Source organism: Ochotona princeps, chromosome 19 (genome assembly GCF_030435755.1).
Source record: "Ochotona princeps isolate mOchPri1 chromosome 19, mOchPri1.hap1, whole genome shotgun sequence".
Taxonomy (NCBI): Eukaryota; Metazoa; Chordata; class Mammalia; order Lagomorpha; family Ochotonidae; genus Ochotona; species Ochotona princeps.
This window is the reverse complement of record NC_080850.1, coordinates 13,979,916-14,124,094: the sequence shown is the minus strand read 5'-3', so window position 1 is coordinate 14,124,094 and position 144,179 is coordinate 13,979,916. Positions and strand designations below refer to the sequence as shown.

Below are 144,179 nucleotides of genomic sequence, written 5' to 3'. Positions count from 1 at the left end.
AGGTGGCTGCTTAACCCAACTCAACACAATGCCGCCTGCCTCAGACAGAAGTTTAAGATTCTCAAAGCAAAATTGCAAAATTTCTAAAAGGGTGTTTCGGTTCATAGACTATGTTGGCTAGTTTACTTACAGTCTGTTTTTCCCTAACCATGTAAATGCGTCTAAACAAACAAAAACCACACCCTCCCTCCCCCATCAACACAATATAGCCTAAATGCACAAGCTGCTTTTAAGTTGCAAGTAATTCAAAAGGTAAAAGCCAGGGCTTGGTCCACAGGTGCTATATCTTACACTGTGTAGGGTCCCTGCGATGGTGCGGGACAGAAAGAAGCACCCTCTGAAAGAGAAATCCCTGCCTTGGTGAGGAAACAGTAAGGACAGACCCAAGACCGGAAACACAATCCCAGCTACAGAGGAATCAACCCTAAGGCATTAGGCACGCGTCAGAACCACCGGTGGCCATCTTGAGAGAGCTCTGTCTCTGAACAGACGTGTTTTTGAAGCTTGGAGGAAAGGGGAGTGGATCAAACCAGTGGTGAAAATTAATGTTTTCACTAAATTAATGAGACAGTTCTAATATCCTCAACAAAAGAAATATTAAAAATACAGACTTTACTAGAAAGTGACTTAAGACATTTTTACAATAAAAACCCTAATGAATTACCCTAATTTATATTTCCAGTCTGCATATGCTTTTTCCTAATCCAACAAATTATGTCATACTACTATCAATAGAAAATAACAGACATCATATATACGAAATTGTAGTGAGAAGAAAGCTAATCTTAAGACAGGGATTTGTTTCAGTTAATTTATGTGGGATGTGCTCCAACGAAACATGGTTTTAAAAGAAGATGTATTCGGGCCCGGCGGCATGGCCTAGCGGCTAAAGTCCTCGCCTTGAAAGCCCCAGGATCCCATATGGGTGCCGGTTCTAATCCTGGCAGCTCCACTTCCCATCCAGCTCCCTGCTTGTGGCCTGGGAAAGCAGTTGAGGACAGCCCAATGCATTGGGACCCTGCACCCACTTGGGAGACCCGGAAGAGGTTGCTGGTTCCCGGCTTCAGATCGGTGCACACTGGCCCGTTGCAGCTCACTTGGGGAGTGAATCATCGGACGGAAGATCTTCCTCTCTGTCTCTCCTCCTCTGTATATCTGGCTGTAATAAAAATGAATAAAACTTTAAAAAAAAAAAAAAAGAGAAGACGTATTCAACTGGGAGGAGAGAAAATCAATGTAGTGTGTTAGTGAGAGGGCTACCACTGTGGGCCACGGGGGATCCATTCACTGGGGCCCTGTGAAAGATGTGTAGGAGTTGGCTTGCCAAATCTTAGTAGAAGAGCACTTAGTAGAAGGTTTACTTTCCTACCATATTAGTAAAAGGGCACTAGTGAGCTATTTAATTCCCTGAACATCAGGCTTACTCTCTGTATGGACGTCACATTTCTCTACCCAGTGAACACACAAAGGCAGAAAAACTCAGGCTTCCTGACATTTTCAGTTAGGAGACAAGTGTGTTGAGAGAGCAGCGTATGCCAAAATGAAGAAATTTGGTTTTTTTATAGATCTACCAACAATCCTGATCAGTACTTTTTGTATCCAATTATTTGCAATTTGGTTAATAATGAGATTAATCTGTCTCTGTCTATGACCAGGAATGTTCATGGGCATGTCAATTTCTTTTTTTTTTTTTCAATTTCTTGCTTTAATGTTTTCACATTTGATTAATATTACTTCTTTCTCCCAAAAGTATTCTGGTTTGACCACCAAACCAGTGCACATTACAGATGCCATAGTAAAAACAAGGTCACTGGGTCTGGCGCAGTAGCCTTACAGCTGAAGTCCTTGCCTTGCACATGCCAGGATCCCGTATTGGCATTGGTTCATGTCCCGACTACCCATTCCCATCCAGCTCCCTGCTTGAGGGCTGAGAGAGCAGTAGAGGACAGCCCAAAGCCTTGGGACCCTGCACTCTCGGGAGAGACCCAAAAGAGGTTCCTGGCTACTGGCTTCAGATCAGCTCAGCTCTGGCCATCACAGCCACTTGGGGAGTGAACCAGCAGACAGAAGATCTTCCTCTCTGTCTCTCCTTCTCTCTGTATAACTGACTTTCCAATAACAATAAATAAATATTGAAAAAAGAAAACACCATAGGACTCCTTAGTTGTGCAGATAATATCACTCTGTACAAAATTTTCAACCTACATTTAAAATGCTTCATTTACTCATATGTACATTAATTATCTTTACATATTTTTTCTTGAGATAAACAGATTCACCAAAATGCTGAAACACAACACAGCAAAGTTCTATGTACCATTCCCAGTGGATATGTCTTACATAATTATGTACAATGTTAAAACCAAGAATTTGGATTTGATATAATAAACATGCACAGTCCCATATCCTTTTATTTTAATTTTAGAAATATTTATGTACAATCTTTATAATCAGCAGCATATTCAAAATACAAACCTGTTTCATCACAAAAAATAAATTTTTGGAACTATCATTTTATTGTCAAACCTAATATCTCTCTACCATTCCCAAGCTACAGTCATACTCAATGTGTTCCCCTGTATAATTTCATAATTCTAAAAATGTTATATAAATAAAGCATAAGAATATTTGATCTTCTAAGCTGTGTGTTTTCTTCCTTATGCCCTTGAGATTCACATAGATTTTGAAACTTGATTGTAACTGCTGAAAGGTGTTCCAAGTCATTTATGTACCATAGCTTGTTTAATGATTACCTATTGAGGGTGTCTTTTCCACACACATATATCCTTAGGTTTTATAAAAGTTTCCAGAATGGTTGTCCTATTTTGCAATCTAATTAGCAATATATAGAGCATCTACGCTCTTTGCATCCTCTCCAGAGTTTGATATTGTCAATACAATTTATTTTTTGTTTTTGAATTTTCTTAGTAGAATCTCATTGTTCTTTTTTTTAAGATTAATTTATTTATTGATTGCAAAGTCAGATATACAGAGAGGAGGAGAGACAGAGAGGAAGATCTTCCATCCGATGGTTCACTGCCCAAGCAGCCACAACGGCTGGAGCTGAGTCAATCCGAAGCCAGGAACCAGGAGCTCTTCTGGGTCTCCCACGTGGGTGCAGGGTCGCAAGGCTTTGGGCCATCCTCGACTGCTTTCCCAGGCCACAAGCGGGGAACTGGATGGGAAGTAGAGCTGCCAGGTTTAGAATCAGCAGCCATATGGGATCCCGGTGTGCAAGGCAAGATTTTTAACTACTAGGCTATAGTGCCGGGTGCCTCATTGTGTTCTTAAATCACATTATTCTAAAGGCAAACTGACACTGGGTATTTTTATATGTGGTTACTTGATATTAGTGCAAGATTCACTGTGAAATGTCTCTTCATAGATCTTTTTCCATTTCCTATTTTTAACTATTGATTCCAAAGAATTTTTACTCTAGTCTACTAATGGTCTACACAATCGTCCAATACATGGCTTCCAAATACCTTCTGTCAACTGTCTTTTCATCCTCTTATCATGATGTTTGATGGCGAAAATATTTTAATTCCAATTTTCCTGATTTTTTTTTTCCCATCTTAGAAATCAGGTTTCTGGGGCTGGCATTGCGGCACTGCAATGGCGCAGTCTGCGATGTGACATGGAGCATGAGTGCCTGGTTGTATCTTGGCATCAACACTTCCCATCCAGCACCCTGCTAATGGCCTGGGAAAGGTAGCACAAGACGATACCAATGCTTGGGTCCCTGCCACCCACGCGGGAGAACTGCAGGAAGCTTCTCGTTGCTTACTTCGGTCTGTCTCATTGCTAGCCATTGTGATTATCGGAGATACAAAACAGAGAAACAAAGATCTCATTATCTCTGTCTCTTCCTCTCCTCTGACTTTCAAACTGATCAATAAAACTCCAAGTTGTCACCATTAGTCTAAACATCTCCATGTTCTATATTTCAAAGTTTTCATCCCATGTATTATTTTAAAGGGGGAAAACTGAATTGGATCTATGAAATACCTCGAATCTTGTCTCTTTCGGTTAATATCCAAATAACATTAAAAACAAACAAAAATACATTTAGAAAGTTACAGTTTTGATTAGCACTTAAATTTATCATCTATATTTAATTTTTCCCTGTGTGTAGATATGCAATTGACCCAGGTCAATCTTTTTTGAAAATATGTAATTAAAAAGTTTATTATTTGGACCAATATTTTGGCCTAGTTTCCACCTTTGTAAACCACATCCCATAAAGGTGCCAGCTGAAGCTCCCCTTCTGATCCAGCGGCCTTCTGCCAAGTCTGGGAAAGCACAAGAAGATGCACACAGGAGACGCAGATGAAGTCCTGCCTCGGGCCTGCCAAGCCCTGGGGTTGGGGCCATTTGTAGGGTGACCCAGAGGACGGCAGATCTCACACTCTCTGTCTCTCCTCTATCTCCCTGGAACATTTCTTTCAAATAAGTCAATAAACATATATTTAAAGAAAGAAAAGAATTAAATAACTTAAAACCTGCAAGGATTTAAGTTCCACTGGCTGGATTCATCAATTAGTCATGTTTGTTTCTCGACAATTCCTAGGCCTGTTGTCAAGTATCTAATCTCAACTTAGTGAATCCTGTCCCTTCTAAATTACGATTTTCTTATATTCTCAATGGAAATACAGAATCTGCAACCCTATATTCTCATGAGGATATTCACAGGAACTTTTGAAAGAACACTGATCTCTTTATTGCGCATACTCCCTAAAAAGAAATAACGTTGTTCTTTCATATTCATAAACACCTAGTCATAATCCTTTTATCCTTGAACTCATTTTCTTTTGTCACTTGTTCATTCCCTTCAAAGTTTTAATTTGGATGTTTTAAAAGCCTCCTTTAATCAGATTTTCTACATCTTTTATCCTTACCAAATGTTGACCGCCTTACATTATACCAGAGTCCAGCTTTGTCATTTAAACTTTAGAATATGAAACAGGTTTAACTGCAGTTTAAGATAATCTGTTTAGCTTTGTTAAGACATACTTTGCTTTGGTATCACAACAGGGAAATCAATTTATAATAACAAGTTAAACAGATTATAGTAAATTACAATATAAGATTTTGCACTTTGATTATTCTACACTCTAGAAATCTCTTCTTTAATTATGAATACTTATTAGACAAGAAACTTCATGAATACATATTACATAGTAATTAATGATACAAAATTAATGGCAGGTTTTGGCCTTTGTATCATCTAATATAGTTAATACTGCAATGCACAGGGGAAGGTTTAGTTTGACAAGAAGACCATGTTTAGACAGCAGAGCAGGGCTGTCTGCTCTCCTACCTTCCTTAGCCACCTATCCTTCCACTGACTTTGCTTCCCTTGCGTTGTGCTTTACTACAGATTCTACACAGTAGAGGATCCTGGCATTCTAAGGTTCTTAAACGTCCCTGCCACATCAAGGACCAAATGGAATGGAAGAAAAGAGGTTATTTTAACAGTCTCAACAAATATTCGATGGCTGTATAATCTGCTTTGGCTACAAATCCCTCACCCCAGAAAATTACCAAAGGAATGTTAAGGAAGGGATTTAAAATGCCCTGAATTAATCAAGTCTGAATCTCATAATTAATCCTTCAACTGCAAATGACTTCAGCACCATCAAAAGCACACCACTGGCCTGGCATGGCAGCCTAGTGACTGAAGTTCTCACCTTGCATGCACCAGGATCCCATATGGGTGCGATTCTAACCCGGTGGCCCTGCTTCCCATTCAGCTCCCTGCTTGTGCCTGGGAAAACAGTTGAGGACAGCCCAAAGACTTGGGATCCTGCACCCATGTGGGAGACCCGGAAGAGCTCCTGGCTCCTGGCTTCAGATCAGTGCAGCTCTGATTGTTGTGGCTATTGGGGAATAAATCAACAGATAGAAGATCTTCCTCTCTGTCTCTCCTCCTCTCTGCATATATGACTGTCCAATAAAAAAAATCAAATTTTTAAAAAGCATATTGTTATTATGGAAAGCTTTATTCTCCAGTGGAAAATTTTATCAAAATAAGATTGTTAGGCACAAGAAAACATCTTCCAAAGTGTATGTCCATCCTGGGATTATGCATTGTTTGGCATTAGGGTAAAGAACAAGAGCACAGGGCTACATCAAACTACATTCTCTTGGATTAAGTAATAAGATAGAAGTTCTATATCCTGTAAGACTAAGAAGTGTTACACCAATTCATGAAAATGTGGAGATAAAATGAACAAAGTCACATGTACACATGCCTTCTCCAAAGAAAGCAACTTCTGTTTACTGCCAGAAAATTGTTGCCACACAAAAAATGAAAGCTGTATATGCCAGCTCTCTTGACTTTTTAAAGAAGCTGAATTTCTGAATTTTGTGTGAAATGCTTTTCAAGTTTTAACCTTGGCATCCAGTTCTCATGGCACGCACGTGTGGCCTATTTTGAATAGCTGAGTACCCTGGCTCCTACTCAGTGTCAACACTGCAGAATTAAGTATGTTTACCCTACCTTTCCCAACCTACTGTTCCTAGAATAAACCCACAGGCACATTGTGACATTTGTGGGATAAATGAGCTGCATGCTTTAATCTTGTTCTTCATTATTTCTCTTTGCACTCCATTTCTTCGCTGCCTTGTTACAAAATTGTCTCAGTTAAAGAATGTAGGAAAGGCGCATAGAAAAAAATGAAAAATTTTGCCTACTTAATATGGAAATAAAAGGAGTGCAATAATTCGAGAAATCTTTCAAAGACAGAATTAAAAAACCTTTGGGTAGTGAAAAACAGAAGGTGTTGAAATAATACTATCTCATGAAGAAATGTAAGTTCAGTAGATTGTTCAAATCCATAACTGATGACAAAGGTTGACGCAAACAACCCAGGTGTTATTGTCCCGTAGGCTGCTGTTTCAAAGCAACAGTCTCTCCTGCTCAGTCTCTCTCACACACAAACACACATACAATCTATACATGTATATATGTGTTTATCACACAGTGAAAGGACAAAGGGTTAGGTACTGTAGTCATTTTTGTGCATGATTGTCTGGCGATGTTAAATGGGAAAATGGAGAATGGACATGAGCACAAAAATCAGTCCAACAAAAATGAAACTTCCCACTTTTTCTTTCAGTAACCAAACTTTCTGTGTATTTTTAAACTTCTAACATTCATTAAAGAAAGAAGAAACACATGAGCATCTATCTGTCTCCCTATAATAACCTTACAGCATGTTTATGGTATTTTGAACAATTAAAATTTGCCTATGGCTTTGCTCCAATTTTGGAAATTTCAAACAGCCCATATCAGCTATTACTTCTTTCTTTTCCACTTCCTGTTCTCTATTTTTCCTTTTCCTTGTCCTTCTATTCTCCCTCCTTCTCTTTTTTCTACCCTTGAATATATTAAAGCTTTTTTTTTAAGATTTTTTGCCATTTGGTTTTATTCTTTCTTTTATTTTCTATTATTTTATGATTCAGTTCCTTAGGCTCTGGGATTTCCCTTCCTCCCTTCCCAAATCCCTTTCCTTATATAATTATTACAGTAGTATAGTCTTTCAAAAACAGTCTGTCATTCTGCTATTTAAGGGTATTCTGACGTTGTAGGTATAGACAATAGCAGGGAGTCTAGCATCTTATATCAAGATATTTAACAGTTTATTGGTATCCATCTTTGATTTGCAAGTAGAGATGTATACTGCATTTTATCTTTATATCTGAAAACGATCATCTCTGCTACACAGTTACTGCATATCCCTTTAAATGAAAAGCCATAAAATCAATAACCAGAGGAAAAATAGGAAATTTATAACAGCACGAAGTTAAATAACATGCTACTGAATGACTGTGTCACTGAATAAATGAAAAAAACCTTCTTGAAAAAAATGATGCTACAGTGAGTCAGTGAAGAAATTAATAAAAATAGAAATTTTTAAAGAAATGAAAATAAAAACAATATATCAAAACCCATGAGATGCAGCAAAAGCAGAATTGGAAGGGTTATTGATCTCATATTCTGCATGAAGGGTGCTTTATATCAGGGAGAACAGGTGATATTTGTCCTTTTGGGATTGACTTATTTCACTGAGAAAAATGGTCTCTAATCAGGACCATTTGGTTGCGAAGGTAGAATATCTTTCTTTTTAATGGCTCATTATTCCATACAGTAGCTGTACCACGGTTTCTTTATCCACTCCTCTTCGGATGAGCATCTGGGTTGTTTTCATGTCTTTCCATTATAGACTGTTTCGCTGCAAATGTAACAGACCCCTTCCTCATATGCGGACTTAATTTCTTTTGGATATATTCCCAAAAGTGAAGATAGTGGGGTCATATGGCAGATCAATTTTCAGTTCTCTTAGCACTCTCCATTTTGACTTCAGTATGAGTCTGTCCTCCCCTATCTGCTAGAATCTGCCCTCCATGCTCCACCTTGGCTAATGATTCTCTGTCAGTTTAGACCTGTCCTCACCTGACAATGCCATATGCTAGTTCCTCCTGAATATATCTAATCTCCTTTATTTACTCTTTCTACTGTATGAAGTGTTATGATCCCAGCTCAAATATCCATTATCACTCAATCTATAAGACACCTCAGCAGATCACTCTGTTGCATAACACCATCATGATAAATTTCTTTATAGCTCCCTTTTGAGGTTCTTTTCATAAGAAATGTACACCCATTTGAAAATTCCTTATCTTGCAAAGTCCTTTCTGCTGTCTAAGGTCTAGAAGAGTGGCTAGTACATTATGGTGTCCATGCCTTAAAAAGGATGTATCTTTACTTCTTCTTTATACATATTCCATTAAAAAAGAGCAAGAAGCAGGTAGGATGATAGAAGAAATGTAAAACATATCTATATTACTTGTAGGATCGCGAGAGAATCAAAGAGATCTACTAACTCAAGGATTGGCTGGCCTGCCCTGTCTCAGGCAACATCCCCCTGAACAAGGCCTGAATAAAAAAATATACCCATGAAGGATCCAGTGAGAATTCCTAGTTTACACTGACAAAAAGAAGCAGCTATACTGAGACTTGCCTATTTATTCCTGTCATTTATTCTGATCTTTATCATCAGGTCACTCTGCCTTCCCATGAAGATTGGCTTGCAGGATGGCGGAGAGGAATGAAGAGGTGCATTTAGCTGACTCCCATTCACACGGAATGGAACATAGTAGAAGAGAAGATGACTTAAAAACAAGTCAATATTCTTTGAATGAATTAAATTTCTGCATTTGGGCCTTGGTGGTGATACATGAAGGCCTAAGGGATGGATGATGATGGGTGAATGACAGGCCACTGATGGACACAGGCATGTCAACACAGAAAATGAGAGTGGTGTTCACACTGCAAGCACTCAACGCCTCCGCCCTGAAGCTCCTTTTCAGTCAGTCTCCCATTATTAAAAGAAGGCAAACAAACCATCAGCAAAAACTAATCTATCCTCATTCAATTAAACTGTGAAGTGATTTCTTTTTTTTTTTCCCCTAACAGAGTGCAATTAGTCCCCTTTGACAATTTATCACAGCTTCAGGAACAAAGCAGAACCTCTGAAGATGTATATTGAAAGCAAAAATGTTTTGGAAAAAGTCTTTTTTTCCTTTTCTTATCTATCTGAAGTTTTTGTTTCTCTTTGTTGTGTGCAGCTACCTTTTGCCTGGTGTTTGGTGCCTCCCACGGATAATTTTTTGCATGTCATCTTTTCCAGCAGTGACTATTGGTTCATAGCACAAGGAGACATCTAGGTCAAAATCCAATAACATATAGAGGGCAGAATTTTTATTTCTTTTTGCAGTGTGATTCTGAGCAACCTCACTGGGTTTTATATGCCTTCATTTTCCATTTAAGGTATTTGATTCACTTGGGTGTTAGCACTTGAAACACTTTAAAAATTTTTCCATGAAACTCTTAGAAAAAGAGTCACAGAAATTTACAATGTCTCTGATTGAAGTAAAAAAAAAAAAGAGGAGGGGCAATGATAGCAAAGCGCAAAAGGTAATGGTATTATTTCTTAGGACCCTGACACTCCTTGTCAGGCTAGTATGTATATACAGAACAAGTCACTGAATGAAATATTCTTTCCATCTCTAATCATGTTGGTCTCTAGCTGTCAAATAAATTTAAACCTTGAATGCAAGGATCTGTGTTATCCTTGTAAAATAATTTCTCCAGGTATAAAGTTTCTCTCTTTTCAAAATGGGAGTAATAAAGCTAATTTTCTTTGTATTTGTTTTATGCCTTTAAAGGTTCCTATTCCAAATCCACTATTCATTGTAATATAAATTGATCGCAGTCCTTTCAGTTATTTCATTGTTCTGTTAAGGAGCTCTTTAATACATCCTGGAATGATTGTTTTTATTCTCTTCTGTCCCAATGCACAGCATACTAGAGCAGTGATAAGACATCATTTAAGATATCAGATTGTGAAACACCACAATTCCTATCTTGGCTTGTCTCCCTATTTCTTCCTTGATTACTTGGTTTAGTTCTGCTGAGAATGTCAGCTGTTCATTGTGAGATTCACACCACACCGCTAACATCTGCAACCATCAAGGTGAAGCCAGACAATCGTACAGATGAGCTGGGAAATGCACTCTTGAGACTCAGATTTTTGACATGATACAGTTTGAACTGACAGCCCTTAATTCACAAAGAACCAGTGAAACCATTTGCAGATGACGAATCCACAAAAAGGATGAGACACTAAATGGTTGTTATTTTCAGCTAGTAATTTTTTTTTAATAAGGATTTGTTTTTATTGGAAAGCTGGATATACAGAGAGGAGAGACAGAGAGGAAAATCTTCCGTTCCATGGTTCACTCCCCGAGCGGCCGCAATGGTTGGAGCTGAGCCAATCCAAAGCCAGGAGCCAGGAGCTCCTCCGGGTCTACCAGGTGGGTGCAGGGTCCCAAAGCTTTGGACTGTCCTTGACTGCTTTCCCAGGCCACAAGCAGGGAGCTGGATGGGAAGCGGGGCTGCTGGGATTAAAACCGGTGCCCCTATGGGATCCTGGCACGTGCAAGGCGAGGACTTCAACCACTACACTCTCATGCCGGGCCCTTCAGCTAGTAATTGTATGATAATATATAAAAATTAAGAGTTTGTCCTCATTTATTTTGATAAAAACAAAAGGATAATAACCATTTTCATTTCATGAGTGTAAAAAAATACATTTTGGAAATGTTCTATCCCATGTGTGCAATATTTCTAGCGTTCCACTTTCCTTTAATTAATAGAAAAAAAAGATGGGAGAATTTATTATCCTCCCTCCAGCATGAGAGTAAGCTCAAGAAAAGTTGCTTCACTATAGCCCATGCTTCAGGATAAGGTTTCCAATCTCAGAATTAATGAAATTTTTAATCAGATAAGCAGGTGATTCTTAAATGAGCTGGCCTGTATGTTGTAAGATATTAAGCAACAGTATTGGATGTTATGCACTACACATAAATATCATGCCTTCCGGCAAGGTATGACCATCAAAACAGAAATGTCAGCAGATGAGGTCAGATTTTGTCAGGAGGTAAAAATAATTTCTGGAAGGCAGTTATTTCTTGAAAGCAGAGAGATCAAGAAGAGGTGGGAGAACAGAGCAACACACACACAGAGCAAGAGCGGAAGAGAGAGCAGAGACTGAGAGCAAGAGTCAAAGAAAGAGAGAGATCTACTATACACTATTTACTCCCTACATGCCTGGAATAAGTGGGACCAGACCAAGACAAAGTTCTTTTGGGAACTCCAGAGTTATGGCCGGCAGGGACTCAGGTATCTGAGCCATCTCCTGCTGCTTCTCAGAGTGCATATTAGTGGGAAGTTGGAATTGGTAACAGTGCCAATATTCAGGCCTAGACAGTACAATATGGAATGTAGATGCACCAAGCAGTGTCTTAACTGCTACTCTTAAGGTTGCTCCTCCTCGAAGCTTTTTATTTTTTATGATAGAAACTTATCCTTTCAGTTGTTGGCCTTTTGAATTTTTCAGTTGGTAAAAACATATAGACTAAAATACATTGCTTCCAAGGTTGATTCTTTCTAGCAAATTTCAAGAATATTTTTCCTTTTGTTTTCACTTTATCCTACATATGATTCATCACTCTGGTATATTTTAACAAAAATATCTTCAAATAATGTTGGAGTAGTTAATAGGGGAATATCCTGAAACATTATTATATCAAAACACCACCCTTGATAAATTCAAATGTATTATTTAATTGTATTGTGAATCCATGGTCACATTGTTCTGAAGTCACAACCCATAATTCAGTCCTTACACGCTTTTGCTATTTTGCAGCATTTTTTACACCTGAATGTTAATTAAAGGCAGCTCTTCATCTTCCTTTTCGTGTTAGGAAGGGCTTTACAGATGGTGTGATTCATAGTTCCCAAGTAAATTCCTACTGCATCTGCTTAGCTTTCAAGTATTCAGATACATATCTCTCCCTCAATTTGATCCAATAACATTTTGCCTTCCCTTCCTCCATCATTCTGATTTTCTAAGAATAAAGTCAAGCTATTCCCCGCAAAAGCGACATCAATTTTCTTCACGTTGTGAAAAGGATGGAACAGCTTTGAGGAAGCTGCAATCCTCTTTGTGTCAATGCTACAGAGAAAAGCGAAGTTCATGAAAGCAGCGCTCTATGACGCACTGTGAGAACTCTGAAAAAAGATGTCTACACGTCTAAGAGTGGGGCAGGCAAGGGATGGAAGTGGCACTTGGGTTAGTCTTTAAAAAAAGAACCAGTTTTCCAGGGCATCAGAACTGCAAAGCTGTGATCATTTCCTTCTCTTCGATTCCTTGTTTTTGTTCGACACATGCACAGTGTCTCAGTATGCTTCATTTTTAAAATTACACTATACGATTTCTTAGAGGTAAAATTATGCATTACACTTAATTATTATTTCTAAAAGAGCAACTCAGTAAATATCAGATACTTAATGAAGGATAATTTTTGTCTACTGTTGTGATGATAAAAATCCCATCATGTTCCTAGTCTTCCTTTTCCGCCCCCATGTCTCTAATCCACTTACGCAAAATATGAATCACATGCATGGAGGACTTGACTTGAAATCCGCCCCGAGAAGCAAAGTGTGGAAACGATAATTCGTAAGATACCTCTTAACTCATGTGGATCTAGAAATAGAAGACTGGAGGAGGGAAATTCCACAGAAGATCACAGATGTATTATTTGCAGATTAGCCAACATATGGCATATTTAACTGCAGCTCTGCAACAAGAGCAAGCCTAAAACTGACGGTTCACTTTTAAAGTTACAGGCTATAGAGACTTCCAAACATTACTTGAAAATGTCACTGTTTTGGTTGACTCAACCAAAATGATCTAAAGCATTTTTCACAGATCGAACTGACAATTTTAAAAGAGCTTAAACTTTCAGAGGAAAAGAGCTTTTGTCAGACATGATAGATTTTTTTCATTATGGGGTCAAAGCCACAATCACTTTCTTCTCATTCTCCTACTATATTTTGAACAAAACTGCAAGATACAAAAGAAAAGCATGTTGCATAAATATGTTATGTAGAAAGTTCCTTGCCTTAACCTTGAGAAATTAAAAGAAGCACAGAAATTAAAACAAAGAGAAGATCAACATGAAATCCCAGAAACACATCTTTAAGAGGCTAGTTTAGGGACCAGCATGATAATCTGGCAGCTAAAATTCTCGCCTTGAATGCGATTCTAATCCCGGGAGCCCCACTTCCCATCCAACTCCCTGCCTGTGGCCTGGGAAAGCAGTCAAGGACAGCCCAAAGCCTTGGGACCCTGCACCCACGTGGGAGACCTAGAAGTTCCAGGCTCCTGGCTTCAGATCCGTGCAACTTGAGCAGTTGTAGCCACTTGGGGAGTGAATCATCGGACAGAAGATCTTTCTCTGTCTCTCCTCCTTTCTGTATATCTGACTTTGCAATAAACAAACAAATAAATAAATCTTTAAAAAGAGAAGCTATGTTTATTTTGGGATTTTTCAACAATGAAGACACCTGTTATGCACTACTTTTCTTCATTGCGATTACAATGAGAATGAAATTTCAACACTTTATATGAGAGAGAATAAACAGAAGTTTTCAAATAATCCCTATGCCCTATAAAATTGCAATATTCACTTCACTGGGGCCTGTGAGGTGGTATAGCAAACTAATCCACAGACGTCAATGCCAGCATTCCAAATGGGTGCTGGTTTACAACCTGGCTGCTCTACTTCCAATCCAACTCTCTGCTTATGTTCTGGGAAAGCAGTTGAGGATGGTTCAAGTCCTTGGGCTCCCGCACCTATATGGTAGACCAGGAAGAAGTTTCTAGTTCCCAGCTTTGGATCACCTCAGTTTAGCCTCTTGCAGTCATTTGGGGAGTAAACCAGCAGATGGAAGGTCATCTCTTATTATCTCTCCTCTCTCTGTAAAATCTCCTTTTCAAACAACAAAAAAACAAATCTTTTTAAAAAGATCCCAGTACTCAGTTTATTTTTATATTTTTCTGTTTTAGTTTCTAAGTCTCTATTTTAAGGTCGAAACCTTCAATTTCCAGAAGATCAAGAACTTTACAGCTGATACCATACACGCCTGGGGGAAGGGAAGAGCAGATGAGCAAAGCCTCACAGCTATGACTCTGATGCAATAGTACCCTGATTCCAGCATTTGAACTGCAGGTGCAATATAAAATCTAATTATGACTTGCTTTTGTAGTAATGTAAATCACTATGAATTGAGTTTCTCACTAATATATTTATGAAGATAAATTTACCAATGGAGCAAATGCGAGGATTGGCATTGTGGTGCAGCACGTTAAACGCTGACTGCAACACCACAATCCTGTACTGACCTCCACAATGATGAAAAAATAAAATCCTCTTGCCTCAACTGCTCAGATTATTTTCAAAGTCCCAGTCGATAAACACTCTGGCCCAGATGAAGCAATTTTAGGATACACGTAAAAGGCATAGTTACTTTCATGGCAATGAGAGATCAATTAAATGCCTGCTATTTTATATTTGCTGTAGAAATTTACTGTTATGCAGTATTTATAGTATTGTTATTTGTCTTTTTCATTAGAACCCACCGTGGAACACAACTCAAACCTGATCAATGCAGAACAAACAACTAAATACAATTTTTGGATTTTTATTTGTGATGTTCAAATAATTCATATGGATTTCTAACATAATTTTGTTATTTATAAACTGCCTGAAATGCTTTGCAACTGATCTGACATTGACTGTATTTCTGATTTTTATTATTATCTATGTTTTCTGTTTTCTTTTTTATATTTTTATTTATTTGTCATCATTATATACTACTCTTCATTACATTGCACTTGTTCTTGGTACCTTAAAAAAATCAATTTTTAAATGTACTTAGTTTTATCTTCTGTTTAAAAATTTTCAATTGTGATCAATGTTGTAGTACATCAAGTTAAGCTGCCACTTGCCATTCCAGCATTTCATATGGACACTGGTTCAAGCTCTGGCTAATCCACTTTTCATGCAGGTTTCTGCTAGCGTGCCTAGGGATGGATTGGAAGACTGCCCAAGTGCTTGAGTCCACGTACCAATCCGGAATGTCCAGATGAAGCTTCTGGCTTCTGACTGACGCCTGTCACAGGAAATTGCAGCCATTTGTGCAATGAACTAACACATGGAAGATTTTTATTTCTCTCTCTCCCTCTCTCTCTCTCTATGCCTAAATAAACATATTTTTAAAATGCATTCATTTGGGCCCGGCGGCGTGGCCTAGCGGCTAAAGTCCTCGCCTTGAAAGCCCCGGGATCCCATATGGGCGCCGGTTCTAATCCCGGCAGCTCCACTTCCCATCCAGCTCCCTGCTTGTGGCCTGGGAAAGCAGTTGAGGACGGCCCAATGCATTGGGACACTGCACCCGCGTGGGAGACCCGGAAGAGGTTCCAGGTTCCCGGCATCGGATCGGCGCGCATCGGCCCGTTGCGGCTCACTTGGGGAGTAATCATCGGACGGAAGATCTTCCTCTCTGTCTCTCCTCTGTATATATCTGGCTGTAATAAAATGAATAAATCTTTAAAAAAAAAAATGCATTCATTTATTTTATAGGTAGAATAAAACACAGAGACCAGGCATATCTTCCACCTTGCTAGATCACTGCCAAATCCTCAGAATAGAGGGAGATGTATAAGGCTGAAGGCCATGTCCTAAAAGTATTTTCAAGTGTCTCACACAGGTAGCAGGGGTCACACCCTTCTAGTTTTCCAGTTGCATTAGCAAGATAAAAACAAGAGCAGACAGGACACAACCGGCTCTCCTACATACCATGCACATGTTGCAGGGGAGCTGCTATGCCACAATGCCAGCTCTGACTTACAAATCTCAGAGCATTGTCATTGTACTTTCATTGACATTACTACAAAGTTTGTCATGAGTCTTCTCATCACTTTCTTTTATAACATCATGCTCATCTGGCTCCATTTATGATGTCAGTGTTAATTTATCATCATGTGCTTAGGTGGGGTTTCTTTGTATTTATTCTATGTGAGATCTGTTGAATTATTGCAAACTAGAAGCTTACATGTTTTATCATGTCATGAAAAATAATTGGACAATATTTCTTCAGAGACTAATTATTCTCAGTACTTATACTCTCAGCTTTTAGGAGCTCCAAAAATTTTATACCTTTTGATCATATTTCATGTTATATTCCAGTTTGTATCTTTTCTATAGTCTGTGTTTTTAAAAAGTTATTTATTTCTTTCCATTTTGTTTGAATGGCAGAGAGGCAGGGAGAGATATTCTCTGTATACTACCTCATTCCCTAACTCTGCAACAGTTGGAGATGGGCCAGGTGGAAGTCAGGAGCCTGGAACTCGAGTTGGATGCCCTTCAGGGGTGGTAGGGACCAGCAATCTGAGCCATCACCTGTTGCCTCCCATTTAGAAAGTGGGCATTAGCAGGGAGTCAAACTTAGAAGCAGAGGGAGGGGACTAAAATCCAGACACCCTGAGTTAAAATGGGGCCATCCCAATTTAACTCGACTGAGTGCAATTTAACTTCTGCATTCAATATGCACACCTATTCATTTATCTTCTGCCTAATAAATTTTCTTCTATTCTCTCTCAAGAGAGAAAACCTTCCAAGAAGTTCTCACAAAGCATCATCCATAAAAATTTTAGACACTCCTCCTCAAACTATACCAACTTTGAAATATTTGATCAACTTTCCAAATTCATGTGGGTTTTCTTCTGGGCCTCCTCAAAGCACTCTTGTTGATGTCTGACTTAATTTGAAGTGTTATACAGAACATATAAAACAACCAACAAATGACTCCTAGAAAGATACAACCTTAATAGAGTTTCAGAGTTTTTGCTTGTTTGTGTGTGTGTGTGTGTGTGTGTGTGTGTGCGTGCCAGTGTTTCACAGTTAAAAATATCTGGTAAATTCTACTCTTTTTGGGGGTAGCACTAATAGTCTTATTTCCCTATGGAATTTTCTAGTTGAATTATATGAAAGAGTAAACATCAATCATACAATGATGCTAAGTATTTTCTAGTAACTTGAAAAGAAGCTGTGACACATATATTTTCTAGAGTAGAAGGCAAATAACATAAAAGGAGTATACAGATGAAGGGAAGAGGATCAACATATACACATTGCCTTGCCTCAGTCAGAGTAGTTGTATTATCTCTGTTTGAAAGCATGAAACTAAGCAAGTAGACAGTTCTTTCACTTACAGCTTTATTATTTACTTTTTGACTAATTTCTCATTTGATTAACATCAACTTTGGACATGCTATGATCATGGCATTATGTCATCATGCTAGAAGAGTGAATCTTGCTTGCATTTGAGATTCTCTGAACTAGTTCACATGTCCACTAACATTGAAAATTAAGACACCCATTGTTAGAGACTGTTGATAGGCTGTTGATCCTTCAGTAAAGACTGTCGGTTAGAATGGGCTCTTAGTCCAGTTATTAAGATGCCTATGTCCCGGGCCCGGCGGTGTGGCCTAGCAGTTAAAGTCCTTGCCTTGAACGCGCCGGAATCCCATATGGGCGCCGGTTCTAATCCCGGCAGCTCCACTTCCCATCCAGCTCCCTGCTTGTGGCCTGGGAGAGCAGTCAAGGACGGCCCAGAGCTTTGGGACACTGCACCTGTGTGGGAGACCTGGGGAAGGTTCCTGGTTCCCGGCTTCGGATCGGCACAGCACTGGCCGTTGCGGCTCACTTGGGGAGTGAATCATCGGATGGAAGATCTTCCTCTCTGTCTCTCCTCCTCTCTGTATATCTAACTTGGTAATAAAATAAATAAATTTTTTTAAAAAAATATGCCTATGTTCCATATGCATACCACAGTTCCTGGGTTTAATAGCTGGTTCCAGCTGCTCATTTCAGATTGTCACAGATACTGAATGGCAGTGAGGATAACTCAAGTAACTGGGGTCACACCACTTGTATGGGAGACTTGAACTGTGTTCCCGGCCCCTTCCTTTGGCCTCACTTCAGCCCTAGACGCTGTGGGCATTCGGGGAGTGAATCAGTAGAGAAGAGCCACTGGGTCTGTGCGCGTGTGCGCACACACACACACACACACACACACACACACTTACTCATGCTCTCTTTTCTTCTCTTTATCCCTAAGAATGTCTGTCTTTAAGCATACACAACATGGTCACATCTGAGCAAGTTAGTGTTCTATAGTCCAAAACAATAATATTATTTAACTACTTATTAGAAATTTTAAGGTAATGTCAAAATTTCCTAATAGAAATATTCCTTGAGAAAAATGTTTTTTAAACTCAAAAAAAAAAAAGAGAGAGAATAAGTGATGTTCTTACCAAAGTAGCTAGAAAGAACTGAGAAATACATTCCATAAAACTTATTTAGAATGAAGAGTTACGTTTCAAGGTCAAGCAGGCTTTGGAATTGCAAACTTAATTCAGTTCACATCCTTCTCGCCACTTTGAAGTGATATTTGTGGATGTTAAAAATAAAGCTAAGTCATTTGTATTTACCAGCACTGCATTTGTAAAATCACAAACCTATCACAAGAAAATGCCCTTGACTTATCATTTACTTTCAGTGAGCTCTATCCAATATGAGATTTAAAAAAAGGAAATTGACTCAAAGTGACATTTTATGCTCTAACTGCTCAAGGTATGTTCATGTAGAAGAAATATTTGGAATAACTCTGAAATACAATGGTTAAACTTCCTCCAAGAAAAAATATTTTTTTAAAAAAACATAAAAATGATAGGAACACATTTTTTTCCTCAAATGAGTATTGCCCCCGGCCCTACAAAATTTGACACTGGAAATAAAAGACTGAAGAACATTAAGGGAAATTCAGCACTTAAGACAATCACACACTTACCCAGCATGAAAAACAACAGTAAACCTACACAGAAGTTATGTGTTTTAAATGCTCCAGAGGGTTATAATTCATCTCCATCATGTAGCAAATGAGAAGGGAGACCTAGATAGTTCAGTCACTACAAATTTGAGAATGAACCACAGTCAGAGCAATTTTTACCCAGGGTCTTTCTGGATCCCAAACCAGAGATCTCAACGCCTTTGCCATTTACCTTCAATGAGATTTAACATTTTGGTGAACCATTTCAGAAAGTTTTTATTATTTATTTATTTATATTGGAAAGGCAGATATACCAAGAGGAGGAGAGACAGAGAGGAAGAGTTTCCGTTTGCTAATTCACTCCCCACACAGACTCAATGCTGGAGCTGCACCGATCTGAAACCAGGAGCCTGGAGCCTTCTCTGGGTCTCCTATGTTGGTGCAGGGTCCCAAAGCCTTGGGTTATCCTCAACTGCTTTCCCAGGTCCAAACAAGGAGCTGGATGGACCAGGCCTTCAAGACAACTCCATTGAAGAAGAAACTCTGGGGTCTAATGCAGAAGGTAGCTTAGTGGCTAAAGTCCTTGCCTTGACCACCCCAGGATCCCATATGGATGTCATCTCTAATCCTGGCAGCCTCGCTTCCCATCCAGCTCCCTGCCTGTGGCCTGGCAATGCAGTCAAGGATGGCCCAAAGCCATGGGACTCTGCACCAGTGTGGGAGACTCCGAGGAGGCTCCTGGTTCCTGGCTTCAGATGGGCTCAGTTCTGGCCGCTGTGGCTGCTTTGGGAGTGAATCATCGGACAGAAGATCTTCCTCTCTGTCTCTCTTCCTGTCTGTATATCTGATTTTGCAATAAAAATAAATCTTTTAAAAAAATAAAGTATAAGCTCTGAGAGTGAAAACAAAACTATTGATTTTAGTAGTTATGTTACTCATACTCTATTTAACTCACCTAACAAATATTTATTAAATATACACCCAATATGCATTAAAAATTTAAGACAGAAACAACAAAATCCTCATCTCATGGGCATTATAAGCTAGTTTTGAAGACTGGCAAAATAAGAAAAATAAACTAGTAAGATCATTTTATGATTTTATTATGATCCTATAAATTCAATGAAAATTCTATGATAAATGGGATATAATTTAAATAAAGTAGCAGAGATAACTTTTGTTATGTAAATGATATTGACAAAAAGCTCACCATTTGAATTTTTTTAATGATTTATTTGTTTGCTTGAAAATCAAAGATGCAGAGAGAGAGAGAGATTTTCTATCCACTGGTTTACTTCACAGATGGTCATATAAGCTGGGATGGGCCAGGCTGAAGTCAGGAGCCAGGAGTTTCATCCGGGTCTCCCACATGGGTTGCAGGGGCTCAGGCACTTGGGCCATCTTTTACTTCTTTCCCCAGGCCAGGAGCAGGTGTCAGTGGAAGTCTTGCAAAGCTGAGGTTCTGCAGCACACTGGGCTTGTTTTGTTGCACAATGGTCAGTTGTGTTCTGCATCTAACAACTTGACTAGCCTGTTACACCAACATATTCTGATTTGAGTCTGTGTTTCACAAAGGGTAGAAACTTTGCATCCTGGATTCTCAGGATTCATCGAGTAATACGAGATGTCTTACTTGTCAAAACTTATGGCTGGTGAATTCAAATTCCCATTTCCTCTCTACTTCTTTAACATTGCTTCAACAATACAGTCTCTCAGATAATAATATATCCCAATGTTCCTATTCTCAGTTCTTGCTTTAGTGTAAGAATTTAAAAAAAAAATTATTGGCTGGGATTGGTGCAGGAGCCTAGTGGCTGAAGTCCTCACCTTGCATGTGCCGGGATCCCATATCAGCACTGGTTCTATCCCAACTGCTCCGCTTCCCATCCAGCTCTCTGCTTGTGGCCTGGGAAGGCAGTAGATGATGCCCTAAAGCCTTAGGATCCTGCACCCGTGTGGGAGACCTGGAGGAGGCTTCTGGCTCCTGTTTTCAGGTCAGCTCAGTTCCGGCCATTGTGGCCGCTTGGGGAGTGAACCAGCGGACAGAAGATCTTTGTCTCTATGTCTCCTTCTCTCTGTTTATCTGCCTTTCCAGTAAAAATAAGTAAATCTAAAACAAGTAACAAACAAACAAAAAATACAAAAACAACTATTGGCTTCTATAATCATCTAGCTTCACGGAAAAAGTTTTTTTTTTCTTTTGCATGTTTTCCCCCATTTTACAACCTCTTTGGTCACAATTATTCTTTTCAAATATGTTTCCAACAGTAAAAGAATGATTTAGTTCAGTAGAGGACATGTGTCAATTCATGAAGCAGTGGGGAGTGTCCTTCTTTCTTAATATGTAATAAGTTAGTAAAAGTATTAAACAACCAGATAAATTATAAGAATGTTGTTAGGATAATTAAAAGTCATTAAGATGCTATGATTTTATTGATTATTCTGAATAAAACATGACAATTTCTATGAACCAAAATGTCTTTGATATTTACCTTAAAATACAGCCAAAAATATTCAGGGTGGTTTTTTTAAATTGCAAATTTCCTATCTTTTTCAGAATACACTACTAAATTTATTATCTACTTAGCTTATTAAGTTAAACCTGAATTAAATGTTTTTGTAATGTGTCCTGATATGATCAAATAAAACTTCTTATGCACAGTCAGAAATTGATCTTATACTGAGAAAATATATCACCAAAGAGAAAGTCTTTAACAATATTCTTCTTTTAGAAGATAAGATTGCAAAACTCTGAAATAGTATTGTAAATTACAATTACATATTGTTTCATCGTGGACAAACTATGGTTAAAAGGGTATTTATAACTTTATTACCAACAGGTTCAGCGCACTATTTTTGTTTCCTATTAATTAAAGTAATATAGACGCTAAAGGAGAGAGTACAGCCATCTGTTCTCATCTGTTAATCATTTTTTAGTTGCTTTGATGAGGTCTTACTAGAGATCTATTGTAAATACTTTCAGTGTATTGGAACTTAGATGGTATTGTCTAAACAAGACTTAACTGGAGTATTCTTTGGTGTGTAGAGCTTTTTTTAATAAAATTATTTAATAGAAAGAGTTTCTGAAACAAAGCTGAAAATCTGTGAGAAACCCAAAACCTGACAGGTGCCTCAAAGAATGATATATTTATGATGCTGAGATGGTAACAGCTTTTTTTTTCTGTTACATTTTCTTGTTATCTTGTTTGACCAATGCTGTCTCCTGAATGTTATTGCCACTGTTCAATATTCCTCAGGTAGCACATTCTTCTAGGTTCTTTGATGAAGGCTGTCTGTAAAATCATTTTCTGGCTTCCCTATTTTACTGTCTCTAATTTTTACAATGCTTATTTATTCGTTATTAATTAATGATACCATCAATGTGTATCTTAATACATTGGTGGCATGATCCAAGTACCTGGACCAGCTCCCACTGACTTTTCAGGTACATTAGCAAGCAGCTGAATTCGAAGCAGGGTATCAGAGGCTAGAACCATTCCTCTGATATGGGATGAGATGACATCCAGTGGCTGCTTCATTTGCTCTGTGACAATGGCAATTATTATTTATTATAACTTCACTTTTGTAAGACAGAAGGGTTTTTTGTTGTTTTTGAATTAATGAATGTCTTGGTCAGCTTGTACCTCTGTAAAAATAAACAAAATAAAAACCTGAATGGACCATGTAAGAACAATGAAATTTGTTTCTCACACTTTTGGTGACTGAGATATCCAGGATCAAGCTGTCTACATTTTGCTATCCAGTGAGGGCTGCTCTTAGCCTCCATCTGAAGTCCTGTTGCTACACTCTTCATAAGATTGAATGTCATATCCTCACATGATAGAAGGTACAAAAGGGACAAACACATCCTCCGGCCATTGCATGTTGAAAAAAAAATCAATTTAAAATGGTAGTTATTTAGCCTGATCACATCCTAATATCCCTACCACTTAACACTGCTGCATTGGGAATTTCTTTTCAATCTGAATTTTGAATGATATGCAGGCATTCAAACTATCGCAAAGCATCATGATCATGGTTGCTTAACTGCCTACTTGCTCAAATCATAATAGCTGAGGTTTTCAATTGGAGTCAAATTTTATTAGGCTGTATATATTTATTTTGAGTCAATGATAAACATGCTGTGGCTCCTAACTCCAGCTCCCTGCTAATGCAAATCCAGGGAGACTGTGGTGACAGTCACTTGAGTTTTGTCTTCCCATGGGAGATTTGGGTTGTGTTTTTGACTCCCAGTTTCAGCCTGAGCAATGAAACCATTGTGAGCATTTGCGGAGTGAATCAGTGCCTGAAATCACCTTTCTCTCCTTTTTCCCCCTCTTAAAAAAGTAAATTTAAAAATTAATAGGGATTGCTGCTTCATCCATGTTTTCATTCTCTGCAGTCTCAGTTAAAGGTATTATTTATGTTAAATAAACACACATAATGGCTGTTTGTAGCATATCAACCCAATGACAGCTCACAATATTACTAATAAATTTGTGCTTTCTTTAAAAAAAAAAAAAGGAAAAACAGCCTGGTGTGATGGCCTAATGGCTAAATCCTCACCTTACACGCACTGGGATCCCATATGGGCACCAGTTCATGTCCCAGCTGCTCCCCTTCCCATGCAGCTTCCTGTTTGTGGCCTGGGTAAGCAGCAGATGATGATCCAAACCCGAGGGACCCTGCCCCTACATGGAACACCTGAAGGGACTCCTGGCTCTTGGCTTCAGATCAGGTCAGACCAGATCAGCTCTGGCTATTGCAGCTACTTGAGAAATGAACCAGCAGATGGAAGATCTTTCTGTCTGTGTCTCCTTTTCTCTGTAAAATGTGTATTTCCAATAAAAATAAATAAAATCTTTAAAAATGAATAAAAAAGAAAATAGTCTTTTATAGTGCCACAATCCTATGTATGTGTTTATGTGACAGAAATAGAAAGAGTAAATTTTTAAATACATTCATGGTTAGATATGTTTCCCTTTTTTACTATATCTTTCTTTAAATTTTTTTATTAACATAGAGATAATGCAACTTACAAATTTCATAGATAAATTCTTTTTTTTTTTTAAAGATTTTTTATTGTTATTGGAAAGCCGGATATACAGAGAGGAGGAGAGACAGAGAGGAAGATCTTCCATCCGATGATTCACTCCCCAAGTGAGCTGCAACGGGCCGGTACGCGCCGATCCGATGCCGGGAACCAGGAACCTCTTCCAGGTCTCCCAGAAAGGTGCAGTGTCCCAAAGCTTTGGGCCGTCCTTGACTGCTCTCCCAGGCCACAAGCAGGGAGCTGGATGGGAAGTGGAGCTGCCGGGATTAGAACTGGCGCCCATATGGGATCCCGGGGCTTTCAAGACGAGGACTTTAGCAGCTAGGCCACGCCGCCGGGCCCACATAGATAAATTCTAAAAAGATAATTCGCTTCAGCCATCACTTCATCTCCCCTCCTTTCTCCTTTCCTTACTTTTCTTGTTCTTTAATTTTTGCAATGACATGTATTTTATAATCATAGGCTAAATATACACCCAAATATGATACCCAACAAGTAAAATGGAGAAAGACACGGTCCAAACAGTAAAATCTTTCAGGAATAACTCACACTTTTAAATTGCCTGTCATTTTCATAGTGTAATGAAACCCCTTTCCATCTCACTTAGTATCTAATCATCCATTTGTCCAGTTTCTACATGATATATACGCTATCTTCCTGAGAGTCACCAATAACTGTCTCAGTTATCACATTGGCCATCATGGTATCACAGTGTCTACACATTCCTTTATGTTTATACAGAAGAATGACAAGTGTATACAATATACGTATAGATATTTTAAAACACTGTTTAACTAGATATACAAACTAAGTTCAGCTTACGTATTTTAGGATTCAGAATTATGTGCATTGTTTAGTAAGCCACTCATTACAATTAAATCAAGGGAGGAAGGGTGGATTGAAGAAAGAAAATGAGAAAACAGAAACAGAAAGACCTGAACACTGCAGAACCATTGGAAGGACTGAAGAAAACTATACCCTTAACATAACAATCATAAAGCATACTAGCAACAATTTAATAATCAATTCATTTAAAAGCCTATAATGGATACAAGGACATGAGAAAACTTGACAATATATTTTTAAAGCTCATTTTAATACCTTTGGAAAGAAGATGTTCCAAAAGCAAATACAAATACTAATGGACTGTTAATATGGATGGGATCTGTGTTGTGTATATATACTTGCTGGTAAATCTTACATTTTTAGTTCTCATTTTACATTTTTTGATTAGGTATTTATACTGATCCATAACAACACATCTTGATCACTATATAAATTAAATCCACTAAGTTAACAACAAAAGTTACACACATCAAAATTATTAGCCCCCCTTGCATTCACATCTATTTATCTATAAATCGCTTGTGAGGAATTTGGATTGATGTATGGAAATGTTTTTTAAATGAGAGGAGATAAAAGCTGAGTACTTACTCACTAATTAGAAACCATAAAGATTATATACTTAATCACTGATAAGAAACTTTTAAAAGGTAACCAATATGCATTTTTAAAACTCAGAATAGCAAATGTCAATGACAGTGATGAAATATTAGGAATATATGACTAGTGCGAGATTAAAACTTGGCGAAATAGTTGAAAAAAAAAAGTTACTACCTGACAGTGCTAAAAAATACATACAGCTTACAGTCCAGTAATTTCATTCCAGGTGTGTACCTTCAATTTTCAATGATAACTTATGCACTTTAGAAGACTTTAGAATATGTATAAATAAACAGATTACAGTTACAAAAAATAACAACAATCCAATGACCATAAATACTAAAAGAGTTACATGGGCAGGTGTTTGCAATAGCGATTAAGTTTCTGTTTTGGATGCTTGCATCCTAAATATGAATGCAAGAGTTTAGGTCTTCGCTTTGCTAATGATTCCAAGTTTCTACTTATGCACACTCTTGGGAGAATAGGTTATTACTTAAGTACTTGAGACCCTGCTATCCACATGAGAGAACCACACTGAGACCCTGGTTTTGGCATCAGCCTGGCCTTATCCTAGTTTCTGTAAGAGTTTGCGTAAGTCAGAGGATGGGAGATCTTTCATTGTTTCTATTCCTCTGACATTGTTTTGCTTTTAAGACTTATTTATTTATTTACATTTTGGAAAGGCAAATCAGATTTGTGGGGAGAAGAGAGACAGAGAGAAACATCCTTCTGCTGGTTCACTCCCCAAATGGCCACACAGGCCAGAGCTGAGCTGATCCAAAGCCAGGAGCCAGGAGCTTTTCCTGAGTCTTCAAAGTGGACACAACATCCCATGACTTTGGGCCATCCTCTACTGATTTCCTAGGCTACAAGCAGGAAGCCAAATGTGAAGTGGAGCAGCCACAAGACTAAATCAACAACTATATGGGATTGCAACACTTGAATGGTGAGGATTTAGCTATTGAGTCACCATTTCGGATCCCCTCTGACTTTCAAGTAACCAAAATAAATTGATAATTTAAAAGATAAAAAATACAGAAAAATAATGTGAAATAATAAATACTTTAAGAAAGCCAACTATCTTATGACTACCTGCAAGATCACACATAAATTGAGTGAAAAGAAAGGTTGATGAAGACTATCCCTTTGTATTTATTCAGTAATTAAATGTCATTTGCTGGGAATGACAAAATATTCTAAGAAAGCTGTTTTAAATTTTTACATTTTAAAAAAAAAGCACAAAAATAAACAGAAAAAAACACAGCAGAATTACTTGAGATTACTGGTATTATCTACTTGTCATCCATGGTGTGGCTGAGGTAAAGATAAAAACTCTTCATATCTCTGAATCTTATGGCATTTAATGCATTAAAAATTGCTAAAAAGTAGATCTATTACCAATTCTATTTTTATAGAAGAGAGATTCCCAGCCAAGGCAGTTTGCTGTTTGCGGGGACAGATGCCTGCCTGTATGTTATGCGCACCTGCACACTCCTGTGTACTATCACGTAAGGACGCACAAATCAGCTTTACACTTCCATCCATTTGAAAGACTGCATTTGCTCTTATGAGCTATGAAATATATCTGATAAGCCAAACCACTTGATGATAAGTCATTAGAGCAATGTATGATTTACCTTTTGTTATAATTATAATGAGATACCTGGCATAGGCTATTTGATAAAGAAAAGGTTTTGGTAAACTCACACTTGTGGAGGCTATAAGTCCAAAAGCTCTAGTTCAGACTGAACAATGACTTTCTCTTGGTTTTATCACCTCATGGCACAGGCAACAATGGCAGGGACATGCACAGGAATAAACAACAGGTAACAGAGAGCTCAAAACTGGGTGGAGCCAAATTCTCCAGAACACCCAAGGAATCCCAGAAGAACCACCTTTTAGGAGATTCCCTCCAGCTATCCAAGGAAATTCTGTTAGGCTCCATCCCCAAAAGGTCCTATTTCACCTCTAAATATCACCACCCTGAGGTTCAAGCTTCCACACATGAACATTTTAGAAGACATCAGACATATTCAAAACACAGCAGTAGTTATCACGACTTTGCAAACTGGGTATCGCAAGGGAAGTCAAAATCATCAGGCTCCAAAATAGAGGCACGTAAACATAGCATTAACACCCACTCACACAAGTTTCTCCTTCCTATATTGTATTTCAAATGCCCGAGATACACCTCTTATGCAAAGTGATTGCAGATTTAATTAATCTGAGTCAAAAACCACAATTAAGTTTAGTTTCCATTACACAAATTAAAAAAAAAAACTATGCTTTCATGGGCAAATTTTGGAAATAGATTGTCAAACAAAGGCAATAGGTTTCTTTATTGCAGAACATGTTAGAGGAGATAAACCATGAAAGCACGTTTTGATTCTTCACTAAATGGGAGACATCGGAGACACCATGCATATGGTTTTTCCATCTTCCTTGATTATGATGCTTTTCCCCTTACAGAGACTATCTAATTATTTGTAATTTGAACTTTGTGAAATGATGCTAGGAGTTACTCTATTTTATTCTCCATGTTATCCTAAAAAGTTAATTAGAAAAACTAGTTATCTCAACAATACCAGAAAATGCTGTGAGGGAAGAGAATGAGAAGAGGCTTCCAACCGTTTGGATGAGTTGCAGACAAATCCCCAACACAGTGATGGTCAGAGTTGGAGCCTAACTGGAGATGCTGAAGTCACGGGAATTCCGGTTGCCTGAATAAATTAATGCTATTATTAAATGTGCAGCTCAGCCCCTGTGGTGCTCCTGGCCTTCTCTTTGCCGTAAGCTGACAACACAAAAACAAAGTCCTCACCAGATATCAAAGTTGTGACCTTGGTCTTCCCAGCCTCCAGAACTGTGATGTTTTCTCTGTTCACTGTTAGCTGCCCTGTCTAACATATGCTGTGACAGCAGCACAGACATCCAAAAGACAGAAGAATTGCACGTTTGGTCTATAATATTAAAATATTAATATAAAATATTAAGCAAGTCTTCATTTTTTGATCTCTTAATAGCCTAATAAAACTGCAATTTGCATTTAATATTTCTTTGTATAACTTGATTTTTTTTTCCCAGCTGTTTAACTTAGATGATTAAATTGGCATCTGCAGTTTGAAAGGTACTCAACTAGTCTTTGGATAGATGTACTTCCTCTTTAATCAGGCCAAAAGATTCTCACTTTAAATATAGATGTGCGTCTCCCTCAAGTTTCTCCATCATGTGCTTCACATGCCTTTGGTTGTTTTTGGATTCTTGGTCCCCAGAAAAAGGCAAAAATCAAGAAGTGAGGAAAGTCAGGTAAATTTTCTCAATGGAACATAATAAGATTTAAAAAATAACAAGTACTCCCCGTAGAACTGTTTCCTTTTAGGTGTGAAGGGGGGGGGACTGTAGTGCTATTAGAGCAGTATGGGTTATCAGAAATTTCAGAATGAACTCACACATACACACAGCAACAAAAACAACTTCCTTTGGAAACTTAATATGCCTGTGCACATATGGAATTATTTCCACCTAATGATTACAAATATTAATTCTACATAATTATGCACAGAACACTCTGATAACCTGCATAAAATCAAAGGAATATTCTGACACAAAGTGAGAGAATTGGATGGCACTGACATTAAGAGCTGATTCCAGCTCTAACACTATTGGATTCTGTGTTGTAACATCAAGAAAGCATTGCAACAGTAAACACACTAAGTCATATCTCAGGAATAATCTTAATGCTTAATACTAACCATATTAACCATCCTGATTAATTTCCTCTAAGTTAGCAACTCATTTCTGGCTCAAATGCAGTCAAATGCAATCACTTATCTGGAATCCCTTGTTTGTGATTATTGCCTGTGCAGATAGTCTAGTCTCCTTGGTGTACAACTGGGATAAGTATTATACCACTTGTTTCAGTGTATAACCAAAACAAAGTAACATTCAGATTTTAAATAGATCAAATGAATAAAACAAAAAAGTATACTAAACAAAAAACGGAACGGCGCAATTCCTGGTCTATTAACTGAACTGAATTTGCAGTTCGTAAAAATGGAAAACACACATAAAATAACAGACATTCCTCAGTCACTTATATACTATCAATCCAAATTGGTGCTATGAAGCCTGCAATAATTGGTATTTAGTGGAAATCTCTGCTACCTAGTTTCAACTGGCAAGGATATCTGATGCTTCTTATAAATTCCACATGCACAATTCATACACGTGGTCAATATGTGAAAAACATACAGAGAGAATGGTACAACTTCTTTCCTAATCTTGTGCTGAGGCTGTTATGCAAATTAAGAACTGGAAATAATCTTGCTTTTGAAATGTACCTCTTTATAAAATACTAGATGTACTTTGCCAGCATAAAAATGTAAAGTGCTACATTATTTTAACCTTGTTATGTATTTCTTAAGCTTTTGAGACAGTTCTTAGACTTATGTATGAGTCAGAATACAGACCAAGAATTCATACCTCAGAGAGATATTTAAAAATCTAGAAATGGAAATATCAGAACTCTTATTCAACTGTTTCTGACTCTAAAGCTCAACATCTTAAGCAGCAAAGCAGTATGACCCTCAAGAAGTTAGAAGTACTGAGGCCACTGCTGTGGGACCATTGGTTAAACTGTCTTGCACAACACCAGCATCCCGTAAGTGTGCAGACTGGATTCCTGGTTGCTCCACTTCCAGTCCAGCTCCCTAAGAGTGTGTCCGGGAAAACAGCAGAGGATGGCTTGGGTCCTTAAACCCCTGTACCCATGTGAGATACCCAGATGAAGTCTTTGCTTCCTGGCTTGGGATTAGGCTATTTTGGGGGTGAAAAGAGGATTAAAGATATTCTCTGTATAACTCTGCCTCTCAAACAAATGAAATACATCTTTAAAAATAAATAAAAAGAAATTAGAGGCATTACCCAATGTAGAGGAAGTAGAACTTTCTAAAGTCCTGAAAGTATGTTTTTGTGATTCTACCTGGCAGATGACTCACTCTCACTGTCATCCACGGAGACATTCATCCATAAGCAGATGTGAAAATTGAGGAACCTTTTTCACCTGTAAGACCTGTATAAAGTCTCCTATCTCTCTCAGGGTCAGTCACATAAAGGGCTAGTTGAAACTGATGATCTTTGAGATTTGTTGAAGAGGAAACACTTGGAAATTTTTTATCCCTAAGAATATGGTTTAGCATTCTTTCAATACATGGTTCTTTGTAGAACAGCACATTATACATATTTGATATTGCAATATATATGAGATAGATACTGTATTTCTATATACACTCACAATCTCTGTAGTTGATTTAAGTGGAATAGATCCTCATTATTCCTAATGTTGGTAGCTAGATCAAAGCAGCTGATTCTTCTTCTTCAGCTTCTCAGTTATTGATAACCATCTCAAAACGCTGCAATGATGTATATGGTCTCTGGTCATCTTTTTTACATCCTGCAACGCTAAGATGCAATTAACTGAAAAGGAGTCATTATCCTGCCTAACTGGAGGTTCAGGGGATGAAGGAGGTATTTTGGGGTGTCTTGCACGTCCTTTTATCCAATTCTTGGGTGCTTCTTTGCGGTGATCTCAAGAGAATAGCCACAGCTCTTCTAGGTGTGCATTTTAAATCTGTCAATATCCAGAGACAGAAAAGGCCATGTGGCCTCATTTTTTTTAAGAATATATAAATCTTCTTCAGAATTTTAAAAGAAAATTCTCCTTTTTCAGAGCCTGAGTTATGTCAGAAATCTGCGCTTAAGTCAATTACTGCAAACTGGGAGATGGACACAAGGCTAGCACACCCTAGAGTGTATGGTGTGCTAAAAGGTGGGGAATTAAACAGAACCAGGTGCCATTAGAAACATTTGAGCAGTTGATTTCTGTTAGGCGACCTTTTAGTAATGTCTACCATGGTTATTTTTGGTTGTGAAGAAAAGGGTTGTACTAATTTTATTGGCACATGGCTTGTCCTAATTTTTAAAAACACGCATTTCTATGGTTATTAATCTGCTTAAGCTAAGGCTTTTAAAATGTATTTATTGTTCCTTTCCAATTCCTCTTCTATTAAAAGTCTGATTCTATCCTTTTCTTAGTCAGAATGGAATAAAATATTTGAATTTAGTGCCAGCTGTTTGAAGGCAAATAGATTAAAATTTTCTATAATAAATGTTTTATAAAAAATCTGTAATCTGTAGTTAAACTTGATTTCTTTGTTATCACTGATTAATGTATGCACGTTCCAGTTTATTTAGAGGGAAAGAGAAAAAGGAAGAGAGAATTCTCTCATCTGCTGTGGTATTTGAATGTTCTCATCATCTAGGATGAGGCCAAGCTGATGCCTGGTCCTAGGAATTCAAACCTGGGTCTCCTTTGTGGGTGTAAATAACTGTTTGAGTTATCACTTACTACCTCTCAGAGTACTTGACAGCAGAAGATTACAGTAGGCAGCAGAAACAGAACTCCAGCAGAACCCAGCAACTCCACTATGAATTTGGGACTCAGGTGTCTTGAGCTATATCTTAACTGCTAGACCAAATCCCTTTTCCTCATTTGTTTCATATGTTATTTTTTGTTCAGAAAGAAAAAGTCTTTCTTTTCTTAAAGATTTCTTTCTCTCTCTCTCTAAGATTTATTTTTCCTGGAATGGAAGATATAGAGAGAGGTGGAGAGAGAGATAGAGAGAGAGAAAGATCTTTGGTCCATTGATTCACTTCCCAAGTGGCCACAATGGCCATCGCTGAGCTTATCCAAAGCCAGGAGCCAGGAGCTTCTTCCAGGTCTCCCACATGGGTGCAGGGTCCCAAGGCTTTGGGCTGTCCTCCACTGCTTTCCCAGGCCACAAGCAGGGAGCTGGATGGGAAGTGGAGCACCTGGAACACGAATCAGAGCCCATATGGGATCCTGGGTGTGAAAGGCAAGGAGTTTAGCCGCTAGGCTACCACACCACGCCCAAATATTTCTTTCTTTTTATTGGGAAGAGAGATTTATAAGAGAAGAGAAAAAAAGATCTTCAGCCCACTGGTTCACTGCCCAAGTGTCCACAACGGCTGGAGCTGAACCAATCCAAAGCCAGGATCCCAGAGCTTCTTCCAGATCTCCCATGCGGGTGCAGGGTCCTAAGGCTTTGGGCCATACTGCATTGCTTTCCCAGGCCACATGCAGGGAGCTGGATGGAAAGTGCAGCAGCCGGACGGAACACAAAACAGTGCGCGTGTGGGATCCTGGTGCTTTCAAGGTGAGGATTTAGCCACTAGGTTATCACACCAAGCCTATCTGTCCACCCTGCTTGCTCATAGATTTTGGAGGTTTTTTGTCTTGCTCAATAAACCATAGTTGTAAAAGATATTTTCTTGTGACTGGTCAAGTAAAATAAATCAATTTATCTTTCTATAATACTTTCCTTTGATATCAGTGAGAGAAATCATCATTAGACGCTCATTTATCAGAATAATCAGAAGGCAGAATCTGTTACGCATTCAGTGTAGCCTTTGCACAGCCCAGCCACAAGAGGAACACATACTCTACCCTGTTACTACTTCTCCTTGAAACTTCTTAGTTTCTTTGTGGTACTTATCACAATTTGGTGTGTATTTTTCTGTTTAAATTGTCTCTGTATCAGGAGAGTAAGCGCATCAAAAGGAAGGCAATCCTCCAGCTGTCTTCACTGCTGAATCTTCAGCCTGCTTTGATTCCACTGAGCGGCTCATGGAGAATATGTAAAATATTAAGTGAATTCATTCATACATAAAAAACAGGACCTTCCCCAAAGAAGGAAAATACAGTTGAGTTGGGAAGTAGGTGTATGAAAGTGACAACACTGTGAAGAAGCCATTTCTGAGCTATGACTACTAGCAAATTCCAGATACTTGAGCATAAGCTCTAAGACTAAAAAGCATACATATGTCTCGTGTCATTCGACTCAACAATTTAAGGTCTGGAAAACACACCATGGAAATAAATGGAGCAGCAATCAAAGATTTGCATATAATCAGATTTCTGCAATGTTATCGAGTGAAAGATGCCTTTCTATAAGCAGCCATGACAGATAAACGATAATGCAATATTGTTTACACATTACAACTATAATTTAAAAGGATATGTAATTACCCACAAAATTCATTTGACAATCATAAAGGAAAATGACAAGATGTATTACAGTGTCATTAAAAAAAAGATTAAAAGCTCCAAAATTAGAACAGCCATTATTGTTTAATTATTTTCAAAATGGTTTTAAAATATTGCTTATAGAACATGGGTTCCTTTTTTATTCTCAGAAAAAATAAATGTGATAAAAATATGAAGACTTCTTTCAGAAATAACGTAACTGATTTTTCTGAAGCTATGAATTATTCTTAACAACTTTTCAATGCTTGCCCTTCCCACATCCATCTAGAAATTTGGCTCAGGAGAATCTCTAATGTTCTGCCCATGACTGGTCTTTTTTCCCATACTCTGTTTCAGAAAAATACAGGTTTTCTGTATCATTTTCTCCCAAAAGAACATACACTAAGTGCGAGAATGAGCAAAGTAATGATTTTTACCTAAAGGCTGACACACTAAACATAATATTTTATTCATTTGGTTTAATTCCCTACGAAGTATCCAAAATAATTTTAGGATATCAAAATATTTTATTTTCCCTTATACCTTTCTCATCTTGTTTTCATAAAATAAATGAAAAGAAAGGGAAGCAAAGAGAGAGAGAGACACGAAGATAAAGAAAGAGAGATGAAGAAGAAATGGAAAAAAAAACAGCCTAGGCAGGACTTTAAATTATAAATCTCTAAGTGGAACTGTAATCACTTCTCTGTTTATCTGTTGCTGAAATACTATAAAGCAATAGCAATTTCTACTCTTTGTTATTCTCTTAGGTAGAAAACAAGTATCTTATTGCCACATAGATTTAGTTGTACAGAGATCTCAACGTTTTTCAATAACAAAGACAAAAGTGAAATAAAATTCAAAACTTGAAACAATCATAAATGTACTAGAATATATTACCCCATTAAATTGTGTAGTACTCATTAAATACTGTAGCAAAATATTTGAAATTTTTACCAATAGATATGTAAAGTGTTCTTACAGAATTTTTGACAAATTATATATAATAGTAAAGTATACTTATCAAATAAAAATCCACACCTTCATGATTCTATTTAATATTTCAACTTATATACACTTAATGTATGATCATGTGCAAAGAACAAATTATAAGCCCATGCAGGTTTTTTTTTCCCTTGAGTTTTTTTTAAAGATATATTTATTTATTTAAAATGATATTTTAGGACAATTGCTTTTTAAAAATTTTTTTTGTTAAAGTCTTTCTCTAACAACTACTTAAAAGGTATAGCAAAGACAGTGGAGAGCAAATCTGAAAGAAATGATTTAAACAGCACAGAGTAGTTCTTTGGAGAGTAGTCGGTTGAAAAGGAGATAGTTTCCATTCCAATGGTTATTACTTATTAGGTGTGTTATCATAGAAATACAATTTAATCTTTCTAATCGTCATTGTTCTGCTCTCCATGAAATTAGCATAACATTACTCCTTACTCAAGGAATTGTTCAAATTGAGATGATGCATATAATTTAGTGCTTAGAACATAACGCACACTAGTTCCTTTTATGTCGCAAACAATGTCAAGAATCCAGCTTTTTCCATGCGCTATAATCCTGTTCTTGACATTGCTTTCACAATGACATTGGTCCAATTATTCTTCTTCTTTCACAGTGGCGTGTAACTAACATAATTGTTGGTCCAATTCTTCCACTTCTAAGAAATTTGACATTTTAGAATAGAGAGAAACAACCTTGTGAATACATTAACAGTGTCACAATAAGTCACGGCCTAAGAAGAATCATGTGGGGAGGTTTTGTGGTGCAGCAGAATTAGCCAGTGGACCGTGGACCATGTCCCATATGGAAAGCAAATGTGAGTTCTGGCAACTCCACACTTATGATCCAGCTTCCTGCTAATATGCATGTAAGCAGCAGATGATGGATCCTGTTTCGACTCAGAAATAATCATAAACGTTAATAAAAAATATTACCTGAATTTGATTCTTTTACCTTTGAATTACACTCCCTAGTGAGAGCTCTTATTTGAATTTTTACCTTATATGGGAAAGCAGTTGAGGACGGCCCAAAGCTTTGGGACCCTGTACCCGTGTGGGAGACCTGGCAGAGGCTCAAGGCCCCTGACTTACGACTGGCTCAGCTCCAGCCATTGTGGCCTCTTGGGCAGTGAATCAACGGAGAGAAGAACTTTCTCTCTGTCTCTCCTCCTCTCCGTATATCTGACTTTGCAAGAAAAAATTTTAACCTTATGAACCTGATTCTATCAGTCTTTTCTGGTGTTGTTTTATTTCACTAATGATGACCTAAGAATGAGTTGGCAGTATAGCTTACATTTTACATATGGAAAAAGTAGGGATCAGAATGTCTAGGTAATAAGCATAAAATACAATCAATAGAGAACCAGTGAATGTTTAGTCACTTACAAATAGCTAAGACTAATACTGACAGCTAAAATTAATTTCTTGTAAGAACCTATGTACCATCCATCATTCTATCCATTCATATGCCTAATCTATGTAGATCAGTCCACATCTCAGTAACTCACAGTGATTCTAATCTTTGGTACTCATTATTAGCATGCAACATGAATACTTTCCATGTCACTCATAGAAGTAATATCATCTTAATTTTTTTACGTATTTAACATTTTTTAACGTTATTTACCTCTTTCATCAAAAGAAAACATGCATTTTTTCTTTTCATTTAATCTCTGCCATGATACAAACTAAATTCATAACTTTCTAAAAACTTCCAGGAGTCATGCCATTTTACACAGGAATTTCTCATAAAGTAAGTCAAATATAAATCAGCATTCAATTATGTATTCATAAGATAAGCATTTTTTTTTACACAAAACAATATATTGAAAAAGCTATGTGTCATGTTCGAGTTCAAAGTTTCCAATCATTTAAATACTGAAGCCCAATGTCTGAAATGAAATGATAAATGACTAAACATGTTCTCCCCAGGCAGTTGGAGATGACAAGGTTAATGTGGTCTAAAGGAAAATGAAAAATGGTTGAAAGCACAGATTTTTATGTTCAAAGAGAACATTTTGTTTCTCTCTCTCTTTTTTTTTTTTTTTAGCTCATGCTAAACCCATAATGTGAGTCTGGTTGAAAGTAGCTTGTTTTTCTCTTGGTTATTGAATGGTGACTAATTAGGCTAATCCCTTGCCTTGTATAGCCAGCATCCACACAGCTAATGGTTTATGTCCCAGCTGCTACACTTCCCAACCAGCTCTCTGCTTGTGGCCTGGGAAAGCAGTGCAGGATGACACAAGTTCTTGGACCTTTGTAACCATGTGGGAGACCTAGAAGAAGCTCCTGGCTCCTGGCTTCCAATTGGCTCAATCCAAGCCATTGCAGCCATTTGGGGAGTGAATCAGGGGATGGAAGATGTCTTTCTCCATCTCTTCTTTCTTTCTGTACAATCTGCCTTTCAAATAAAATAAATAATTTTTTTTAAAAAGTAGCCACTTTTCTCAAAAAGTCAAACATATAATCACTGCTTTTATTTCTGTACACTTTGGTTATATAAAGTGACTTTAAAATGTAACCAAAACAAAAATGTTGGCTGTTCGTTGAACAATCAACTGGATGTAGCCAAAACTTCAATCAAGAAAACATAGAAGGCTGTCCTTCCGAAGAGGAAGTGGTTGAGAATGAGTTTGGCCCCACGGGTCAAAACAAGTTCTATCATTAAACTAAACCAGCCCAAAAAGATCTCTAACTGAACACCAACCTGTGGCTTACAGTGATAGATATTTTTTTTAACTTCTGTATTGTTCATTAATTCCTGGAGTACAAAATGACTGATGAAGAATTTAATTTCAGGACGAAATTAACAAGCAGAGAGCAATATTACAAAATTCAGAGCATTTAAGAAAAAGAAATCGCATAAAATTTCCTTATACCACTAAGTTCCACTTTATTTTAAATCATGAAGCTGTTTTCCTATGTGGGAGATGTGAAGCTTGGTAGTAAGGGAATCAGCTTTTCCCTATTTTGACCGTGGTTCTTGTTGTTAGTCAGCTGGGTAATTGTCATGTAAATTGTCCACGACCATTTTTATTTCTTTGTACAATGAGAACACTTGGTAAAACATTTTCTAAAAAAATTTCATGTCTAAAATTGTATTCAATAACTTTCTCATTGAGTAATCCATTCAGTATTGATTAACAGGAATGCAGAGAGAGTAAAGCTGTTAGAATTTCCCATACTAAGAGTCACCAATAAACTTTAGTAATTTCAATTGGATTTACTTTCTATTATATTCAATATCAATTCTGTACAACCAGCCAAGAGAAATCTCTGGAAGCATTTTACATCTTAAGCTAGTTTTCTGAAGTGTGCCAATGTGGTGGCACACTAGGTTAAGCTATAATTGGGCAATTCTTACATTTCTACTGGAGTCCCAGTTGGCTAACTATTTAATCTGCTTCAAATCAGCTCCTTGGCTTCTGCAACAGGAAGGCAGAAGTGTCTGAGCCTGTCACCCAGTGGAAGACCAAAGCTGGAGATCCTGGCTCCTGCCTTTGCTTGGCCGGATCATCTGGGGAGTAAACCAGCAGAAAGAAGTGTGCTCTCACACTCTGCTCTTTAAGTCTTGGGAAAAGTAAAATAAAACCTGTCCTTAAAAGTGAACACAGCAGGCCCAGTGCAGTAGCCTAGTGGCTCAAGTCCTCAACTTGCATGCACTGGGATTCCATATGGGCACTGGTTCATATCCTGGCTGCCTTGCTTCCATCCAGCTCCCTTCTTATGGCCTGGGAAAACTGTTGAGAATGGCCCAAAGCCTTGGGACCCTGCACCCGCATAGGAGGCTCAGAAGTTCCTGGCTTCAGATTGGCTGAGCTCTGGCCATTGAGGCTCCTTGGGGATTAAACAGCAGACAGAAGATCTTTCTCTATCCTCCTCTCTGTATATATGCCTTTCCAATAAAAATAAATAAATCTTTTAAAAATGAGAAGTTTTATTATTACCTAATATTATTTACAGACTTTTAAAAAAATATTTACTTTTTAAAGATTTACTTATTTTTTATTAGAAAGGCAGATTTTTTGAGAGAAAGAGAGACAGAGAAAGATCTTCCTTCCACTAGTTCACTCCCCAAGTGGCCAAAATGGCCAGAGCTGAGCCAATCTGTATCCAGGAGCTAGGAGCTTCTTTATATTCTCCCACTTCAGTGCAAAGTCCCAAGGCTTTAGGCCATCCTTGACTGCTTTCCCAGGTCAAAAGAAGGGAGAAGGATGGGATGTGGAGCAGCTAGGACACAAACTGGCATCCATATGGGATCCTGGCACTTGCAAAGTGAGCATTTAGCCAATGAGTCATAATGGGCTCTATTTACTTGAACACTTTTGTTTTAAAATGTGAGAGGGCACACTCCCATCTGTTGGTTCATTTGCTAATGATCATAATGGCCCTAAGCCATGTCAAAATATTAAAGGTAAAGTGTAACTTTAATAGCATCTTTAGAAATCAAAGGGATGGGCCCTGCATGGTAGCCAAGTAGCTAAAGTCCTCACCTTCCCTGTGCCAGGATCCCATATGGGTGCTGATTTGAATCCCACTTTCTATCCAGCTTCCTGATTGTGGCCTGGGAAAACAGCAGAGTACAGTCCAAAGCCTTTGGACTCCGCACCCACTTGGGAGACCCAGAAGATGCTCCTAGGCAACTGGCTTCTGGCTTCAGCTCACCTTGGGCCGTTGCAGCCGCCTGCAGAATTAATCAGTGGACAGAAAATCCTTCTCTATCTCCTTCTCTGTATATCTGCCTCTCCAATAAAAATAAAAATAAATCTTAAAAAGAAAAGAAATCAAGGGGGTGAGAATGTACTTTGATAAAACACTTTTTAAATGCTATCATTTGAACAAAATGAAAATTTAATCTTAATTTTTTTTTGTCAGAGATTAAGGCATATTCAAGCTGAGATCACCATGGTGAATAGCTACTAACTAGGCAAATAAAACAGGAACTCTAGGAAGAGACATCTGTATGAGTGAAGGCCCAGAGGCTGTGAAGGTACACATGTTTTATGTACTGAAAACCGCAAGTGTGCTTACACTACAAGGAAAAGTTACCAATGTGGGCTGACATGGGGCCATACAATGTAGGGTTTGTAAAAGTAGAGAGTTCTTAATTTTTAACTTACTGTGGGAAAGCAGACACGTCAAACTGATTTAACAAATATGTGATGCAGTACAACTTGTTTTACTCTGAAACATAGTGAGTGTTTTAACAGTTGGGATGGATATACTGTCAGAGATGTAAGGATATCAGAAGGGAATTAATGAAAGACAACAGAAGGAACAGGCCTGTGGCCCACCTCCTATGTCAACATCCTATTCAACATCTTCCCCTGCCTCCTGACATAGATTCCTGAAACTGCAGACACTGGGTGCCCATAGTGATGACTAAATTAATTGGGTTTCTGATACCCATATAGCAGAAACTTGTTTTCTAACTTCATCCTGGCCCAGCCTGGGTCATTGCCTGCACCTATGTAGTGAATTAGCATGTGCTAGCTCCATATATCTGTTGGTTTACCTCTGTCATCTATTGTATTTTTCAGCTTCCCAAATAAAAAGGCAACTAATTACATGTCCAAACATAACATATTCTTAATGCTGAATTTCACATTATAATATTTATACTTCTATATATTTGACAACATGATACTGAAAAAATGCAGTAATTGAAAAATGAAGTTCATAGAAGCAGATGATGACCAAGTACTTGGGTTCTTGTGTCCCATGTGGAAAACCAGGATGGAACGTTTGGCTCCCAGCATAGGCTTGGCCTGACCTTGACAATCGTGGGCTTTTGGGGAGTGGACCAGCAGACAGACAGAGGATCTCTGTCTGTCATTCTGGTTTTCAAGCAAATAGTCAGATGTCTTTTAAAGATCACAGTAAAATATACAAATTTTCCTGTTTTCTCACATATTAACCATTTTCTATGTTCTACTCTGCTTCATATAGAGCTGTGTTTCCATCTGGTAGCACTTTGCTTAATGAATTTATTACTTTTGGCCTTGGCACAACGGCTCAATGGCTTAACCCCCCACTTGAAAATGCTAGTATCCCCCTTGGGCACTGATTCATGTCCTGGCTGCTCCACTTCCCATCCTGCTCCCTTACTGATGGCTTGAGAAAGCAGCAAAAGATGGTCCAAAATCTTGGGACCCTCCACCCATGTGACAGAATATTAAGAAGCCCCTGGCCTCTGATCAGCTCAACTTTGGCTCCTGCAGCCATGTGGGGAGTGAAGCAGCAGATGGGAGACTTCTTCATCTCTCCTCTCTGTCTAAAGGCCTTTCAAACAAACACAAAGAAATCTTAAGAACAAAAACAATAAGCAAACAAAAACAAAAACAAAAAACTTAAGCAAATAAGATTACTGCCTTATGCTGATTCTAGGCAACCTGCTTTTTTAGGGTTGAGTGGGGTTTCTTGTCATTTTAAAGGTAGGAAAGGTCCAGAAAAATAGAGAAAAGAGGTAACCCTCTGGAGGGTTCTCAAAGGAAAAGTCACACAATCTGAAATGTCATTCACTTCGGTTTCTTCCTTTAGTGTTCAACTCTTCATAATGTCTGGGTGCTTTTACAGCATGTCACTTTTGTTCTCCCTTTAATCTTTTGTTATCCATTTAATCATTAGTCCAAACGTTACATAATAGTCACAGAGTACTTTGCCACGATCAGAATTACAGCCTACGTAATACAATTTAATTTCACAAATAAAGAGAGACTTTGATTCAAGGCCAAAAGTGATCTGACTTTTACTCTCATAATTCACTTCCAGAAATTTTAATTTTGACAAAATAAAAAAAATTAATGTGATATTAAATTAGAACAAAAAATTTAGTTAAAGAAAATTCTCCAATATATTCACATTGCCTTGTTTAGATAAGATTATTTGAGTGGCAATATCCTTTCTTTTGTTAATATTTTAAAGGATTGTTATAATACGTACATATTAAATAGACTATTATGGAAATATAATCTGTGCTTACCAAATAGTGGCTTATTTTTACATGCATTATGAATATCTTCTTAAAATGAGCAAGAATAGAAATGAAGCATCATTAACTAATGATTGATTACAAAATAAGTTAACAGAAGACATCACTTAAGAATACCAGAATATTACTTCTGTAGTCTGGGAGACTGATTTAAGTATGTTTTTGTAGAGCAGTTATGAGAAACGGAAAGTCTACTCAAGGATATTGAAGTGTACGAATTAAAAATGGCACAGTTAAAATTATACTGGAGGCCTAGAGGTTAAAGTCCTCTCCCTGAACGCTCCGGGATTCCATATGGGGGCCAGTTCTAATCCTGACAGGTCCACTTCCCATCCAGCTCCCTACTTGTGGCCTGGGAAAGCAGTCAAGGACAGCCCAAAGCCTTTGGGACCCTGCACCCGCGTGGGAGACCTGGAGCAGGTTCCTGGTTCCTGGCTTTGGATTGGCGCAGCACCAGCCATTGTGGCCTCTTGGGCAGTGAATCATCGGACGGAAGATCTTCCTCTCTGTCTCTCTTCCTCTATGTATATCTGACTTTCCAATAAAAATAAATAAATGTTTAAAAAAACTATACTGGATACCATACTATATGTAAAAAGGCACTGATAAGCATCTAATCATTGAAACAAATTACAATTTATAGGCTTCATTGTATATTAATGCTATTTTAATGTGATTGCATTTATTCTCATAGTTGCATATGAAAGAAGAAAAAGGAAAGAAATGGAAAGGAAAGGAGAGGAGAGAAGAGGACAAGAGAAAAAAGAAAAGAAAGAAGAAGAAACAAAAAAGAAAGAAAAGGTAGGGAGAGAGCAAAAGAGAGGGAGGTGGGGGAGCACTATCATACCCACTGAGTCGTGTCTAGACTCCACTGAATCTGTTTTCTTTGTACTGATAACTCAAGGTCATGAAACAAGGTGGAAAAAACTCTCATCTGAAAAAACTTGAATTGGAAAACTGGAAATGCCATGCCTAGCAGAGAACAAAACTGTCACTTGGATGTACTTCATACTATTACAAAGCTGACAACTGCAGGCTTGCTCGACTTGTCATGTCTTATGGTTTAAAACGTTTGTACATCTCACAAAGCAATTCTTACTTCTATTTATTCTGGTAACTCTAACAAGAAGTAAGCAGAAGACATTCTAGCTCTATAGGGAGTGTTCATTTCACTGTGTAGGTTTCTATCATTTTATTGTTCCACATTCAGTCCCTATCTTTTCTGAACTCAGAAAAGATACATCTGCTCATCTGCAAAATGGATGCGAGTGTGTGCATGCATATGCATATAAAAGTATATACTGTGTGTCTATACACATATGCTAGTTTAAATTATAATTATCAACATATATATGTATCTGCAACTAGGCTCTCAAAAATTATGACTGAATTAGGCAAATGATAATTATAAAGAAACTGAGTTTACATTTGTTCTGGTTTCCATTTTAGATACAATGAAAAGAATTCCACCAACTGCATGTGAACATTTGTGTCTAGGTGCATTTTGCTTAAACTCCATAAACAGCAACTAAAGACAGAATTGTGAAGTAAGTAAATGTACAGAAATGTCTCTCAGGCCTTTTCACCTCCAAGCCAGAATGCATCTCTTCATTGGCAGCAGCCACCAGTAATTCTGTTTTGCTTGGGTGTACTTTACAGTGAGCAACGCGTTGCAGACCTGTTGATGAGACACCCCTGGACTCATTCGGGACTTTCCATTTTTGAAGACTTTCCTCCAGTAGAAAAGGTTTTGACTATGAGTTGGCTCTATTTCCCTGGGAGTAACAGGATATGTTGTCTACATCTATATCACATCAAGAACATCTTCACAATAGTATCTGGCTTTATAGGACACATGGAACACTCCTCTTTCTTTCCCAGGATGAGAAAAAGGGATTTCGTCTGTGGTAGTGGAACGAGGCTGCCTAGTGGTATGGCTCACATGCAGATACCATTCACTCACCTATGGGATTTTCAGGATTGTTATTTAAAAACACCTCCCCACACCCACAAGAAGTAAATGCCTGTTGCTAAAAGTTCTGTGTGCCTATCCTCCTTCCAAAAGTAGCATCTCTTTTAATAGCTTATGTTCTTCACTCGAGAAAATCTTCCCATGCAGTTTTATATTTTTCAGCCTTCTAGTCCTGTGTGTGTGTTTAAAAAACAGGCATAGGAGGAAAGAATCCTGGGGAGCAGAGCACTTGCCTGTGTGTTTTAATTCCATCATTGTTTTCTCCCATTCAAATTGAATCCACTAAATCCGGCTTCCTACAGAATGGCTTACAATGGAAAGAAGTAGTCCTCCCCCACCTTCCTCTCCTTCCGCAGGGGAGGTAATCATTTTTAAGACCACATGATTTTAAAATGAAGATCCTAGGCTGACTTGAGGAAACAAGCCATCTGTTTTAAGTAGTTTCTGGGTTTACCAAGAACACCAGTCCTCACATGCTTTTGTGTGTGTAGGGAAGGGTTAAAAAGCTCTGGAAAGACACCACGCAAGTGTTAATTCCTGCAGCAGCAGCAGGCATCACTTCCAGTTTGACCTCACAGCTAATCTGCGTGATAGTTAGTCACGCAGAGTTACTAGTGATTTTTCTTTCAAACACACACACACACACACACACACACACACACACACACACACACGTCCTAGTATTTTAAGAGAAAAAAATTCAAACACACAAATAAACAAACCTAAAATGATGGACCTAGGGGAGTACGCCAGAGTGTGAGAGGCATGAATGTGCTTGCGTTTCTCGCTGGGTTATTTGTCTTGGCGTGTTTCCCTTCCTGGGCCCTCCCCCTGCCTCAACTACATTATCCCCCCGACTTGGAAGCTGCTGCCCGAGCTGACGCTTTGATGATATCTGCAAGCGTTTGTGCTGATCTGATTTATGCCCCCTGAATATTAATTCCGAAGCTGGAAGCAACACAGCTCCCCAGTGAGGAGACCTACTAGAGGCAGGTGGGGGGAGGTGAGCCACCATCAGATCATAAGCATAATAATAATACAAAGGGGGAGGGATTCTTCTGCAACCAAGAGGCAAGAGCAAGAGGAGGAAAAAAAAAAAGATGAGTTCGCCAAATATATGGAACACAGGAAGCTCAATCTACTCGACTCCTGTATTTTCACGGAAAATGACGGCGTGGATTCTGCTTCTGCTATCGCTCTACCCGGGGTAAGCTGTGTCGTTTTTGGCGTCGTTTTGCTCCCGAGGGGTGGGGGAAGGGGTGGAGATCTGAAACTAGGGAGACCACCCAGTTTTAAAGCACTCTTCTGGAATTTGGGGCTTTATAATCTAGAGGAGAATGATTATTTGGGGGGGGGGGGGCAGGAAAGGAAGGAAGGAAAGAGGAAGGTCAGTTATTCATTAATTTTTTAGACTTTATTTTTTTGTTTTGTTTTCGAGTGGAAAAAAAAATCTAACCTCACAAAGACTCTGTGGAGTAGCATTTTCAACATTACTGCGTTCTGATGCCGGGCTGTGCTGTGTTGATACCCGCCAGCATCTGAGGCCATGTTGAAGGTGTTTGGAGTGGGGTTCGGGAGGAGAAAATTGCAAATGGGGTCCTGTCGCACTAGAGACAGATACATGTGAGGGAGGAGTTGGAGTGGGGGCGACCCTATCCCTGTGTCCTCTGCCTCTGCAACCTGGGCATTCAGTCAGCCAGGTTTTCTCTGCAGCTCCTTTGACTCAGCTGCTGATTCCTTGATGGTCAAACATGGTTCAGCACCAGGGACAGCAATCCCAGTTTGGTCAAAAGCAAGCAGCTTGTCTACCCTGAGAGGGAGGGCATTGTCTATAGATGGCCTATAGAGCCAACCGACTCTCAAGAAGTCTAAAGTCCCTACTTTGATTATGGCTACCTCCTTGTCTAGATGAGATGGGGTATTGCTGGGTGTCCGGTACAGAATGAAGCTGAATGTGTGTGTGTGTGGGGGGGGGGGGAGGAGGTAAAATTAAGAGTTGGCCTCACAGTAGAGTGTTAGAAAATATGCTGAACCAGGAGAATGAGATGACAGAATTTGCATTAATGCTTTAAGGCCTTATTGCACTGAAGAGAAGAAAATGAGGTGGGGGAATATGGACTTCAGAAATTCCTGAGCATATGTGTGATATGAAATGTTTGCATATACATTTTCCTGAACTTCTTCATGCCAATAGTACAAGGGGAGTATCATTCCACATAGTATAGTTCACCATTATCCCTCGCCCACAACCCCACTGAAAGATCCAGTGAGGACCAAAGGCAAACCACAATTCCACTATTTTCATTATTTGAACTCTGCTATGCTGACATTTGTAAATAAGGCCCTGTAAAGAACTAGTCCGTATTTGGCACTCCCAAAAGAGAAAAAACACCTTTAAAGGAAACCATAACATTTCCCTAAGGTTTTCTTGGAAGCTAACAAACAAAAGGAGCAGGGAAAGATGGGGTTAAACTATATATTTTTTTGTTTGTTTGTTTTGCTATTTTCTTGAAAACATCTTGTCTATTTTCTGATCCTTGCTTTTCTATGGTAGGCTATAAAAAAGACTCAAGAAAAACAAAGAGCTAAAGGCCTCATTTTGAAGTTTCTAAGCAAATATGTGGTCCTCTTATCATGTCTACAACTTTTTATATGTTTCTCTTTTATTACAAAATAGCAAGAGTTTTCATTTAAGGTATAAGATTAGCAAGTTTTCAAAGACAAGGTCTTTTACTACAAATGGTTCTATGTTCAACACATCTTAGTGGAGTGCTGGAAAACCAACTTTTCTGTTGAAAATTTGCACAAATACTTTTCTATTTCATGTATATAGTTCCTAAACTTGCTTCAGAAATCATAATTGATTTTCTGCTTACTGATAGAAACAGTGTCTCCCACATACCTGCCACCTGTGAAACCTGTGGATTAAGATCCAGGCAAGATTTAAGGGCATCTGTTTGTTTTACATTCATATTCGTAAACAATTCTATAATTAAATAGATGAAGATGAGGACATTTTACTTTTTTTTTACATTTACCATATTTTACTTACAATGGTCCTCATTTAAGTGTGAAAGTTTAACTTTTTCACCACTTGAAATAGTAGTCTGCTTCATATGTCTCCTGGTTTCAGTAGTTCTACATTTTCCATTCCAGCACCACATAACAAGCACAACCTTCATTTTTATTGGAGTAGCCTAAATCACCTTTGTAATATGTCTAAATAGTGCGAGTTGTGTGTCATGGAAACTCTCTAATGAGGAAAGTTGTGTGTTTTCTCAGTAATGACCAGACTGGAATCATCACAGTTTGACGCAGAGAATATAACAGATTCATTTTGGTGCAACACCCTTAAAAATATCAATTAAAAGGTCAAATAGGTTTGGGAGGAAAAACAAGCTTAGATTTCTGAAGCTGACCTACCGAAAACGTGATATATTACTGCGGTGGAAAATGAGAACATGAGGAGCATTTTAGAACAATGTTAGTAAAATAACCTAGAAAGTTGAAGAAAAATAGAAGAAAAATTAAATTGATCTTTTTATCTACTTACATCCAAGAGTTTTATTTCTTAGTAAAGGACTTAACGCATGAGGCTATCTACTAACACAAAGGTAAAACAAGGAGGAAATTAAAGCATCAGAAAGAGAACATCCATATTCATAATGAATATTTCTTGCAAAATAGCTGATTTCTGAAGCTCAAAATGTTCTAGACTGTCATGTATCTTGCTTGCAAAAGCCATGAGAGAACCAGCTGGGGAACTTACTAAAACAGAGACTCCGAAGCATACACTGGATGGTTATGAATCATTATTCCTGATATGGAGTCAGAAAGAACAGAAATATTCATTTTCAAGCAGTACCATAGAGCTTTGTATTTAACATTTTATATGTGTAGGGCACAATGAACTGATTTCACAATGAGAATTCTCTTATTTGCATGTAAGTGATTGAGTGTATTCTAAAACATAATAAAGAATAGCACAAAGAATAGTAAAGACATGTAGCATGCAATCAGAAGATAGTTCCTGAAAAACCAAATACAAGTATGTATGAATGTTAATGTAATCATACGTACTCCACGAATTTTTACAAAATTTCATCACCCTTCATTCTGTCTCATAGCAATAGTACACTAACAGAAAAAAGTAGTAAAAATTGATATAAATTTAAGTAGTAATAAATTTCACTAGGAAAGGTGTTTTTTTTATTAATTACATTGCATTATGTGACACAGTTTCATAGGCACTGGGATTCTCCCTGCTCCTCCTCAAACCCTCCCCCATGGTGGATTCCTCCACCTTGCTGCTTTACCACAGTTCAAATTCAGTTGAGATTCTTTCATGGCAAGCATTTACCAAGCATTAAGTCCAGCATCTTATTATCCAGATAAATTCAATGGTTTCTTGGGGAAACCATCTCTGGTCTGAAGGTAGAGCCAGCAGAGTATCATCCTGTTCAATTAAAAGCCCCGACATAACATCAGTAACAATTTATAACGTTATGGAATTAGTTGACATGGTACTGAGTAACCAATATGTTAAAAGAGAAAAAGAAAAACAAAGAATGTAAGTTCTGAATCACATCCTGTGACTTCTACATTGATATTTCAATTATTAGTTTATATACAACTGGGTTCTATACACCTTAAAATGTCTCATGTCTATTTTAATTTTAGTATTTAGCAGTTTATAGTGTTGAAGTATGATTTTGCTGAACCTGGCTGTTTTTCGGGTAGTCTAACTCTATAACTCTAACAATACATATGTCAGCAGTTTAGGTGAACAGTTTTAGGAGGTGTATGCAGAGAAATCTTCCATACCCCAGTGAGGAGTAACTAATCTTTGTGTCCCACCCAGTGAGTTATAAGTGTGTCCCCGCTGACCGTTTCCTGTCTGTTTCTAAGCTTTCCTTGTTGTTCTCTGTCTATCTATTCTAATTTTGTTTGTTTGTTTGTTTTGAGGGATTTCTGGAGTGATCCTGATGGTCATTATGAGAGAGGGTGGGGACCCAAAGTCGGAACCAGGCAAGGACCAGAGAAAGCTCCTCTCCCTAGTCCTGAAGGAAGTTTATTGTTCTTCTGTTTCTGCGGACCGCTTTCTGCTCTTGGTTGTCGTTCCAATGACCTTGGATCTTGCAAGGCAGGATTTGGGCTTCTTCCATCCCATGTGGTGGATCCAAATGGGGGTGGGTGACCTCAGAGTTCTTGGTCTCCGAAGGCACTCCAATTCCCCATGGTCTCCTTGGCAGTTGGGATGTAGTCCTTGGTGCTCGTACTGAGAATCTGGAAGTCTTCAGGGTTGGGATACAGGCCTCCTCCTGTGTGCCTGCTCCCCTCTGGTGTCCCCCCCTGTTCTGTGCATATGACCTCCTGTCAAGAGGTTGTTAGGATTGCTCCTGATTCCCCCCATATGCCTTTGTAATTTTACTATTGTCTAATGCTGATTCGAGTCTGTTGTCTATGAGTTACCAGTTATGACCCTGATAGGTTATACTTCCCGTCTTCCTCACACCGGAAAGGTGTTTATATATATAGATATAGATACAGATATAGATTAGATTAAAACAATATCTTGAAGTGATCAAGACATATTGTTCAAGGATAAATGCAACAGAAATTGTTTAAATTTTGATAATCAATCTAACCTTTAATTTTAAGAGCCAGCACTGAATTCTATAAAAGAAAATTGTATTAAAAATTCATAAATACGTTCTAACTATACCCTCAACTGAAATAATTCAGGTAACTTGTCCAATGAACTGCTGAAGATTTGTTCGTATCTCAAGTAGACGTTACATAGCTTTTATCTTTAATGGGCTATTACCATTCATGTAAAGTAGTTATCTTAATATTCCAATGTTACTCTACCACTTTAGGGAATTTATTTTTACATACTATCTGGCTATTCCTCATCTTCCCAATGCTTCTGCATTTCACATGGTCTACCTAGAGTCAAGCATTTACTTGAAAAAGAAGAAAAATTATGACCAAGTACTTCTCAGAATTCTGTTGCCTACCAGTAACTATACAAAACGTGTGGGCTTTCATTTAATTAATTGAATACACAAATGTCTCCCTGATATCTTGGATTTGTTCTGAATAAACGGTCTCTACAAGATAACAGAATATTTGATTGAATAATGGAGGTCTCTCTTCCTGCACATTTGAAATGTACTGTATGCCAACACTGCCACCTCAATCGGCAATATGTTAAGACTGACTTTAGAGATTTTATCTTTGTTATAAATAGGTACCTGCAATTTCCTACTCATTCCAAGATGGACTTTCTCAGCTGAAACACAATGTAAATATGTCAGTGATAATTTGGTTCAGTAACCATACTCAGTGATCAAAAACACCTGAAAATAATCAGTGACATATCTATAAAATAACTAGTTATAATATATAACATATACATTTATATGCCCATGCTGCATATATATGTATATATGTAAACTATCAACATATAGGTTTCTATACTTACTTCTATCACATACTTATTTCTATACTATAATACTTCTCATTATTTATTGATTGTAGGCAAATCATTTAATTTTTCTATAATCTTTGTTTCCTAGTCATCCTAATGTCATTGACTTCACAATCAATACATCAGTGTCATAATAAACACTTGTATATGCTCGCAATGAAAGAATCTCAACTGATCTTGAACTGTGGTAATGCAACAAAGTGGAGGAATCCACCATGGGGGGGAGGGTTTAGGGAGGGGTGGGGGGAATCCCAGTGCCTATAAACCTGTGTCACATAATGCAATGTAATTAATAAAAAAAAACACTTGTATATACATTCATAAATCTATATATATATGACAAATGAATCTAAAGAATGATTTTTTCATTTCTAATTTTAAAAATATCACATATATCCTTATAACACAGTAATAAAAGGATGTATTCTTCACAAGTACTTGAATAAATTATCTGTGATAAACATTTGAATTAAAATGCTGAATTTTTAAGCACTTATGCAGACACTCATGATAGCCAAACAATTCCCAAGTTACACTAATTATAATTTTAATCCATTTTCTATAATTAACCAACTTAATGGGAATACTTTGAGGAACCATAAGGACACGTCATTCCAATAAAACATACTTAACTTTCCGTTTTATCACTTTTTGATTATATCTTGAGACAATATAATCTAGAACATGGTTTTAGATCTAGTAACCTAATAAAACAGATTAAAATAAATCTATGCAGAGGAATGTTTTGAGATATTCAGTCTTCATAAATCATAACATTATTTACTTGTGAGTTAGATAAAAAAAACAGTATATTCTCCTTCTGACAACTGAAAAATGAGATACATGAGGTTAGGGTATTTTTTTCCAAGAGTCCTTGAATATTTCCTGTATGGATGAGGATTGCCCTTGTGGCATTGTTACAGTTATATACAAAAACAAACAAACTAAAACCCAAACAAGTATATTTGGGTTATTTTGAGAGGCAAAGGATTCTTGCTTTGCCTTACTCATAGTGTTATTTCCTATTCATTTGTTCCATCTGCTGGAGAGTAAACATCTTTTAAAGAGAAATACAAAGCTCCTTTTAAATCACACGTTAGTGGCTTATGTTAAAAATAAAACTTAACTCTAAATCATATTAACTTCCATAGTATTACGGTACAAGAACACAAATACGGTCATAATTCTATATTACTATAAAAAATCATTGTATAACTCTGCATAGATAAAGCACCATGTGAATTCTAAATAAATAACACTGATATTACATTCTCTACCCCTTCATAAAGAAAACCATATGAATGAAAAGTAATATAATGATGAGGAAAACAAAGGATGTTTAAAAGCAAAGATCCTTTGCAATAATTCAAATCTTAGCATGAATACAAGTTTAGTTGTAAAACCAAATTGTATGTAGTGAAGCAAAATGTACAGTGAGTTCCATAATTTAAACATATTTATATAAAATGGTCCAAGTCAATTGAATGCAATAAACCAGTATACTCTGGGTAGTTCAAAATAAAAGTTTTATTTGTGTCCATTGCTGATTATCCATTAGGAATTCTTTCTTGGAAAACACATTTGAAATATGGAAATAACTAGAATAAGTCTAGGTATAATAATTAAGACTAATAAATTAGGGGGTCTGGTATTGTAGCTTAGCTGCTTTAGCTGACAGTGGCAACACTGTATCCCATATTAGTGCTGTTTGAGCCCAGGCTGTTCCACTTCTGGTCTAGCTCCCTGGTAATGCACCTGGGAAAATAGCAGAAGATGGGCCAAGTGTTTGGGACACTGCATTCATTTGGGAGACTGGGAAGAAGCTCCTACTTTCAGGCTTCATCCTGGCCCATTCTTGAATGTTGTAGCTAACTGAGGATCCAACCAGGGGATGGAAGATCAATCTTTCTATCACTGTTTCTGACTCTCTCTTGGTAACTCTGATTTTTTAAAATGAATTAATGTATCATTTATTAAATAATTCATTAAAGGAACAGCATCTGATCTAAATCTGCTCTAGTTGCTATGTGTGCAATTATGAGGGCATCAGAAACCATGTATTCCACTATGGAGTTTACAATGTCATGCAAAGACAAGCAGTATCAAATGTCTATAGATAATTACAAATTACTGATGACAGACAACAAGAGAGACAAAGACAGGCCAAGTGCTCTTATATGCCGGCAAACTCCAGAGACACCCAAGTCAGTACGGAATGGGAAGAAGCTGAAGCTGACCCAAGGAAAGCAAATCCCGGAATCAGTCTGGGTGTGGCAGGAATCCATAACTTAAGACATCACTGAAGCCTGCCAGGAATCATATTAGGAAAAACAAAACAAAAACAAAAACAAAAACTCAAAAACTGGAGTAATGAGCCAAAGTCAAGAGCAGCATTCATATACTTCAATGTCTTAACTGGCATCTTCACCAACAGACCAAATGCCCACCCAAATTATTAAATTTCATTTGTGGTAAATACTTCACAAAAAAGTTATATAGTGCCATGAGAGCTTACAACAGATTTCTAGCATGTGAAATCATAGGGCAGAGGAAACTGAGATCCATAAAGTAGTTGAAACCCATTCATAATCACCTAACTGGTTATTTAAGAATTCCATCATTCTCCAATATTTCCTTCCAAAGGGGAAACAAAACCAATGAATGACATAAATATATAACAAATTTTGAGCTGCAATAAATAAATATTGAGACATGAATTGTTTGATGCAATAGAATCAAGGAGTAAAGCTAATACTAGCATTAACTGCAAAACATACTTAGTGTTGATTATACAATATGTACAAGAGATTTCACTGCCAGAGTGTTTTTTTTAAATATTGGTAGATTACAACACTTAAAGAAGAATTAATAGTAATTATCTATGGTAGTATCAATAGTAGTAGTATAAACTGTATAGTATAAATACTAGCAAACTCAACTGGTTTTTAACCATATTTCTTCTACTACACATATTCAACATGTTTTATTAGAATAGGTAAGTAAGTTCCTTTCAAGTAATAAATATCCTATAGTAATTACAACTAATACTTATCTTGCAGTAAATTACCATAGTTTGTAAAAGTTACATAAACTTGTAACTTATAGATTATGTCTTTTTATTTTGTAAAATGATCTTTCCCTACCATATTAAAAAAGATCAAATGACAGGAATATGTCCTAGTATTTTTAAGATGTGTTTCATATCAAAATACATGCGTTCAATACCCAGCCTCAGCTCATAATTCCGAAATGGGTCAATTGGTTGGGTTTCTTCCACCCACTCAGGAGACCTGAATTGAATTCACAGTATTGGGTTTTTGCCTCCATCCTGCTCTTGCTGTGGCCAGCACTTAGGAAGTGACCCAATCGATGGGGGTCTCTCTCTCTCTCTCTGTGTCTCTCAAATAAACAAAGAAAAAAAATCTAAGGCTAACTGAGTACATCCTCCTCTTAAATTACTCTAACACAACAGAATAAACAGAACTTCACATCGAGCTTTCTCACAGAGTGACAGGGGCTCACGTGCTGGGGTTATCTTCTGCTGCTTTCCCGTGCACAACAGCAGAACGCTGTATAGGATGTGAACCACCTGGGCTCACCAGCAATTCTTAGTGGCAAAACAGCATCGCAGACTGCAACTTAACTTGCTGTGCTGCAACAGAAGCTCCGCTGACATAATCTTTCTACACTTGATCTTAGTCAAAAGTCCAAGAAGTGATTCCTGATCATTTTTTCTGAAAGAAATTATCTTGGGAAAGTTTCTTAATTCTGTAACATTTGTTTTAAATCTATTTGACATTTGGAAAAACACTGTATTTGGTAATATCCTCCTGTAAGAATGTAGATAACAGAATCAGAGTCCTTTCAAGATATTAGTATTAATTCAAAGGTCTTTAACTTTGCGCTTTCTATTTTGAGACGACAGTTCATCTTTCAGTCCTGTAACTGATTTATTGAGCAGGCTGGACTTAAAATAGTAGGGTCTGGAAACTACACTTCTCTTTCAGCCTCATCTGTTCAGTTTCTGTTCAGTGAGATAGGATCTCAGATAAAACCCGTAACTTTTCCATTCGTGCTCAGGATTCATCTAGTTTTCAGCACTTGAATTCTCCAAATTAACCTTTGAATTTTTTACTCAATTTTACATTTTCTTCCTCCCTGCCCGTGATCAGACCTAACCAAGAATTTCTGAGGCCTGATGTTTTTCCTTGCTTCCCATTTACTCACTCTGAAGTTAAGAAAGAGAGAGGAGAGATAAAAAAGCAGGAAAGCCTTTACCCGTTGGGTGACAGATGCCTAAGCGTTGAATCTGTTCTAAGGAACAGAGTTCCTCCTCCTTCCCTCTTTGGGAACATCCAGCCTCACAGTAGCTCCTGAACCAGCCCCAGCATCTGCTATTGTGAGACCTTCCCTCAACAACATATGTAAAGCACTTAGCTTAACAATCTCCAAATTTCAAGGCAATACACAAGGATTTTTTTTTAAAATATTTTGCAATTCTCCACTTCCCTGTCTAAATTTGCATGAAATAAGCAAAATGGAGAGAAATTCCTAAGGTTGAGAAATTTCTATATTCTCATTTGTTTTAAATAGATAATTATGATAAACTTGATAAATAGTTCTAATAAAGTGAATGATTGATTGAAGAAATCTATTCAACTGCATTAGATTTCTCTTGGAAGGCAACTTTTAATTGTATGTTAAAAAAATGCTCCTTTCTCAAAAATTGTATAAAATGAGTATCCCTCAGTTGCCAAGCAAAATTACTCATCTCACTATTTGGAGCAAATTCTAAATAATGCTATGATTTTTATACTCCTGATGACCAGATATAGACAGCATGAAATGGAACCAACGGCTTTTAATTTGGAGAATAATGAGAAAAAAGAAAAATCAGATATTTTGTACTGAAGGTTATGACTAATGTTCTCTTTTCCCTTTGTGCCTCAGATTCGTGATTGCGGAACAAGAGTCAATATGCTCTGTCACCCAGGTTACTGCATCAGTCACCTCAAATATACTGCTGACTTCAGTTTTGCTACATTCTACTCTATTTGCCATAAAATAGAGACCATGCCACTCCGTACATTTTATTTTTTAAACAACAGAATTTTGAATTAGAAAATTGTTCAGCATTCAATGTACATTTTGAGGAGATGTTAATGCATAGTGATATATATTTTAAACTGTATTCACTAAAACTATCACACAAATGCACATCCACCCACACACATACACACATACACAAATATATTTTAAAAAGTTCACGGATATGGAATTAAAGGATATGGTGCGAAAACATTGAGATCTTTGCAAATCTTTTTCATGATATGGATTTTCTGTGATCTTAATGATGCTTCTTTATGCATAGTTTCTATCATACCTCAGATATCGTTGTGTCCATAACAATCATCTCCTTGAATTCCACTTTTTGCATTCCTTTCCTTTCAGATTCTCTATTGATTTCTCATCATAGATTTTTCTCTACTAAACTCCAAACTGATAATATTAAAAATAACAGAGGACATTTTCCTGCCTTGCATCTTTTGATCACCATTATGCTTTTGAGATATAATGTTATAAATAACATGGTCTTTTTTTATTATGAATGTCATGATACAAATGCAAAATATTTATCCATTGCCCTGTTTGTTTCCAGTTTCAAGCTAATGGACAAAGATACCATTAACACTAATGTGAAGTGTTTGTGTGGGCTTATTTTCTTATTTTTGAAGAAACTGATTAGAATGTAGAATAGTTGTATTTTAACATTATAAGAAATTGCCAGCCCAGTTTTCCAGTGCACAACAGCTCAAGTTATTTACATGTCATTGTGTTAGCTATCTCTAGCTATAACACAGTTATTTAAAAGCCATCCATTTAGCATAAGAAACATTTCTTATTTCAAAAAGTTTCTGAGGAAAGAGAATCCACAAGTGGCTTAACGTGATGACTGTCATTCAGAATCTGACATTACGGTCAAATTGTTGAATAGGCTGCTGACATCTGCAAGCACTACAGAAATGTCCTCTCCAAGAGTTAAAGTCAGTGATATAAAACATTAGCACTTGTAAAGAAGGTAAGGAAATGAACCGAGTGTTTAGATGGATCTAAATACTAATAAAAACGTAATTCTAAATACTAATAGGAATGATACGGGGCCAGGCCTTGTGATGACAGCATTTGTTATGAGAATGCCTCTTCCAGTTTCAGCTATGCCGTTTGTAATCGAAAGCCCTGATAATGCATCAGGAAAGGCAGTTCCAAAAACACGGGCCTCTGTCACCCATGTGGGAAACCAAGGTGGACGACTGAGTTCCTCCTGGCTGCAGGCTTCAGCCTGGTCCAGACCTGGCTGCTGCAGCCATGGAGTAGGCAGCAAATGTTAAGATCTTCTGTCTCAGTCTCTTTCTCTATTTCTCCCTCTGTCTCTCTTCTTGTCTGTTTCTCTTTGTCTCTCCCTTTGCAACTCGTCTTTCAAATAAGTAAATATTTTTTAAATTATAATATATTGAAATTTTCTTTTTATAATTTAAAGATAAACATGCACTTATATGTTGACTTACGGCTTCTGATTTAAGAGCATTATATAACAAGACACACATTTTGTATTCAACCATTTTTATAGTCTATAAATCTTCCGAAGTCTGTTCGCTTCTCTCTTAAAATAGACTAACATAGGTTTACATTAGATTCCTATTGAGCTCTGAAGTACTCTGTTAAAAGTGGTAAGAATATAAATAAAAGGTGCAAAAATTGCTCCTTGCCTGTCTTCTACCTTCCTGTTTTCAATAAATGATAACTGAGTTCCAAGTATTTGACTCCGAACTGGGGGATGGTATAACACAATGAGAAAACAGATGCTTTATTTCTTATGAATCAAAGTTTGAGAGGAGCAAAATAGTGAACAAATACACATTTTAAAACTTCATATTGTGCTGCTAAAGAAATCACCTAAGTGTGTGAAATGATTAAAAAAAACAAATTTTTACTTTATTTAGGGCCATCAAGAGTGATTATTAACAATAGTTGGGTAAGATGTTGGAAATAATTTTTAAAACAAACAGAAAATGGCTGCTGTAAGTGATAGAAGCCCTGGAGAAAAGAAGAGCCCATTTTAATTTTGAAATAAAACAAGACCCAGACAACGGGAAGAGAGTGATCAAGAACAAAAGTTTAGCAAGTAGGTTTGAGGAGCAATGAACACTTTTCTAATGTGTGTTCTTACAGCTAAACAGTTTTACTTAAAATCAGGTCAAGGGACTTATAAGCAAAAACTGCTCCCATGTAGAACCATTAATTCCATTCTTACTGAGTAACTATGTGCTTATGGTTGGGAATGATGGGGATGCTGTTCACTTACCAATTTTTTGTTAATTGCTAACAATTAACTCAATCATCGACTCTGAACTTTCTTACCCAAAGAGATTTTCTACTGTCTCCTTCAAAATCTTAGTAAGTTTAAGTACCCGTTATTGGATTCTACTATTTTGCCCATGACTTGAAATGTTAGAAATAGTTTACAGTGTTTAAAAATAATTACACTACATTTAACTAATATGTGTGAATGGATTTATTCATATGAGGATGAATACTTTTCAGTTAATAAAAGTACATTATCCACATGATTGAACACAGTTTGGTTTTAAAATTTGAAAGCGTTCTCACAGAAGAGCTTTTATAAAAGTACACTTATTTCTCAATCAAAATTGATTCCTAAACTTCACTTGTGTGTAGAAGTAGAACACACAAAGAAGATGGCATTTCATCTGAAATCTAAAACTAAATGCATAAATTACGTATCAAGAAACGTCAATAGTACTTCATCCACAATATTTTCTTTATGAAACAGAGATTTCAGAAATTCTAAGCTGAAATACCTCATGGTTCAGTTTTACGAAATTCTACAAGATTCTCACCTCAAAAAATTCAATGATTTTGTCTGCAAGTGAATAGTTTATTGCAAATTAACCATATAGGGGCCTGGCGCGATAGCGTAGTGGTTAAAGTCCTTGCCTTGCACTCCCGGGATCCCATATGGGCACCGGTTCTAATCCCGGGAATCCTGCTTCCCATCCAGCTCCCTACTTGTGGCCTGGGAAAGCAGTTGAGGACAGCCCAAAGATTTGGCACCCTGCATCCACATGGGAGCCCCGGAAGAATCTGGCTCCTGGCTCCTGGCTTCGGATTGGCTTAGCTCCAACTGTTGCAGCCACTTGGGGAGTGAAACATCGGACAGAAGATCTTCCTCTCTGTCTCTCTTCCTCTCTGTATATCTGATTCTCCAATAAAAATAAATAAATCTTAAAAAAATAAATAAGTAAATTAACCATATAGAAATACTGGCCATTTTTAATGTACAGTTGTATGAAACCTCAAAAAAAAAAAAAAAACAAAGAAAAAAAACTTGCAGTCACATCTTCCCATCACAATTAATTATTTGAATTAACTGATCTGCTGGTCATCATTGAAGATTTTTTTTTCAAAAAGATTATGTAAATATAATCATACAATTTACTTTTCATGATGTCTTTCAGGGTCATCTTAGTTACTGAGGTGCCAAGTAAACACATGAAATTAGGTTAACATTGTTTGCCATTAGGAATTAACCATGATTTTAAAAACCACTATGTTTTATTACTACTTATCTATGAAAATAAGCAAAATAAAAACAATACAGGTAACAATAAGGATTAAGGCGAATCTGAGATAACTAGAAGTGTTAGACATTGCTAATAACAATAAAAACAATGTAGTACTCCAGGGAACAGAATGGCAATTTCAAAGCAGGCTAAACATATTATTCACCAATAGCATTCTTAAATTTATGGGATAACTAAAAACTGATATTTCTAAATTATAAAGAGAATTGATCTTTTTTGTATTTAGGAATGCTTGCATTAAACTATCACATACGTCTTCAGAAAAAAGGCTTTTCATTTGATCATTTAGAGTTGAGAGTATACTCCTGATTGAGTCTGTTCTGCTTTGATACGACTGATGATATTGGAAAATTATGAAAGCCATGATAGGAAAGATGAGACGCAAACAGATTCCAGGGCAGTTTAAGTCTACATTTTTGTGGACTACTGTATCAACCTCCTGAAAAAAGAATGGCAAGCTACTCAAACACTAATACATAAAAGTAAACTTCCTGTTATTAGCCTAAGACATCCTCTTAATGACATGAATGAGGTAGAAATTCTAGACATATTTTATGATAAAGGATCTAAGTCTGAAAATTTGCAAAATACAAAGAATTGTTTAAATTGTACAACATTTCTATTTGCCTATGAAACCAGCAAGCTGATTTAAAAAATGCATAACTTTGGAGTTAAATTAGAATGATTTCAAATTCCATTTGGATTATTTTTAACATTGTTTCAGAATTCCAGGAACAACAGTATTCTGGAAATTGCAAATTGCACTTACAGAATACTATTTCGTGTGCAATTTCAGTGTAGAATTTTTAAAATAAATGGTTCCAAGTGATGAAAATAGTACTTAGCTCACAGATGTGTGCAAGTATAAATGGGTGAATAAACACGAAATTTTTCTGAGCGTGTCTGCAATTTCTAATTACGTAAAGTTACACACAGATAAAAATACACTATTCATATAATGGGAGTAGCAGGACTGAGGAAGAATAAAAGCACTAGCGATAAGACTTAAAAATAAGACAAGATGATTGGCTTTTCACAGGGAGGTTAAAATCTTGACCTAAAGAAAATATTTTATCTGGATATGCATATGAAAACCTAATGGTAGTCTTCAAAAATTAGCCTTGATGGAAAGGACATAGTTAGAACTCTATCATCTGAATGTAAAGATAAGCTATCACACAATTTTAGAATAGAAAGGAATAAAGAAAAATAAAAGTAAAAGGAGAAAAATTCCCAGAATTACTATCATATATATGTTTATACACACACACACACGTTGGTAACTCCTGTATGAACATGCAAATTTAATCAGCTATCTCGACAAATTAGCTGCCTGGTTTCAAATATCTGAATATCCAAACAAAAACAGATTATTCCCCTTATCAGAGAACTCTTACAAATTTTCAGTGAGTTTGCAATGGAACTGAATTTTATACATGTGAAAATGCGCTTGAATATATGTACTTGCATTCAACAGAACCTAATTTCATTTCCATACACGTATTTTCATTAACCTTTATATCATTTTAAATATGGGTCATTTACTTTTTCATTTATGTAACATGTGAAAGCAAATGCATAGGTTCTATCCATGTGTGGCAAGTATGTCAAAAATCAAGAAAGTTTGCATACACAAGCAAATGTTTTAATGGTTCCTTAACATATTTTGTGTTTCATGTGAAAATAATCTGTTACCCAGTGGATTTGAGATTTCAGTGTGAAAAGAAAGACACATTGTTGAAAAACCTTAGCAGAAGTTAGAACTGCTGGTAGACACAGACCAGTCTTGTCATAACACGTCTTTGTGTCGTCTCGTCTGGCATTGTTATTTCAGTGGTTTTTTTTTTCCCCTAACTTTTCAGGTTTTTGTTTGTTTGCTCCTCTAATAGAGGCATTTTATATCAGCATTGTCCATCTTTTTATTGATGCCTATATCTTGAATAGAAATGTCTTAACTATAAGCTTATTAATCAAGGATTAAAGAAATAAGAATGTATTAGATACTTTTTCATAAATTAAACAGTGTTTGTATGTTTTTAAAAAAGGATTCATTTATTTGAAAGGTAGTGTTACAGTAGTGGCAGTTCTGGTGTGGGGGAGAGGGGAGGATAAGAGAGAGAGAGAGAGAGAGAGAAAGAGAGAAGCGGGGGAGACAGCGTCTTTCATCAGCTATTTCACTTCCACAGATGCCCACAATAGTCAGGGCTCTGCAGATGTGGCCAGGAACCAGGGACTCTGACTGGTTTTCCATCTGCTGCCTCACAGGTGCATTAGCATAGCTCGGCATGAACCAGCGCTCTGAAACGGGCTGCTTCTTAACCCGCACCAGGGTAGTGCTTTCCTATATGTATTCTCATCGAATGATAGTCATTAAGTGATGGACAAATACTAAACATTTCTTCCTGAGTATGTTTCTCAGTGGTAAATAATTTCTGTAATTACTTTTTGTTTTAATGCTTTCTGTGGCTAAAATCGGCTTGGATTTTCTTAATCAGAACACAGTGGTGAAGGTGGGGTGTTGCAGTGCAGCAACTGAGACGCCGGGTGAGATGCCCAAATTGCACATCAGAGTGCCTGGATCCAAGTCCCTGTTCCCCCCTCCAGTGGTTCACCTTCCTGCAACTCCTCAGCTTGAGCAGCAGCAGGTGACAGCTCAGTGAGTTGGGTCACAGCCAAATGCCTGGGAGAAGCGGATTGAATTGTTCATTCCTGGGCATCTGGAGAGTGAAACACAACTTACGAACCGTCCTATAGTATGTCTGTCTTCTCTGTCTCTGATTCTCAAGTAATAAAGTCGTTTTTACATATTTTAAAATTAACATAAGAGTTATAGCATGCATATGCTTTTCTGAAGTGAGAGAGATGTTCTCTCCAAATTAAATTTGTATATTTCGTTACCAAGTTACCATTGTAGTCTAATGACATATCTGGTATAGATACAGTGTTTAACTTTTGTCACTTCATAAGTTAAAAGTCACTGTCTTGACTAGCACACTATAGACTCTCTGTAGGTTTCTCTGCATAAGATAAGTTAAATCAATTTTCCCAAGGTCTCTCATTACTCTGTGGAAGGAAGTCCACATAGATTTTATTCAGTAACATAAAGTATGCAAATGAGAAATCAAGAATACTATTTTCAGAATTTGATAAATAATCATGTTAATTTTTTGATAAACTAGGCAGTAAATTAGAAATACACCAGTTTAATAATTGGCCATTGACATTTCTTTCTCACACTATTTATCATCCACACATTTATTTCTCTCCTATCCAACAGGCATAGACAGATGAGATGGATTCCAGTTAGTTTCTTGTGTTAATCTTGGTCTTGTTTCATTTTAGTCCAAACAACATTGAAAATGTATGACATCTGAGACTTCATGTACAGGGGATCAATAGCATTTAATGAAGAGAGAAATAGTAACATGCATTCTGATAATTATGATGAGTACAACAGCATGCTAAACAGGCGGCTCCATTTAGTGTTAACTATAATTGCTACATAAATACAAGTATAGAGTGTGTGTTTACCAAGTATCAGGCATTTGTAAGATTTTAGAAACTGATACTAGAAAAGACTTAAATCAGTTCTTGCTCTTTGGGGCCTATCATTTTGCTTCTTAGCCTATACCCAAGATTTAATTATTTTAAGGACTTTTTTGTTATTATTGATAAGTAAAATATTTTAAAGGTACACAGGAAAGTGGAAATGCTGAGGTGCAGCAGCCTGTGACCCTGCCATCTGTATATGGTGCTATTTCAGTGTCTGGTTCCAGTTTCAAATTCTCAATTTCTTGCCCGACGTTGTGCCAATGTGCCTAGTAACACATGCCCAGGTTCTTGTACTGCTGCCACCCTTGTGAAAAATCAGGATGAAGTTTCCGGCTCCTGGCTCTGGCTCGCCCAGAACCAGGTCTTGCTTCCATTCAAAGAGTGAATCAATGGATGATTTTCTTTCTCTCTCTCTCTCTCTCTCTCTCTCTTTCTCTCTCTCCCACCGCCCCCACATCTTTCTGTCTGTCCGTGTCTTCGTCTCGCTGTCTTATCCCCTCTCTGTCACTCTGCTTCTTAAGTCAATCAATCGTGAATGATGATAAATCTTTTAAAATCTTAACATAACTGAAGTTTGATGGAATATCCATAAATTCAAATAAAAACCCACCTAATAAAAAAAAATCTGGAAATAAAATGCTGCCTTTATCCAGACAATGTCCTCATCCAGTCTTCAGTTTCTAATCTCTTTCTGTTAACTTTGAAGTAGTTATTGGCTTGATTTTGAGAGTACTATCATTGAAGTTTTCTTTCAATTAAATTGCATAAAACAAAAATGCAATATATATCTGGTTGAAAATGGATACGTTTACAGAATTTTGTTCCAATTTATTTTGTCACAGATATTGACAGTGCACTACTTTATATTATATAATATTTCATTATGCAACTACACTATAAGTCACCCATTCTACTTTTGGTATTTGTTATAACCAATATTTTGGCTGTCAATTATACAAGCATGGAATTAATTCATGCCCTTTAGCAAGCATGGACACACATTTCTTTTTGGAATAAACCCAGGGGTGCAATTTCTGACTTACAGAGTATACATATGCTCATTCTTGGCAGGCAATGTCAAAATATGTTTCCTATAGCAGTGTATGAGCATGAGCCTCTCTATATCCTGTAACTTTGGAAGGTGTTAAAATAAATAAGAGTATGATAAGGAGAAAATCAACTTCAGTCATAATCCTAAAACATGACCTAATATTCATGACCTTTCTATTACTTTTTTGTTGTTGTTAGGTGAATATTACTGCTGCCTTCCCTACTTTTCACTCTTTATCCTGAAAAAATCGCTGATCTCATTTAGTAACTATGAAGTCCATCTCATGAGAGGACATGTAACTAAAAATGACATATTCAGCATGTCATCATATTCTTTCTAAGGTATCTGTCTCATATGTGTCTGTGTTCAGGCTAGCATTGCACCATTTAGTAGCTTCTAGTGGCTTATGGGAAATTGGACATCTTACTGCACCTATTTATTTTAATAAAACCTTCAAAAGGCTTATCTGTTTTGATGGACGTGAACCAGGAAGTACAGAGATAAGTTCTTGCCAGCATCTTGCGACCACATAATCACATTATCTTTGGGTTGAAAAAGATAAGTCAGAATCCAAGGTTTTGATACCTAATTAAGAAGCTGAATCAAAGCACCCTGAAACTCAAGATTTACAGTTTTGTGCAATTAACAGTTTTCATTTTTCATAGTGGAAATTATATATCTGATAATTGATTTATTTGAGTAAACACTCACCAATAGCTTTTAACTTATTGCCAAAATGTTCAGTCATTTTAACTGTGAGGTAAGGAAGTTGTTTTGTGTAATTTACTGTAAGTGATTGACTTTCCTAACTCTGTCCTTTATGCATATATACACTAATGTGCATTCATATACAAACAACCCTTTCCTCCTCTCCAGCCATCTTGTCACCTAGATTCCTTTACTTATATTTGTAGAATCTCACAGGTCCCCGAGAGGCTCGGCCAAAACCAGCCACTGATGTCTCAGTATTTCTGTCCTAGATATACTGCCATATCTTTAAACATCTTCCAGTTGTTCCAAACAACACATGGTGGAACATAACAACTGTTACGATCATGTGTTGAGCTTTCTTTGCCCTCAAAAGATGTCAACTAACGCACTCCACCTGGTAGCTGGAGAGCACCCTTTAAAATTAGCTGGCTTAGTCTAGATTATCCCAAAATCTGCCAAGATCAACAAAATTATACTTCAACACAACAAATGGCTAAATACTAAAATGAAATAGACACGAGACAGCTGAATGGTACCCTATAGCCATTTTGAGGTATATAGCAGCCGGTCCGGTCCTGTATATAAACTAAAATTGAGATGTCAATGAGCTAATCATAGGTTGTGGTTAGGACTTGTTTTGGTTTTTTTTTTTTTTTAACATACTGGTTACTCAAACTCAAAACCATGTCAATTCCATAATATTGCAAATTGCTGTTGACGTTATATTGGGATTCTTAACTGACTGTGATGATATTATACCAGCTCTAACTTCGGACCAGAAATGGTCTCCCCAAGAAACTGTTCAACCCATCTGGACAATAAGTAGCTGGACTCCATGCTTGGTATATGTTTGCAAGGAAAGAATCTTGATTGAATTTGAACTGTAATACTGCATCAAGGTGGAGGAATCCACCGGGGGGGGGGAGGGGGAGGGGGGATTCCCAGAGCCTATGAAACTGTCACATAATGCAAAATATTAATAAAAATATATAAAAAAAATTAGCTGGCTTGTCTTATCCTGCCTTCTTAGGTGTTGTATTGTTTTCAAATAGGGAAGATATTCAAATGAGACAGCTTATGGCATCTATGAGGTTAATTTTTAGTTTCTGTTTTTATTAATGAATGTGGAGGTATCAAATGATGAGTATCCAGAAGCATGAGTTTCTAAAATCTGAACATTAACAAATGTATATGCAATGTGTTATATTCTTTTATTCGGTCCAAGTCTAAATTAATGTACTGTCCTAAGGGGAAATGAGTTGGGGCATGCATTTATTTTTGATGATTTATTTTTCAATAAATGTATAGGAGCAAAATTTTCATAGTTCCTTGCCAAAGTCTTTCAGCAAGACAATTAACGTCTTTTGATATTCTGTATCATTTTCCATGAAAGGGAGATAATTTCAGTGTTAGGTTTAACTTAGAAAATATGTGTGTGTCTTTCAAGTGATTCCACTAATATAATGAATATATAACAGTACCTATTGTTTTGGTATTATTATTTCTTTGAGTAAAACTGGTTTTCAAAAGTTATTTTCTATGTTTTTCTATAAATGTTTATTATCCACATCCTCATGAAATTTGTAGGTTAGTAATAGTGACAGAGTAAATACTATATGTAAATACGCATTGTGGTAAGTCCAGTGAAGTAATCAATCTACTTCTTAGAGCACCGGACACATGAAGCGCACAACAAATAAGGGTAACGTAGTCAGACACAGCCTCCACAGCCAGATGATTTTTTTTTTTTTGGCTGAGACTAGAGAAGAAATTAGTCATGCTAAATACTAGGTTTAGGGCTAATGCAGAGAATAGCTGGTAGGCAGAGAGGAAAAGGTACTCAGAGGTATTGCAGATTGTCATGGTTTCTAGACTCAACTATCAGGCAATAGAATGAGGCAACATACAAGAACATCTGTGTTAATACTTATGAAGTGGGCTTGGCAGCGTGGCCTAGTGGCTAAGGTCCTCGCCTTGATCCCATATGGCCGCTGGTTCTAATCCCGGCAGCTCCACTTCCTCTCTATCTCTCCTCCTCTCAGTATATCTGACTTTGTAATGAAAATAAAATAAATCTTAAAAAAAAAAATACTTATGAAGTACAGGATTCCCATGGGATTCTATAACTTGACATGAATTGGGGGAACAAAAGATTCCTCTGAATGTGGCAAAAGGAAGGAATAGAGGACTTTATTAGATATCAACAGAGATTTATTAGCTATTCATGAATATTCACACTTTAGAGATAACACAGATAACAGAGCGGGAAATATCATGCAAGAGACATTTTAACAGAAATTATCCAAAGGCATTATTTTCCTGGAATATATGGCTTGGTAAATTTATTTTGATACATAAAATAATGTGTATGTGACTCACTGCAAGTATGAAATAACTGTAACCCAAAATGTATACCAAAAAATTAGTAACACTAATGTTATGAAAGAATATAGCATTAACCATTTAAACAAGTTCACACTTAAAACTAAGCAAGCTCTGAATTTTATGTAGTCACTTATCTGATTATACTAGTAAAAGGAAGATATAAATTCAGTCTATGATGCTAAATGCCAATGAATTCTAAGGTATTCAAATGAAAATAATAACATTTTTTACTTCTCATCCGAATACTTTATCTTTTACTGTATTGGAGGAATGCAATGATCAGACTTCATGACCCATAATAAAATAAGGTTTTATGAAACCTATGAAAACCCACAGTACCTTAAATTGACTGCTAGATTTAGGTAGGTGCCTTCAGCCAGAATTTCAATATTTGTTTGTTCTTAGCTCACTCAACTGTGAAGCACATTTTCTTCAGTCATTATAAATCTGTTTCTGCCCAGACATTCTCATGAAGTTCATAACTCCACAGACTGTTGCACCTGATGTTCAGACTTCATGATCCCTAAAGAGCTCATCTGAGAATGCAGAGGATCTTGCCTCCAGAGCGTTCTAACACAAGAAACAGCCAGCCTTGAATGAAGGAAGCACTTTTCTGGAAACAATCCCAGATTCTCAAACAACCCCTTTAATTTAGACCTCAGCTGCCAGATTTGTGGAAAAGAAAAATCTCATTTATTTATACTGTAGGGGATAATTATTTTTCTTATTTTTCTTCCTGGAAAACAGCTGTTTCTTAGTTCTTCTCAGTCTGTATTAAACAAAAGCTTTGAAGCAGCATCCATAGATTTAGGTTTCAGTTACATGGTTGGAGCTGCTGTTCAAGCATTGGTCACTTTAAAACAACAATTGCAAAGGACTTATTTCCAGGGATACCTGGCAGGCACTGTACTAAGCACTTAGACAGATAAGCATTATCTTAATCCTAAACAAAAAAATGACTATTTTATTTTTCTATCTTTAGATAAGAACTCGAAGGCTTAGCCAGATTGAGTTACTTCCCCAAGATCATAAAACGATAAGTCACAAAGTAAAGAAATGAAATACCTAATACTTCCAAATTCTATTCAATTTTAAATCTTGACTAACCACATAGATATCCTAAAATATGAAAAAAAATCCATCTCCAGCACTTTAAAAAGAAATATTCATTACACAATCATTCTGGCATCCAATAGATGAAGATTCAGAAAGTTACTTGTGTGACTTTGGAAAGCAGCATCTTTTTGTGAAGAAAGAACCTCTTGTCTCTACTCTCCAAGTCAAAAAGATAATGGCATTATTACCCTTAGATCATGTATTCAGTCATGTAACCTGGTTCAATAAATGAAGAAATCAGAGCACTTAATATATAATCCCTTACATTGATGAAAAAGCAGATGAGAAAAAGAGAGAGGGGGGGAAAGAACATCCTTGATATGCTTGTCCACTTCGCAAAGGTCAGCGTTAAGCCAGGCTGAAGGCAGAAGCCCAGAAATCAAAGAAAACATCCTAAGCAGATTGCAGCGATCCAAGTACTTGTGCCATAATTTGCTGGTAGGCAAATGATGTACACTAACACAAACCTGGATCAGAAATAATCCAGGACCCCAAAAAAGGCACTTCAATTTGAGATTCATGGGTTTTAGCTACTGTGCCAAACTCATCTTCCAATCTTATTTTTATACTATCTTATTTTTATACTGAACTCCACTCATCTTCCAATCTTATTTTATATTAGCAAACCAGTTGACGATTTTTCTTCTATCATATTTAGTCATACATATATATACACATATACTCACATATATAGAGTCATAACACATGCATTCCATATAAGTAACACAACTTCATTATATGTGTGTATATATGCTTATCGACAGTATGGTTTGAGAATATATATATGTGTGTGTGAAAATATATTTGTGTGTGTGTTTCCAGAAAAGAGTGATGTTTTGGTATCTGACAGGATAAATTCTACAACATGTATTTAGAAAAATAAATGTAAGATTACAAGGGAAGATAAACTTTATATTTTAAGGTTACACTTTTAAATTTTACTTTAGCCACAGAAATAACAAATATCCACCTAGTGCTAACAAACGAAAACAGTAACTTTTGTAAAAGTTTGTGTTGTCCTTGCATCAGGAAAATATAATCATCTTATACGTGGGAACAGAAAGAGATCCAACTTGTGTCAGGCAAGACCAATATGCTAAAGGAATTATACTCTCATTCTTAGCTTCCAGCCCAAAGCTGAGGGGTCCCTAACAGATGGGAAAACGGAATGGGCTTCAAAAATATGGAAACAAGTTAATCTGGATTAATTCCTACTAGAATCACAGGAGTTATGTGGTGTAGCCAATATAGATGATTTCATTTCTCTCTGATTGTCATTCATTAGCCATTGGTATAAGTTCCCAGCACACAAACCTTTACTGTAACACTCAGCTTGTTAAGAGTGTAGGACTACATTTTTCTTCCGAGTAACAGCTTCTTAACCATCAAAGATAAATGAACAGCCCTTGCCTTCTGTGCAAATCAAGAAGAAAAAAAATGCACACACCCTGAGGGAAGAACAGGCAGAGAGACAGAGCTCTCCCTGGTAGCTCAGCTGAGGGAGGAGAGTCATGTCTGCAGGTGTGTGGGAGGGAATCTAGTTATCAGTCTTTCACTTTCATTAATAGGTTGGAGCCAGTTAACTTCAGAAAGAAAGCAGGAGTAGGCATTATGCCTGAATTCTTAGACTACATCATGATCAAATAAGCATCCCTTTAATAAAAATAGCTGTTTTTTTTTAATATCTTGAAACAACCAGAAAGAATAACAATCTAGGGGAAAAAACCCTGATAAAATCATGGTATATTTATAGATGGGAAAGCAAACCATTCTGGAAAAGTAGATAGTGTATATTAATAATTGTTTCTCTGGGACTGCAGTTTAATTAGAGTTTTTATTTTTCTGAATATTCCTGTAGTCCTGCTTCATTTCTCTTTTTTCTCCAGTGGTCTGTGGGTCAGTTAACTTGGATGTAACCAATACGTTTCTTGATTAGTATTTTTGCTTTCTTAGCTTCACTAGCCAAAAATCTGATGATGACTATGAAGATTATGCTTCTAACAAAACCTGGGTCTTGACTCCCAAAGTTCCTGAGGGTGACGTCACAGTCATATTAAACAACCTGCTGGAAGGATATGACAATAAACTCCGACCTGATATAGGAGGTAAATGAAAGTTCTTTTGGGGGATACTACAGATAGAAACACAAAAACATGTCTTCCTTATTAAAAGAAAATGTTAGATGATTCATGAGCCAGAAGGATTTACATTATACTTTGTTTATGTGATGCAAAAATTAATAGAGTTAATACAAAACATTATATCTGTTGGAGGTTAGGGATCTTAAGTTCAAAATTCAGAGATACAACTTACAATTGTGATTTGAGAGCTAGAAACCCAAATTATCCTAGAGAGATTGTAGACAAGTGAAAAATCTATGAAGTAATACATTTAAAAATAAAACCAAAATAGTGAAAAGAGGTGCACATGTCCCTATTGCTATTTAAAAGACTTCTACAATGATAAACTGCCTTGTAACATTGAGCATTCATTCTGTAACGGACTTGGTGGTGGACTAATGCAAACTCAGGCAAACTGATGTTCCCCGGGGAAGGCAGACAAACAAGGAAACCGTTCTCATGGAAGTCAAAGGAGCAAGAAAGGAAGTAGAAGCTCAGGAGGCTTAATGCAAGGTTTAAAACGGGCATGCTCACTTTCGCCTACTTTGCTACTGTAAACCCAAACATGTCGGACTGTGTGTCAAGTCCAAAGACCAGAGGCAGAGGAACAGCTGCACTGCGCTGCCATCAAGAATTTGATTGCTGATAATGGTGAAGACTGAAATTTGCCACAGAGTTAGGACATAGCACTTTCACAGAAAAGGGGCTAAATGTGACACAGGTATACTTGCTGAATTGAAGCCCCACATAATATTTGAATCTTTGTTCATGAAATGTTAAATGACAGTCACATATGTTTGATCAGGAGTGTCATATTACATATTTTAATCGCAATCCATTCTGAAAAACAGAGGTGTAATGTGTGTCTCTCTATATTTTTTTCAAATTATCTGTGGAGTCACAGCATCTGATAAGACATTATGGAAGATTGATTTTGTGTTGCTTACAAGTGTGGGAAGATAAAATGATCATCCAAAGGATCAACAAGGAGCAATGTTTCAAACAAAATTCCTTTTCCTGTTCTGCATGTCTACTTCATACTTTTAATGCATGATTTTTTAAGAACACTAAGTAATTATGATTTAATATGGGTTAAGTCAGACTACAATGCAAAAACAGATTCCAGAGTTTGATAAAAAGGTGAAACTCAAGATATCTGAAAGATGAAGAAAAGTTAAGTGCAGTGTTTTCTTATTAATGCTTAAGTCGTTTTAAAAGGCAATTAGTTTAGAACTCTACTATGTGTGCTTATTTCATTTGCATGCTTACAAGGAAGTTTCTCTTTGTAAATAAAACAGTTGCTCATATGCTGTGAAATAGTAACCGTTTCCAACTTCATGGTGAATTAATTAATTCTATTTTAGTCAAATAAACCCATTTTCATAAGGGAAGACTAAAACAAGAAAATTCTGTGTTTCTTCATATATACACAACACTATGTTCTCTTTACAGTGAAACCGACGTTAATTCACACAGACATGTACGTGAATAGCATTGGTCCCGTGAATGCAATTAATATGGTGAGTCTTATCATAAAATTTGTCTGTTTTATTAGGATGGTTCAGAGGAAAGGGACGATAGAAATAGCAAGGAACAGGCCAGCAAAGGCAATTAAGTTCAAGATTTTAGAAAAGAAAGATCATCGTTCAGATTCCTTTCTCGCTCTGTTGTAATGTGAAGTTAATTAAAACTTGAAGACTTTTTTAAAACCAAGAATTAAATGTCACCATATGTGTGCATGAGAGAGAATATGCTTGACTATTAAAATTCAACAATCATTGTGTACTTGCTCAGTGCTCGTCACTACAGAATAAAATAGATCCTACAATACTGATAGTATAGGGATGGCATAGCTGCTTCAAAATGGAAATGCTTCTCAAAGGAAATATTGCATTAAACAAAATCATAAATGTAGCTTGATTCTTGTACAATGCTTTCTACTCATCTGAAATAAGAAACTATTTTGAGTTGATAATAGACTGGAATATAGAAACAAGGAATATAATTTTAAAACAAGATGAATGAAGCTAGCACTAAAGACTGTTAAGTCAGAGGAAGAGATAAAAATATGAATTGTTCTCAGTAGGGTTAATAACACAAGTTATACCAGCACCTGAGCACTACATGTGAACAGCTTTGCTTTATTAATAGATAAAATGATTCTAATATGCTGCTTACTTACAACCACATTTCCAAAGTCGTCTTTATTCTCATATGAATTGTGGATATTCTGGAAGTACAAGTTACAGTTTACTTAAACTAAAAATTTTATTTTTGTTATAATAGTCCTCATAATATCTCAGGATTATAGTTTGTGAAATTCCAGTTTTAAGAACCAAATCTTTTCATTTGTTTTTCTTTGTTTAAAAAAATGTATTTCACATACAACATATGAGAAATTAATTATATTATCCACTGGCCAACCACTAATTAACTTACGAAAGATTTCATAAAATATTTTCTCTTTTGGGGAAGATATTTCCTTTCCCTTCTTGATTTATGATCTTGATATATCAAAAGAGACATGATTTATTCCAAGAGGAAAGAGACTCAGTGACAGATGGTACAGGGCAAAAACACAGAAAAACAGAAATAAAATAACTGGTGAAATTTCTAAACTAATCCTGATATGTTATATATTCTCAAAGAAATCAATAATTTATTTGCTCTCTTTATATTCTTCAATATAAAATGGAGGTAAATCTAGGGCTCTGGTCTGGAAAATATGGGTAAATTTTTCTCCCCTAAACTTGTATTCTAAAAAATGTTCCTGTTTAACAGCATAATTCAAAACAGTTTATAAAAAATATAAAATGGAGGTCCAGCATGGTAGCCTAGTGGCTAAAGTCCTTGCCTTGCATGTGCCATGATCCCATATGGGTTCTGGTTTGTGTCTCAGATGTTCCACTTCCCATCCAGCTTCCCTGCTTGTGGCCTGGGAAAACAGTCAAGGATGGCCCAGAGCCTTGGGACCCTACATCTGCATGGAAGACCCAAAAGAAGCTCAGGACTCTTGACTTCAAATCAACTCAGCTCCAGCCATTGTGGCCACTTGGGGAGTGAATCGACAATGGAAAATCTTTCTGTCTCTCCTTCTCTCTGTTTATCTGCCTTTCCAATAAAAATAAGTAAATCTTTAATATACATATATATATACATATATATACACGCATATATATGTAAATTAATTCATTAAAATGATTTTAATACCAAATAATTTAGCCTGTTATCATACTAGTTCAGTATTTGCTTCTATTGCTCTTACAAGGCAATTTATTAAATAAGATGAAGCATGAAAAATGTTTAACTGGAAGACTAGGCAAACAGAAGTACATCAGAAATAATATCAAGAAGAAAAAAAGGTAGTAGCGATTTTATTAACAATTTGGAGATGACTAATGATGATAGGGAGCAAAATAAACATTTAAAGCAATTTACAAACAGGAGGGAAATAAGGCCCAAATAGTCAAGGTGCTTTCCTCAAATCCGACTTTCAAATCTGGTGTCAGTCTAGAACTGGAGTGGACTCCTGGTCTCACGGCTTGCATGTCATGTTACATTGGCTACTCTCAAATGAAGTCAACTTTTCAACTTAGTGAAACTTACTTAAGGGAAGTGATTACAGGTATTCGTCCTGATAAATAAGAATATACCTTGAAAAACAGATGAGGACATTTAAAAATGTTTCAACTTCATCTTTTTTAGAGAAAAGAGTAATACATGCTCTTTTTTCTTTTAAGATTTACTTATCTTTATTTGAAAGTTAGATTTACAAAGAGAAGGAGAGACAGAGAGAATGATCTTCCATCTGCTGGTTCACTCCCCAAGTGGCTACAGTGGCCAGAACTGAGCCAATCTGAAGCTAGGATCCAGGAGCCTTCTCTGGGTCTCCCACATGGGTGCCGGTCTTAAGGCTTTTGGGTTATTCTCTATTGCTTTTCCAGGCCACAGACAGGGAGCTGGATGGGAAGTGGAGCATCTGGGACACAAACTGACTCTGTTCCGGGATACTGGCTCATGCAAGGCAAGGATATAGTCATTGAGCCATCATGCTGGCTACAATAATAAATGCTTAAAAATATCTAATAGGATCTCAGTTCCTTTTTGCGATAGCCACCTGATCTGTTGTGTGTCCTCTCTTCATTACTTCTCTTCATTAAACTTTGCTAGCATGCTTATCACTGCAAGACAGAACAAATGTGTATCTTTCAGGAGATGCTCACATTTGGCAGTTTTGTGGCACTGCCTCTGCGTGTGTCCTTGTTTTCCACTCTGACATGGCACCGCTAGTTAGTTTGTTGAGCATTTCCATATTATCATGAATCAACTCATCCAACTTATGACTTTTGAGTCTTCTGGACTTCAATTTACTTAGAGCAGAAGTTCTGAACCCAGAAACTGTGTTTCTGGGGAAACATTCAGCAATGTCTGAAGGTCATATTAGTTTTTACGATTTGACTTGGATGGCAGATTGTGATGGTTATTCTGTGAGTAGAGATCCATGATACTTCTAAATATCTTACAACACATAAGAGAGCCCTTCACAAGAAAGAATTAGGTGGCTCAAATTATCCATGTCAGGCATGGTAGTATGGTGGGGTAAGTCACTGCCTGTGACTCCACATGCCATTTCTAAAAACCTGAATCGAGTCCTGCATCCAATCACATCCAATTTCCTGCTGAAGAACCTCAGAGACAGTAAACATGGGTACTTGGGACACTGCCTTGTCCTCAGCTCTTGGCTTTGGCCTGGTCTGGTCCTGGCTGCTTCTGATATCTGGAAAATAAAGTATGGAGTCAAAGAGCTCTTTTTCTTCCTATCTGCCTGCATATTCTACCACATAGGGTTTTTAATTTTTGTTTTTGTATTAACTTTTTCTGTTTTTTTCTTTAAAACAGGAATATACAATCGATATATTTTTTGCCCAAACTTGGTATGACAGACGTTTAAAATTTAACAGCACCATTAAAGTCCTACGACTGAATAGCAACATGGTGGGAAAAATCTGGATTCCAGACACTTTCTTTAGAAACTCCAAAAAGGCTGACGCACACTGGATTACCACCCCTAACAGAATGTTGAGAATTTGGAATGATGGTCGAGTGCTCTACACCTTAAGGTATTGTTTTGGAAAAGGGAAAAGAACGAATAACAATTGGGACTAAAACAAAAATCAGTGCTTAAAAAGAGAAATTAAATGACAAATCCATAGAACAGTTGGCATGTTTGGTCAATAGCAACATATAATGCTGCAGAATTTGTTTCCTTTGTATAAATGAAAGGTTTCTCAAATCATTAATGATAGGTAGAATTTATTTTCTTATGACTGATGTGTGAGGGCTTTTTTCACTCACCACATGAAATTCTCCTTGCCTTTGCAAGACAGACCTTGGCAACAATTCTGGCTTTTGCATGTATGTTCTGCTTCTATTAGTCATTCACCCTTGCAATCATCAGCCTTTACATTCACAGATATCTCCCTTTCCATGAAAATCACAACTAAATGATGTTTATGATATGGAAATCTTCACACACACCCTAAAACAATTTATCTTTGGCACTCCATTTTCCATTATGCTGACATACTACTTGATTTAACTTATTTTCTGTTTTGGGAACAGAAATCTTTTGGGAAAAATTGAAGTAATTATTTTATATCTTCTGAACTAATATTAGCTAACATTCAAGCTTTCTATTAAAACTATGTAATGATTTTGTTAGTGTTTAACTTTTTATATATTTATTGGAGAGGCAAAGAAAACAGAGAGGCATTTAGAGTACTCTCCCTTCCATTGGCTTTCTTACTCAAATTAGTTTAATAGCCCTGGTCAGAAGAGAAGCCAAGGAACAGGGCCAAAAATTCAATCTAGAAATCCTATCTCTTGACCTGTCACTAATTGTCTCCCAGGACGTGCATTAGCAGGAAGCTGGAGTTAGGTATCCAACTCAAGTGCTCTGATGCAGGACGCAGGCATCTTAAGCACTTTCCAAAGCATGAGGCTAAATGCCTGCCCCACGCATTTAAAATAATTAGGTCTTGCACTGCCTCAATCATAAGATATTGATAAGGTGAATAAGTAGCAATAATAGGTGAGTACATAGATTCTAGAAATTAAAAATAATCTGGCTTTGAGTCCCAGGTCTGTATCTTGGTGTCTGTAAACACTGAGGAAACTTGCCATAATTTCCATCTGCAAAAAAATTAGGAGAAACTATCAGTAGCAGGGGCATGGCCAAGGGAACCCAGTTCAATACGTTTTTGGCAAAGTAAGCACAGCACTCAAGGTTAGAGCTTGAGCTGTACCTTTCCTCCTGCTCCTCTACGGGCCCTACAACCTAGTGAATGCTTCTGCCTTTCATTTTTTACTAACTACAAAACAGATAGAATGATTCTTATGTTACAGGCTTGTTATGAAGATTAAGTATATGATATGGAAAGTTCTTAACAGGGAAATTGAAATAAACATAGCATTTAATAAAACTTCTGTTGCACTTTTAGGAAAAAATAATAATAATGTGATGCTTCTAGGTCTTATTCTAGAATTTCTAGCTTCAAAATAATTCATGGTAAATATACTTGTATATATTAAATACTTCATATAATAGTCAACATATGAAATATGATACGCTAAAATGACTCCATAACTTCATAAACATTAAGTCACTTACTAAAAAAATGGACACAATTATAAAACAAATGCATTCATTCTAGTTTGTACACACCATGGACTTGCTAAATTAGAGGGGAAGAGCTGGCACCAGATCTAATGAAGATCAAAGTCTGTCTAGTAAGTAAAAGTTCTCTGTAGCTTCCGAAATGTGAAGCCAGACTATCTCAAGTCCCTTTGATGTTTTTTTATAACATTGCAGTTAGTTTTAAGCTCTGTTAACTTCAGAAAGTAGTAAAATTTTACGATGGGGACTACATACAAAAATATCACACATGAAATTTATCTAAGGTATAGATGGCTACCGATTTGTATCTAGAGATGATTTTATTCTGGTTGATAATCTCTAATGATACAGGCATGTGGGTCTATGTAGGGGCATACATAGATTCAAGTATATTCTCTATATGTGTTTCTATCGAAAATCTGCATTATTTCCAATTTAAAAATACTAGCTCTTTGGAAAAAAAATAAAGCCTGATATTCAATTGTAATTCTATGTTGAATAAAACATCTTTTAAACAGTGTGATTATAATGATTAACACCATTTTCATAAAATTCCATCCTTATTTGAATAGTATTATATGTATGTGGTACGAAATACACCTAAAATGTGAAATTTAAAAAATTATCAACCAATCACCATTACAATTTGTGATTACAGTCATAATTATCCAGATGTGGCCAAAACATCTGCACTACTTTAAATCTTCTGCCTCCAGGAGTCAAGCCGAGACTCGCAGCTCAAAGGATCTATAGGATTTATTTTTTTAATTAAAGATTTATTTATTTTTAATTGGAAAGTCAGATATACAGAGAGGAGGAGAGACAGAGAGGAAGATCTTCCGTCCGATGGCTCACTCCCCAAGTGAGTGCAATGGCTGGTGCTGTGCCAATCCAAAGCCAGGAGCCAGGAGCTTCCTCCAGGTCTCCCACACGGGAGCAGGGTCCCAGGGCTTTGGGTCATCCTGGACTGCTTTCCCAGGCCACAAGCAGGGAGCTGGATGGGAAGTGGTGCTGCTGGGATTAGAACTGGCACCCTTATGGGATCCTGGCGCGTTCAGGGAGAGGACTTTAGCTGCTAGGCCACGCCACCAGGCCCCAGATCTATAGGCTTTAAAAAAGCACCACAGATGCAAATCACCTGGGACTTTCTAGCAGTTTTCTATAATGTCTGTGTAAATGTATTCTGCATGTCTTGTTTGTCATAGATATCTGTAGCATTCCATTTATTGATCTTATAAAAATAAAACATAATCCTTTGTGTGACATAAACACTCCTTCGTGTGATGTTCGTATTTTAAAACTTACCTATAGCAATTTAAATCTAACAGCTATCAAGTACTTAGAAACAGAAGGTCTTGCTTTAATTAGCAGACAAGATCTGAAAATTATCAACATTCACTTATATGCAAAGAGCAAATCAGCTTAAGTTCTTAAACTGTTTCGTTAAGTGAGTTAAATATGTTCATTGAACAATCTCATACGTGCAATTAATTAGCCAAAAAGCATGCAAAAACATAAAAAATGCAATTTCATATAGCCCTTACTTGAGTTCAAGTGAATGCTATGCTATTGTTTGATCTAAGAATATAAGCAGATTGCATTAAGTCTGTACTTTCTGAATTTCCTCAGTGAGCATCCCTTTGTTTAATGAATAAGAAGATACTTGCTCAAAGAATAAAGACCAATGACCATTAAAATTGTGCTAACATATGTTTTAAAATTCTGTCCAAAATATTTCTATATAGGTTGACAATTGATGCTGAGTGCCAATTACAATTGCACAACTTCCCAATGGATGAACATTCCTGTCCCCTCGAGTTCTCTAGTTGTAAGTAGTTCTCTTCCTATATTACTTCTGTCCCATCATCTATAACTTTTCTAATTCCAATGCCAATTAGCTGAATCAGAGAATTGCAATATTGCATTTGCTATTAATGTTAGCTGTGTTTTAACAACTTCTTTCATCAAAATCTCCACATGTCCCTAGTAAGCACAATTTCTGCAAAAGAATAGGTTTATTTTTATCAGGAACCACAAGCTCATTTTATTGGGCTGCAAATTTTAATAAAGTAGCAGTGTTTTCTTGGAGATCAGGGTCAAGGAGGATTTTAAAATCAAGCTTAGACTCAAGGAAAGGATATATCATTGAGTTTTCACTTTCTACTCCCTTCCCCCAATGAAACCAAGAGTATTCTGGCATATTGTTAATTTGTCCAATAAAAATATTGTTTTGTTTTTACAATATATTTACATTTTTATTACAAGATATTTTTACTGATTTGTCCTACAAAAATAGACTTATTACAATATATTACAATATATGTATATAGTGCTTGGTGTGCCACTTAATAAAACTTGAGAGGAGTTACTACATTTAATCATTATTATAGAGACTATCATACCATATTTCATAGGATATAATAGGAGAATCCAAATATAGACTTAAGCTTTAGTAACCTTCACAGGCATTTGATGGAATTATACACAACTAAGTCTAACCCTCAAAACTAGGCTTACCATTTCTTCAATATTCTTCCTAGGTTCCTTGGTTCTCCATTACTCTTGGTTTATTAATCATGTATGACAAGCAGAATCAAAGTTTGGTTATGTGTTTTAAATTTATATTTTTATAAGTAATTTCAAGCTAGAGAATAAGACAACTTATAAGAAACAATGACACCATAGGCATAGCTAAAAAAAAAAAAAAAAAAAAAAAAGACTAAAGTACCAGAGAAAATGATACTATCTAGTTATTGCTTCAATTTCAGAGGGAAATTTGGAGAAAATGACACCATATTTTATATAAACTTAGGAAAAAGTTCCAATTGTAAATCTTACTTAATCATAAAGTAAAAATGTTAAAGGTTTTCTAAGCATTAGAGAAATTAATCTTCTTGTTTTAAATTTTCCAATTGAGGCACTTCTCTCTCACTTTTTAATACACACACACACACACACACAATACATTGGTCATTGGTCATCTGGGACCAATACTGGGATACATCATGTTAAGCTGCCCCTTGCAATGCCTGTCTCCCATGTCGGAGAGCTATGCAGCTCCAGCAAATGTGTTTGAGAAGGGAGTAAAGATGACTCGAGTATTTGGGCCCCTGCCATTCACATAAGTGCCTGGATAGAGTTCTCAGCTCCTGGTTTCAGCCCAACAGAGCCACAACTAGCAACTGGGAGCTCTCTGTCTCATTCTTTCCCTCTCTGCCATTCTTTCAAACAAATAGATAAAATACATTTTCAAATCTGATTTCAAACACCTAAAGGTGTATATGTTGATCAATGAATTTAATGAGGTAAGTACTTAGGTACTATTGTTTTTCTTAAAAAGTAAAATCATTACAGAGAATTAGGAAAATAAGAAACCATTTCAATATTTCTCATTAATATATTTTGTTCTATTGGTATCAAGATCACTGCCATTTTCCTTTAAGTATTTCTACTTACTATATTTAATTTTATATTTTAATGTATCTTAAAATGGAATCTCAATAAAGAGAAATAGCAAAACATGAGTAATTGTGGTTATTTCTCCTACCATTCTGGTGAGGAGACTGGATCTCCTCTCTCATTTCCTATTTCTACATGACTTGTAAAATCTTGCTCCACTGATAATTGTTAACCAAGAAACACTGTACATATCTTCTGTTTATTATCTACCGGTCCCTTTTTATGTATTATCCAAGATGATTAATGTATGGATACAGATACAGTATACCTGAAACTATGTATCAGCTAAATACACGTTTTGTTTTTTGTTTTTTTTTTTCACAATATCCGAGGGTGATCTTGAGAATTTCACTTTCCATCAGGGATGGTATCAAGGTGTTTATGTTGCTTACCACAAAGCTCTTTAACCCTGGATCTTTCTCATTCATGACTTCTGCTCTCTCTGAGTACTCTCCTCAATGTTTTGCTCACAGAATGTGATTACTGCATATGTTCCTTCTGTATCTCATGGCAGATGGCTATCCGCGGGAAGAAATTGTCTATCAGTGGAAGCGTAGTTCTGTTGAAGTGGGTGACACAAGATCTTGGAGGCTTTACCAATTCTCATTCGTTGGACTGCGAAATACCACTGAAGTCGTGAAGACGACTTCTGGTAAGATGTATTCAAAATGAATTTTGAATGACCTAGAATTAAAATTCTGACACACAGGATTTGAAAGTCTTTTTAACATCTGTCTTCAAATGATATTTGGAAACTTAATGAAGTGAAGTGTTTAAATTTCTTAGAGAAAATTATAAATGGTAGTCTGTTGATTCCTATCAATTTGGAGCATATAGGATTGGTATATCATTTTCTTATTTCTTTAAGTAAAAAACAAAATGGCAAATATTTTACAAAGCAAATATTTATGAGGCATCAGCTTATTTTTTTCTGTTGGGAAATGGATTTTAGAATACACTGAAATAGCAGTATTTAATCACATAGTAACAATGAAACTTTTATAAATGCAGAAATGTAACTGCAGTGGATACAGACTTATTCTACATTCAATAATTTAATACTTCAAGTAGTCATCATTAGTGGATAAGAGATCAAGATTGGATGCTGGATAGGCCTGGGTTCAAATCTCAACTCACTACTTACTAGCTATGGATAACTGGTGATCAGCACATGTACTGACTCTTTGGGGAGATCAGATTTTCAAGGTGTCATATATGGATTAAAAAAAAAACATGTTACAGAAACACTATGGGAATGCAAATAGCAATAATAAGTATGGTTGTAAAAAGTAAAATATTGACACTGATAGCACTTAGAAAACCATCAATAACAGGTCTAAATAATTTTGATTATCAGCTATATGCAAGGCACAATGTGGTCATAACTATAGATTTTTCAATAGAAGCTAAAAGTAATCATTCAAATAGGCTATTTTGTGTTACTCAGTGGCATTAATTAATGTGTTAAAAATACTATGTGAGTAGAACTGTACAAATTTCCAGGCTAGATGTGCCCCATACTTGCCAGTTGAAACCGAACCCTTTAAGTATAAACTCATTTTCTGACAGAGTTCTCCTAATGCTCCTGTTAAAGTGGATGAATTGAAATATGTACCAATTTCACATTTGAGCATTGCATCCTTAGCTTACCATCTACCAAGATCTGTCATCTGAAATACATTTCAATGAGTTGAATTATTTTCTGTTGGCTTATTTACACATAACTGTTTCTTTCCTTAACTTTATAGGATATATTTTTATGATGAATATTTTGAAATAACATGCATTTTTTTAGAGAATGCAGCAAATGAAGGCCATTGAAAAAGAAAAAATTTAGGTTCTACCTTCAAAAGCAATACCCTCTCAATCAGAATTTTCTAGCCCTACCTTTGCTTTCAGCATTCCAAAGTATCCTCTAAAAGCTCTAATATTGTGGAAAAGAATCTGAAAGGTCATATAATTGATATGTTTTTGAGAAATGGACTTTGACATCATGTGCTAGAACAATCTTCAATATGGCCCAGAAAAAGAGTTCAGGATTACCACAGAACTGAACTGTTTCATCTGTAAAAGGAAGAAATGTGTAAAAATAGGCTCAGTTCCATGTGCTTCCAGAATAAGAAAACAAACTTTAAGTTCTGCTGTATATTCCTATTTCTAATTATTTCAACACCATAAAATAAAATCCATAAATTCATAACACATGTTTAGTCTTTTTGAGCCCAGAGTGGCATTATGACCATTTAGTGCCAGAGAATGATTCATTTTATATAACAGGGCCTAGTATTATAATTTTGTAATATCTCATATTAAAATTGACACAGGACATTTACTGTCTATTAAGATACTGCTGGGGGAAAATTGTCTACTTTGTTAAAGTGTGACAATAAGAAATGCCAAGTTTCTGCAAGGTTGTAAATTTTTCCAAGAAATTCTTGTTTTTTAAGAGTTACTTAATTTTATTGGCAAAGCAAATTTATAGAGAGGAGAGACACAGATCTTTCATCTTCTAGTTCACTCCCCAAGTGGTTGCAACTGCTAGGGCTGAGCTGATCTTAAGCCTGGACCAGGAACGTCTTCCAGGTTTCTCATGTGGGTGCAGGATCCCAAGGCTTTGGGCTATCTTCTACTGCTTTCCCAGTCCACAAACAGGAAGCTGGATGGGAAATGGAGCAGCTAGGAAACAAACTGGCACCCATATGGGATCCTGGCACATGCAAGGCGAGGATTTAGCCACTAGGATACTGTGGGGTGCCTCCAAAAAATTTGTGGTGAAACTGGTGAAAAGATGCTAGATTTGAAACCGTATAGCAGTCTAGCTGATTTGGTCAGCTCCTTTCGAAGGCTGATGGAGTGATTCGCCTCTACCTTGGTCTTCTTGTCTATTCTCTGTCTTTCTAATTGGTATTTTCTATACGGTGTCATTATAATTGCTTTTGTGAAGAGCTAAGACTAAATGAAAATCAGCATTGATTTTAGAAGTAACCTCATTCTTCCAACATTTGATATTACAGTAATGAATGCATGTAATGTTTTAGTTTGATATTTGATGTTATGCTTATCTGTGAAGCTTAGCTCTTACACATAAGATAAATCAACAACTTCCTTAGGAGTTATAATCATTTTGAACTTTAGCACTATTAAAACATCTGTCACTTATCACTTGTAGTATACGTATCTATGACTTTGAAAAGGTCTATGATGTACTCACGTGAGAATACTGCCTAAAACACAACAAAGCTTAGTGCAGGGTTTCTACCTCATTTGTTCTAGCTGTGTTTTAGTCAGGTGCTGGACACAGTAGTTATTCCTTAAATTAAAATTTAAATGCTGTTAAAATATTTATTGCTTTTGGCAAAATAGTTTTTAAAAGAAAGTTTTTAGTGTGACAATAATTGGAAAGCCAAAAGTGCTTTGTACATGCAGAAGTTGATACAAAATTGATTCAAACAAATATTCTTAAGACAACTACATATTCATGTGTTCCTCACATTCTGAATATGTTAAAAAGAGAGGTAACAGTTACAGTAAAGTGTACCAAGCACTAAAACAAAACATTCCCATTGATGTAAATAGAAAGAATCAAGGAATAATTCAGAGGAAATAATTTTCTCACCTGTGATTTAATGCTATCTGACAGTCCTTGCTTCCTCCTGAGTCATGTCCTTTCCTAGATATTGTCAGTACCAGAGACACATATTTCCTTGCTTATAGATGCATAAGATTTGAAGGATGTCTTTATTGTATAGTCAATGCATCAAAACAGATACCAGATCTGTGATTTCTTCTCCTGACCATCACCTCTTCCTGTCTACATCTGGTGAAGGCACCAGTGCTGTCCCGGGGAAGCATGCATGAACACTCAGTCATGTCTCTGCCTCCCACAGCTAATGAATCATCAAGATATTTGTGCTTCCAAAGCTTCTTGTCTGACTGTCCTCTTTTTAGTTTTCACTGCTACTGTCCCAGTGCAGTTATGTCTAGTCTTACATAGACCATGTTGATCCTTTATTAAGTCATGCCTCGGCTATAGGTCTACAGTCTCTGCTTTCCACGTTAATCATGAAGTGCATAGTTACTGAGCCCTGACTACATGCACTACAGTGGATACTTTGTGGTGACAGCTCTCCTTACATTTCCTAGTTCTAGTCATATTTATGATCATCATCACCAATATTACTGAAAATGAAATAAAATGAGACTTTGCAGGATTCATTTATTTACCTCTATAAATCAAGGACAAACCATTGGGCATAAAATTCATGTTCACACTACACTATTGTTCTCCTATTGTGTCCCAGAAAAATCCCCAAGGGACAATTTATGATAATTCACCAAGTTCAATTCAGCACAAGCTATTGTTTCTAAAATGTAAGAACCAGATTTCAGGAAATTTCCAGTGCTGTTTTATGTAATTTCAGACTGTGACACAGCTAACCAGTTAGTGTTTTCTTGAGCATGATATGCCAGCCATTTGCCATCACTGTATCTTGGACTCTATTTAATAGCTTACTAGTTCATCTCTACCATCTCATCTCTGTGATGTTAAGGGTTAAATAAGTGGCATTTCTTCCAGGATGGTTTTACTGAACTTAAGGCAGAACGAGTTAGAACAAATGGAAAAGGAGAATCTTGAAAGGAACCATGTTCTTGGGATCAAAATGCCATCATAGGTAGTCAAACATATATTATGTTCTTACATAGTTAAAAGTTCTATATTATCTTTAGCATTGTATCTAAGATGTTAGGGTTTCATTGAATATATTCAAAGAGTTTCAGCATTCTGATCTCCACTAACTGTAACTTACTCTCATTATTATTAGTTTAGGTAGCCTGTGCCAAATATATCTATCTCTTGGTTTCTATTATAAGAAATATATAAATGTGAAAAAAATCTATGTCTCACTAAATTTATCTTCTCCTCCATTAGTGGTATATTGATCACAGTTTTAAAACATTAGTTCCATAGATGCGGTCCATGCATATCAACAAATTTCTAAAATAACTTGATTCTGTGTCTTCCAGATTTGTACAGCATTCTGTCGCTTCACTGTTTTTCTAGGATTTTCAGGATAGGCTGTACCTGTATCAGCAACTCTGCTCATTTTTGTCTCATTATTTAATACCAAAGTCAGCTCTAACCTTCCCAGACTCCCTCAATGTCTAGAAATGATGGAAATAATTTCCCAAATAGAAAACTGTTCCCATCTTCTAGAAGATATTTTAGTTTAGATGTCCTTGGTAAACCAAGGCAAATACTAATATAACTTTGCTCATCCTAAAAGTAAATGATGTTAATTAGAAGAGAAAAGAAAAGATGCAACCCAGCGATCATTTTTACACTGAGTGAAAGGGGAAAAGAAGCCCAAATGATAAGAGAAATAAATAACTAAAACATCAATGCAGGAGTATTTTGTTACTGTTGAGTCTCAGAGAATTTTGAGCCTATTTTAGGCAATACTAGAATTTCCCAACTATGTAAAGCAACTGAAATATCTTAAAATAAAGCAATGGATGATTGCACAGTAAGAGACTGTTATTTTATTTCTCAGCTTAAATTTAGAAAAGTTAACTTTGGCTTCAGGGGAATAAAATACGTGAAATACGTAAGTGGAGCTAGGCTTTGAGCAGCCAAGCAGAAATCAGCTTTCCCTTTCTGGAATGAAAGTTCCCTATCTCCAACACAAGCATACTTGATTAGGTATCTTATCAAACTTTATCCCTGTCACCTACTCACACCCCTACGAGATTAAATGCATGTATCCCTCTGCCTTTTTTTTTTTTAAAGATTTATTTTATTTTTATTACAAAGTCAGATACACCGAGAGGAGGAGAGACAGAGAGGAAGTGGAGCTGCCGGGATTAGAACCAGCGGCCATATGGGATCAAGGCGAGGACCTTAGCCACTAGGCCACGCTGCCAAGCCCTCTGCCTTTTTTTTTAAGATTTATTTATTTTTATTGGAAAAGCAGATATATACAGAGAGGAGAGACAGAGAGGAAAATCCTCCATCTGATGGTTCACTCCCCAAGCGGCCGCAACAGCTGGAGCTGAGCCCATCTGAAGCCAGGGGTCAGGAGCTCCTCCGGGTCTCCCACACAGGTGCAGGGTCCCAAGGCTTTGGGCCGTCCTCAACTGCTTTCCCAGGCCACAAGCAGGGAGCTGGATGGGAAGCAGGGCTGCCGAGATTAGAATCGGCACCCAGATGGGATCCCGGCGCTTGCAAGGCGAGGACTTTAACCACTATGCTATCGCGCCGGGCCCTTTTTTGAAGTTTTAAAAGCAAGGTTAAATACAGAAGCAATCTCTTACACTTAGGCTTTTTGATGTAGGAAAAAGAATACTCCAAGCCCATCTATTTTGTTGTTAGTGATATATTTTTACAACTATTTTAAAAATATGCTAACCACAAATGGAAACATTTTTGGTTACTTTTGTCAAACATTCATAAACTATACTTGAAAATGACAATCTAAATTTTATATTCTAAGGTTGTTCTGGTATGATTCAGTGGAGAGATAGGTTTTAAGGAGTGGAGGAATAATGCATTCAGAACTTACGATATCCAAGAAAAATTGGTTTCAAGATGTGTATGTCATTTCTGTTTGTATGCCATTGGCAAAAATGAATTGTATGTTTCCATGGAGATAAAATGGAGCTTGAAAGTATAGCTTAGTTGTATTTTAAAAAATGGATAATGGGGTTTAATGATGGTCTAACATCAGTATATTATGCATAATACTATTCTATTTCTCGCAATTCTCTCAAAAGGGTATTAGCTGTATATTTCATAGATGAAAAATCTGAAATTTACAGTGGCTAATTTGTTCAAAGACATTCAGTTGAACAGTTTTATTTATCTAGATGAAGAGTGCTATTCCACTGCATTTCATAAATACATTAGCATAAATGGATGAATGTATTAAAAGAGAAAACTATTGATTAATAACAGCTAATTTTACAGACATGCAACGAGATATGAGAGAATATTATAATTATACAAGCATCAATAACATGTCAACCTATAGAGATATCTGGATATGGCAATAATACTCAATGAGAAAGTTAATTTTTAGCAGCAGCTGGGCTCTCATTTCCTTCTGAAAACAATTGTGTATTACTGAACTAGCACCTGTTTCAAGATGGGGGTGAATGGCATGCAGTTTCTAGTTCTTCCATGTCCATATGAAACTTTTGGTCCCATTTGGGGCTACATTTCCTTCTTCTGAATAATTTCTTTCTTATTTAAAAAAAACATTGTACATGCACATCTCTACTCAAAATGGAGATAAATCAAAGGTAGTTAATCCCCAAGTGAAAGCACAAAAATATCTAGAAGTGATTGTGCATTTAGGAAGCAAAGAAAATTTCTATCATAAAACAATACTAACAAATGAATATGACAATGGTGACGCTACCAAAGCTTGTCTGAAAACAGATATTAAATGAATTATAAAAAAGGGTAGTGCTTGCCCAACTTAGGTCTCTCCTTTCAACATTCTATACTTGGATTTATTTATCAGAAATATCTAGCAGACATAGTGTAATTCAACGTTAAGATTATTCAGTTTATGGATTTGGATAAAATGTTTAGAAGTTGGATTTGGATAAAAATAAAGTTGCAAGTTCTGCATCTGGACATGTGTTTCCATGGTCTTCCTTCTTTTTCAATTCACATGTGCGCAGCTGAAAGCTTTGCTGCTGATTTCCTACATAATACTGATTAGTAGCCTTGCATTGCCAATTAACACTTTGTTCTTTTGTAGTTTTCTGAAAATCTACAGTTATTGTTCTGCAATAAAAACTCTATTCTTTTTTATTTTTACAATGAAATGAGGCAGCTGGGTATAGGGCAAAAATTATGATTCTTATTTAAGTGTTTGTCATTTTGATCTTGTCACCATATAGTTGATTGACTCTGAGCAAGTAATTTCCTCTTTTGGCTCACAATTTTTTAGCTTATTTTTTATTTAAAGTATTAAATTGATTTGGAAGATTTTTTTTTTCACTTTTAAAATACTCCATGCATTTCCTTGTATTTGCCAACTTCTCTACAGCATTTGAGGTTTTCTAGGTCTCCAAGAGTTCTTAGGAAAATTTTTCACTTGCATTCTTATCTCACAATTATTTGTGGAGTCCTTAAGTGGCTACTGTATGGGAAAATAGTCCCCAAGACATCGACAGAGAGATGGCTGCCACATTAGTTGAGGTTTGAAAATATGAATGTTGCATCAGAAACACAGGCTTACTGTGGGCCACAAGAGTGAAGGAAGGTGCTAACTAAATTGACTTTAAAAGAGGAATGAGAATGGGTCAAGACAGGGAAATGGCCACAAAGGACTTTGAAAGAGAATGAACAGACTATTAGTATTTAGAGATAATGTCTGCAATCAAGAGGGCATAGAATGATCTAATTTATTAACTTATTTTAAATAGCTTAATTACATGTTTGTGACTCAATGTGTGTAATTCTGTGAATTAGCTTTCTGTTAAAACAGTAATGCCAGTAACACCGCTACAAAATAACGGTAATAACGATAATCATAATAATATGTACAGGCATTTAAGATCTATTATAGCCATCACGACATTCACGTTTCACAGCCATTATATACTGCAATGCTCATATTTCATCAAGTTCATGTTCAACCCACCTTATAGAAAAGTTTCTATGAGGGTAAGTAACTTATCCATATTATGCAGCAAGTTATTACAGAAAAATCCTGTTTGCTGATTAACAATCTAGTTCAATTGGTTGATGACTCAAATGATAGGGTTATTTCTGAATCTGTGGTTTGCATACAAATTTGCCCTTTTTAATTCTTTATCTAGTGTGTACTTTAATTTTCTGGTACTGTTACTTTCTCTCTCTCTCTCTTTAAGATGTATTTATTTATTGGCAAGGCCGATTTACAGAGAGCAGAAACAAAGATCTTCCATCTGTTGGTTCACTCCCCAAGTGGCTGCAATGGCTGGAGCTGAACTGATTGAAAGCCAGGAGCCAGGAGCTTCTTCCAGTTCTCCCACCCCAGTGCAAGGTCCCATCCTTGACCTGGGCCATCCTCGACTGCTTTCCCAGGCCACAAGCAGGGAGCTGGATGGGAAAGTGGGGATACCAGGATTAGAACCGGCACCCATATGGGATCCCTGCACAAGCAACGTGAGGACTTTAGCCACTATGCTGCCATGCTGGGCCCAAAGCATAAAATCATTCTTAAAACTTTTGCTTTGACAAGCATAAGCATTTTGGGTTATATTGTATTAATCCAAGAAATCTCCTGGGCAAGTCTGTATCCATTACGAATTGCTTACTCCTTTTACCAATCAACTTCTCTTCAAGGATGGAATTGGCAGTAAGTTGAACTAAATATTTAGACTGTAAAAACATAAGCAAATTATCACTAGCATAATCCACTTAGTTGTATAGGAAGTCAGAGGGTATAGAGTGGTGAGTTTGGGGGACGTGTTCTCTAAAAGCAGCAGGACATGAAGCACTAGGATATGACCAACTGTCATCAAATCCTGCAGTACAAACCAGGACTTCAACTGAAAAACCTGTGTTCTTGGAGAGAAGAAAGTACTGATCATGCACGTGAATAAGAAAGCCTAGGCAGCTGATTTGCTGATTAAAGCTTCTGTGGATGTTCCAAGCTCAAGGTCCCATGTCAGGCTAGCTTATCCTCAAAAAGGGAAAGGGACAACTTACTCTCTGAGAAAATAGCACCTAGATATGAAAACAAGCCTTACTTCAGGAATTAACTTGCTGAAAACAGGCTGTTTTGTGTAAAGCCCAGCTTACTTTGCCAACGACCCAGATCCTTACATTCCTGTGTATGTAATATCAACTTCAGCAGAAACAGGCAAGAAGACATAGTAGTAATGTGAAAATGATCGTAAACTAATGTGAACTCGGCCTTTTATTGAAACGGAAAGAAATCCTGCATTGTACTACTGGGATAGCTTACTAATTCAGAGAAAAAATATTAAGTCCTTAAATATTCCCAAACTAAATTAACTTGAGCAGATATTTAAGTCAGTGATAACTTCTTAGAAACAGTAAGTCAGGATCATTGGTTTGTAAGTAGAAGGAAGTAACTGAACAAGTTACAACATTTAAGAGTTCAATTTAGCATTTCCTCTCTCTTGCATTAGACATTGATGTATAATTGAAAAGTAAAAAACAAGAGGGAAAATAATGCCTAAATTAAGAGAATGACTGATTGTACATTTACTGTAAGATGTCAGTCTAGGGGCTGTCCTGAGAATGGCTTAGGATTTAGTGTGGGTAGTCATTAGTTAGTAGTGGGGATTTTGAGGGAAGATGACAGCAAGACTACGGTGAATCTTTAAGCCTGGGTTACAGCCCCAGCCTTGTCTCTAATTTGCTGTACTACCTTGACCAAATCCCTTAAACCCCTTGTGATTCACGTTCTCATCTATAAAATGTACATGGAATTTATAGGCTTCCTTTCTCAGTGAGAACTATTAGAGATAATTAAATGAAATAATGGTGTCAAAATATCTAAAGCATATTGAAAGTATAGAAACTGTTTAGAAGCATTATCATTGCTTGAATAATTATCTGAAGAACGCTGTCAGTAAGATATGGAATTTTTATGCCAAAAAGGCCATTAAGAAATAAGAAAGCATTTGTCCTAACTCCAACTCCCGAAGGAACAAAGGAGATAAGGTGACTAAGGTTCCTGCTTTTCATTCCCCAGTTCCTGGGAGCAGATTCCATAAGGACACCAAGGATGTAACACTCATCCATAACACTAAAGCAGCAGAAAAGCCACACTGCCATCATTTATTGACATGTTTAGGGCAAAGCTTGGTATGAGAAGCTCAAAGCCACACATGAATGTGAGAGAACAATAGGAATTACACTCACAGAGAGAGGAAGATGAACTCTGGATGGCCTAGAATGCTTTTTCACCTCAACTGCAGCGTTATTCACACTGTGTGAAAGAGCTGAATCAGGTGAAGTGCAGTCTTGTAATCCCCCTGGGAGTCAAAGGTTAAACTCTCAAATAAGGAATGTACAATGGAAAGCAATTTGGGATTAGACTATACATGAAGATTAAGAAGCTAGTTTAAACAGAATTACCCCTTCATTTAAAAAATCCACTGCATTCTCTTACCTTTACATAGAGATGGAAGGAAATGGACAAAACCCTGCATTAGCATTAGTCTTTATTCAGTAAAGGGCTAAGAAACAGGCAGCACTTCTTGAAAACTGCTCACCAGTTTCACTGTTTCTTTGGGGACAATGCTATTTATTTCAAGACTTCTTATTTACCCGATTTTTCCTTGTTGAAAATGTTATGTGTATAAACATGCCCATTACAGTTTATAGAAAATATTTCTCTTATAAACATTTATTTATTTTCATCTTATTTGAATGGCAGACACTAAAATTTAGACCAAGAAATAGCTTTTCATCCACTGGTTGATTCACTTCCCCAAATGTTGGCAACTGCTGGTGCTGGATCACCTTGAGATCAACCACGTATTTCATGTGGGCAGCAGGTACCCGAATACATGGGCCAGATCTATCTCTTATTGTACTTTATCAGGAAGCTGGACCAGAAACAGAGTAGCAAAGGCTCGAAACAGGGACATAGATATGAGCATTCAAGTGGCAAGTTAGGCAACTGACTCTCGTATGTACTCCAAGTACCTTTTCTGAATTTCATAAAAACCTCATAGTAGATGCAATTCCTATAATCCCTGGTGAGAGAATAAAAATACTTCCAAGAAACTAAGTAAGCTTAATTAGTCCTGCCCTAGACCGGTAAATAGGAGATCTGAAATCAGATTTAGTCTGTCATAAATCCCAGGTTCTTAAGCATATCACTCTATGGAACTCTTTGTGAAGAAACCTCTGGGACAAGAATAAGACAGACAAAATATAACTCTTTTTATATGAAATAACTGTAGAAATCACTGTACAGTTAGTCAGCATATCTAGGAGGCACATTACATATTACTACAAGAATCTGCCAAAATGAAGTTCACCTGGGATGCTTCAGTTTCTCAGTTGTGTCTCCTTTCCATATGCTAACTGATGAAAATAAAAATTTTAGAGGTCACATGATTGCAGCCTGATGGTATAGCCTTTCTTATTTCTTTTTAAAATTTATTATTATTATTATTAATTATTTTATGATACAGTTCCATAGGCTCTGGGATTTCCTCAGCCCCTACTCAAATCCCCTTCCCCCAATGATTTTCCCTCTAGTATAAAATGGGTAACTTTCTTATTTCTTGATGGCTTATTTACTGTGAAATTTGAACAACAGTCAGAAATTTGATATGCACTAGGAATTAAGGGAATTAGTAGAGAATCTCCCTTAAAATGTAACAGATAGGGTCCTAATGGCTAAAGTCCTCACCTTGAATGTACAGGTATCCCATATGGGCACTGGCTGGAACCCTGGCAGCACTGCTTCCCATCCAGCTCCCTGCGGCGTGGCCTGGGAAAGCAGTCAAGGATGGCTCAAAGCCTGGGGTCCCTGCACCCACGTGGAAGACCTGGAGGAAGCTCTTGGCTCCTGGCTTTGGATCGGTACAGCACCGGCCATTGTAGTCACTTGGAGAGTGAATCATCAGATGGAAGATCTTCCTCTCTGTCTCTCTTCCTCTCTGTTTATCTGACTTTGCAATAAAAATAAATAAATCTTTGAAAAATGTATCAGATAAACAGATATGTTCTTCATTCTTTTAACTGGCTTAAGATTTCCATTGCTCTATAGAAAAGCTTTAAACAGAATTGAAAAAATCACTTTGTTATTTTTATAATGACTAAATTTAAGTGTCACTTTTAAAAAATATTTATTTATTTTTATTGTAAAGTAAGATATACTAAAAGGAGGAAAGACAGGATCTTCTGTCTGCTGATTTTACTCCCCAAGTGGCATCAACGGCGATAGTTGAGCTGATCCGAAGCCAGGAGCCAGGAGCTTCTTCTAGGTCTCCTATGTAGGAGTAGGATCCCAAGGTTTTGGGCTGTCCTCAACTGTTTTTCCAGGCTACAAGCAGAGAGTAGGAAGAGGAGCAGGTCCGTAGGGATTAGAACCAGTACCCATATGGGATCCCGGCACATGCAAGGCGAGGATTTTAGCCACTAGTCAACCGTGCCAGGCCCTACTATCATTTTTAATCTTCTCAATTACTTCATACAGTAGGTTTACTACTGACATTCTCAAAATGAAATATCAAGGATCAGAAAGGATGAATAGCTGGTTTAAGGTCGCTGGCAAGTGATCGGAAGATGTGGGATTCAGACTCAGTTCAGACTGCAAAGACGGCTTGTATGCATTTGTGCTTTGCCGCTAAACTCCACTGGGAGTAGCCATAAGTTCTGGCTTAGTCTTCCTGGGACAGCTCAGCTTGTTGAATTATTCAAGATCTCTCATGTTCCAAGCACTACCAACAAGGTTCATAGAAACAAATCTCCTTTTGAGCAGTCCACCATCCAATGGAATGATAAACTGAAAGTAACAGAATTCTGAACAATTTTTAGATGAAGTTTCATATGACAAACTTATGAAGCACCCCATGTGCACAGAAATTTGCATAGTTTTATTGTACCATAATGAGCTTTGAAATTCTGTCAACCTTCTACTTCATTTTTCCAAATGAAGAAACCATTGTCCTAAATATATCTTAATTCTAAAATACCATTGTAGTGTATATTTATAATTTGAAGACATATGTACAACCATTGCCCTGTTTAAGAGCTATTGCAGATTTTAATTGTAACTACTTCAAGGGCTTATATTAGTTGGTTTCCTACCTCTGCCCACCCCTCTGCTTGTAGGTGGATATCTGCCTCGTGTCTCTGATGCCTAATGCCTCCCAGACACAGGCAGGTAGGAGAGATCTGTCTGCAAGAGCCCAGCCATCATTCCAACACTCTGGTTATAATTTGCTTGGGGAGTATTCATCAAAAAATCAGTTAGTGAAGTTTCCATATCTGTGCAGTTTTCATGTTGAGTTAGATACTGCTTGTCTTCCCATGTTATATCCATTTTTTAGCTCATGGAGGCCTTGGATTTGAATATAGACATAACTAATCTGTCTCTAAATCTAGATATGATAATCATTAAATACTGTAGTCACCTATGACATCCAGCTTGATTTACTCAGGTGCGAGAGATGTTGAACTTTCATTGAAATGCATCATATCAGAACAACAATTTTATGCCAAATCTTGAGTTATATCTATCTAATTGCCTAATGATGGTGATATTAGAAGCTTGAAGCTTCCACTGCAAAAGCATAGTTATTACCAGAATAATGAATTATTGTTAAAAAGATTTATTGATCTGAAAGGCAGAATTTCTGAGAGATAAAAAGAGAGAGAGAGGAAGGTGGAGCAAGATTTTTTGCCCACTACTTTCTTCCCTAAATGGCCACACCAGACCTAATCCAGGAAGCAGGAGTTTCTGGGGGGTCTCCTGTGTGGATGCAGGGGTCCAAGGATTTGACCATATTTTTCCTGCTTTCCACAGGAGAATTAGCAAGGAGTGGGTCAGAAATAGCAGTTGGAAACTGAACCAGCACCCATATGAGATTCTGCCATCAAGTCAGCAGCTTTACCTGCTATGCGGCAATGCCAGCCCCAAATAACACAATTTTTCTAACATAAAGGATAGACTTAGGAGAATTTTGAATCGGGCTTCATACAACCTGCTTTCTGATACTACCTCTGCAAACTGCATTAACTTGGACAGATTTCTGGCTTGTCTGAGTCAGTTCCCAAAATTGACAACAGGGATTGAAATACCTATTTAATCAACCATGTTGTATCTTTGGAATAGTTAAATGAGATTGGAATATATGAAAACAACTTTGTAATAGAAAGGCACTTTATAAATCCATGGGATCATTTGTTTTGTATTCTATAAGAAGAAAATGAAACATTTTAGCTGAAGCATTTTCATAAAATCATTACAGTGAAATCCAGTGATGAGTTCATTAACCAAGATGTATTCATTTAGATATCATGCTTACTATTCAGTTGGAATTTACCCAGTACATATTATATGAATATATAAGACACTGTACTAAGGTATAAAGTTAAATGAGGCATGAGTATCATTTTCAATAAGATTATAGACTAGATTAGTTATTCATTCAAAGCATTATAAAACGGTAAAAGCATTCTTTATCCATCTTAATTCACTTGCATACCCAGCTACACAGCTTCTCTATTACCTCTCCTGAAAATGTTGAGTACTATCCACAGCAATTTGGACACCTAATACTTATTACTTGTCTACATGGTTATGGTAAGTTATTTATTCAATCAGTTTCTGTCCAAATTAGTTTATGAATGTTAACTCTTACTTTTTTGTTATATATATATAGGTATATATTTTATTTACTGGAAAGGGGAGGAGTGAGAAGGAGTAGGGATGGAAGGGAAGAGAAAGACACAATCATTACATCCTAGAATTGTGTCTATGGACTATATGAGATCCACTAAAACCTAAAATGAATAAATAAATATATAAAATTATGGGATTCAAAAGCAGGCAACTGTTGAATTTGGAAGGTTTACATAATTTTGGGCATAACTTCAAGACCAATAATCAATTCCTGAAAGACACTGCTGACTCACAGTTTAGTTCAGCCACAGTACTCCTGTCAATCATCGTCACTTTGATAGTTATAAAATCATTGTGACATTTCTCACATTTGGGAATTTAATGTCATTCTCAGCCTAGCAAAATCTAATTATAATTGTTTCTGAGTTATGTTCATTATGATTTCGATAGCGTCTGTTCTCTAACTGATAATAAAGCCAGATAAATTTATATCTTTTTGATTTTCCTTTAAAAAATAAACACAGAGGCATCGCAGAAGCTGATAGGGGAAGATAATGAGCTAAGTATGAATAAGTATTTAGATTGTCCATGGTAAACCTCAGAATGAATTCCCCAAATAAGCATGCTGTGTTTGCCTTACATAGTGTTAATTTTTTAAATGGAAATTTATTTAAAATCTACATAGTTTAACTTTATTTTAAGTAAAATAAGAAACTGATCATGTTACTGAGGCACTGTCAAATGACGACAATTCACTGAAGCTACAACTTGGCTGCTTCTTTCAGACGGCTAGGTTAGTTGGTTTGCGCTCATCCTGTCTCATTCACCGGTTAACCTTCTTGGTCCCTTTCAGTCAGTCCTCACTTACTCCATAAGTTCATGTTGACAGTGCAGCTGAAGTCAAGTATCACTTGTCTCAGTGGATTTGACCTACTCAGTAACAGGTCATACCATGCATCAGTTAGACTCAAATATTGGGACAGAGAAAATTGTTGAAAATTCTGGTCTCTTCACTAATAAAAGCGTAAAGTTAGATAAAATTACCTTACCTGGTTTCCTTTTCTGTGTTTGTAGGCAGTTTGAAGAGATAAATTTTAAAAGAGCATAAACAAACACACAAACACATTAAGTGCGAATTGCAGTAAGTTCTTTCACTGACCTTCTATCTAAACCTTCTGTACAGTTTTACTTTTTCTAAGAATAATAATTAATGTTTTCAGCCAATGATCCTGGAATGTATTATTGCCAAAACTTGGCTCATTCACTATATTTATCATAATTAAATACCACCCTTTACTATTTACTGAATATTTTTATGAAGAGGAGTTTTAATACCAGGTTATAAACTTCAGTTGCCATATAGCATAATTTCAGACAATTTAGTTATGCTTTCTTACTTGGGCTCATCTGTGGTTATATAACATAAGGATTGGGTGATTAAAAATAATGGCCGGCCTGAGGTCCTTCTGTTCAGAAATCCTCTATCTAAGCCTGTTGTGTTTCTGCAGGAAGTAGAGTGGGTGGATAGAAACCTTCCTCTCGAAAATCACTCAGCAGAGCCTGAGAAAGTAGAAAACCACCCAGGAGTCAGTGAGCCTTCCAGGATCACCTCTCATTTACTGACCATTCATGATCTCCAAGGTCTCTGAGGTGAGAAGTATGCTCAAAATGATAAAGAGACAGCAATTACAGAAAGGAGACACAAGATATGGGAGAAAGAATTGGAACAGATCAGTTAATCAGTGCAAAGTTGGAAATAGATGGGAAAAATATATTCTGAGAATTTATTGCACAATAGCCTGATTCAGTTAACAAAAACATTAATATTTAGAGATAGGTAAAATATTTTGAATGCAGCAACATAAAGAAATGATAAATAATTAAGATAATGGGTGTCTTTACTACACAATGTCTGAATATATGAAAATTTCATAATGATTCCCATAAACATGTACAAATTGCTCTATTTCACTTTAAAAAGTAAATTAAAAACTGAAAAGCAAGCTTGGATAGTATCTGATTCTCTCCTTGCTCCATTTTCTGAATCTCAGAGTTGGTTTCAGTGTTTGGTGACATCTCTGATTGCATTCCTCCAGTCTTACAGAAGAAGAAAAAGATTTGCTGCCCTTGCCACATGCCCTGCCTCTCATTTGGGTCGAGAACACGTCCCTATATTTAAAAAATTCAGTTATCAGGGCCCGCTGCGATACTGGTTAACGTCCTCGCCTTGGACGCCGAGGATCCCATATGGGCGCCAGTTCTAATCCCGGCAGCCCTTCTTCCCATCCGGCTCCCTGCTTATGGCCTGGGAAAGCAGTCCAGGATGGCCCAAAGCCTGGGGACCCTGCACCCGTGTGGGAGACCTGGATGAGTCTCCTGGCTCCTGGCTTCGGATTGGCGCAGCTCCAGCCATTGCAGTTGCTTGGGAGTGAGCCATCAGACGGAAGATCTTCCTCTCTGTCTCTCCTCCTCTCTGTATATTTGACTTTCCAATTAAAAAAATAAAAATGAATAAATCTTTTTTAAAAAATTCAGTTATCAGAGGCAATAAAACAGTTAAAGTCAAAGCAATATTCATGAATTTCTATATGTATTTGGACCATATAGAAATGTTCACAACTGCAATGAACTCCCCATCTCAACACCATTCTAACGCAGATCTGGGAAAAAGGCACCATGCTACCCATGTGCGAGATGTGGGTTAAGCTCATGACTCATTTTCTTAGCCTCAGCCTAGCTCTGGCTGTTGTGGGCAATGGCAGAGTGAGCCAGAAATGAGAGTTTTCTCACTGTTTCTCTTTGCCTTTCAGATAAAGAAACCATGGAATTAAAATATCCAAGTGGTAGCAGACATACAAACATTATAAAACTTAGGAAAAGGAAAATAATTGTGAACTTAGGTTAGATGTTGTATCTTAAATATTTCATCAAGTAGGATTACAAAAAAGAAAATAAAAACTAACAAAATGTCCTTCACAAATAGGCTGAACTCAAAACATATTAAGAAAAACACAAGCCACATGCCTGATCAAATATTTGCAAAACATTGATCAAAGCAAGGATGTTTCTTGTTTTTGTAGAACACACAGAGCTTTCAAAATTCAACAAAGAACACACCACTATTTCTTTTAAGATTTATTTTATTTTTATTAGAAAGTCAGATATACAGAGAGGAGGAGAGACAGAAGGGAAGATCTTCTGTCCGATGATTCACCCCCCCAAGTGACTGCAATGGCAGGAACTGTGCCAACCTGAAGCCAGGAGCTTGGAGCCTCTTCCAGGTCTCCCACTCAGGCGCAGGGCCCCAAGGCTTTGGACCATCCTTGACTGCTTTCCCAGGCCACAAGCAGAGAGCTGGATGGGATGCTGCGCTGCCGAGATTAGAACTGGTGACATATGGAGTCCTGGCGCATGCAAGGCGAGGACTTTAGTCACTAGGCTACCGTGCTGCGCCCAACATGAATTTTTTTTTTAAATTGGCATACAATTACACACATACCTCATGTGGAGTATATGTGGATTGTGAATTACTATATGAAATGATGTTCAATCTAATTAGTAGGGGATGAGGATTAAAATCATGATATGATACTAGCATTGATCTCTCTGAATGGCTAAAGTGACAGATTATAGCAAGGATATACAGAAATTGAACTAATCAAAAGCACATTCTAAGTATATATTGCTCATGCCCATCATGCCTTAAGAATGACATCTAAGAAGTAAATGTGATTTATCACTCTTTCAAGCCGCTTAGTGAAGGTTGACTTAGTTTATTCTCATTCAGAGACTTATTAGTGTGAGCATATCTTGGATTCTGTCCTATTTTGTTGTACACTGCATTTCTGTTCAGAAATTAGAACTGTTGTTACCTGCAGAGAAAATGATGGCTTTTCCATGTGACTCAAAGCCACTGTAATTTTTCCCATGCTTTGTAGACATAAACCAGAACCAAGGGCATGCTACTGCTTTGTCCTCAAGCTAAGGAACTAAGATTTTGCCTGAAATGTTTTGCAGTCATCTTTTTTTTTCCTTTGCACTTTTGAACATGAGTTTAGAGGAAGATAGTTATCTTCTTACTCCTGCAGTAACTTACATGCTTACATCTATACTATTGATAAAACAAGAACATATCTTTGGAACTCACATTTTCATATGGTTTTAGTTTATATTTATTTATTTTCATCTCTCTTCTATTTTATGTTGAATTTTATGGTACAATTCCATAGACTGGATTTTAATTTAAAAGAATAAGTCAGAAATGATGGTGAACTACACATTTAAATATTGCCAGCTTCCTTTTCTCATTGTGCTACCAGAAAAAAATTAGCTAGCTTTTCTGAGTTAGTGTAATTATGCAAGATGGTTGTGACAAGATTATGAGGTTACATATAAAAGAAATAAATATTTGTAACATATGTAAACACTACAGCAAACTTTCCTAGTATAAATTCCAATTAGCTATTTTTCATGCATCAGAACTAATTTTGTTATTTTAAACCTTGTATTAAGTAGTATTAAAAAATTTGATAGTTATGTTAATTTCTACACTAGGGTGCGAAGTGGAATGACCATCACCCCAATTCAATGTCTGAGAAAGAAGAAGGGTAAATTATACCATGCTCCAGAAAGAAAGGAAAATCAGAGTATTTGTAAATGCCCAAGAAACTGTACAAATGTATGAGAGAAAGCTAGGAAACTATACACATTAATGAGAATATTTTAAAGTTTATTTTATGTTCTCACAGAAGCATGTTTTTCTTTATGAATTTAATTGTGATGGGAAGAACATTTGAAAATGCTACCACACCCCATCATTAGAATTAATTTAATCCTGCTTTGTCCTGCCCCTGTCATTGGACAGCGTATTTTTGAGGAAACCTCTTTAACTTTTGAGCCTTGGTTTGTTTAGCTTTAACATGAGAATCACAGGATAATTTTCACAGAAACATTATGCTCATCTAATAAAATTCTTACATAGCATGTTCAACCCATGCTAGGAAACCAACAAATGCTTAATAGATGACAGATTTTTAAAATTAATTAATTAATTTTTTGCAGCTGAATGTTGACTATGAGTCCATAGTCTCTTGCCTGCAGAATCTGAACTCAGGTCATAGCATTCAAAGCAGTAGAACTCAGTCTGGACTAATTTGTTAGCAAAACTTGATCTGGAATCTTGTTATATCTTTGACTATGAGTTTTCATTTACTCTCCTGCAATTCATTTGGCTATGGCTACAGCCCCAGAACCATCAGTTCCATAACTCGTGTCATATACGTAGTGTTGCCTCTATGGATTCCTTCTCAAACATCTCTCACAAGAGTGATTTGTGTACCCATGTCCATTGCAGCTCAACTTAAAATAATAAAGGTATGAATCAGCCCAGAAGTTCATCAACACATGGATAAATAAAAGATTATATATACATTATACAATACAACTCAGCCATTAAAAAAAAAAAAGATCCCATGTTTTGTAACAAAATGCATGTCATTAGAAACCATTATGTTTGGTGAAATCAGCAGTCCAAAAAAACAAACGTCATGTTTTTCCTGCTTTGTGATAACTAAGACACAGGGTACAAAAACAGTAAGCTATGGGAGCAAGACTGACAGTTTCAGAACTGATTATTGTTTTAGCTTTCATGCATACTCTTGTGGAACACTAGTTTTTCAGTTTGTTTTACTACTTTCTAGTGGTTAAATTGTTTACCTAGTGGAGTGTTAAGCCTCTGGTTAAGACACATGAACTAGAAGACTGCCATTATAAAAATACAGAAAAAACAATAAGGAAGAAGGAGGAGGTTGCCCATTAAAGTTATTAAAATCAGGTATCTAAATGTCGATCACTTTCCCCTTTTAAGAAATTGAAGGGCTTTCAAATGAAAGAATAAAATGGATTGGCATCACCGAGTTATTTCCTCATTCTCTATCATTGTTACCTGGCCCTTCACATCTTTGCTTTTCCGCAGAGCACAATGACTCACAAGGCATCACGAACACTCCTGCCCCGCTACTGCTGCTTTTGCATTGTGGCACACTTGGGTTTGAGAATCTCTGGAGATGTGACATTGTTGCCAGCATTTTAAACCTGACTTTAATATGATTCTTAAGCATAAGGAAGTTTGAAGACCGTGCCTGGGTTGCTCATTTTCCTAAGCTGTTACGGATAAACTGGTCTTTACATTTCTTTTTGCATAAATGTTTCAGTCTTATCCCTCCATATTTGTAACGATTGCATTTTGTGTTCATACTTACAGAGATGCCAGTTCAAATCCTACCTGTAACAGTTGATGCTCTTTAGTCCCTGGAGCACTTGGCACTACTTTTCTTATGGTTGATGGTTGCCAGTTGGATTTTTTCAATAGCAGCCTTGTAGTAGCTCCTGAAAACACAAAACAAAAATAAGAACACAAAGAAACAAACAAACAAAAAACCCCAATGTGTTAGCTTTAACAGAATATAAGCCCAAAGGGAATGAGGAATGTTCCTACCACAGACAACATAATGTTTAAAAATGCAGTCATAATAAAGTATTTTTACTATGTCTTTTTAATATTAGCATGTGGTGATATGGGTTGCAAAATTATACTATAGAACTTCATATATTATAAAAGGAAACATTTAAGGAGACACTGATTTTTCACTAGGTCAGTAACTTTTAACTGGCTGTGGTTATTAAGAAAAAAAAAACAAACATGAATGGACTCTGTCATTTAGAGAAAAGATTTACGCCCTAAACTTTACCAGTTTATTCACACATGCTGTTTACTTTTTAAGAGCTAGCTAGTTATTTATTCAAAAGGGGAGACAGGGAGAAAGGGATGGATTAGAGGAAGAGAAAGAGCTTCCATCTGCTGCTTCGCTCTCCAATTGGCTGTAATAGCAAAGGCTGGTGTAGGGCAAAGCCAAAATCCAGGGACTGCACAAGTGGACGTGGGGATCCGAGCACTAGGCTCATCTTCCACTGCTTCACCAGGTGCATCAGCAGCAAACTGAATCTCCCATCCAAGTGCTAACCAGGCCCGACCCTGCTTAGCTTCCAAGATCAGACCAGATTGGGTGCATTCAAGGTGGTATGGCTGTAGACCAGGAAGCTGAATCTAAAACAGAGCAGCCAGGACTCCAACTAGCAGGCTCTGATATGAGATGCTGGTTTTGCAAACAGCAGTTCAACCGGCTGTGGCTTAATGCTAGCCATGTATGTTACTTATTTATTTATTTTTATTGGAAAGGCAGATATATACAGAGAGGAGGAGAGACAGAGAGGAAGATCTTCCGCCTGATGGTTCACTCCCCAAGCGGCCACAATGGCTGGTACTGCGCCAATCCGAAGCCATGAGCCAGGAGCTCTTCCAGATCTCCCACGTGGGTGAAGGGTCCCAAGGCTTTGGGCCATCCTAGACTGCCTTTGCAGGCCACAAGCAGGGAGCCGGATGGGAAGCGGAGCCGTGGGGATTAGAACCGGCGCCCATATGGGATCCTGGAGCATGCAAGGCGAGGACGTTAACCACTATGCTATCGCGGCGGGCCCTATGTTACTTATTTTAAATGAACATTTCATCATCCATGAAATGCACAAAAGAGTAGATATCTCAACATTTATTTGTATTAAATGTATGATGCAGAGGGCAAAATTAAGTGGCATGAATTTTGTTTTAACAGAAGACTATTTTCATTGATGACACTAGCACTGTTTGATTCTCTTCGAAAACTACTTGGATTTCAGAAAAGCGAAGCACATTTTTAAGCGTCTTCACACATATCTATCAGTTTTTGAAATATAATGTAAGAAAATAATAGGGAAAGAAGGAAGAAAATAAGATAGGCAGATACTTCCAAAGGAAACTGGATAAACATCTTCAATGCACAAATATTTAAACATTTAAAGCAAAACAAACAAACAAAATGACCTGATTCAAATTATTTAAGAGAATGAAAAAAGAGAAAACAATTATTATGACCCGTAAAACTTGTCATCCTAGATGAGAAATCACAAGGTGGTGTTGGGAGTATGGAAAGAGAATAATGTAGGAAATAACAACAGAGGAACGCAGGAGGGAAGGGGAGTCGGAAGCAGAAGGAAGGAGGGAGGCAGGAGGGAGGCAAGCGAGAGAGGTCTGCGCTGTGGCACTACAGGCAACGCCACAGACACCAGAATCTCACATGGATGAGATAGATGTTAGCAAAATTAAAACAAAAGAAAAACAAAAAATGAAAGAAAAGGAAAGAGAATGAAGGAATGAAAGAAAGGAAAATAATGAACAGAGGAAGGAAGAAGAGAAGTGAGAAGAAAGAAGAAAAGAAAGAATGAAAGAGAAAGAAAGGAAGAGAGAGGAAGGAAGGGAGGGAGGAAGCGACAAAAAACGGGCAGACTTTCTGAAAAACATGAAGGAAAAGCCATGAAGTATTAAGAAATCTACACAACTGTTACATCAAAAGGATGCTAGCTCATATCTAAGTGGAACTGTATTCCAGGAATTCAGAAATGGCTTCATATTATGTTAACGTTAACTTAAAATCAGACAGCATTTGTCAATTATTCACAACCATAAAAGGGAGAAATGATATAACTCTCTTGGATACACAGGAAATTCATTTGATGTGGTTCTGTCAATGATAAAATCTGCAAACCAGGAATAGAACCAAAGTTTGCTAACATGATGGTTTCTAGATCAAGATGTAATAACAAGAAATATATTTAGTTACAAACTTTGGAAACAAGAATATAATGTATACTTCCAAATGCTTCTGTGCTGTGCAACACTGGCATAGTGGGGCATGAAAAAGAAACTATGTGAAGTTTAGAAAGGAAGAAAGAAAAATGTTACTACTTGCAGAAGATACAATAGCCTACACGGAAAATATTTCAAATGCCAAAACTCACAATCTTAAATTCCAATTGAAAAATTCATTGTGATTTCTATATTTAGAAGCAGTAAGTTGAATTTTAATTAGAGGTGCAGGCTGTGCTGCAGGCACCATAATTCTGATATTACCAAGAACTCCACGTTTCACAGTCATAGCACCATGAAGTTATTCCCATCATCAAATGTCCAAAATTTTCAGTTTCCTTCTAACATTTTCAGAGAGGTATTGATTGCCTCCATATTTTTCCTGATATCTTTATGCAATTTCCTCTTATTTTCATTAAACTTTTTTGTATCTATATTTTATAGATTTTTAAAAATAAAATTGGGGGTGATATAACCTCCTGAAATGAAACTCTGCAGGATTACTTTTTATCATCCCTTAAAATGTTATATTCATTTTGCAGTTATAACAAAATTATCTCTAAATGAAAATGTGTCCTAAGTCATTGATGGTTCTTAGGTCTGAATTTATTTTTCATTAATTTCTCATATATCTTTGTTTAGTATTCATTAGAGCAAGAAAATCATCTGTCTTGATCTCTGTTTTTTTCATCCTTGTGCATAATGATATATATTCTCCACAAATGTTGCTGGAAAATAACTTGTTTTACTGATTTGAAGTGCATCTTCATTTTTCATTTGAACATCTGTAAAATCAAAGCACTTTAAAAATCAATGCTCTCTTGCATTGATTAAAGTACCTTCCTTATGAAAACACCTTTAGAATATATTAAGCATGATGATCATTATATATTTCAAAATAAAATGCTAGTTTTTATTATTCAAAGATAACTAATTAATTGCATGAATATTCTAGAAGAGCTTAATCAATCATGTTTGGAGAAAACTGGGGTAGAGATATTACCTGTTTCCACTAATACAGCAGGAAAATCCCATTTCTGGTATCATTTCAAAAGAATGCACTGGTAGGAATTGTGGGCAGGATATAATCATCTCTCTTGGGGCACTTATGAATAATAATTTTATTAGTGTTCTACAAGTGACACAGTAAGAGTTAGAATACTTAGAAATTTCCTCAGAATCAGCTAGTATGTGATAAAGCCAAGGCGTGAAAGTAAGTCTGCTAGCATCACAAACTTTACAGCAGTTTTTATAACTGTTGTTTTAATGTATCTGTGAAACATTTAAAGCAATTACTACTATAGAAAAAAAACCCTGCAAATAACTTTCATTAAAATATCAGGTAGAAAAGTGAATTTGTTGTGTCTGCCCAAGTAAAATATAGCAATAAATAAGCACTCAAGATTGGGACTAACTAGAGTTACAATGATGATTACTGTTAGTCCAGGAGGACATATGGAATGAGAGAAACTTGTTTGCAAGATAAGCATTTGAACTGAGGCTTGCAGTAAAGTTCAAAGGTACTGAAAAGAGAGGACAGGCATTTGAGCAAACTGCTAACAATAAAGGATCACATGTAAGAATGATCACATATTCGAGTAATTGCGAATGTTGGGTATTTCAGGTTCTAGAGATCAACTATTTTTACTCCTATGTTAAAAAAAAAACCTGAGAATTAAACAAATGAGTAAGTAGAAAGTGAACAAAGCGTTATCTTTACATCTATAAAGCTGATGCGGAAAAGCTGGCAAATACCTATGGGTAAGTAAGTATGCTTATGCCACTGAAAGCCAGTTCTTGAACTAAATGCCCAAGACCATGAGAGGATTAACCACTAGAACTAGAACAGAGCTGGCAATCTTCCTGGTGAGCCAGTCACAAGAAGAAAGAGCAAAGAATCTAGTAGTGCTTGTCCAGTATTTCCTTGTAGAGCTCATTACTTCCCTAGTTGACACAACCTATTTCAGGGTAAAATTAAAGAAGACAGGCTAATAGCCTTGCTGTAACAGAGCTCCTATGCAGAGGAGAAAATATGAAGAGTAAAGATGAAATGATACATCCCTTTATCTATGCCACAGTTGAAAATTTATATATGAAATATCAAGAATTGAATGTTTTCTTAATATGCTACAATGGCATACAATGCTGGAGATTCCTACCTTCTCTTAAACATTTCCTAATAACAGTTAAATAGAATCATTGAAATGTTCTACTTCATAGTGGCTGCAGGGATCTCAAAAGTTAATTCAAAAGGACAGTATTTAAACATAAAAGCAGGCATAGAGTGAATGAATACAATCTGAGGTTTTATTCAGTTTGGAATGGAAAGACTGCTGTATATCTGCAGCTAAACATGGAAACTAGCATGGTAGAAAAGAAAAGGACAGCTGTGGAATTCATTGTGTTAGGTTAGTGGCTGGCTTTACTCTTGGTCTACTTTGTAAGAATAAAGGACTATATGATGTGTAAGACTCCTCTTGACACCTTTAGGTAGAATTGCAACTTTTGAGCAAGGCAGATTTTTCTGTTCACCTCTGATCATAGTGATGGCCTAAAGAACTGTTTTACATTGTTCTCAAGACTAATTCCAAAGTCTTTCCTGTGATACACAGTGAAACTCTGTATTTTCTTTTCAAGTTCCTCTTTCTCTACTCTCCCCTTCATCCAATCTCGACACTGAACGACACTGAACGTCAGAACCAATGTAACTGTTGGCAGTTTCTGGAATGTGCCAGGCTTTCACGAATGCCTCATAGGTTTCCTTTGTCCTCTGCAGAAAATGTTCTTCCTCTGTTACTTACTTGACAGCTCTTATTTGTCCTTCATGATTCCATTGATAGATAGCCAGTCCTGAGAATGTGTTCACATTCCCAGTCCTATGAAGCCCCATTCCCTTTCCTGGTACTCAGATAATGCTGTTTACATGTAATCTCATTGTCCATAAAGGCTCTGCCCAACCTGGGACTTTCTTATTTACTTTTGTTTATTCTCAGGGAGTGGCTTACGGTAGGTAATAAACACTGGTTGCTATAAACTAATTAATATCTATTAGTTCTTTCTAAACTTTGTAAAATTGACAAAGTTCCAAAGATGATTTAAAAAGCGCCTCTGTAAACATAACATGATCAAAATTCAACAGCAATACACCATAAGGATGAAAAAAAAAACTGGGCTATGCGAAGGTCATGTTTTTAGTTAAGGACTTTGCTCTCCTTGAAAAATGATCAAATCTGAACCCACTTAAAACCCATATATTTTGAATACAAATGTAATTGTTTTTGTATTAAAACCATCTATCCCATCAGTGCTGGCTGTATTGTATACATTCAAAATTAATTACTATTTTCAATACCAAAAGAATACTATAAAGAAATTAAGATTATTTAGGGTTCATGCTAGGTTGACTTGGGGGCATCTATACGATCATGTAGTGCAACCACCAATGCAAGTTCATACCTGTAGATACATTATTGAGATTTGGCCTAAGGATGGATTTGAGTCAAGTTTCTCAATGAGTAATTTATGCCTCTGGATATAATACTATCCTCCCGTGTACTCTAATACCAGAAAGCCCACTACAGATTTGTGTACTAAATTAAAAGCAATTGGTACCAGTAACTCACTGTAAAATGTGAATGCCTAGGAAAGGTAATCATTAGATAGAAAGACTGTCCTGCTTTCTTACTACTAGATCAACCAGAAGAGAGGGAATATGTGCAGAGAGAAGAGAGCTGAATACACATGTGAAGAAACTGATGTTTTATGAAAACTTAAAGATACACACTTAGTAAGAACCAGGCTCAGGATGAAAATTCAGTTTGTTCTCAAGCCCACATTCCCATCACTGCAACCACATAGCACAGAGCATTGTTCAAACACATTCTGTGTCAAGTGGGGAGGAATTTAGTCTAATGGAACAGAACTCATCCAGAGAAAAAGACCAAAAAAAAAAAAATAGGAATCATGGATTATAAATTCAGCACTTAAAAATTGCTCTCACTTAGCTCCTCTGATTAGTCAGAACTAAAGGCAAACTCGGTTCTTTTCACTATCGGTCTCAGTTCACTGAGTGCCCCTCCTTAAGAGGAGATCATGGAACGTGGCTGTGTGCCAAACTAAGCCAAGATTTCGTCCTTGGCTGGGATTCAAAGGGAGAGTGCATTGATTTCATCTCAGATTCTCATCTGGTTCATTCAACCCACATTCAGTACGTGGTATCCTTGCTCTTCTGGTGACAGAGAGACACTGTCATCCTCTCCCTGGAGGACAGTTGACAAAGTGCGGTGAGACTGTTTGCTGGCAGCCCTTCTCTCGTCCGGTTTGTTTTACGTAACAACATGCCACAGCTCTTCCAGCAGCAATTAAAAAGAAACTGCCCTGACTCACTTCTCCTGACAACTAGGAGGGAACTACGAAACCCTATAAGATGCCTCTGCTTCAAGCTCAGAATGCAGTAGGTAGCTAATCAATGTTCTCCACTGCCAAGATGTTTTCTCTTCTCTTTTCTGCCACATCACACAGTCATCTATGATAGAGGAAAACTAATGCAAGGGTATTTGCACAAGTTCACAAGAGAAGGCAATTAAAGAGCAATTTATTTTTGTGTACATTAATTTTTAAATCCTTACATAGTATTTTTATAATATGCATGCTCCATGAACCTTTTGAAAGTCTCTTATACTTGCAGGTTTCTAAGAGGTAGAATGGGGAGCAAGAGACCCACACTTCCACATTTCTAAAATAAAGGCATTGAATAAGTTGATAACTGAAGATGCATATTTATGAAGCTTTGAGTTTGTGTTATTATTTCAGTAGAATGGAGCCAAATTATCAGTGTAATGCATTTAACAGAATGTTACTATGAGAAAATCCCAAAGGTAAAATCAAGTAACACAAATTCTGTTTTAGATCTGATACTAATTTATTATACAGTCCTGGGGGTACAACTTCAATTCTTTGATTTTAGTGATAACTCCATTGCGTGACCTTTGATATTTCTTTTAAATGTGATTCATCAATTTTAGTATTTAGCCATTTGTTGTGTTGAAGTATAATTCTGCTGATCTTGGCAGATTTTAGGATAATCTAGACTGGCTTGTAACTCTAACAAGATATTTGTCGACATTTAAGGTGCAGAACACATTTTTTTTGTTTTGTTTTGTTTTTTTTTGTTTTTGGAGGGGGGGTGTGCAGGAAAATCCTCAACACCACGGTGAGGAGTAACTAATCTTTGTGTCCCACAAAGATTAAAAAAAAATGTGATTCATCAAAATTGCATGTTTTGTCCTTTGCATTTGGTATATCTTTCAGTTATCTTGAAATATTTATAGCTTAAGGAATTATTTCATCATTTTGTTTTTAAAAACTTTTTAAAAAGATTTATTTTCATTTATTTGAAAGGCAGACACGCAGACGGGGGTGTGAGACAGAGATGGGAAACAGAAAGTGAGAAAGAGAATGAGAGTGATCTTTCCTCAACTGTTTTACTGCACAAATGACCACAATGGCCAGAGCATGGCAGGCTGAAGCCAGGAGCCAGGCATCCTTTCCAGGTCCTCAACAGGCTGGCAAGCGCCCATGTACTTGGGTCATTTTTCTGTCTTTCCCAAATGCATTAGAGGAAAGTTGAACTGGAAATGGAGCAGTTGGGATTCATATAGGAGCTCATGTGGGATGCTGGCATTGTAGCCAGCAGCTTAATGACCTGTCCCACAGCACTGAAAACAAGGTCATGCTTTTAGACGTAAAACAAGGTAGTTCCATTGATAATCTATTTTTTAAAAAGATTTATTTATTTTTATTGTAAAGTCAGATATACAGAGAGAAGGAGAGACAGAGAGGAAGATCTTCCATCCATTGAATAATTCGCCAAGCAGCCACTATGACCAGAGCTGAGCTGATGGGAAGCCAAAAGCCAGGGGACTCATCCAGGTCTCCCATACAGGTGTAGGGTCCCAAGACTTTGGGCCATCCTCGACTGCTTTCCCAGACTGCAGGCAGGGAGCTGGATGGGAAGAGTGGCTGCTGGGATTAGAACCAGCGCTCATATGGGATCCTGGGTGTGTACAAGGCGAGGACTTTAGCCACTAGGCTACCGCACTGGGTCCAATAATCTATTTTTCATTGATCAAATTTTTTGGTGAGAATAATCAAATTGATATAGAAAGTGTAAGTTGTTTTTCATCCTATAATGACCTATATCTAGCCAATTTTCTCAAATTGTTCCAATCACCATCTTCCTTCTACTGAATTTATCTGTTTTTAAGGAATGTGCTGGCGTGAAAGAGCTAAATATTCATGTATGAATTATATAAAGTGCATACTCCATAGAAACTGCATGGAAACAAAGTGAGTTTTTTCCCCCCATTTTGACGATTATTGAGGGTAAGAAAGGAATTTTCATTTGCTTGCTTTCAAATAGCAGATTGCAAGTAGGCTGAAGACTCATTAATATCAACATCTAACCTTCCTTTAGAAATCTCTGATGATTAGCTGGAAAAGAAGTAAGCTCAATATTGAGAGACTAGTGCCTTAACAAATAATACAGCTCTTTAAAATAAAAGCCAATTTTTTGTTCATTCTTATCCTTGGCAATTACTCATATGAAATATTGGTTAAATCTGAAGTTTATGCAAGAACTCAAGCATGGGAGAGGAGAGAGAAAAATCTATTAAATTGTTCTTGCATAAACCACAGTTATTTTACAATTCATAGTTCAGTTATTTAAATGACAATATTAATACAAATTTTAAAAACAAGCACCCGGTGGATTGAGAGACTCAGGTGGTGAATACTGATCTTTGGCAAATCCTGCCACCACTCCCACCTGTGAAACACAGGGACTGATCTGACCTCTAAATTTCATTTCAGTGCGGACACCACACATTCACACCCATGTTCTGATTCAGCAATGAATGCACTGACAACTCCCTATCGAAGGGGTCAAAGACGCAGCTTTGGTGACACAGCAGTACGGCATTGTTTCTGATGCTGATTAGACATAGAATACCATCTGGGAAAATAATAAAAGTGCCAACTCAAAAAAGGATGGGGATAGAGGGAAAGGCCTTTCATAATCCCTGAAAACAACTCTGCAGCAGCAAGACCCAGATATGGGGCAAACATGCATAGCTTAGATCGCATGATCCTTCTCTCATAGCAAACTAGAAACCCATTTTCCTAAAAATTTCATGGATCTTTTCCTTGTGGACAGAGAATACTTGACACCAGTCCCCTACTCTGGATGCCCTTGCATAAAAACAAAACAAAACAAAACAAAAAACCAATACCGCAGGTGCCCAAAAGGTTTGTGATGGGATTCACTCTGATACAGAAACTGAAAACAGACAACTTTGCATGCAGAATTCCAAAGATATTATGAAAAAGCATGTAGCAGTATGTTGTTCCTAAAGTTCTCAGATTTCCAATACACAGTCCAGTCTCAAAGAGGACTATTTGGTCACTGCAGGAGGTGACTCTGCTGTCATCTGCCAGGCCTGCAATGGACTCTTCAGTCTGACAAGTCATTCACACAGCACCAGGCCTGTCATCCTCTACTAGGGAATCATCTTTTATTGACTGGGTGTGGCTTTCTTCTATTTTAGTGTCTGTGATAGACTCCTTTCAATGGAAGGAGGATGCCGCTTTCTTACGTTTGACATCTTAGAGACACAATAATGCACTATCTGAGGTATAAGTACTGTGTCTTTAGCTTTAAAACTGCAAGAAGGAATGTGATTATTGACTCTAAAGGCATTTATCATACATTGAAATCAAAACGAAAAGTTGTAATACACAATTAGATCCTCAAGGTCATAAGCTAAAGACATTAACAAAAGGAAATAAAAATTTAAGAAATTCAATGTTATTTCTTAAACACCTGTGTTGTCTCTTGTCCCTGTTACAAACCCTCTACAGAGATCTATGTAATGCTTTTTCAGAACTCTATGAGGTAACAATGTCTACTGTCCCCATGGTTCCATGGAGAAATGTGGAACTAGAGGGAGACAAAGTACTCTACCCAAGGATACTCAGGAAATGAATGTCAAACTAATGAACAAATACACAGTTTTCATTTCTCATTAAATGCCTTATTCCTTAATTACAAAATGAAGAATTTCCATTAATGAAATTTGAAATTAATTTCAACTACAGAAATTTAAGCAATAATGCCCATAAATTTTTAAACACTAAAATCAGGGGCTTGTGCTGTGTTCCACTGGTAAAACCACCACCTGTAAAGCCAGCGTCCAATATGGTCACTGATTCCAGTCCCAGCTGCTTTATTACAGATCAAGCTCCCTTTTAATGACCTGAGGAGAGCAGCACAAGATGACTCAAGAGCATGGACATCTGCTGTTCCATGGGAGACCCAGACAACGCTGCAGCTGCTGGTTTTGGCTTGGCCCAGCCTTGGAAGCTGCAGTTATCTGAGGAGTGAATAGGCATCAGGGAGATTCTCTTTCAATGTCTGTCTGTCTGTCTCTCTCTCTCTCTCTGACTTCTTCCTCTGTATCTGTGACTTTAAAAAGTAAGCAAATGTTTAAGAGAACACTAAAATTATACTCAATATTTCATGTAGAAATTCTATGAGATGCATTATAAATTAAATCTGTTGCTTTATGGAGAAGAGAAAAAGAGAACTAGGAAGTAGATAAATAACCAAGATTACACAAGATCACAACCAAGTCGGGATTAGAAACAAGATCTTCCAGCTCTGATTCCCTGTTTTTTCCTCCAAGACACAAGGATGTTCATCGTTGTCGGGCCAAACGATGTTTGATAATTTATAGAATTTTTAAATATATAGGTAACAAATTTTCTCAGAAAGCATAAAATTCCCTTTGAATATCACAAAATGCAAAACTTCTTGAGTAACTGAATAAATTTCATGTGGTGACAAGAACCTTTAACACTGACTCTTGGGAACAGTGAGCAAATAAGGTCAAGATTTTAAGCCTATGATTTGACATCTTGGGGAACATTTTGCGACTTGGCCTTTTGGAACTGTTGCCTGCAGTTGCCTGAATTTGAACATCATTTTCTCCAGCTGCTTTCAAAATCATTTTTAAAAGCTTGTTATTGTAACACTAGGTTTCTCAACCTCTGTGGAGCCTTTCTTCAAGAAAATGTCAGTACCTGGGTTACAGCAGGTTCTGTGAAATGGTGAAAACGACAGAAAAAATAGTGTGTCTACCAACATGTTTGCTCCTCCTGACTCTGGAATCATCTGTGAGATATAGCCATAATTTACATGCACAGAATTTATGTAGGATGTTTATTTCTGGTAGCACTGGTTTTCAGGATGATTTTAAAACTGCAGCTGAGATTCTTGTTATTTCTGCTCCAAAACTGGTATTCAGTATTAAACAATGCAAAGTGGGAGAGGATGTGACAAACTTTTATACTTATTTAGAACACCTGGCTGATATCTCTTGTGTACCTAAGGGCAAAGTGAAAAAAAAAACACAAAAAACAACAACAACAAAACACAAAAACAACTAACATCAATCTCTGTTTATTAGTCAAGGAAGCTTATCAAATGGTAGATAGAAGCAGCATGAAATCACCAGACGCACTTGGTTAAAAAAATTAATAATGGCCAAGTTCTTAATTTTACCAATCATATAAAACAAAGTGAAAAAAACATGGGAAGCGGTCAGCAAGAAATATTTTCTTTACATTTAAGTGGGTAAATGCTCCTATTTAAAAGATCAGTAAACAATTGAAGGAAAGTAAGACAACCATGATGCAGTCGTTCTGCTGTGTCAGAGATGTTCTCTGACACCTAAATCTAATTAATGCATGTTGGAAAAATGTTGCATTGTAAAGGCATACCTTCCTATAGTGCAGAATCAAATCTGTGCTAATGGTCATGGCAATGATGAAGTCTGCATGGCATAGAATTAAATGTTCCCATTGAAGAAGTCATTGTTAGTGTCATATTATTGAATCAATGCCCAAAGTGACATATTTAAGAGTATTTTTGGGAGCAGATGCCTATAGCAGTGATAGACAGGCCCATGTCCCACATTATAATACTTGAGTTTGTTTACTGGCTCTAGTTTCCTGCTACTGTAAACCATAGGAGGCAGCAATGATGGGTCCAGTAACCGGATGTCTGTCATCCCTGGGGAGACCTGGTTGCATCCCTCACTTGTGACTCTACCTCCATTCCAGCCCCTGCTTATGTGTGAATTTGGGGTGTGTATTCTCTTTCTACCTCTTGAATAAACAATCAAGTCTATGAATCCTTTATACATGCATGTTTATATGTAAAATAAAGATGTGTAAAGATGGAAAACATTTTCATCCACATGAGGGCCTTCCTGGCATCTCTCCTGTTGAAACACTCTCAGTAAATTATTGGAGCTAACAGCATAACATGAATTTACATTTTAAAATTTGTACTAAAATGGAACTTCTACAAGAAGTAAATTAGGAGTCTGTTATTTTCTCAATAGTGCTCTACACAGAATAAGTGTACATAAAAGAACATTGATTACTTTTGACTAGTAAACCATGTTTAAATGTAATTATTTGCACTTAGGAGCCAGAGCTGGATAAAAGCAAGCAAATTTCACTATCACACATGTGAGCTACATTAGAATTAGGACTATTGTATATTAATGGCATACTTGGATACACTTAAAGGGAATTATGTGAAATCACAAAGCTATTTAGTAAGAGGGAACCAGCTAATTTGATGTCATATTGACTTTGAGGGAGGCCCCACAAGGACTGATCCCCACCACAACATTTCTTCCTTGAGTTAAGTATACGCCCCACCTAGATGCTTGAGGGTGGGCAGCTCACAACTCAGAACTGTCCCTCTCTCCAAAGAAACACCTTTGTCTAATACGCAGCTCTCTCCACTGGAAGACTAAGAGCAAATGACATAATGCTGCTTACTGACCACCTCCTGGAGGCACTCCTCAAGCTGAGGCAAGGCCTTGCTCAGCTTTATGCTCCATCTCCGCTTTCCCTTCTCCCACCTCTTCTGAAAGCCAAACACCAGTAAGTCACTTCCCCAGACTCAGTGATGGCAAAGGCTACAGCTTAACTCTGTTCCTCCCATCCTTTGATCTCATAAGATCTCCTGGCTGAAAAAATATTCAATGTATTTTGGAATACTCAATGAGAAACTAAGCCAACCCTAGGACAGATGTAAAAACTGGTTGTAAATAGCATGTACAGCACTTCGCAACTCATTAATTCAAAAGCATTTTCTCCCTAAGAATGTTCTTGGTCACTCAGGGTCTAGGAATTGTACCCAACAACTCAGAATGGACACATTTAGAGGCACAGAACAGAGATCAGAAAAACCTTAGTCCTATTTGAGAACAATATTTGAAAACTAATGTTTCCGAAAATGCTCATCTAAGAAATCTGTGAGTAAAAAGCTTTTTGATAGAATTCCAGGTTACGTTCTAACAACTGTAGCACTATCTACTCACACAAAGATTGCACAGCTCTGCTCCTTGTCCCTGTTCTGTCAATGCGGGGCATTATTAATTTATTTTTCCCATCATACATCCTAAAACCAAACTCCTGGCTTGGTGCTGGAGCCTTGCATGGTGGCCATTTAGGGAGTGAACCAGTGGATGGAAGACGTCTCTATGTTTTCCTCACTCTCTCTGTAACTCCACCTTTGAAATAATTAAATCTTCAAAAAATAACTTTTAACATTTTATTATGCCATTTGTTGATATTGAAGTTGAAAGTTTGCTCATATGAGGTACTGGCAAGCAATAAATAAAAAAATAAATTCATTTTTCTATGAATTTTCTATTTCTTAGTTAAAATCCAGATTTCTTTTCTCAATGACTAATTGAAATTCTTTGTGTATGATGATGTTAACCTTTGTTTTTTCTTAATTTGGAAATACTCCAGTGCAGTAGCTAGAGCTGGACAACTAGCTAGAGCATTCCTTGTAACAGAGAAGTTGTAATTTTTGAGCAGAAGGCCTGAGATCTTTTCTTCTTTATGCCCTTTATGTTTTATACGGTACATTGAAAAAAAACTTAACCCTTACTAATATACTCTATACTATGCCCAGCAAAATGGCCTAGTGGCTAAATCCTCACCTTGTATGTGCCAGGATCCCAGATGGGTGCAGGCTCATGTTCTAGCTGCTCCACCACTCCCTGCGTGTGATGTGGGAAAGCAGCAGAGCATGGTCTAAAAAGCCTTGGGCCCCTGCACCCGCATGGGAGATCCAGAAGAAGCTCCTAATCGACTTGGCTCCAGCAGCTGAGGCCACCTGGGGAATGAGTCAGTGGACAGAAGATCTATTTTCTCTGTAAATCAGCCTTTCAATAAAAATACAATTTATAAACAGATAATCCATATATTTTTCTTATGTGGTATTTATATTCACTATGAATTTGGATTTTTGGCCTATCTTATGTTTGTTTTATTGTGCAGTAAAGCTCTAATTTGAGAAAAAGTTTCCTTGATGGAAATTAATTCACTTTCAAATCAACTTCATGGAGTCATTTGCACAGATTGTAATGTTTAGTGAGGAATATTGAAGGTAGCCCTAACGCCTTGCGTCAGCATATCAGACTATCTTAGAAAAAAAATGAAGCAGCAGAAAATGGATATTAATGCTTGTTACTTTAAATTACACGTTGCTTCCCCTCAGTCCCAGTCTGCGTCCACTTATTCTAAACTCAGAGTAATACAGAAACCTAACTAACATGCAAGATGTTATGACTTTTAACATGCCATGTTAGGATAAATTAGTAGAAAGAATACATTTAAAGTGGCTGAAGCATCACCTTTGATTTTGGTTGCTATTGAAGTCTCTGGAGCCTGGGGAAGCACTGAAGCAGCACCTTAAGGGATTTGATTTTCTAGGCGCCTCAGCCCTGGAGTCTTTAAGAACACAAAAAGTGATGTGGCCTTGGTGATAAGGTGGCCATCAGGCTGTCACTATGAAGCTGCTTTGCTTTTAAATGGTTTGTTCCCAGGTTTGAATCCGAAATCCACTGTTAGGAAAGCTTCAGATTTGCTGGCAAAGATGAAAGATGCTGGGAAGCTATTACCTTATTTATAGAAATTGACAGATTAGCAGACACGGACGTTTAGACTCTAACCTGAAATGAACTACAGAATTGAATTGAGATAAGTATCTTGCTAACTTTGGAAAAATTAAAGTCTGCCTTTTAAAGTCAGTTCATTAATGTCGAACTCTAGATTCTCACTCACAGGATAAGGAAGAAGGAATTTATTACAACTATCGTTTAAAAGTTTTGTATTTAAATGCATTTAAAGTGTGCAGAAAACTCAAGGATTTGGAAGCACTATGAAAAATTACCTCTGAGTATTATTAAAATGAAGCTGTTTTCTCTCCCCTTATTCTATCTGAAGTAGAAGAATTTGCACTTGCTAATGGTATTCTTATCAAAGAAATGAGAAAGAAAAACAGAAATATTAATGCAGGTCGTCTTGATGGCTAGTGGTCCTGAGTATTGCCAGCTATCAGGAAAGTACAGATGAAATCACAATGAGGTTTTACTTCATGCCAGTTAGAATACTTATCATCTAATAATAATAATAATAATAATAATAATAATAATAGTAGTAGTAGTAGTATGGATGTAGGTACAAAGGTAATCTAGCCCATTGTTGGTGGAACTGTGTGGTTGTACAATCACTATGGAATATAGAGCCTCCTCAGAAATGTGAAACTAAGATCTGTCACAAGACCCAGCCATCCCACTCCTTGGGATTTATCCTAAAGGACTGAAAGCAGCAGTTGTAACATTCAACCCTGTGTTTATAGCAGCTCAGTTCACAATCACCAAGATATGGAATGAACTTTGTTATCCATCACTGACGTTTGGATTAAAAAAAAAAATCCTGGCATAATATGATGGAGTATTACTCAGCGATAAAAGGGATGAGCTCCTGTCCTTTTCCACAAAACCAATGCAGGTGGAGACCTTTATGTGTAGTGAGAAGTCAGCACCAAAAAGACAAATACAATGTGGAAACTAACATGCAGTGTACAAAAAAAAAAAGTATATGAGCAAAACTAACCTTTGGAGATGTGACTGTTGTTGGAGATGTGCCCTTATTGGTGTACAAATGCTTTCCTAGTTATTGTTGAATTCTTTATTTACTAGAGGATTGAGCTTGTTTGATTATGCAAAAATCAAATGAAAAATAAGGAAGGAAGGAAGAGGCAGGGTAAAAGCAAGCATCGGAGGGAAGATGCAGTGGGAAGTACCATGTTCTTAAAACTGTATGTAAATACTTAATCCATGGAATTTTACCTTTCTGCAAATAAAAAAAAAAAGTCATTTTAAATGTTTTTGCTCCTTGTTCATAGACAATGCCTCATTATTCTAGGCTGTGTCAAAAACAGAAAACAACTAAGTTACAAAATTTAAATGCTTATGTTTAGACACATTAACAGAGAAACAATCTCACACGCCTAACATGTAGTTATTACTAATAATTTCTAATGTAAGTCTTCAGGCATAACTGCTAAACAATTCTACTCCTTGACTTCTGTGATATCTGATATCCCATTAATTAATTCCGAGTCAGCAGCAGGTTTTTATCCCTGCCTCACGCAGCCATGATATAAATAACGTAGTAGAATTTGAGTCTACGAAAAGGCAGAGTTAGGCAGCATTCAAAACCCTGCTTAGGAAACACTGCAGGGTTGGAGAACAAAGTATTCACTGTTTTAAAAATAACTAGAGATTTTCTATTACATCATCTTGAAGGGTACATGGTGAAGCCTGAGTAAAGGAAAGAACCGTACTGAAGTTGTAATACGTCCTGTCAGGGCAGACTTTTCTGATTTAGGCTTCTAGGGTACATTATTTTTAAATCAGAAAAAATAAGCTAGGTATGTACGGAAATGTATACAAAGCCAAGTAATTAAACTAAAATATATGATTCATATTTAACTGTCTACAAATTTATGGACAAAATACAATTTTTCTTTTTGAGATGGCAAAAACTTTATTAGGAATTTTATTGTGCTGTGACCAGTTTATACAAGTCATTAGTCTCTGAAAAGTGCATAGCATTTCGCAATGGGTCTGGTTTTGTTGTGTTGGTCCTTCAGTTTGCTCTTTCTGTATTTGTATTATTCACGTCTTCTGCTGACAGATCTGTTGAAAATGTAAAGTTTTCTTAGTACTACAGCACATGGATTCCTTTCTTTTGAGGTAGAGAGCTGTAACTCCTTTTTAACTCTTTTTGGGGATCATCTACAGCTTTTTGTGGGTTGATCCTGCGAGGCAGCTTTTTGGGCACCTGAGTGGGGAGTGCAGGAGAGGCCTCTGCCGGCCTCGGGTCTCTTCTTGATTTTTGGAATCAGCCTCATCGTTGTCCCGTCCAGACTGGTTGTGGTGACGGGGTCTGCACGATAGTCTGCACCCCTGATAAACCTTTCCTCCCATCAGCTGGCCACGATCATCTTCAGCCGCGCCCTGGGCAACCTGCATGTCTCCCTGCACAGGAGTGACGGAGTCCTGTGGTACAGGCTGGTAGCTGCGTGGGAGTCTTTGCTGCCTGCCTCGGCGCAAGCCAGGACGGGCCTGGCAAGCAGATGTGCCGTATGAGCCGTCGCCATCAGTGGCAAGGTAACCGTGTGGGCAGTGGGGCCCAGAAGCCCTCTGCCCTGGGTAGCGCCGGGATCGGGTGCGCTCGGCTACGTACTTGCTGCCCTGGACTGACGCTCCCCCGGGGCCGGTGACATTGGCTGCTTCCACACCCTTCTCGCCCTCCACCACGTCAAACTCCACGGTCTCGCCGTCTCGCAAGCTGGGCAGGTACTTCCAGGGGTTGTTCTTCTTGATGGCTGCCTCGTGCACGAAGATGTTTTCCTGGGTATCGTTTCGGATAATGAATCCGTACCGGTTCTTGACGTTGAAGCATTTCACAGTGCCCAGCACTTGGGTGGCAAGAATCTTCCTGTCCCCCTCGGCATGTTCCCATTCTGTGAGGACCATGCCTGTGGTTGAGGGCTTGGGCTTGACACCCAGCTGTTGGGTGCTGGCTGTGCTGCTCTTGGTGGTGGTGATAATTGTTGGGCCTGGCTCTGGCAGCTGCGGCTCCTCCCAGGGCGTCATGGTGCCCAGGTCAGAAGTGGTGGTGGTGCTGCTCAGGGCCCTCCCGGGGCTGCTCTCTGCTGCTGCTCCTGAAACAACTCCAGCCTGTCCATTTTTTCCCTTCAGAGATTCAGGAATGTCAGAATCTGGTGACTGCGGAGCACCGTGATGAAACTTCCCTAACACCTGGCTTAGCTCCTCTTCCAAATGCGTCACCTTGCTGGGTAGGACTTGGTCAGGCGACAGGTGTCTGTCTGTCTCCTGCCGTTTGGCCAGGAACTTCTGCAGGGTAGACATGATGTCACGGACGAGCTGCCGTGATTTTTGGTCTTTTTCTTTCAGCAGCTTCTCACGAGTGTGGAGCTCCTCCTTCATTGCAGAGAAATCCTGCTCCTTCTCGTGGAGGGACACACGAAGCTTTGCGTTGGAATCTTTTAAAGCCATGATCTTTTGCTTAGTGGTGTCCAGTAACTGCTCATTTTCCTCTTTTATGTTTTGTAGCTTCGTTTTCAGTGTAGATATCCCGTCTTCCAGTTTTTTCACAGATTGAGCCAAAATTGTGTTTTCGTCTTCCTTCTTTCGAACATTTTCTTTCAGCAATTTTAACTGCCTAGTTTTGACTTGGAGGAAAACAGTTTTCCTTTCCATTAGCTTCGTTAAACTAGTTTGTTTCCTCTTCAGATCTTTTCTTTGTGATGACATTTGTTGGTGCTGTGCTGCCAGCTTTGAAGTCTGCGCCAGGGAACGCGAAAGTGTCTCCATTTCATCTTGGAGGAGTCTGATGGTTTCCTCTCTGGTCGCTAACGACCTTTTCAGGCTCTTCATTTCTTCTTCAATGGCTTTCAAAGTTTCCCTCCAGGTGACAGATGTGCTTGCCTCCTGGGAATCTTCCCTTAATGTTGGTGTGTTGGAGGACTCTCCCAAAACTCGGAGCTGGCTTAAGACATCTTTCGCTGAAGAAGACTGGTCAAGAGGTTTGAGGATTTGAGGATCTTCCTTTCTCGACTCTGCTGGCAGTTTCTCGATGGTGTGTTTCGCGGCAGCGGATGGCACCTTGTCGGCGCAGGACTTCCCATCCGTGGGATTAGTGAGCATCCCCCTTTTCTCTAGGTCTTTCAACAGAGCTGTGTGCTTTGTGTGGAGGGCTTTTAGTTCGGCCTCTTTCTCCTGCAACGTGTGCTGATAAAGGGCTAATAGTTTGTTCTTCCGCTTCATCACCCGGAACAGTGGTCGGAGCTCTGTAGAAAGAATCGGTGGCATTTCATCTTGATGTTCCAAGTCCCTCCTCAGCGCCACTTTTATTAAATATAAGAAATAGCTGCAAAGAAAAGTTATATGATATTCGAGCAGTACCAGGAAGCGGCGTACGCCAGAGCGTAGGCCAGTATATCGCCAGGACATGTTTGTGTGCGGGCCGCTAAACTGGTCTGGACCGCTTGGAAGAAGCGTCCAGCTCAGTTGGACAGTCCCGCAAAATGTCGCCAGAGCAAGGCATGCTGGGGCTTTATATACGCAGGGAACAATGGGGTTGCCTGGAGACAGCAGGCCCAGTGTTCCGTCATCTGCCCCTCTGTAGCCCATTGGCTCCTTGGCCCTCTTTGTGCCCTTCCCCCTCCCCCGGTGAGGCTTCCACCAAGGCCCAAAAAGCCCCCAAGTAAATCATCTTTCCCCCATTGTGTGCCTAAGCATCAGTATTAAAAATATAGGAGCTGGGTATCCCTTCCGTTTGTGGTCTACCCAGTGTCAGGCTGATGTCATAGTCCCCCAGGCCGTCCCCAGCCTGAGCCCCATGGGCTCCTCCGCTGCCCTAACGGAGCAGCTCCATCGCCTGAAGCAGCTGGTCAGGCAGACGAGTGTAGGGCTCGGGCAGAGTCTCTGGGTTGTCGGTAGGACAGCCGCTCCTCGTGCCCAACAGATCCTGAGTGGGCGTTAGCCATGCTTAAGGGCTGGTGGAGAATGGAGAATGGCCTGAGTTAGGGCCTGGACAAGAAGCTCTGTGAGCCCCTGGAGAATGGCCAGGTCGCCTGTTGTCTCCACCTCACCTTTTGGGGCCGTTGTTGCCCATAATCCTAACTCCATGGAACACTGCTTAGCCCACCTTCCCGGGGATGCAGTCAGTCCCGGCTCAAGGCCTTGGGCTAAGACTCTAACTTCTGCCCAAGACCTGTGCAGAAGAGACAGCTCTGCCTCCCCACCCCCCTCTCCATCCTGCTGAGCCGCTCCACCCACTGCAGAGCCTGCTGGCTGTAGGGAGCTAACTAGTTAGTAAAGCCCTTGGATTGGCTCAGAGATTTCTGAGCTGCTGCTGTCCAACCCTGGAGCTACATAGGAACTTGACAGCAACAGCAAGTACTTGACACTTAGCAACTTGGAGGTGGAAGGGAAAGGATTGTTGGAGACAACAGTGGGGTGGACGACGATATCTACTTAACCACATCGCTGTGGTGCTGCTGTTGAGCATGGGCAGTGATATGACTGTTAATGGATGGAAGCGAGTGCAGGGTGATGGCAAGCAGGATGCTCATAGCGTGAACTTCTCAAGGTGGCTGCCTGGGAGCCCTAGCAGCCAGGCCAGGCGTTTCAAGGACTTCTATGAGGCTCAAGCACATACCTCACATTGCAAGTACAGCTACAGCCCTTGAAAATGATATTCTCTCACAGAACAAAGAAAATATAAATGTATAACAGGAATACCTCTCCACAATACATTTTTAAATTTCATAAACTGAAATCCTTTAAAACGATACTTGTCGTGACAGAAAAGGAAAGATACAGAATTCTAAACAGAAGTTAAGCATTATAATTTTTAAAAATTACAGGTTTCAAAATGAATTAGTCTCATGAAAAGGTATATGATGATTATTTGTTTCCTTAGTATTTTTAAAGTAGGATGTTCTCTTGATCATCTACATAAATTTCCTTTTTAATCTCAAATGTTCTATGTTGCATCTTCCTGATTATTTTCTTGATGTTTATAATTTATAGATGCATTCACTCATTTGTCCATTAATTTAGCAAAAGTTACCGATTAACTATCTGTAATCAAACAGGATGTTAAGGACTGGTTTTGTAATAGTGAGCTAAAAGGAAACTTCAGAGACTCATGAAGATCAAATATAACAGGGGAAGATGGATATTACAAAATCCAGTACTCAATGCACAAGATTTGCACATTAAAATGAGTTACGAAAAAACATGTAAATCAATTAAATGTAAGAAAAAATGTCTCATCATAAAAATTTGGTTATAAGATGAGCAAATACTCATTATTATCAGTCACCATGATATTTCACTCTAGTTTATTTGGACAGATGTCTTCAGAAAAACAGAAAGTTGCATGCCTACCATGATGGTTCAGTGGCTAAATTCTCACCTTACCCATGCTGGGATCCCATATTGGTGCCAGTTTGTGTTCCAGCTTCTCTACTTCCAATTCAGCTCCCTGCTATGGACTGGGAAAGCAGGAAGCAATGACCCAAGGTCTTGGAACCCTGCACCCATGTGAGAAACCCAGAAGAAGCTCCTGCCTCCTGGCTTTGGATCGGCTCAGCTGTAGCTATTGTGGCCACTTGGATAGTGAACCAGGGATGTAAGATCATTTCTTCTGTATCTCCTCCTCTCTCTAAACCTGCCTTTCCAATAAAAATAGGTAAATCTTTGAAAAAAAACTAAAGAAAAATAGAAAATTGCTACAAAATTCAGAAGATAGTGTAGGCAAGATAACTGCCGTGTTGAAACCTTGCTCCCTGACCTCCAAACCAAGTAGAAATTCTCAGTGTGTGTGTCAAGTAGGAAGAGATAGTAAGGAAAAATTCATCTAGAAAAAAAGGTGATCAATGTGTTAAAATGATTCATTTCAACTAAGAGTCAGTGCTTCTAAAAAATCAGGATTGAGTTCAATTAGTTTTTGGTGGAAGTCTCAATTGAGTTCACATGTCTTTCCCAATTTCTTTCATTGGTTGATGAGGGCTGGCAAAGTGCTGTCTTTCTTCTGTTGCAGGTGATTATGTAGTCATGTCAGTCTACTTTGATTTGAGCAGAAGAATGGGGTACTTCACCATCCAGACCTACATACCCTGCACACTCATTGTTGTCCTGTCCTGGGTATCTTTCTGGATCAACAAGGATGCTGTTCCAGCCAGAACTTCTTTGGGTGAGACACATTTATGTTACAATGTCTCAAGATAAGGACCCAGCATAAACAACCTTTGTATTCTTTCAAATTGATTGGCTTTAAATTCTGCTAGCTATTACATAGCAGTGTCCTCCCCTTTAATGAGAGCTATCATATTTTAACAAAAATTATCTCAATTATCTTACTTCTACTTTACTTAATTACATCCGCAGATTTCCTTTAATTATTTTTCTTAAGATCTTTAAGTAAACAATTAAAAACCTTTTAATTTGTTTACATCATGGGAGTCCAGCCAACAATAGGATTCTGTTTAAGCTGTTCACATGAACTTGCCAGACTGAATGTACCCTCTTCCAGTTTTGGGTTTAGTCATGTCAACTGGCAGTTCAAAATCAGCCAAGGTGGAAGTATTAACAACTTGGAAATTGGCAAACACTGAAATTATGAGTCATATTTTTTGCTAGTGTGTTGATTGTCACACATTCACTGGCATACTATTGGCTGTTAATTTATTCCAACATGCATTAATTATTGTGATGACACTGGTTCTTTATAGAAAAGTCACTGAAAAAGATGTTTTTAGAAAAATACTTGTGAGTTTTCATGGGAAATGCTTTTAAAATGATTGCTGCTTGCTTAATGTAGATTGCATATGGTGACATTTGTCTTGTATTTTCACATCTTCTCCTTCACAGGAGGAGAAGTCTCATGTAAAGTAAAACAAAGCCATAGGCGGACACAGGAGTTTAGGTATAAAGACATTAATATTACATAAAATTCCTGAGTAAGGCAGGGAGACTAGAGACGGAAGAGTAAGAAAAAAATAACTAACACTAAAGTTAAGGCAAGATGAATCATAAAACCATGATCCCCTTTAGTCAGGTATGTAGAATCAAGAGAATATAGAAATGGATGGAACAGTATCGTGTAATAGTTAAGAGCTATTAGTTTGAAACTAACTTGGGTTTTTATATACACTCACACGCATATACATGCACATATATAATTCTGGAAAACCTGGTAATTTGTCTAAATCACTGTTTTCTCATACATAAAGCAAGTAATTCTTGCATCTAAATTATGAGGATTGATTAGGGTTAAATAAGGTATTCTATGAAAAGTGCATGAAGTGGAGTAAAGTTTCAGAAATGTCAGCTACTATAATAATTTTCTGATAAAAAGAAATCATCTGTACTAGGTTATTAAACTCAGGGCAGAAATGATTACTGGGAAAAAAGACATCATTTGCATTTCTGTTCTCTTCCAAACCTAATTTAGTTTCCCATCTGTTTAAAAATGAAGTTATTTAGATTTTTCCTGTTACATGCAGTACTTCGTATTATTTAAGTCCTATTCAACAATTCAAATATCTTATCTAATGCTCTGTACCAAAACAAATCCAAGACACACTGAACCTTTACTTGAGGACTATCATTTGTCACTTGTGAATAGAGTGTATTGTATTACATACTTATTTGTCCCGTATCACAAAGTAAAAGCTTTTTCTGTGTCTAACACAAAGTCTGACACATAGCTGGTGCCTCAATGATGCTCCAGTAAATGTACAGATTTAGAGCATGTGAAATAAAAGCTTTGATGTTTTCCAATCCACACTCTACACAAAACCATTCAATAAAAATACTACTCTCTCCTCTTGAAGCCTGAAATTTCGTTGATCAAAATTCCTTGTAAGATAACCTCAGTAGCTCATTTCATCTACTCATGCAAAGGGTGTTCAATGACAAATGACCACGGTTGGGGAAGGGATCAGATGAGTGAATTCAGGAATGAAGGAGAAGATTCTGAACAAATAGCAGGTATGTATTTCTTGTTGGTAATAGAAGTCAGGCATATTCCATATGGTCCCTATCCTGTTTCTACTCTTCACATTGTGTGTAGAAGTTGGATTAATGATGATAGAATTGTTTTATCACACATTTTAATGCTGAGCTGAGGGACCAAAGGTGTTGTAATGTTAAATGATTTACAGTCACACAGGCAGTTGGAATCTAGGCTAATGGCAGATAGATTCTCTATGGGAGTAAGAGCTTGGTGAAGCTCAATTGTTTTAAATCAAACTTAAGATGGCAGGAGGACTTTTAAAGTAACATGTCATCGTTCAATCTAAATGCCTCTGTGTCAATATTCTGAAAAAGGTTCAAGCAATTCTTCTGTACGCTCACCTTTTCAAACACTGATCTAAATTTCACTAACTCTCATTAACAGTGCTTATAATCAAGAGTTAAATGAGATGGCCCTAAACATCTTTAAACTTTAATATTATTGCAACAGGACAGTTCAAAGCGTCTTGGTTGATGTGAGAGATGAATAAATATCTATGGCTCATACATTCAGGCTAAATAGCCTGAGCATGGGGAATAGTCATCGTGGTGTAGTGATGACAAATGAAATGATGAAACCATCCAATACTATATTTCACTCAAGTAATCTGAGATAATGTAACATCCTGATGATCTAACTTAATGTCAGAACTAGAAGTATTTATAAAAACTATGAATATTTTTCATCTGTGTCAGGTAAGAAAAGGGCCCCCCCCTCTTTTTTTCTAGTTTTGTAAAGCCAAATTTAAAATATGTATTAAGCCATCTTTTTGGTGGTTGGTGACTTAGGGAAAGCAGACTGTCAGAACAATTCTCTGCCATGTGACTCCAGGCAGAACTCTGAAAATGGCATGAGGACATTCAAGAAGATTTTAGTTTTACAAGACCACAGTGAACTTTCCGGCAGTCTAAACTACATTTCCCCAATTTGCTGCCTCCATGTTTAAGTTACATATCAGATTTTATTTCACCTAAATATCACATGCCAGATGCTCTCAAAAAGTATTGCCCTTAGGTATAGAACTTAATATGAAGAAACCTGAAAAAGTTGATGGAAAGACTAAATGAAAGTTGGTTTTGGTGCAATTAAAAAAAAAAATCCATGAACACTTTTTAAAGTATGATTGTCCCATGAACTTTCTGAAGGCCCTCATTTGCATGGATTTCAAATGTTCTGTGCACCATAATACCAAAATATACCCATTTTTAATTCCATTTTTCATGAAATTGTTAAGTACTGTTGTGCTGTCATTGCCACTTATCATATGTAAAGTATGGCTAAAAGTCTGATTATGAAACAAAGGCCAAGGTACCTAAGTAGGTTTTGTTTTCTCCACACACACACAAAAAAGCCACTGGGTACAATCACATGGATGTAGATGAGATTATTTGATTTTCTTATGTTTAAAAAGTAGCCATTATTCCATAAAATAAATGATACCACTACCTAATACTTATTGCAACTTTATTAAGAATCGACATTGTATGTGTTATTTAAGTTTCACCATAGCTTTGGGAGGTTTTCCCACCACCCCCAGTTTGTGGATGAGGAGCGTGAGTTTTCCAAAGGACCTACTATGACAGTCGGGGAAAATCCCCAGACTGTAGCAGTTCCAAGATGAAAAACCTACAATGACTCCAGCTGTCTGCTATTTTCATGCTATATATTATCCAGGTAACTTAAATACAAATCATTTCCCTGGTTTGGTACATTTAAAATGATTTCTTCTTGCACTCAGTACAAAATGTAAATCCCTCTACATGCGTTTTATCATGTAATCTCTAAATCACAAGCCTTGCTCTCCCCTCCCCTTTACTGATGTCAAGAATCCTAAATATGTAAAGGTACTCTTTCATAGAGCCACCTTTAATTTATTAGCAATCTTACAGTTTTTGCCCCACCATATACATAAACTACTTAATGAGCCTTTCCCTGAGCATTCCAGCCAACTAAATTCTCACCATTCCCACTGTTCCCTATGGCAAACGCTAAAAATTTATATTTTATTTGCTCATTTGATTTGCAGTATATCTGTTTCAATAGCATGTAAGCTACGATAAAGACTGGGACTAAGTCCATTATCTTCTTCAGTATACCTTTGGTGTCACTGCAACTAATACATAATAGTAGACAGGCAAAAAATATATTTTGAACACAGTGAGTTAATATCAGTTATTCTTTGTTTCCCATTACTGAGGCTGCTTATGAGTTATATCTCAGCAGTAACTCAGTTCCCCACCTTGCAGAGATAATCCCATGACCCACATCTTGTCCCTCTCCTCAGGAATCACCACCGTCCTGACAATGACGACCCTCAGCACTATTGCCCGGAAATCACTCCCCAAGGTCTCCTATGTTACAGCAATGGATCTGTTCGTGTCTGTTTGTTTCATCTTTGTCTTCTCGGCTTTGGTGGAATATGGCACCCTACATTATTTTGTCAGCAACCGGAAGCCAAGCAAGGACAAAGACAAAAAGAAGAAAAACCCTGTATGTATCAGTTTCCATTGTGACCACTGGTATTTTCATGCAGAAAGACTACGTAGTTTTGACACAGTTTAGTCTGATTCACCTATAGGCAGGTTAAAACTCAGTATTTTTGGCTCCAGGACGAAAAGAGTATGTGTTTGGCCGGCCCACAAGGATTCATTTATACTCATTAGTTACTTGAGATATCTGATTCTCAAAGTCAGATGCTTAATACAAATGTAATTATTTGCTCCTTTACTTTCTGGGTATTAAAAGTGCTGCTAAGAATTACTTTGGTTTTCTAGTTGATATTCTAGTTTTTTATTGATTTTTCACCTTTCTGGCCCCGCACTATAACATATTTAAATTATTGATGTTTTAAGATAAATTTCTCATTTAGGGCATTCTATTAAAAAGGTACAAGTTTCAATGATCAATACAGCTTTGCAAATAATTGTGTGAATGTATGTGTTTTGTGTGCATGTGTGTGAGTGTGTGTGTTTCCACTAGAGAAATTTTATTGATTTCATACTTGGATGCATTTAGTTTTTTAAATAAGTAACTTACCTATTGTTGGGGCAAGTTGTCTAGACTTGCCAAGTCTTTGTTCATGTATGAATAAAAATTGTAAATACTATTACACTATACTCTAGAAATGCAATTTCTCATTAGTAGTTGCAGATGATAGTTGATGTTGATAATGTTAAGCTGGATTGCTTTCAAGTGTATTCGTGATTTAGAAAAAAGTAGCATGACTTCTGCTTGCCACTACAAGTCAATGACCGAGGAAGAGGCACAAATAAAATTGCCTGAAGCAACTGTACTTTACTGTGAATGTTTGTGAGAGCACATAGCCAAATATTTACTCAACTGAACCCAATTTGTGACTCATGGGACCCCTTGAGGGGTAAGACAGGACAATGGGGATTCTTCTACACTCTTGGATTTATAGCCCACGAGGGGCATCACAGCGACCAGATACCTAACCAATCTCTAACATTTACTGGGGACTAAATTTTAAGTTCCTACTAAATTTTAAAAAGGGCATGTAGTGATTCCAGTTTCATCCTGATGCATCCCCAAGAACCTTGTAAAATTCTACAAACGACAGCTTTTGTTTGAATGTAAGACTTGGTAACAGGTAAAGAAAAAGGCATCCTTATCTTCGATGCTTAATATAAAAGAAATGCTTAACTCTTCTTTCCTGGACATTTACTATGCTTTATGCAGCACGTCCCTTCCATGTCTGTCAAATCTCTATCTGCCTTTCCATTACCTCTACCCTTGCTTTGCTTTCCTCCTGGTGGTGTTTTTCATTGACTCCTCTCTTTGGCATTCCATTTCATTCTTACCGGAAGATGATTCTATTGACCAGCTGCATTATCTACCTGCCAGTTGTAACAAGCATGTGAGGACTGGCTTCCCAAGCAGTTCTGAAGGGTCTTTAGAAACAGCCCCACTGACCTCATCAGCTAGGTCTCCACAGAGAGCATCGTGCTAACGATAGTAAGACTCCTTCATTCAGCACATGGAAAGGGGATTGAAACCACTGGAAAAATAAAACTACCTGAGAATTTCATGCATCTTTCCTTTTAAGCCCATTCACGTATCTAGGAAATCAACTAAGAGACCGAACTGCAAATGAGAAGCTAAAATTATATTTTCCTGTTCTATACACTCTTGTTTGATGCTATCAAGGCTCACCTATTAAGGTAACCTTGATAATTAGAAAATACAATGAAAGCATTTCTATATAGGTGAACCAGGCAACAGAAAGCTTCCTCACAATTTAACAATACTGGCTTCTGAATTAAGGTAGTTGTGCATTTATTAAGGATTTCATTAGAAATCACAGACTTTTATTTTCCAACTCTAGGTATATGCTTTATCCCAAACTTCAAACTCTCCTTCTGTGTTTATAATTTCGGTTCATTTTACTTACTATGTTTTCAAAATGTATTTTTAATTTACCTTATTTTGTCTCTCTTTTTTCTTTTGTTTGTTTTTTATTTTTATTTTAAAAATGCAATTCTTTTTTCTGTCTACAAAACCAAAGCTTCTTCGGATGTTTTCCTTCAAGGTATAAAGTTTTTGGAATGGAAATTCACTGCATGCAACTGCTAAACTTAACTATTAATGCTTACATGGTGTTTTATTTTTTTGTTCTTGTTATGAGTAGATATTTAAACATTCCACTGAAAAAACACATTCAAAACAGAGAAAGTTGTATTAATTTCTACAGTTCACTCAGCAACAATACACTAATTGCTTTAGTTTCTTAAAGGTATTTGTTTAAAAGGCAGAGTGGTAGAGGGAAGAGAGAGAACGATTTTTCCACCTGCTGGTTTACTCTCTTAATGCCCACAACTGCCACAGTGGGGCAAGGCTAAAGCCAGGAGTCAGGAACTCCATTCAGGCCTGTGAGTGACTCACACACTTGAGCCATCACCTGCTACTTCCCAGTGTGCAGTGTGCACTATAGGAAAATGGATCAGCAATGAAAGTGACACTCCATTCCCCAAACTCCAGTGGGAAATACATGTGTCCGAAGCATCGGCAGCTTAATCCTCTGGCCTACAACTTCTCTCTCAATATAATATTTGAGTTAACCCTTAACTCTGTGACATACCATAGATTCAGAGGGTCTTTTCTACACATCAATACCAAAACAGACCCTTTCTTCCCCGATAAAAATAGAGTTTCATTGCACTGGTTAGGCTTGGCTTTTGTTACCTTTCAAGCCTAAAATGTAACTGTTTATATCCTGATTCAAAATAGGATTGTTTGGTTAACTGAACAGACATTATTTGAACTCTTCATTTCGGATGGTTAAAACACTACCATCTTCACTGGGCTTGTTAGCTCTATCACACAATATTGTAATGAACTTTCCATTCATTTTGACAGCTGATTCACAGATGCTAGGATTCGTATTTCTATTGTCCTAAAATGAATTTATTCAAACTAACATTAAATAAATCCTTTGGTTTTATAGAAATTTCTTTAATTGATTTGGCAGTGAAGATTAGACTATCATGTAGTTTATTGATACCACTTTCTTCCCAAATGCTAAAAAAAAAAATTACAGATAGTAACATTCATTTCTGAATTTTCATTCATATATAACTCGACATTGCTGACATTCTTTGAACTTCAAAATAGTGAATATTGGAAAAGTATGATCTTCTTTTAAACCATACTTTTGTGGTATAAAGATCAGTAAAATCCCATGCCTATGAATATCTTAGAATTTTCTATTATAAGCATTTAATACATTTGCTCAGTGTAGTGTGATTTCCTATCTACCTATAAGTAAGCATGACAAACCTTGATTTCAAACTTGATGCATTTTTATTTCTCTACTCACAAGCAACACCATTTAATGCCTTCATGTAACCAACTTCACATCTACACTTAGTAGAATAATATTCCATGTAGTTTGATTTAAATATTTAAACTTTGAGTTCTTTTGGTGTTCAATCTTCTTGCTACAGCTACTAGCTTGATGATATTATTTTCAGTTGCACTGCTTAAGCTCAAAATTTGAAATCTGCAAATGTGCTATCTTTCTAAGCTCAATTATACCATTGTAGATCACAATATCATAGTATCTTCCTGAGTACCCATTTTCAGATTCATCATCACATTGATGACATTGTGAGGAAACAGTCCACGACTTCAGTGGGACTAATTCTGGGCCTTCTCCTTCCCTACCCTTATCTCAGGCCCCTACCATTGATATCCGCCCAAGATCAGCAACCATTCAAATGAACAATGCCACGCACCTTCAAGAGAGAGATGAAGAATACGGGTATGAGTGTCTGGATGGCAAGGACTGTGCCAGTTTTTTCTGCTGTTTTGAAGACTGCCGAACAGGAGCGTGGAGACACGGGAGGATACATATCCGGATTGCCAAAATGGACTCATATGCCCGGATCTTCTTCCCCACTGCGTTCTGCTTGTTCAATCTGGTTTACTGGGTCTCCTACCTTTACCTGTGAAGAGATATGAGTTTTATTGATATGAGTATTACTCACAAAATCTCATGGAGAAAAGGTATCCTTTCTAAGTCCACTTAAAGAGTCCCCTACATTATTGATAATGATCTGGTTTCTATGTTCGAACCTGATACATTGTATATTGTCATATTGTTCATGCCCAACTCTCCTTTGGTTAGTGTAGCTTGAACTTTAATGTTTGCTGTGTTTCAAACCTGCAAGGCAAAGTAAAATTAGAGCAAGAATATTGAAGCCAACCAGGATATTTTTAGGTATAGCAACTGAAATATTGAAAGTTGTGACTATTCACAGAGGTGATAGGTTTATATGATTCATAACAAAGTTAGATGCAAAAGGTCAAAAGCTGTATCCTATGTTCACTTAGGGTCATATTGGTAAATTTGACTCCAGTAGAATACCTTCTACATTTGAGAAGAATAACTCCCTTTAAAATATAAATCTAGACTAGATATTTATTATATCTTTCTCCCAAGATAGAAAATTTCTTCCACATTACATGTACAATGATGTAAATATTTCAGTGACATCGAATGCTTCACGTTTAATGCATGCATCTCTTTAGAGCCAAAATAAATGGACTGAAATTATATCATAACTATTGTCTTTCATTTTGTGTCTTTGGACTATGAAAGAATTATGAGTATAATGATAAGGATTTAGGTTTGGAATTAGAGGGAGGGATTTTCATTAACTTCTCTCTCGTTTGGATTTGTCTGACATGTTACAACTTCAAGTAAAATACAGGCTGAATAGTCAACTTCGCTGACTCTATTTGTGCCCAATTTCACAAACTAGAGTCTATAAAGTACTGACTGTGCTTGCTGCTACCTTTTCTTCCTAGGATAAGAGGTCATTACAGAACTTACTGTACATTTCTAAGTCTGCTTCTAGTGTTTGTGAGTGCCTTGTGGGCAGAACCTTGTCATTTCTTCATTGGGTCCTCAGCACTTTACATAGTGCCTGGTACATAGTTGGTGCTCAATAATTATGGTCTGAAGCTAATTGCCCTAAATACTTCTGGTGAGTTCTCTATGCTGGTCTACAGTGATTCATTCTTTCACATATGCATTGTCAAGTCATATTTGATTTTGTAGAAATTTCTAGAAAGATCGAAAGAATTTTGGCTATTTATGTTCATCCTTAGAAAACAATTTTAGGATAAGTCCACGCCCTTTAGAGTAGTATGCTATATTTTTATATAGATATAATTTCTAGGGTATAATTAGATTTTTGTTTATTATTTTTCCAAGTTGGAGAACAGATCAGTACTGATGTACCCACAATTTCATTTGTGAATTTATCACTAACATAAGTAAGCTTCATACATGACTGGTGTTCAGAACAGAGTATTACATACATGTTGCAGGCAACAAAGCACTGATGTTCAAATTAAAAACTGAATGAGCAAGTGAATGACTTATATGATGACAGAACCCATTAGCTGATATTGTATTAAATGAAATGATTACATTAGATTTCAGTCATAATTTGTTGAGCCCCAACTTCATGTACACATCCTGAATCTATTTTTCTAAAATAGAGCCCTCTGCCAGTACTTTTCTTTATAGTAATCTTTGCTCTAAGTTACAATCATAGGTATTATAAATACATAGATAATTTTTAAAAGTAGAAGAGATAAACTACAGACAATAAAAAGAGTAAAAAAAGAAGAGGAGACTGTGGATTTGTTAATATAGAACCATGCAAAGTCATCATCAAGTTTTCTGGGTGAATCTTGAAACACACTTATCTGCCAATTTTATAAAACCTTCATAATCGGTGATCTAGATTATAACTTCAAACAATTGTAAATAAACTCTTTTCTGGTTTTCAATTGTCAAGATATTAAATGTTGATTCTTTGGGAGAGTTGTTCGCAAATTTCAATGGTGAGAAAATGTTACTGCTGTCAACTTGAAATGTGTTCTGTCATGGGGACAGTAACAGCTAGCCTCCCAATGTATGCATAGCATTGACAGTACAAATACACATTATATATTATCTAATTCTTAATTACCAACTGCTCCCTATCTATGTGTATGAAAACCTTTTCACAAAGGGATTGCCTCACATGTGGACTTTTACAATAAAAATGCTGCATTCTCATCTATGATGGCATCTCAGTGGATGATTTGTGTTAAGTTTTGTGGTCCTTCTTCATTCCTAAGGACTTTGCAGCAAGCTTTATGTGTGACCTGTGTGACTCAATTTCCACACAGTGATTGTCTTCACTACCAGAGAATTAAGAGTTGCATTTGGGATGTTGAGTGGAGAATGAATACAAAAATATTTTGAAGTAAGTTTAGTTCAATCCTTTTCTATCTCTAACTTTCCATGTGAGTATAAATATGAACTCTGGTATCACATACAGGAAGAACCACAAAATTGCCACCTACCAGTTGTTTGTCAATTGTCAATACAATACTTGCAACATATCAGTTGTAAATTAAGTGCTATTATGCATTCTATATGTAGTGTCAAAAACTTTCCTCCTCACTTCCAATGTCATCAACGAACTGCTGTTATTCTTCAGACATTTCCTACAAGGTAGCTCTTCCAAAAATCTAGTAGTGATTGCATATACTTTAAGGTGATGCAATATAATAATGCTTATTTTTTAAGGAGTGTTTGCATTGAAAATCTTCTAAATTGGAAACCCACGCCTTTGCTGAAATATATATACATTTATATGCATTATATATATATCATGTATTATGATATATGTGATATGTGGTATATATTAGATTAATTATTTCAAGGCCAAAGAACGTTGTTTACACTCTCAATACTGAAAAATTCAAGAAGTTGATTGCCTCTGCTCTGCAGACTTGTTATATCTTCTTTAAGTCCTCTGATATCATCCAAATAATAAAGTAGTATGATGCTCCACAAAGCCAGATGATCTAACCTTCCTCTGCCTGTCACTGGGTGTGGCCACATCCAGTTCAAATACCCATTTCTCAGCTTGCAGACATGTGAGACTAGCTTTCACTTAGGTCTTATCTAAGTGTCTAACTTGATGCCCCATCCGCCTGAGTGCATATTCATGGTATGGCTTCTATCCCTTTTTTCTTTCATTATTATTTTGACTAGCAGCAACAATTTTTGTCCATAGTGAAAGTCAAATTAAATTAACCAAATGATGTGGTCTTTGGGGACTATGTCAAAAATTGCTGTCTCTATGCTTTGTCACTATTGATTTTTGTCAAACATGTAGGAGATGGGGGATGAGCTAGACCAAAAGCTCTGCCGTATTTCCCAATGCTCAGCAAATGACCAGAGGTCACACTTCCAGCTAATAGCAGATTTTGGAGTTAACTGAATATTGCCCTTTCCACTATGCCTCACAGTATTTTAGGATTTGAAAGTCACTTCATTCAGAACTTGATCATTCTGCCAGATCAAAAGATGCTTCCTTCCTTTGATTTTGAGCTCATTTTTATTATTTTAATTGTAGGAAGGCGAGTTTTGAAGTATCTAGTAATAGAGACAAGCCAATGATGTTTGCAGTTCTTTCATTGCTATCTTATGTTCAAGGTACATGAAATAGCAGAAAAAATTAAAAGATGACAATTTTGCTGCATGCATTAGAGGTTTGCTCTATGCCCAGAGTTCAATTTTTCCCACCAAAGATACTGTTGATTATCTTCTTATGCTTATTCTCTGTTAAATTCTACCTTATTTACATATCTATTTCATTCTTGAGCCTTCTCCTAAAACTAGCACCCCATCCTTAGAGTGTCTTTCTCTGCTCAATGAGCTCAACAGTCTCCAAAGATTCTACCTTATTCACAAAGTCTTTCCAGTTTCACTAAAGTACAATGAGTAATTTATCTTCTCCAGTATTTGAAGTTATGAGCTTTGAGTAACCCAATCCTAATGCTTACCTTAGCTAAGTATTTAACATTCATCTAGACTTCTTAGAAAACAAATTTTAAATAAACAGTGCTGACACAAGATTGTGAAATACTGTTTTACTCACTTGCACCTTAAATCGGCTGTCTATCTACCTTATAAATTTGATGCATTTTTTCTGTTTTTTGCATGTTTTATAGGTCCAAAATTAAGTCTGTTTTGGAGATTTGATAAAACATCTAATAAAAAGCTTTTGGAAAATATGTACCATGGATTCCATACAGGGAACTTTGAGTTCAAGAGGTAGTAAGTTGCAGGCATATATGCCTCAAAATGCCCATGACGTGAGAGAGGATTTTGACCAAAACAAACATAACAATTATGGAACTGCACTCAGTTTCAGGTAGAAAAAAAAGTGTTATGCCAACTGTGGATGAAACCAAACAAGGATTTCTCTGTATTACAAAGACTTGCACTCAACATGAGAAAATTCAGTCACTGAGATAAGAGTTTCTTTAAATTCTTAAATGAAGAAACCTGCAAGAGAACTTGAAAGTATGGACAAATTATTTATTTATATATATATAATATATATCTATCCTTTCAATATGTTATTGTTAACCCATGCACAAGCATTAATTTCTGAAAATAATATTTTTTCCTTTTTCTTTGCATGTGCATTTAAAAACATGGATTAAATAGCTAGATAAAGGCATAAGCATGGGTCGGTTTGTAGATTTTTTTTTAAACATGATGATATGTATATTTGCATAAAGATATCTGTAACCTAAACATCTTCTCCATTCTGTTTTATACATATACCATAATTAGTCATAATTTAGGCAGTCTTTTATTTCTGAAAATTAGCATTATTTCTTACATTTGCTTTTACAAATAAAACTATACAAGTTTATTTGCCATGCACGCTATACTAAAATAAATGAGGATTTAACAACTATAGTCCTGACAGAATCCAGAAGATATACTCCAAAGGGTCAAAGAAAAATTAATGAGGAGGTTTTCTACAAAGATAAGGCAAAGTTAAGGCCCACTAATAAAGGGACTCCATAGTACCACTGAGCTAAAAACAGTAGAAAGTCATTATCTCCTAAACAGTTTTTTGTTGCTAGTGTATCAAACGATCATTAACTCCGTGACTTGGAAAAATGTAAATTCTTTATCACTTCTAAAGGTTAGACTGTTTACTGGCTTAAACAAACTGTAGGGAAGACAGCATTTGTTTGAGAGGGTTATTTGAAGATTTATTTAATTTTATGTGAAAAGCAGAGTTACACAGGGGAGTTGGGAGGGAGGGAAGGAAGGAAGGGAAGAGAGAGAGAAAGAAAGACAGAGAGACAGAGAATCCTCCAACTGCTGATTTACCCTCAAATGGTTACAATGCCTGGAGCTGTGGCAACATGAAGCTGCTTCTTGGCCTCCGCCATGACTAAAGAGGCTCAAGGACTTGAGCCAACCTCTGCTGCTTTCCCAGACAAAAACAAGGAGCTGGACTGGAAGTGGAGCAACTGGGACATGAACTGGTGCCACATCCAGAGGTTTAGCCTAACTACTTCATGGTGCTGGGCCCTTTTCTGGAGCGTTGATCTCAGTTTTTCATGTTACAGAGGCCTCCCTCTAGATTCTTAATCATTGCTGCAAAATCCTGTTTACAATGTAAGGTATCACTTTCAAAGCCTGCAAAGAGTGAAACGTGGGCATTGCTGTTTCATGTGATCCAGAAAGTTGTGGAAAAGAAGCCATCCAATAGAAGCAGGTACCTTAGATAAATGTAACTACTACCAAACAATGGTGTGTCAGGGAGGACAGGAAGGAATTCTGTACCCTGAATTCTCCTTTCTCCTATCTAAAGCATACTAGTTGGTCATAGCAAGTGGAAAACAAAGTCAAATGGTGTGGCCCAGAGAGATCAGCCTTGTCGGCCAGGCTATACACAAGTAATGCTAGGTAACCATTGGAGTAGTGAATGGACGTTGCCTAGAAGACCTCTCCATAAATCAGCACATGTAATGCAAAAGAGAGCTGATTTATTTGCACATTGGTCCTCATATATTTTTTAAAGAATTAGCTTCTATTTCTATTGCAAAGTCAGATATACAGAGAGGAGGAGAGACAGAGATGAAGATCTGTCCGCTGGTTCACTCCCCAAGTGACCGCAACGGCCGGTGCTGCACCAATTTGAAGCTGGGATCCAGGAGCTGTTCCGGGTATCCCACGTGGGTGCAGGGTCCCAAGGCCTTGGACCGTCCTCCACTGCTTTCCCAGGCCACAAGCAGGGAGCTGGATGGGAAGCAGGGCTGCCGGGATTAGAACTAGCGCCCATATGGGATCCTGGCACGTTCAAGATGAGGACTTTAACCACTACGCTATAGCTCCGGGTCCAGTCCTCATAAATTTTTGAAGATAACAGAGAAATTAGAGTTTTTGAATTAGACATCTTTTAAGAAAACTAAATACTTTAAAAGTATTACACTAAGATATTAGACACTAAGTATTTTAAGCAGGTAATCTGTTCAACATGAACAACTTGCCAATTGGCTTTATAATCGTCATAAATGCCTTTATAGAACAACTTTTTGAGAGTTAATGTGGGTTAAAAGACACATGCCCCTGGTGAATCCCATGGCAAGGGTGCCAAGTCAGTCAGTAATTTGCAGCCCCGAACAGCCTTGAGTTGTCTTAACAAAGAGTAGATCTTCTGAACTAATATTTCTCATCTGTTAATACACAGCTTAAAAAGAGTCAAGGCTTTGAGTCACAGGGAGCTCAAGGGTACAATTCTATGTTGGGATCAAGGCTAAACATAGCAAAGCCACAGTCCTATTTCTGTAAACACAATGACTACAAGGACAATTAAAACCTAATTGGCACAATTTAACATGAAGTGACTACAGCTGAACCATTTCAAAAGCAGACCAGCTTGGTGTGTATATTTTTTTAATGTTTTGAGACCTAGATTGACAATGGGGCACTGAAATTGTGCAAGGGGATACTGTAGACAAGGGGGGAACAGCTGCTGGATTACACATGTATCATGCATCCTTATGCATTTGAAATTTATAGACCCAAAGCAGACTTCCTTTTAGAGTTACACGCTGATTAGAAGCAGAGGGTGTGAATTTTTAACTTGCTCTCACTATTCAAGATGGCTAAATTCTTGCCTTGCATGAGCCTGGATCCCACATAGGCACAGGTTCGCATCCCAGTTACTTTTTTTCCCTTCCAGCTCCCTGGTTTAGCCTGGGAAAGCAGTAGAAGATGACCCAAGGACTTGGGACCCTGTACTGGTGTGGGAGACCCGCAAGACGCTCCTGGCTCCTGGCTTCACATCAGCTCAGCTCCGCCCATTGTGGCCATTTAGAGAGTGAAACAGCAGATGAAAGATCTTTCTCTCTACTGCTCATTCTTTCTGTATATCTGACTTTCGAATAAAAGTAAATAGATCTTGGAAAAAAATATATATGTAACAAAGCAATCCACAGCGAGGCCAGGAGTTATCTGCGATCGATATATCTGAGAAAGGACTCCTTCAAATTGGTAGAATTCCTAATATTCAAGAAGAAAAGGACAACCCAACCTTTAAAATGCATAAAAATTGAAAGGATTCCTTATAATCAAGACATACAAAGAACTAATCAAATTGTCACCAAATGGCAAATTACAATAATTATGCAGCGGGGCTGGCACCACGAGACAGCAGTTTACACTCACAATGCTGGACTCATGTCAAAGCAGCGGTTTGAGTCTCAGCTGCTGCTTCAGATCTCACTTCCTACTGCTCTGTCCAGGAAGACAGCAGAAGATGGCCAAGTGTCTGAACCCCTGTTACCCATATGGGAGGCCTGGCTTTGGCATGGCTCATCCATCTCAGGCATGAACCAATGGAAACACCTCCTCTTTCTCTCATTTGCTTTCTCTGTTACTCTGCCTTTCAAAGAAATAATGAATTTTTAAAAATTCAAAGTGCCACATCACGCACGCAAAAACATGCAATTAGTTTATGAAAACAGATAGCAACTTTCAAAGGCTTACAAGAATGTGGAATAACACATGTGGCACTTATGAAAACATAAATTGCACGATACTTGGAAAGCTGTTGGAAAACCCTATTAAGATGAACTACATATACCCAGTGACATAGCAATTTTATTTGGAAAGAATAAAATATTCAACAATAAAATGGTTATCAGAACACTCATCAAGATACTATTTTCAAAAATTGAAATTTTGAAAACATTCAAATACCTATGAATTTCCTAAGAGATGGAAAAAACCACGGTCTACACTACAGAATCTACATTAATTAGATAACCTATCAATAGTGAAACAGGAGAGACAGACAGATCTTCCATCTGCTGATTCATTCCCCGAATGGCCACAACAGCTGGAGCTCAGCCTATTCAAACCCAGGAGCCAGGAGCCTCTTTTGGGTTTCCCACACGGGTGCAGGGTCCCAAGGCTTTGGGCCATCCTCTACTGCTTTCCCATGTCACAAGCAGGGAGCTGGAAGGGAAGTGGAGCAGCTGGTACACCAACTGATGCCCATAGGCTATTGTGGCGCATGCGTGCAAGGACGTCGGCCACTAGGGTACTGCACTGTGGCTGTGTATGAAAGCTTTCAATGCTGATGATTTTTTTTTAGGTAGATTTCTTGTTCTCTAAGATAACTTTTTGTTACATGAAGTACATTTGAGTTTAATGTGGTTTTTAATGCAGATTTTAACATAGAAATTTCTAATTTAGTAACATAGTTCATGCATTAATTTGTGTGTGCTCCTGAAGCTTTAAGAGCACTCACAGGGGTGTTTCATAAAATTGAAACTACATCAGTACTACTGACATTTTTCTCCTATTTGTCTTTCTATCCATCTACCATATCTCTATCTACCAAACTTGGAAGGTGTTTGTATGATTCTCTGACTTAAAATGTGTTATCTTTTTAGGGCCATGGATCCCAAAATTAAGATCTTGTCCATTTGGGATGGTCTAGCCAGTAACAAAATCAAAACTGCATCCACCATCAATTGCGAAAGGGGAGCCAAGATCTCCAATCAACTTCCCAATATGTTGTGCATGAGGAGTCAAAGACACAGGACAGCAGGAGAGTAAGAGGACAGTGTTTACAAGGAAAAGCAACATGCTCTTTTCAGAGAAATGGCCATGACTAGAATTGAGGAACCATCTTCTCTTTGGCTTTTCTGTCTTCTCATGATCTCTTCTTCTGGCCACCTTGACGCTTGCCAACTGTCACAGCTGTGGGAGTGAATTTTATCATGAAAATGAGATTGTAATGAGGCTGGAGTTACGTTCAAGGTCACCCTGGCAACCAACTTGGATCTTGCTGATTTATACCAGTTGGCCTGTGACAGAAGTCTATTCTTAAACCATCTTGTTCCCAAAATGAAACACTGTTAGGGTGGGCATAGACACTTTAGCAGACATGTGCAAACTCTGTACCAGCTACCACATATTCTAGACAATGTGCTCAAAATTTGCTTCAAGGAACTCATTACTATGGTCTTCTAGAAGTAGCAGGCTGTGCTTGACTTCATACCTGAGAGACTTTTTAAGGCTCATTTTCCAATGGATTGAAAAAGGTTTGATGACTCTCCAGTCTTTGAGAACCAGTATTGAAAGCTGCTAAGCTCTAGGCATAAGTAAAGGGCTGTACGAATGTGCTCAGAGGAGGCAGCATTACAATATTGAGATTGTGTGTATAAATTCAAGGCACTTGTTGCAAAGACAATTCATTATTATTGGCCTGCTTTTCAACTAGCCAATGTATATAACACACTTGAAGATAAATAGTATTAAGTATTTTCTCATTTGGTAAGAGCTAATGGTTCCCTTTCAGAAAGAAATGAAAGCAACTGCATTTTATCGAAATATATATAAGCAAAATTTTCACAATATGTGGGTTATTCTTTTCATAAAATTTGCAGAAATTTTGCAGCTACTAAGTGGCATGTTCTCACTTTGAGGAGGACTTAGGAGACATATTTTGTAAACTAAACTAGTGTTTACTATAATATTTATCAAAATTTTAATACATAGTAATTACATTGCCTTACTGAATCCCAAGGAACTTTGTAAAAAAATAAGCCTATTTTTATCAAAGATGATTGAAATTGTATTACCTTTCACTTTGCATATACTCTTTAATGGAAAGCATTTCAACAAGAATGCTAACAAGACCTTAGAACATAATTGTTTATTACTTGATACACTATGGAAGAAAATGAATAAAGTTATTTGATCAGCTTTATAAACAAAGAAGCTAACAGTACCAACATTTTTTTAAAGTACGTGTTTTTTTAACTTAAAAATATCATTTTTATTTGCTTACAATATTTAGATTCTGGTAAGCATATTTGAATGACACAGCTTAATTTTAGTTATTTAATCTATTTTCATTGGAAAGGCTGAGAGAGGGTGCAGGGAGAGAGAGAGATGGGGAAACAGTCCATCTGTTGCTTCATTGGCCAATTGCAGATAGCAGCCAGGGTTTGGCCCTAGGAGGACAGGGAGCAAGGAACTTCAATCATGATCCCATATGTGGTAGTAGGGCTGAAGTCCTGAGCTATCATCTACTACTTCTCACGGTGTATAGGCAGGACTCTGAATTAGAAGCTGAGGAGCCAGGACTCACAGCAGCCAACCCAGTGTAGGCTGTGGTTGTGCTAATAATCATAATCCATATTGGGTTAGCTGTTTTTAATTGTCTTACGTTTCTGATATAGTTTAACTGTAATACTTTTTTTTCCAATATCAGTATTTCATACCAAATAAATGCAAATTTCAATTTTTTATTGCATTTCATAATTCATTGTTTCTCACAAGTTACCTAAAAAGAAAATAATGGTTACAATTCCAAAGTTAGATCTTTCTCTTAATAAGTTTTGCTTTTAACAAAATCTGACAAAGTTCAGAATTTGCTTTTCAATATCAGAAGATATCCAACTGTTTTGTCATGTAAATATGGCAATTTTATTTTATATGACTATTAACATATGTATGATGTTTTCATTTTTCTATTTTTTAAATGAAAAATAAAAACTACATATAATAGGCTAAACAACATGCATGGTACATGGTCTGCACTTCCAAATTAGGAATCTTTAATCTTTTCTTACTTGTTTTATTGATATACCAAAAAAATTTCCAGATTGCTCTCAAATACTGTACTTTTCCAGCTCAACTTTTTCTAAGCTAAATTCCAAAAGTCCTTTAGCTTTTTTTTTTCTCTTTCACTAGGATATAGGGAGAATAGTGATGGAAGAGAAATCAGAGATCAGGAGAAGGGTCTGAATGTTACAGCTGTTGTTGAAAAGCACTTACTCCTTTGTTGATTATTTATGAGTACACTGTGATTACTGACAGATGACTTGAGGAGTTTATATAGTTTATATGCAAGTGAATTATTATGTAAATGCTAGCTCCTTGAAAGCTGCTTAAAGTATTGTTCACAGAGTAAGACACCACTGAACTTTCAGAAGATGCACCTGCTTAAATGAACAATGTGTTCTCCTTTTACCTAACCTCATTAGTGATTAAAGTGTTTAAACATTCGTCTACCATTCTATGGGTAGATG

At 37.1% G+C, this 144,179-nt stretch overlaps 1 protein-coding gene across 1 annotated transcript; it reads left to right on the top strand.

The window, feature by feature from the left end:
• Nucleotides 1-44,976: 44,976 nt before the first annotated feature.
• GABRG2 (gamma-aminobutyric acid type A receptor subunit gamma2) lies at nt 44,977-133,148 on the top strand. Its single transcript, XM_004587461.3, has 9 exons — nt 44,977-45,083; nt 69,801-69,952; nt 71,420-71,487; nt 74,867-75,087; nt 78,389-78,471; nt 80,617-80,754; nt 124,251-124,403; nt 128,512-128,717; nt 132,422-133,148. The coding sequence occupies exons 1-9, from the start codon at nt 44,977-44,979 to the stop codon at nt 132,695-132,697; spliced, it is 1,404 nt and encodes a 467-aa protein (XP_004587518.1). The 3' UTR covers nt 132,698-133,148.
• The last annotated feature ends 11,031 nt before the right edge of the window (nt 133,149-144,179 follow it).

Coding starts and splice junctions, on each gene's coding strand:
- GABRG2 (XM_004587461.3), top strand. CDS start 44,977: ATGAGTTCGCCAAATATATGGAACACAGGAAGCTCAATCTACTCGACT. Junction 71,488..74,866: donor CCGTGAATGCAATTAATATG/GTGAGTCTTATC, acceptor TCTTTAAAACAG/GAATATACAATCGATATATT. Junction 78,472..80,616: donor TCCCCTCGAGTTCTCTAGTT/GTAAGTAGTTCT, acceptor ATCTCATGGCAG/ATGGCTATCCGCGGGAAGAA.